Source organism: Hypanus sabinus, chromosome 1 (assembly GCF_030144855.1).
Source record: "Hypanus sabinus isolate sHypSab1 chromosome 1, sHypSab1.hap1, whole genome shotgun sequence".
Lineage (NCBI taxonomy): Eukaryota > Metazoa > Chordata > Chondrichthyes > Myliobatiformes > Dasyatidae > Hypanus > Hypanus sabinus.
Window position 1 is genome coordinate 58,895,122 of NC_082706.1, and position 144,179 is coordinate 59,039,300.

Genomic DNA, 144,179 nt, shown 5'->3' on the forward strand with positions numbered 1-144,179 from the left:
TATCAATACCCGGTTCCTGCCTTGTCCCCATATCCCTTAACGGAGGGTGCAGTTTGAAGGTCAGTAGTCAGAGGTTCACAGCAGGTATCAAGATTCTGTTTTTACCCAGAGGTTCCTCGGAGTTTGGAATGCAGTTGCTGAGAGTGTAATATCTCGATGAGCACTTGAATCAACAAGGCATAGGAGGCGATGAATGTAGTGTGTTCAATTGGGATTAATATAGACAGGTACTTGATGGTCAGCATGGTCTGGAAGGGCCAAAAGGCCTGTATGAGCTGCAAGTTCTCTGACTGGAGTGGTTTCAAAGTTCAAAGTAATTTCATAAACAATGTACGTACAGTATACTGTATGTCATCATACACTACCCTGAGATTCATTTCCATGCAGACACTCAGTGTTATAAAGAAATATAATAGAAGCAACGGAAAACTACAGATCGACTCATAACCAATATACAAAAGAGAAACTACTGGAGGTAGCATCATGCTGTGGGGATGCTTTTCAAGAGCACGGACTGGAAATCTGGTCAGTATTGATGGGAAGATGAATGGTGCTAAACACAGAGATTTTGTAAAAAAAAACCTGCTAACTCTGCCTGAAAGCTTAAAGTTCATCTTTTATCAAGACAACAACTCAAAGCACACTGCCAGAGCAATCATGAAGTGGCTTCAAATGAAGAAAATTAATGTCCTTTTCCCAGTCAGATTACTGACCTCAACTGATCAAATATCTCTGGCAAGACCTCATGATGGTTGTCCACCCACTGCTCCCCACTAATCTGGCACAGCTTGACCAATTTTGCAAGGAGGAATGAGCAAATCCTGCTCCATCACATTGGTCAAATCTAATAGTGACATCCAAAAACACTAGTCTTTGCAACAGCTTTGAGAGATTCAACCAAATAATGGACAAATGGGAATGAATACTATTGAACTTCTAATTTTTTAGTTTTTCAAGCTTTGTAATTATCCCTGGTTTTGGGCTCTATAGTGGAAAAAAAAACTCACCCTGTGAACTTTCATCAAATGTTACCTATGTCTATGATGTGAAATCCATCTGTTTTCAGTCTGTTTGCATCCAGTGGCAAACAGGAGAACAGAACAGGGCAGAATTAACCAGAAGGATATTCCTATTAGATCAGGATTGGCCACAGAAGCAAGAGTGAATAATTTGTAAAGTTTTGCAGGGAAATAGAATATTTAGCCCTAGAAACTGCATGACATCTCTTTGACCCTTTCTCTCTCTGTATCACATCACCACCCTATTTTCCAGAAACATCTGTCACCTATGTCTGTGGGTGAATTTCCACCGTGCCTTTCAACATGTGATAACTGCATAGTGAAATGAATTGCCCTTTGATCTCAATCTGTGTGTTTCCTGTTGCGAATGTGGTGTCAGAAAGAGACAGTATTAAAACATGCAGTATTGTTTGAAATACAGTAACTGCCAAGTCACATTAAATTATTTAGGAGGAATCTGTAAAAACAGGTCACTTGGAAAGAGAAGTTCCTCTTCAAATATACCAGACTTTGCCTCCACAACCATCTGTGGCAATGAATTCCAATGAACTCTCTCAAGCTAAAGAAATTCCTTGTCGTCTCTATTCTAAATGGATGTCCACCTATTCTGAGGCTATGACCCTCAGTCCTAGACTTCTCCACGACGGGACACACTCTCTCAACGTCCACTCTGTCCAGGGCTTTCAGTATCTGATAGGTTTCAATTAAATCCTCCTCATTCTGGTATACATCGGCAAATACCTACACAGAACCATCTAATGCCCTGCATACATTAACCCTTTCATTCACAGGATCATTCCCGTGAAACTCCTCTGGATAGTCTCCAATGCCAGCACACCCATTCTTCGAAAAGGGACCCAAAACTACTCAATACTCCAAGGGCAGGCTAACAACTGCCTTATAAAGCCTCAGCACTCCATCCTTGCTTTTATATTCTAGTCCTCTCAAAATGAATTCTAACATCACATTTGCCTTCCTTATCACCAACTGAGCATGCAGGTTAACATTTGGGAATCCTGTATGAGGACTCCTAAATCCCTTTGAATGACTGATTTCTGAATTTTCTCCCCATTTAGAAAATATTCTAAACCTTTAATCCTTTTACCAAAGTCCATGATCATACACTTCCCTACATTGTATTCTATATGCTCTAGTAACCTTTAAGCTATGAAGCTGCCAAATGATACCAAATAATACATAAAAATACACAACCTATATAAAGTAGAAATAATGCATTTACAGTTTAGTTTCACTTACTGAAATCGGGAAGACAGCGAGCACACAGATGATGGTGTATGAGGCTGAGTCATTGGAGGTTGGGGTGCTGGGAGGCAGAGGAGACTGGGGTGTCATCTCATCGTTGTCTGCTTCCATCAGGGCAGGCAGGTCACCTTCTTCTATGTCTGCCTGCCTCAATGTCGAAGGTTGAGGTTTGCCGAATGCTTGAAAAATAACAGTACGCTTGATTGCTTAGCCTCATGCATTTGTCTATCATACAGTTCCTAGTAAGCACTCAAACCATCCTGCAAGTATGCCCTAAACCTACATAACCATTCAAAATTAAAGGCATATGTTTCTGCAATCATTGCAGTGTGGTCAATCACAGCGAAAATCTCATGCAAGTGCTTCACATTCAGTTCCTGGACCACTTCACTTTCAGGTCATTCGCAACTGTATTCGGTTTCGATTGTTATCCTTTCCTCTTGCAATTGCTTCAGCTCTTCATCTATCAATTCTCGGTCATGGGATGCCAAAACGTATTCGACATCATCTTCGTCAACTTCCCCAAATCCAGCCTCTGAAGCCAAGCTCATTATGTCCTTACTTCATTCACCACAATCAAATCGCTTATTTATGTCTAGTTTTATGCAAAGTGTAACACCCTTACAAGCTCTTTTAGGATTTTCCAATACCTTAGAACTCATCTTGCTAATGGATGCACAAAATAAATCGACAGATGCACAGAACATAAATGCTCACAGGCACATGTTTAAGCAATGGTGGTTGGAATGCAGTTCCGGGGAGAAGCCTGGCTGTTCAGGGCATGCACTGCCTTTTTTCGTAACAGTGAAAACACCTTCTGTTAGTGAAAGCAGGTAACCAACGTAGGTCTTTCATTACAGTGAGGTGTCATAAAGTGAACATTTGAAAAACAGGGGCCACCTGTACCCCAAACTTTATTTTTAATACTGAATATCTTACCAGCCATTGAAGTCAGGCTAACTAGCTTATAATTTACTGTTGTTTGCCCACCTCCCTTCTTAAAGAGTGGAGTGTATTTGTAATTTTCTATCCCCCTGAAACCATTCCAGATTCTAGTGATTGTCGAAAGATCACTACCAATGTCGCTACAGACTTTCCAGCTACCTCTTTTAGAACTCTGAGGTATAGTCCACTGGTCCATGTGACTTATCTACTTTCAGCTACCCAAGCACCTTCTCCTTAGAAATGGCACCTACACTGATTTCTGCCCCAGCACACCAATATCTGGCCTACTGATTGTGTCTTTCACAATGAAGACTGATGCAAAACACATTGAGTTTCTCTGTCTCTTTTGTCCCCCATTACCACCTCTCCAGTGTCATTTTCCAATCTTGCCTCTCTTTTACCTTGTATATCTGAAAAAAACTTCTCGAGTCCTATTTTATATTATCGGCAAATTAACTTTCATATTTCCTCTTTTCTGCTTTGATTTTTATTGGTGTGTAGAGGTGGAGGGGTCTTGGGAAGTCATTCTTGAGCAGAGGGTCTTGGTGGACAGTGGGGGAGAATTTCAATTCAGGATAGAGCGGGGGGAATGAGATAACAAAAATAACTCAGTAGATCAGAGGAAATGAAAACTTCTCCCATTCTCAAGACCATTACCTCACTCTAGCATTATTTATTTATTTTGTAAATTACAGTAATGTTTATGTCTTGCTCTTTACTGCCAGCACAAAACAACTTTCACAGCATAAATCAGTGATAATAAACCTGATTGTTTCCCAGCTCCATCTCTCACCTCGGCCTTGTTTCCAGCTGTTGCTCAATGTTGTCCTGTGGTATTTCACCGGATGGTGTCTTTGTGTCTGACACTGAGAGTCCATTGTTCACTCTCTGTCAGTTTCCTTTCACAAACTCAACATCAGTATGTGGCACCAGAGATGTCTGGAATATGGAACAACATACAAGATGGTGGAGACATTCAGCAGGTCAGGCAGCATCTGCAGAGGGAAATGAAGAGTCAATGTTTTGGGTCGAGACATTTAAATTAATCTATGGTCAATTACCTGCTCAGAATAAATCCAGCCCCAAACTGTGCTTGTGTCCATGCTCTCACATAGGATTGTAATGGACAGAGTGAGAGATCCTTCTGCACTGGCACAGTGTCAGATATGGACTTTGTAGAGGAAGGTGGGAATAGATCAGACTGGCAACATGGTAATTGCAGATATTCTGGGCCGAATGGACTGTTCCTGTGTTGTACTGCTTTGCACTTGAGTGGCGTTAGTGTTTTATACAGAGAATGCATTACACTAACACCACCAACAAGAGAAAATACCAGGCCTGATTGAAAACATCAGAGGCTTGAGGTGAGGAACAGACCTGTTCAGTAGCTGCTACACAACACTGACTCGGCACTGTGCTGAACTGAGGGTCTATGAACAGACTCTTTGTAAATGTCAGGATAAAACTCTATTTACTTGCACTTATTGTTTATATGGTTTGTGGTATTTCCTTTGAACATTGAGTGTTCAACGATCGTTTTTTATAGGTTCTTTGTATCAGGGCTGCTTGTTAGGAAACGAATCAATGATGTAAAACACATACATATTTTGATGTTAAATGTACTTCGAATTTTATTTTCAAACCATTCTCTCTAAACTGAAATGACTGTTGCATGAAAATCACAGGGCCTGAGCAGTTTCTGATAGACTTAAAGCATCCTATTTGGCACCATCAATTATTGCATGGTCAAATTCACTTCAGTCACTTTCTTCCCCATTCTGATGTTTGGTCTGAACAAGTGAACCTATAAACCATGTCTGCATTGAGTTGCTGCCACATTATTTGCTGAGTAGATATTTGCATTAATGAACTGATGTACAGGTATACCTAATAAATTGGTCACTGAGTGAGTGGAAAACAAGAAACTACAAGCGTATTGTTTGGACAACATTATAAACAAAAAATAATGCAATGAACTGTGGTATAGTTCCTGATAAATTTTGTGAATAAAGTTTACATGTCAGATCTTAGAAAAAGCTACACACAAAAAAAAAGGGAAAATGATGTTGATGCTCAGCTTCTCTCCCCCCCCCCCCCCCCATCTCCCCTTGTGGGTCTTCCATCTCTCTGCTGGGCTCCACATCAGTGACAGTTAAGTGATCACACTCCCACAATCAGACAGTGAAGCTCCCTTTACCAGTGGTTCCCAGCTTTTCTCCACCATGGACCTCCCACATTAACTGAGGGGTCTCTGGACCCAGGTTAGGAGCTCCTGCTTCTACACGGTCCCATCACACACGCCCGAAATCAGACACACAATGAAGCTCCCTCCGCAACGTCCAATCACACACTCTTAGGGATTAGACATAGAGTAAAGTTTCCTGCACACTGTGCCATCACACAGTCCCGATGACAGTCACAGTGAAGCACTTTCTACAGGTCCCATCACACAATACCTGTGTCAGACTCAGTGAAGCTGCCTCTCCAAAATACCATCACACACTCACACAATTAGATATATAGTGAAGCTCCCTCCACACTCTCCCATCTCAGAACCCCGTGGTTAGACAGAGTAAAGCTCACTCGACATTGTCCCATCACGTACTCCTGGGTGTTCGGCCACATCCACCCCCCCCCCCACCCCAATCAGCTCGCTGAGGTCACGAGGGTCAAAAGCTCAAGGTTCAGACACCTCCCCATGACCTTGATTGTGCATTAGAGGTCAATGGTGCTGGAGTGAGGGTATGTGTCATAGGGCAAAGGTCGTGGTAGTTGCGTCACGGGTCGAGGCCGATCTGTCAAGCAATAATGTGCCGGGACATTTGGGTGAGGGTTAGTTATGGAAGTTATCGGTCAGGTTTAGAGAATCAGATTTCACTGTAATAATCTTCAGGGGCTCCACAGAGGTCAAGGGTTGCCTCTGCTGACATCATTACTAAAGTGACTGACTTCACCAACTTGACCCCTGACCTGCGGTCGATGAGTGTTGTTACAAGGTGGGCAATACCATTCCGGAAAGACTCCGAGGTAGGGCTTGGTAACTTTCTCGGCGATAGTGAATCCCGCGATCCCGTCACTTAGGTTCACACTGTTTGGTACCACAAAGCCCCGCTGTCTCCAACTTTGGCCATGGACAGTTTCCAAAGCTTGTTGCAGATTTACTTCCCGCTTTCGCTGGCATTGATCTCATCCTCGGCTTCCGATCACACGGGCCTGGCTCGGCTTGCTTATTTTAAACTCCGCAACAACTCTTCGCCGCGGCTTCTTCACGCTCTGTCAAGGAATCGGATCAGAAAGTTGCCATGTTCGTTTAATTTGATATTCTCCCTGACCTGCTCCAGATTACTGCGGCATTATTCTAAATGCTCTGGTGTTTATTGATCCAGAGTTGAATGTCGCCTGTAACTTACCCCATCTGACCTGTATCAGACCCCGATGTGTCGGGCACACAGACCCTTACTTAATGTTTCCAACCTCCCGAAACTCTCGGGATCTAACACACAGTTAGTGTCATTTTCAGGATATAAATGTATGCTTTTTTTGTTGATGACAGACTTGGGAATGTTGATTTGGACCCTTGGCCAAAAATGTTTACACAGTTTGGGAACAACTGGGCTCCGAGCACCGGTCCTTACCACACCGACTGGGACATCCCGCAGGCCCAGGAAGGGTCTTCTTTTTCCTTGTTTTTAAACACACAGACAACAGAAACAGGATCAGGCCACTCAGCCCCTCTAGCGCATCCTTTCATTCAATAAGACCTGGGCCCCCAACACCACTCCTATCTTGTCTTTGCACAGAATTTTGGACCTGCTTGCAGGGCAACAGTCTGCCAGTATTTGCCTGCCAATTTGGTGAATCCCTCTGCTTGCCACCTCCGGGAGCTCAGACATTTCCACAGATGACCCCCTCCTGTCCCCACCGGAACAAACATCCTGTCTGCCCCCTCTCATACCATCTTCATCCTTTCAAAAAAATTCCCCCTCTCTCTCCCTTCCCGGGGAACCGTCATCAAACCGATGGGCCGAGTGGTCTCCTCTTACCTCTCAGCGAAAGATCAGACTCTGGCCGCAGAAGACGTTTCATAAACGCCCCCAACTTCCCTTGGAGGGAAATGGAAGTAAATCAGAAAGTGGACATTTCCTTCCTGATATGTTCTGCTTTGACGGGAAGATGAGCGCGGCAGTGGGAGATGTCAGTGGGGTTACGGCCTCTCGGCTGGGCTTCCGCTATTGGATATAAACAGTGATTGACATCGCCTGGGGCCAATGACTATAGCGCAGCGGAGGTCAGGGGGTTGGAGGGTCTCATGGTCGGTAGCTCAGCCGTTAAATTGTCTCAGCGCGAGCATACCAGCGCGTGTGTGACGGCAGGTATGTATGATTTCAATGAGACAACAACATTAATCATGGGTTTCATCACAGAATCCAGTGTTGTGAATTGTAAAGTCCCCTGTTATGTGTCCGGCTGTGCCGTGTTTTTGGTGGAGTGGCAGGGTGGTGTTTGTCTCGATTCGGGCCACAACACCAGAATTGCCAGCGTGGTCCACTCACAGTGTATTAGTCAAAAGAAAACCTCTCGAACCTGCAGTCTTTGTCTCCTGGTAAACTCAACACCCTGACAATGTGGACCATAGGTATCCCTTCCTCTGTAAGGTCAGTTATTCATTCAGACATCTGATTACTGAGCGGTATTATACAAACCCCATGTCCAGAAAAGTTGGGGTATTTTCCAAAATGCGATAAAAAAACAACAATCTATGATATGTTAATTCACGTGAACCTTCATTTAACTAACAAAAGTACAAAGAAAATATTTTCAATAGTTTTACTGACCAACTTAGTTGTATTTTGTAAATATACACAAATTTAGAATTTGATGGCTGCAACACACTGAACAAAAGTTGGGATAGAGGCATGTTTATCATTGTGTTACATCGCCTTTCCTTTTAATAACACTTTTTAATCATTTTGGAACTGAGGATACTAATTGTAGTAGATGTGCAACTGGAAATTTTGTCCATTCTTGCTTGATATAAGACTTCAGCTGCTCAACAGTCTGTGGTCTCTGTTGTCTGATTCTCCTCTTCATGATGCGCCATACATTTTCAATAGGAGATAGATCTGGACTGGCAGCAGGCCAGTCAAGCACGTGCAATCTGTCTCTACAAAGCCACGCTGTTGTAGCCCGTGTAGAACGTCGTCTGGCATTGTCCTGCTGAAATAAGCATGGACGTCCCAGGAAGAGTCGTCGCCTTGACGGCAACATATGTCTCTCTAAAATCCTAATATATACCTCAGAGTCAATGGTTCCTTCACATACATGCAACTCACCCATGCCGTGGGCACTGATGCACCCTCCTACCATCACAGATGCTGGCTTTTTCACCTTTCGCTGATAACAATCGGGATGGTCGTTTTCATTTTTGGCATGGAGAACTCGATGCCCGTTTTTTCCGAAAACTAGCTTAAATGTGGACTCATCTGACTGCAGCACACGGTTCCACAGTCCTCCGGTCCATCTGAAATGAGCTCGGGCCCTGAGAACTCACCGGCGTTTCTGCATAGAGTTGATGTATGGCTTCCTCCCTGGTAATTCAACTTCAAGTTGCATTTCTGGATACAGCGACGGACTGTGTTAAGTGACAATGGTTTTCCGAAGTACTCCCGAGCCCAGGTGGCTATAATTGTCACAGTAGCATGACGGTGTCTTAGGCAGTGCCACCTGAGGGCTTGAAGATCACGTGCATTCAACAGTGGTTTCCGACCTTGCCCGTTACGCACTGAGATATCTCTGAATTTTTTTCACAATATTATGCACTGTAGATGTTGAAAGACCTAAATTCTCTGCAATCTTACATTGAGAAATGTTCCTTTTGAACTGACTAACAATTCCCTCACGAATTTTGGCACAAAGGGGTGGGCCACGACCCATCCTTGCTTGCAAAGACTGAGCCTTTGATGGACACTACTTTTATACCCAGTCATGATACCGCACCTGCTACCAATTAGCCTGCTTAATGTGGCGTCTTCCAAACTGGTGTTACTTGAATATTCTGTGCACTTTTCAATCTTATTTTAACTCTGTCCCAACTTTTGTTGAGTGTGTTGCAGCCATCAAATTCTAAATTTGTGTATATTTACAAAATACAATTAAGTTGGTCAGTAAAACTACTGAAAATCTTTTCTTTGTACTTTTGTAAGTTAAATAAAGGTTCACGTGAATTAACATATCACAGATTTTTGTTTTTATTGCATTTTGGAAAATATCCCAACTTTTCCGGAAATGGGTTTTCTATTTGCTGGTCATTAAGGTTCGCCCAGATTCGTTTGGATGGATTTGGTGTGGAGTTCGGGGGTGTCACAGTGAAAGAGCGGCAATACTGAACTCTCTCCGTTGTCCAAACAGTCTTTCCAGCTGAGGCAGCAATTCACAATTTACTTCCTCTGGCATTTCATTCCTCTCACCTGCTTTTCACTTCTCCCGGGGTCCACTCCTCTATCCCTTTCTCCTGATGTCTAATCTCCTCTCCTATTAGATTTCTTTTTCCTCCTGCTCTTGATATTTCCCACCTACCTGGATTCAACTATCAGATTCGAGTGAGCCCTTTCCACACCTGCCCCGCTTTTATTCAGATATTTCCCCCTTCCTTCTCAGTCCGGAAGAAGGACCTCAACCGGAAACGTTGACTTTTTTTGATAGATGCTACCTGATCTGCTGGGTTATTTCAGCATTTTGTGAGGGTTGCTTTGGTTTGCCAGCATCTGCAAATTCCTCGGGTTTGTGATTTATTATCCGTCATCACTCCAGTTACCGGGGGCGCTGCGGAGACCTTTGACAACTGGTGGCGATGTGCAGACCTCCAGCAGAGACATTTGCCAGCTGGTGGCGATGTGCAGACATCCAGCAGAGACATTTGCCAGCTGGTGGCGATGTGCAGACATCCGGCCACCTGAGGCGCTGCACAGACGTTTGACAGCCGGTGATGATGTGCAGACCTCCAGCTGCTCGTAGCGCTCTTGTAGCCTCTGAGCTTCCTGCTGCACGCAGGTGCAGTGCCGACCCCAGGTGTGCCGTGGTTCTCCGGTGAGAAAGGGGCTGATTTCGGGTTTGTGTAAATCAGGGGCCGGTTGCGGTGGGAAAGGGTCGGGACCGAGCTCTGTCGAATGACTGGAGGCTTCGCACTCTCCGGTATCCGGTAGCCGTGGTTTCAGCTTTGGTCTCAAGCCCTGACTGTGGGATCAATTAGTTGTGGCTCCCAAAGCGGGGAAGGGTTTTGGAGTTTGGGGCTCTATTTGTGTGTTTGGGGAGAGATGGACGTGTGGGTGCGGGGTGAGTGATCAGAAAGGTGTGGGATGGTAGGCGATTGCGGGGAGGGGAGGGTGGTGATGTGAGAAAATGGGATGATTGGACGTTCCGTGACCCGGGTCAAATGAAGTAGGAGACAAGGGAGGATCTGGTCCATTGTATCAGCTGCTCGCATGCCCTTTCAGCAAGCAACAATTCTTCTCTTTATACTAATCACTGACTCATCTTGCTGTTAACGTTGTTTGTTACAAAGCTGCAGAGTTGGGAACCTTTATCACTGTCATTGGCTGCAAGTTCAGATTAGGTAGTGGGTGGGGAGTGGGGGGGGGGGGTGGTCTGTGACCTCTGCGTCAAAGAAGGACATGGGTTTGTACAGCGGATTCGGATCTGTTGGCATATCTGCAGATCTGCAGTTACAACGGGAAAGGGAAAAGGGAAGGGGCTGAGAAGGGAGAGATTTAACCAGCGAAGTATGGTCAGGAGTAGAGGCATGCAGGAGCTGTCTGATAGATCATTTTAATTGTTTTTGATTTATATAATCGCACAGATGGTGACTGAGGAAGAGGCTTGGTGAGGGAGGATACCCGGAGGTCAGCAGGTCAGACACGGTATCAGGACAGTGACAGTGATGTGATTTCCTATGTCATGGGTATAGACAGTCGTCTCAAGTGAGCAGTTGGGGAAGGTGTAATTGTCAGTTGTTTAGCAGAACTCTTTTGGTGTTTGTATTGTCCAGGTAATCTAAGACCATGCGAACAGCCATTACGATCACATCTGCTGTAAACCTATTGTGGTGATGGGCAAACTGCAGTGGGTCCAGGTCCTTGCTGAGGCAAGAGTTCATTCTCACCATGACCAAACCCTCAACATTTCATCACCAGAGATGTGAGACTCAGGGTCTTTGACGTACTTCTCATATGCAATCGGTAATTTGTTTGAGAATGTACAGGGTATGGATAGTAAGTTTGTAGCAAGTAAGTTCAAACAATTACATTTTTGAAAAATAGTAAGTGTAAACACTCTCCTCTGTTTCCTTGTCCGCAATAGGCCTCGCCCCCTCCTTACTGCCTTTCCTTTCCAACCTGTCTTCCATTTCAACCCCACATTTGGATAGCAGGGTGAAAGATGAACATTTTAGGGGAATCTGAAGGGAGATCTTCACTCAAAGGTTGCTGAGAGTGGAATGAGCTGCCAGCAGATGTGGAGGATGTATGTTCAATATAGACACCAATGAGAAATTTGGGTGAGGACATGGATGGGAGGTGTATGGAGCCTATGGTGCAGGTAGTTGGAACTGGGCCTGACGGAATATTCCCCAGGCTGCTCCACGAGACGAGGGAAGAGATTGCTGAACGTCTGACTAGGATCTTTATGTCCTCATTGTCCACGGGAATGGAACCGGAGGATTGGAGGGAGGCGAAAGTTGTCCCCTTGTTCAAAATGGTAGTAAGGATAGTCCGGGTAATTATAGACCAGTGAGCCTTACGTCTGTGTTTGAAAAGATCTGGGGGACGTCACATGATGACGTAGGTTCGAGACGCTGGAACACAGCCCTCCCGTAAAGAAGTTAATAAATCAATGTTTAAGTGAAGAAAAGTTAATCAATACTTTTTAAGGTTACTTATAAACTACTTCGGATTGTTTTAAGCTATGTCTCATAAACAGAGGATGAAGAAAACTACCACCGCGAAGACAGCCAAAGCTGGAACAGAATCAAGGCCTACTTCTACCGAAGAACCGCGGACTCAGGTACAACACACCACCGGTGAAACAGAACAGGAGACTGCGGCAGCATCGGCCATTTCCAAAGGAAAAGATCAACGAGAATTGCGCAAGCATAAAGGAATGAGCATGCGCAAAAGAGAGCAATCAGAACTACAAAACCCAGCAGCGACTGAAACCGACAGTGAAAGAGAATCTGAGAGAGAGCCGGACTCTCTGGAAAAATCAGACAAAGATGAAGATGAAGATGAAAGTTCCTCTGAAAAAACAAAAAAGACTTTGAGGCAAATAATGCATAAATTAGAAAAATTAAATGCATTAAAAATAATTAAAAGTAACAAAAAAGTAATTAAAGAAAAAATAATAAATATGGATTATGTTTGATAAAATGACAAAGAAACAGGAAAAATGGAAAAGGAAATTACAGATTTGGCAGTCAAAATGGAAGATATGGAAGGAAGAATGAAGAATCTGGAAGATGATAACAATGGCTGGACATCAGAAAGAAAACTACTCATGGAAAAAATTGATAAGCTTGAAAATTTTAGTAGACGCAACAATATTAAAATTGTTGGACTTAAAGAAGATACCGAAGGAGAAGACCCAATAATTTTTTTTCAAAAATGGATTCCTGAAAAATTGGAAATGGGAGAAGAAACTTCAATTGAGATTGAAAGGGTGCACAGAGCCTTAAGGCCAAGATCTCAAGACGATCAAAATCTGCGATCAATTTTGATAAGATGTTTAAGATACCAGGATAAAGAAAAAAGTTTTGAGGGCGGCTGCCCAAAGTGCCAAAAGAAGAAAGGGTCCATTGATAATAGCAGAGAAACCAGTTCTTTTTTATCCTGATATAAGTTATAACCTTTTGAAGAGAAAGAAAGAATTTAATCCAGCTAAAAAAGTCTTATGGGAAAAAGGTTATAAGTTTTTAATGCGTCATCCAGCAACACTGATAATTTTTTTGGCGGAGGGAAAAAGATTATCGAGATGCGGAGGGAGGTGTTCGCACAAAAACTTCCATTTATTCACTAATTAAACGTAGAGACTTCTGAATGTAATGGTTAAAGATGACGACAGAGATAGCAAATGGAACTGATGGACATTTAAGGATGATATAAGGGAGAAAAGTAAAATTTTAGAAATATTAATTGAGAATAGTATATTTCTTCTTTTTTATATATATACTTTTTATGTTGCGGGGGGGCTGGGGAGCTTTGAATCGGTTACTACGGGATTCACGTGTGTAATCATGGTGATTGCCATGACCCGTACAATAGAGGGGGGTAATGTTGTGTTTTTTTTCTTTCACAACATTAATAGGGGGGTATTTTGTTTTTTTTTCTTTATTTTCTATTTTTCTTCTATTCTTTTGCCTGGATGATTGGTGGGGACACACATAGCAACGTGGAGACTTTTAAAAAGATTTCCCAGGATACCATGAAAGTTGAAAGATTAGGTATTATTATAGATTGGAGTAACATAATTAAAAATAATGACTGATTTATTGAATTTTTTAAGTTTTAATGTTAATGGGCTTAATGGACCATTAAAAAGAAACAGAATTTTAACATATATTAAAAAAATGAAAATAGATATAGCTTTCTTACAAGAAACTCATTTAACGGATATGGAACATCAGAAATTAGAAAGAGACTGGGTTGGAAATGTTATTGCAGCTTCATTTAACTCAGGCGAGAGGAGTGGCAATTTTGGTTAATAAAAATTTACCAATTAAAATACAAAATGTATTAATTGATTTGGCAGGAAGATATTTAATTATAGATTGTCAAATTTTTTCAGAACTATGGACTCTTATGAATATTTATGCACCAAATGAAGATGATGTAAAATTTATACAGGAGGTCTTTTTGAATTTGGCTAATGCACATGATAAAATATTAATAGGTGGAGATTTTAATTTTTGTTTAGATCCAGTTTTAGATAGATCAACAAAGGCTATTACAAAATCAAAAGTAGCAAAATTAACTCTATCATTGATGAAAGACTTAAATTTGATTGATATATGGAGAAGAATCATTCCAAAAGAAAGGGATTATTCATTTTATTCAAATAGACATAAAACATACTCAAGGATAGATTTTTTTCCTATTCTCAACAAATACTCAAGATAGAGTGAAAAATGTGGAATATAAAGCAAGAATATTATCTGATCGCTCTCCTTTAATAATGACAATGATAATGATGGATAAAGAGGAATCAATTTATAGATGGAGATTTAATTCAATTCTACTAAAACGTCAAGATTTTTGTGATTTTATGAACAATTAGATTCAGTTCTTTTTAAGTTACAAATTTACATTCAGTTGATGATAAATTTATATTGTGGGAAGCAATGAAAGCATATTTGAGAGGCCAGATAATAAGTTATACTTCTAAAATTAAGAAGGAATATATGATAGAAATAGATCAATTGGAAAAAGAGATTATAAAATTAGAAAAAGAATCTCAAAGAAATATGACAGAAGAAAAACGAAGACAACTTATTAATAAGAAGTTAAAATATAATACACTCCAGACATATCGAACAGTAAAAGCAATTATGAGAACTAAACAGAGATATTATGAACTAGGTGAAAGATCACATAAAGTTCTTGCATGGCAGTTAAAAACAGATCAGATTTCTAAAACAATAAATGCAATTCGAACAAAAGTGAATGAAATTACTTATAAGCCTCTAGAAATTAATGAGGCTTTTAAGAATTTTTATTCTGAGTTGTATAAATCAGAATCAAAGAATGATGACGTTAGGATAGAAGAATTTTTATCTCAAATAACTCTTCCAAAATTAAATACAGAAGAACAGAAGGGATTAGGTATGCCTTTTACATTGAAGGAAGTTGAAGAAGCTCTGGGATCACTCCAAAGTAATAAATCTCCAGGAGAAGATGGTTTTCCGCCTGAATTTTATAAAAAGTTTAAAGATTTATTAATTCCTCCTTTTATGGAGTTAATACATCAAGCGGAAAGAATGCATACACTTCCAGAATCTTTTTCAACAGCTATTTTAATAGTATTGCCAAAAAAAGATAGAGACCTTTTAAAACCAGCGTCATATAGACCTATTTCTTTATTAAACACCGATTATAAAATAATAGCAAAAATCTTATCTAACAGATTATTTAAATGCTTACCAAAATTAGTGCATATGGATCAAACAGGATTTATCAAAAATAGACAATCGGCAGATAATGTAACCCAGTTATTAGTATAATCCATTTAGCACAAAAGAGGGAGGAAATGAGTGTGGCAGATGCTTTGGATGCAGAAAAAGCATTTGATAGATTGGAATGGGATTTTTTATTTAAGGTATTGGAAAAATATGGATTAGGAACATCATTTATAAAATGGATTAAAACCTTAAGTACTAATCCCAAAGCTAAAGTAGTGACAAATGGTCAAATTTCAACATCATTTCAGTTAACAAGATCAACTAGGCAAGGTTGCCCATTATCACCTGCTTTGTTTGTGTTGGCAATAGAACCACTAGCTGAATTAATTAGAATGGACCCAGATATTAAGGGTTTCAGAGTTAATCAGGAAGAATACAAGATTAACTTATTTGCTGATGATGTTCTACATTATTTAACAGATGCATTACATTCACTACGCAAATTATCTTATAGATTAGAAGAATATGGGAAAATATCGGGTTATAAAATAAATTGGGATAAAAGTGAAATTTTACCTCTTACTAAAGGAGATTATAATCAATGTCGATTAATAACTCAATTTAGATGGCCAGCAAATGGTATAAAATATTTAGGTACAAGAGTTGATAATGACATAAAAAACTTATACAAATTAAATTATTCACCACTTTTGAAAAAAAATTCAGGAAGATCTTGATAACTGGATGGCATTACCAATAACATTAGTAGGTAGAGTAAATACTATAAAAATGAATATATTCCCTAGACTACAATATTTATTTCAATCATTACCAATACAATTACCCCAGAAGTTTTTTCAAGAGTTAAACAAATATGTGAAGAAATTTCTCTGGAAAAGTAAGATGTCAGGAATATCGTTGGAAAAATTGACATGGAAATTTGATCTAGGAGGATTACAACTTCCAAATTTTAAGAATTATTATAAAGCAAATCAACTTAGATTTATTGCATCTTTTTTCGAGAAAGATAAACCGGTATGGATTAGAATAGAACTAGATAAAATAGGAGAAAACGTACCAGAAGATTTTATATACAAATGGGAATCTAAATGGATACGGGAAAATAAAGAATCTCCTATATTAAAACATTTGATTGACTTATGGAATAAGATAAATGTTGATGATGAGACAAAAAATCTTTATTAGCAAAGAGATCTTTAATTCAAAATAGACTTATTCCTTTCACAATGGACAGTCAAATTTTATATAATTGGATTCAAAAAGGGATTAGATATATAGGAGATTGTTTTGAAGGAGGTATATTAATGTCATTTGATCAATTAAAGAATAAATATAAAGTAGCAAATAACACTTTATTTTGTTACTTTCAATTAAGGGCTTATTTAAGAGAAAAATTAGTTCAAACAATGTTATTGCCAAAATCTAATGAAATAGAAATTTTAATTCAAAAAGGAAATATTAAAAAAATTATACCTTGTATGTATAATTTGATTCAAAAACAGGCAATTAAACAAGGAGTCCATAAGTCAAGACAAAAATGGGGAAGTGATTTGAATATTAAAATTGAAGAAACAAATTGGTCAAGACTATGTCTTGATAGTATGACAAATACAATAAATGTTCGGTTAAGATTAGTGCAGTATAATTTTCTACATCAATTATATATTACACCACAAGAAATAAATAAATTAAATCCAAATTTATCGGGTCAGTGTTTCCGATGTAACCAGGAAACTGGTACTTTTTTACATTCTACCTGGTCTTGCTCTAAAATTCAACCTTTTTGGACAAATTTAAGACTTTTACTGGAACAAATTACAGGAACACAATTTCCTCATAATCCAATACTACTCTTACTAGGTGATATTGAAGGGATAAAACCGAAACTCAAACTAAATAAATACCAGAAAGAATTCATAAAAATTGCACTGGCAGTAGCCAAAAAAGCTATTGCAGTTACTTGGAAATCGGATACATATTTAAGTATAGACTCTTGGAAGAAAGAAATCTATGGCTGTATTCCATTAGAAAAAATTACTTATAATTTAAGAGATAAATATGAAACATTTCTGAAAATTTGGAGCCCTTATTTACAAAAGACGGGATTAGATATATAGATGCTCTGAAGATGAAACAATTGGTTATTTGGGGAAATAAATAAATATATATATATATATATTAAAGTTATTACGAACTCCATGGAGCAAGTGGAGATCTACCAACAACCAGGCACTCTTTCTTTCATTCTTTTTCTTCTCTTTCTTTCTCTTTTTTTTCTATAGAGTAGTCAGGGTGGATGGGTTAAGGGGACGGGGGAAGGTTTATATCCATAACTTTTTTTCATATTTCATTTAAAAATGCAATAAAAAAAGTTTTCAGAGATAGGATCTATGCGCATTTAGAGAATCATAGTTTGATCAGGGACATTCAGCATGGCTTTGTGAAGGGCAGATCATGTCTAAAAGCCTGATAGAGTTCTTTGAGGAGGTGACCAAGCATATAGTTGAGGTTAGTGCAGTGGATGTGATCTACATGGATTTTAGTAAGGTATTTGACAAGGTTCCACATGGTAGACTTATTCAGAAATTCAGGCGGCATGAGATCCAGGGAAGTTTGGCCAGGTGCATTCAGAATTGGCTTGTCTACAGAAAGCAGAGGTTCGTGGTGGAGGGAGTACATTCAGATTGGAGGGTTGTGACATGTGGTGTCAAGGATCGGTTCTGGGACCTCTACTTCTTGTGATTTTTATTAACGACCTGGATGTGGGGGTAGAGGGTGGGTTGGCAAGTTTGCATGTGACACAAAGGTTGGTGGTGTTGTGGATAGTGTAGAGTATTGTCAAAAGTTGCAGAGACATTGATAAGTTGAAGAAGTGGGCTGAGAAGTGGCAGATGGAGTTCAACCCAGAGAAGTGTGAGGTGGTACACTTTGGAAGGACAAACTCCAAGGCAGAGTACAAAGTAAATGGCAGGATACTTGGAAGTGTGGAGGAGCATAGAGATCTGGGGGTACATGTCCACAGAACCCTGAAAGTTTCCTCATAGGTAGATAAGGTTGTTAAGAAAGCTTATGGGGTGTTAGCTTTCATATGTTATGGCATAGATTTTAAGAGGTGTGAGGTAATAATGCAGGCCTATAAAACTCTGGTTAGGCTACACTTGGAGTGCTGTGTCCAGTTCTGGTCGCTTCACTGTAGGAAGGATGTGGAAGCATTGGAAAGGGTACACTTACCAGGATGCTGCCTGGTTTATAGAGTATGCATTATGATCAGAGATTAAGGGAGATAGGGCTTTACTCTTTGGAGAGAAGGAGAATGAGAGGAGACATGATAGAGGTATACAAGATATTAAGAGGAATAGAAAGAGTGGAGAGCCAGCGCCTCTTTCCCAGGGCACCACTGCTCAGTACAAGAGGACATGGCTTTAAGGTAAAGGGGGGGGGGGGAGTTCAAGGGGGATATTAAAGGAAGTTTTTTTACTCAGAGAGTTGTTGGTGCGTGGAATACACTGCCTGAGTCAGTGGTGGAGACAGATACACTAGTGAAATTTAAGAGACTACTAGACAGGTATATGGAGGAATTTAAGGTGGGGGGATATATAGGACACAGGATTTAATGGTCCACGCAACATTGTGGGCCAAAGGACCTGTACTGTGCTGTACTATTCTATGTTCGAAAATTCAAAAACAGGTCAGCATTGACTAGAAGGACCAAAGGGCCTGTTTCTGTGCTGCTGGTCTCTGTGACTCAAATAATACTCTGATTTGTAATTTCCACAGTCAGTGTTTTGCTGTTAATTACTGGTCCCAGAAATTTACAGAGTAGGTGAAGAGGCTGCCTAGTGACTGTTCCTGTGGTCAGTGTCACTGGGACGTCCCATCACTGAGCAGGTATTGTCTTCTCCATTCTCTTTCACTCAGTCTGTCACTCAACAAGTTCATTGTCTACAGGAAATCACAGAACTCACAGAGAAGGGAACCGCTCTTCCTCAGCCTGGTGATGAGCAAAGGCTCCCAGTCCCAGGGAGTGATGTGGGAATCATTTGTGGAAATGAAGAATGGGTTGGCAAAGTTGGACAACATGCTGAAAGAAGTTCTGGAGCTCGGTACGGTAAAACAACACACTGAGCTGAAAATTACATTGACATATTGTTGACTGAACAATGTTACAGAACATAGACCTAGAACATAGATCAGTACAGTACAGGAACAGGCCCTTCGGCCCAAAATATTGTGCTGAATTAAATAAATTAGTAAACAAATGACCAACTAAATTAATCCCTTCTGGCTACACATTGTCCATATCCCTCGATTTTCTCACATTCATGTGCCTCTCTAAGCATTTCTCAGAAGTCTCTGATGTATCTGTCTCTCTCACCAACCCAAGTTCACATCCCAGGAACAGTCTCTGTGTAAAGACGTGCCTGTCACGTTAAATGTATACCCTCTGATACTACATATTTCTAACTTGGGAAAGATACTGTCAGTGTACTCTATCTACGCCTATAATAGCCTTAAACTATCAGATTTCCCCTCGATCCCCACCGCTCCAGAGAAAACAACCCAATTTGTCCAACCACATACTTGCTAATCCAGGCAATGTCCTTGTAAACCTCTTTTTCACCAACGTTGAAATCTTTCCTAGAGTGGGGCAACTAGAACTGTATGCAATACCCCAGATGTCTTGTATAGGTGCAACATAACTTCCTGACTTTGGGACTCAATGCTTCGACTAGTAAAGGCACAGAAGTCATTTCCTTCGTAACCCCCCTATCATCCTGTATAGCCTCTTTCAGGGAGGATCACAACATCTTTCTGGTCATCAACATTGTGTCTTTATGTTTGACCAACCAAAGTGCAGCACCTCACATTGGACCAGGATAACTCCATCTGCCATTTCTCCACCCATATCTGCAATTGATCTACAGTTTATCTTGCCAATCTTCCACACTATCCACACCACCAAGCTTTGTCTCAACTGCATACTTACTAACCCACCCATTAACATTTTCATCCAGGGCATTTATATAAGTCACAAATTGCAGGTGACCCAACACAGATCTCTGCGGACCTCCACTAATCTTAGACCTCCAGCCAGAATCAGTCCCCTTGACTAACACCTGTTGTCGTGGGTAAACCGGTTCTGACTCCAAATGGTCAATTCCCATCCACCTTAATCTTTTGGATCAGCCGCGTATGTGGGATCTTTGCTAAACACCTCACTAAAATTCATGCAGACAACATCCATAGCTCAAAGTTTACCAATCACCCTGGCTGCTTATTCTCTGCCCGTGTGCAAGCAGGAGGAGGACAGGCAGATTTTTAGAGTTGCTGTTGTCTCGGGTGAAACAGTAAGTGTTTTTGATAGTAGTGCAGCAATTGTTGAGTGCGCTATGTAAGGTGATGCAGGAGATGTGCTGACGTAGTTGGGCAGAGGCTTACGCATGCCAGCCTGATTAATTGTGTCCGGCTACGATATGAAAGCAGGCGGGGTATGTCATTTAGTGTTTCATTAAAATGACATTAAATACACCCAGTGCTTGCCTACTGTGGATGCCTGTCGTTTTTACACAAAATCTGTGTTTTCAAAACTATCCAGTCTAGTGTGGACGTAGCCTGGGTCTGAGAGGTGAGCAGTATCTCAGTGAAACAGAAAAGACAACAATCACTTGCTTCCAAAGACAACACGCGTGAATCTGCAGATGCTGGAAATAAATAAAAACACAATGCTGGCAGATTTCAGCAGGCCAGACAGCATCTATGGGAGGAGGTAGTGATGTCGTTTGAGGCCAAAACTCTTCATCAGGGGTGAAGTAACATGGGATAGTCGAGGGGGGATACAAAGGCGGGAGAGATGAAGTAGAGAGCTCGGAAATGATAGGCTGGAGGGAAATGGGCTAGGGAGAAGGTGGAGAATTATGGGAGATAAAAGAGAGAAAGGTAGGGCTGGGGGAGATTATAGTGAGGTGGAGAAAGAAAGAGAACCAGACTAAAATTATAGATAGGGATGGGGTAAGGGAGAGGGGATAGGGGTGTCATCAGAGGTCTGTGAGTTGAATGTTCATGCCGGCAGGTAGGAGGCTATCTAGGCGGGAGATAGGTATTGCTCCATTGACCATTGAGATGTCTTCCTTTTTTAAAAGAAAGGGGCTTCCTTTCGTCCACTATCAACTCTGCCCTCCATCGCATCTCCCATATTTCATGCACTTCTGCCCTCACCCCATCCTGCCACCAGCCCACCAGGCATAGAGTCCCCTGATCCCCACCCATCATCCTACCAGCCTACAGATCCAAATGTATAATTCTCCGTAACTTCCGCCATCTCCTATGGGATCCCACCACCAGCCACATCTTCCCGCCTCCCCCCACTCTCAGCTTTCTGCAGGGATCGCTCCCCACACACTTCAATTCCCACTCCGATTTTTCTGTCCATGGCCTCCTCTACTGTCAAAATGAGGCCACATGCAGGTTGATGGAGCAATACCTTATCTCCTGCCTAGGTAGCTTCCTACCTGCCAGCATGACTATTCAACTCACTGACCTCCGTCAATACCTCTGCCCACCCCCCCCCCCATCCCATCCCTATCTATAATTTTAGTCTGGTTCTCTCTCTTTTTCATCCTCACTATAATCTCCCCCCAGTCCTACCTTTCTTTCTCCTTTATTTCCCATAATTCTCCAACTTCCCCCATGCCCATTTCCCTTCAGCCTATCACTTCCCATCTCTCCACTTCATCCCTGCTCCCACTTCTTATCCCCCCCCCCCCCCGACCATCCCATGTTACTTCATTCCTGATGAAGGGTTTTGGACCGAAACGTCGTCACCACCTCCTCCCATAGATGCTGTCTGGCATGCTGAGTTCTGCCAGCATTTTGTGTTTTTAATCACTTGCTTCCCTCCAGTAGAGCATTCTTACCCCTCACTCCGATGACATGTACTCTAGTGAATGTACACTACCCAGGAGGATGCCACGGAGCAGTGGTTGCATTAGCCATCATTAAGTCACAAGTAAAGATTCTTCAGACAGTGCAGTCAAGATTCGACCATTTCTATCTGCAAAGTGGAGATGACTTGATGATGCAACTTTCCATTTTTTCCATAATGACTCCATCCCGCAGATTGTACACTGTACTCTTGTAGCACCATGCTCTTACCTGAGTTAAGTGATGTTGCTCTTTCAACTGAGACCCTAACAGTACAGCCGTTATTGTCACAAAGAGGATGTGGAGACTGGTCTCAAATATAGGACACAGTCACTGAAGTACTGGGGGCTGGACAAGAACAACTAAATGATTGAACAAGATGGGGAGACCGTGGCATGCAAAAGTGATCCTGGGGTTCAGAGAGCTCAGGGCGAAGGCAGGACCCTGGCTAGGCTAAAGGATGGGTCTATGGTATATGGATTGCTGGGAGGATAGCCCCCTGGGCAGGCCGCATAACTCCTGGGCAGGGCCCGGCCTCCCAGGCAGAAACACAGGGGCCTGGGCAGGTCACAGGGCACAACCCATCAGAAGAGACGGGTAGGAAAGTGTCAGAGCCCCACCACTCGGCAACAGCAGTCCAGCATACTTACCCAAAAGAGGCAAGGGATCGAAAGGGAACTCAGTCCAGCGTGACTACAAGTACAGACTTACAGATCTAGACGATTAATGGTGGGTACTACAAGCCAGGATTGAAACAGGATAGCCAGGCGAACAAGGCACACCAGACAGACTGACTGACAGGTGCACCTCCTTAAACCAAGATAATCCTATTTGGGCTTAAGGGTGAAAGGAGGGACGGCTACAGGACCCGGACCGGACCACACCGGATCAAGACTCGGAATGCGGGTTCCGGACCGGACCATAACAGTTATTGTATTGACACTGATGGCATTCATCACAGTTTTTCAGTTGTGAACCTCATTTTGTCAGAATCAGGTGCAGTATCACTGGCATTTGTCGTCAAAAAATACTGGTATAGCGTCCATGGGTTCAATACCCATTCAGAAATCAAGTGGCAGAGGAGAAGAAGCTGTTCCTGAATCGTTGAGTTTGCGCTATCTGGCTTCTCTACCTCCTTCCTGACTGCAGCAATGAGAAGCGGGCAAGACCCATGTGATGCAGGTCTTCAATGATGCACGACGCCTTTTTAAGGCATGGCTCCCTGAAGAAGTTATGTTTCAATCACTGGGATCCCTCTATGCCCATCTACTGAAGGTCTTGGAAATGAAGCTGCTGAGTACAGGAATACCCTTCTCATAGACGGGAACCATTCAGCATCATTGTTTAATTTCCTTTCATAATTTATTCTGAAAACTGGCAGCAGGTCTTTCTCTTTGCAGAACGGAGACGATATGCAACATCATCTACATGGAAAGCTGGTGGAGAAAATGCGCATCTTTGCGTTTAGTCAGTGGTGAATAAACCGATTACAAAAGGAGATAACTTTAGAAATATCTGAACTTTCACAACACTTTTGCCTTCATTTCCAGAACAGAGAGGTGCTGGGAGAAAACAATCATTTATGTTGGACCAAAATGTGCCATGGTCTCAGCAGCTAAATGATGAATACATTAATTGTTATATGCTCCACAAAATTAAAAATGCAGCTGTTTATTCATGCTGATCTTCAAAAGGATTTTATGGAGCAACAGCCGCAGTTTCCATGAATACACTAAGCTAAATCTACTTTGCAGAATTAATGCTGAAGAGGTGTTTGTTTTGTTAATGCTGATAGGGGGATTTAGGTGAGTAAATATAGGGAATACCGTTAATTTGACGTGAAACTACAACATGTTCAGAAAACATATATCATGGTGACATTATAACAACGATTTTGGAATATCAAGGTCCGAAATATTATTTAAACTGCTTGGGGGAAATTACAATGAAATCCAGCGTACATAACGTCAAGATTAGAGCAGACAAGTGATGAGATCTCGCACCCATGGATATTCAGTGATCATGTATAATAATGCTGAGAGAGATTCACAAGTTAGATTGTGAAAGTTTTGACTTCCACTGCCTCTGTTCCAAGTTCGAAACCCGGTCGTTACTCAGATTCATAAACATGAGAGCGTGGGACAGAACATGTGGCTCCCGGTTCCTGTCCTCTGGCGACACGATCAATGCCAACCTGACCCCAGTCTCACGTCCATGCTCCGACTTATCCACAACACCACCTACCTTAGTATCATCTAACGGTTCAGCTAGGGAGGAATACAAAGAGATCTAGGAGTCCTTGTTCATCAGTCACTGAAGGTGAATGAGCAAGTGCAGCAGGCAGTGAAGAGGGCTAACGGTAGGTTGGCCTTTATTACAAAGGGAATTGAGTACAAGAGCAAGGAAATCCTTTTGCATTTGTACAGGGCCCTGGTGAGACCACACCTGGAGTATTGTGTACAGTTTTGGTCTCCACGGTTAAGGAACGGCATCCTGGCTGTTGAGGAAGTGCAGCGTAGATTCACAAGGTTAATTTCTGGGATGTCCGGACTGTCTTACGCAGAGAGGTTAGAGAGACTGGGCTTGTACACGCTGGAATTAAGGAGATTGAGAGGGGATCTGATTGCAACATATAAGATTATTAAGGGATTGGACAAGATATAGGCAGGAAATATGTTCCAGATGCTGGGAGAGTCCAGTACCAGAGGGCATGGTTTAAGAATAAGCAGTAGGTCATTTAGGACAGAATTAAGGAGAAACTTCTTCTCCCAGAGAGTTGTCGGGGTGTGGAATGCACTACCTCAGAAGGCAGTGGAGGCCAGTTCTCTGGATGCTTTCAAGAAGGAGCTAGATAGGTATCTTATGGATAGGGGAATCAAGGGATATGGGGACAAGGCAGGAACCGGGTATTGATAGTAGCTGATCAGCCGTGATCTCAGAATGGCGGTGCAGGCTCGAAGGGCCGAATGGTCTACTTCTGCACCTATTGTCTGTTGTCTATACGCACAACATTCGGCATTAATTCCAACAAGTCCAAACACTCTTCAGTCTCTCTCGGCTGAAAATACTGAATATCAGACCATAGACTCTCCCCGATACCAACTAGTACAACATTCAGGATCTTACATGAAACTAATAAATCCTAAGCAACGGCAATTGAGTAGCAGATTTCACGACAGGTGCCTGTTGACAATAGACCTGATTCTGATTCTGAGATTGGAAGGTGCTCAAACACCAGAGGCGCAGATAACAGGGTAAAAAGACTTGTAAGCAGACCTGGGTAAAAACTCCATCAGGAAATCAAAGGTCTTACATGACAGCAGTGCGTGTGCGTGTGTGTGTGTGGGTGGGGGGGGGGGGGGTGCGCGTACGTGATGTGTGGGCGGGTGTCTCTGCGCAAGCTAATTTGTTCCATGAAAATTTGGTCCAATGAGCTCTGTCGCTTCTGATGACGGAACAAAAATGCGGCCTGGAGACCCGGAAGTGAGTTTCTGTCTCCGAGTGTAACTGCCTTCGTAAGGCGGCTGCTGCTCTGTCGATATGTTGCTGCTGCCCTTCCTGGCGCTTGTTCTTTGTTTCTTCGTAACTGATGGTGAGGGCCTCCCGGACGGTTAGTGGTCAGAGAATCAACAGAGCGGTGGGTGGATGGATGTAGGAAAGAAGATTAATTTACAAAATACGATCTTACTGAGTCGAGTGCAGACTGAGCTAAGCACATTTCTCCCGTTTGTCCACGTTTGTACCTTTATCCTCATACCATTTTCTCTTCTTCAGGTGAGTCGCTGGATTTTACCATCAAAGTAGAACAGAGTCAAATAAATGCAACCGTCGGTGGAAATGCGTTGCTTGAAGTGCAGCCGTCGGGGAACATCTCCAGTGGAAGCTGGAGTTTTAATGGGAAAACGGTCTGTCAGTGGATCGGTGAACTCGTGTCCATGGATAATTCCTATACATCGAGAGCTGATCTATTCATCTCCAGCGGGTCGCTGCAGCTGAAGATGGTGGAGAAGTCAGACAGTGGGGAATACATCGTGAACATGGTGCCAACCAGAGGCTTACAAACCTCAGCGACCATCACTCTCCAAGTGACCAGTAAGTGAGACGTTCCCTCATTTACAGTAGGGCTTCTATATTTTTTTTCCTTTTAATCCCGTGTTTTATCCAATTTAATTTGGTACACTGTAAGTCACTGATGTCTTCAAGGTTTATATTTTGTTGATCGGGAAATTTTAGCCAATTCATGAGATGTCCCTGTCCTTTATTTGCTGTGGGATCTTGCCGGAAAGCGTCAGCTGTCTGGGCAAAATAGGATCGAGGGTGCTTGTGGGAGTAGAATCCGAGGCCATGTTGCCCCGGCTCAAGCCTTTCCCGCCATTTAGAAAATAATCATTGGTTTCATTTCTTCTACCAAAGTGGATATTCATACACTTCCAGACACTCCTGTTCCAACTGCCATTCCTTTACCCACTCTCCTAAACTCTGTCCTTCTCTGTCCTCTGATCCACATGACTTCATATCGTCTGGAAACTTCACAACAAAGACATCAATTCCATCACCCAAAAATTAATAAACAACATGAAAAGATTCGGACCCTACACAGACACTTGTGGAGCACCACTACTCACAGGCAGTCAAGCAGAAAAGGCTCCCTTTGTTCTTACTCTTTGCCTCATAACAGTCATCCCCTGGCTTATCCTTGCAAGAGTCATCGATAGAGAGTTGGATGATTGGCAGGAGATAAAAAACGTAGCAATAAAGGGAGCCTTTTCTGGCTGGCTGACTATGACTAGCAATATTCCACAGGGGTCTGTGTTGGGACCACTTGTTTTTTTCATTTTCTGTCAAAGATTTGAATGAAAGAATTGATAGCTTTGGGTCCAAGTGTGCAGATGATACAAGGATAGGTGAAGAGACACGTAGTGTTCAGGAAACAGCGAGGCTACAGAATAACTTAAAACAGGTTAGGATAATGCACAAAAAGTGACTAATGGAATAAAGTGTTAGGAGGTGCATGAGCATACAAATATAGTAGAAGAGCTAAATATATAGACAATTTTCTAAATTGCTATATAAATCACAAGTCTGAGGTGCAAAGGGACTTAGGTACCCCCATGCAGTATTCTCTAAAGGTCAATTTGGTGTTTGAGTCGGTGGTGAGGAAGACAAATATGATGTTGGTCTTCATTTTGAGAGGAATGTAAAAGCAATGCTGTAATGTTAAGGCTTTATTCAATGCTGGTGATGCCTGATTTGCAATATTATCAATGGTTCTGGTCTCCCTATCTAAGACAGGATTAGCTAACATTAGAGTTGGTTCAAAGGACACTATCAAAAATGATAGCAGGATTGAAATATGTACCATATAGGAAGGGACTGGTGGCTCTGGGGGTGTACTTACAGGAAATCAAAAGAATGAAGGAGGAAACTCATTTAAAATGATTGAATGTTGAAATGTCACAACAGAGTAGATGTGCAGTGGACGTTTCCCATGGTGGGGAGACTAAGCCCAGAGGACACTGCCTCAGAATACAGATGAGTCGATTTTGAAAAGAGATGAAGAGGAATTGCTTTAGACAGAGAGTGGTGAAGTTGAGAGTATTGGAATTCTTTGCCACAGCGGCAGTGCAAGGTGTTTTTAGGTATATTTGAGGCATGTTTATGCAGATTCTTGAATAGTGAAGGCATAAGAAATACAGGGATACAGCAGGTGAATGAGGCTGTAAGGGAAATGGATCATTTGAAATGGCAGAGCAAACTTGATAGGCCAAATGTCTAAAATGTCTAATTGTGCTCCTATCTCTCATGGTCTGATGATCTTTAGGGAATCCTGCGCAAGAACCCCTAGGTGCTATTGCACCTCTGATTATTGAATTTTCTCTCAGTTTGTAAAATAGTCTGCACCTTTATTAGTTCTAGCAAACTGCACGATGAGACAGTCCCTTGTGTGATTTTCCATCTGGCTTTTTGGCTATTCTTCCAATCTGTCTAAGTATTTTTGCATACTCCCTGCTTCCTCAATAATACCTGTCCCACCACCTATTTTTGTTCTACCGGCAAAGCAGTTAGTTCCATCTACCAAATCATTGAGATGTAATGTGAAAAGTAGTAGATCCAACACCAACCCTTGTAGAACACCAAGTCAAGCCAACAAGAATAGGTAGCATCGATACGCACGCCGTGTGCCTGCCAGTCACCTATCATTGTTACTTGGTGCAATACCTTGGGAGTTTATCGTATTAGGCAGTCTCATGTGCAGCACATTGTCAAAGACCTTATGAAAATCGATGTAAGTAACATCCACTGACCATCTTTTGTCTATCTTACCTGTTGTTTTCTGAAAGAATTCCAGATTTGTCAGGCAAGAAGTCCCCTTAAGGGAACAATGCTAACATTGGCCTATTTAATCATGCCCCTTCAAGTACCCAGAATCTCATCCTTAATAATGGTATCGATTGTCTTCCCATCTGCTAAGGTCCGGAGAGCAGACTCAACCTGCAAATTCACCGTTCGGGAATCCTACACCAGGACCTCTGTGATTCACTGTTTAGTGTGCCTTTTTCTCCATTTATAAAATGGTCAACCCTATCATTCCTTCTACCAAGGTTCATGACTATACACTTCCTGACACTGTATTCCATCTGCCATTTCTTTTTTCTATCCTTCTAATCACTCTATGTCCTTCTGTAGCCTGTCTACTTCCTCAAAACATCTACCCCTCCACCTACCTTCATATTGTCTACAAAATTTGCAACAAACCCATCAATTCCATCATCCAAATCATTGACATATAACAGAAAAAGAATAGGTCCGACACAGACACATATGGAACACGACTAGTCACTGGCAGCCAACTAGAAATGTCTCCCTTTATTCACATGCTTCGCTTCCTGCAGTCAACCACTGCTTCATCCATACAATAATCTTTCCTGTGATACCATAGGCTTGTAGCTTGTTAAGCAGCATCATGTTTGGCACAGAGTCAGAGGCCTTCTGATAATCCAGGTACACAACATCAATCAATTCTTCACCGTCCATCTGGCTTGTTATTTCAACAGATTTGTCAGACAAGATTTGACCTTGAGGAAGCCATGCTGTCTACGTCTATTTTGCCATGTGCTTCCAAGTACTGTGATTTTGCATCATGTCTATTTCATCTATGTTCATCTCCTCAGTAAATACTCAGCAAGTATTCAATTTAAAATTAACCCCAACTATTTTGTCTCCATGCATGAATGTGCTGATCTTCCATTGGACTAATTTTGTCCATTGGTATCCCTTTTCACTTAACTTCTTTGTGGAATCCGTTGGGATTTTCCTTCACATTGGCTTCAGAAGCTAACTTGTGCCTTGTTTTAGCCCTCATGAATACCTTCTTTAGAATTATTTGGCATTTCCTATAGTCCTGAAAGACCTCATTTGGTCCTTAATGGCAATATCTGTATTGCACCTCCTCCTGACCAGAATCTCAATGTTGCTTCAATGCAAACTTTCATTAAATGTGTTAGCCGTGTTATTTTATCCTAATAGGATTATGCAAACTCTGCCATCTCAAACTTTCACTGTTGAAGGCTTCCAACTTACGAGATATGCTAGAAAACAACCTACCCCTGTCCACCATCAACACACACACACAAACACACAAACCGTAAACCACACACCACACACCACACACCACACACCACACACCCACTCACACGTCTGTAGGAACAATAAAATCAGGCAGCATCTGCTGAAATTAGTCAGTGTTTTGACTTGGGAATTTTCATCAGATATGGAAAGGATGAAATGCCATAATAATAAAGAAAAAGTTGTGGGGAGGGAAGCGAGTACAAGGTCGAATGTGACAGGTGAATCCTGGTGGATGGGGAGGGGGATAGAGTATGAAATAAGAAACTTAGAAATGGTAGGTGGAAAATGTAAAGGAATGGATTCACAATCCATGTTCCTTGTTTAGTTCTCACCCACTTACTGTCTCATGGCATGATTGTCTCCTTTGTGCTTCACTGGTTTGACCCTTTAATCAGCAAGCCACATTTTTATCAGTATATGTCTAAAATTATTCAGGAGTTTCCTTAAATCTGCTCAGAAAAGGATATTGCACAGCCCACTTGGCCCTCTTGATTCACTGTGTGAGTTACCTTAGACAATGATTTCAGCATCTGTTAAATATATCAGGCTATTTTGCAATACTTAAATGCGCAATGTCCAACAGCCAGTACAGTGTGCATCACGCAGTACTGGTGAAGCTTCAGAAAGATCCGGTATCAAAGCCTACACGCAGCAAGCTCGCAGCTTGTGGCAGTGCGACAACTGCTGCAAAAGATAAGATTCAAGAAGCAGGGAGAAGCTGAATTAAAACTTTCAGAAGAATCAGACTGGTTGTCAGTCTTTTCAGGTAAACCACCGAAGGACTTACTCGGGGCAGAGATCCCAGATAACTGCTCTCAGATTACTTTGGCTCAGTGCATGGCTGTATACAGGCAATTGTAAATTAAAATACATTTTTGAATCAATATCAGGGGTTAGAATTAAATGGTGATTATGTCTTAAAGCAGTTAGCTGTGGAATATAAATTATCCCTGACACTTGGAGAAACACGGTTCCTGCTTTAGATGGAAATCTCCGTCCTGTCTTGAACAGGCAGATCCTGATGCCGAGTGAATCGAGCCAAACAGCTGCTGGAACTGCCGCCGGCTGTGACAGAGTTTCAGCATTTTGAAGGAGATTTCAGATGCGGTTCTCACTGATGAGCGCTTTCTGGACTTCCGCGGCCCCAAACAAGTACAGACCAAAGTCACGTACCGAAACAGCGGGAAATAACTCACGCAGTCTCTGTTGCCATCGTGCAGCGACGGATTTATGCTTTTTAGCGACTGTGCTGACATAATTGGAGCTATAGGCATAATAAGAATTTAATGACCATCCTTTGTTAAATGCCGCCAGCTCTAAGCTCTGAAAAGGATTTTGTTTGCGCTTTCTGGCCTTTTATCTGTATGCACGTATGGACTGTGACTTCCACAGACGCCACAGCGTTTCAGGAGCGGGGAATGAGATTGCCTATGTCGGTCTTGAGCAGACCGTGACTTGTTTCCACAGTTATCTATGGATGCAATGTCACAAATGTTTCGTCATCAGAAGCTGATGACAGCTTAATTCTGAACCCCTGCTTCACCCTCCATGGTACAGTTCCTCCAAACGGGGAAATACCTTGGCAATGGCTAGATTACTGTGCTGTCTGTCTGGATGTGAGACCAAACTGAAATGCAACATTATAAAGCTAACTCAAGCCCATCATAAAATCGAAGTTTCAGGCCACTCTGCTATTCCAGCCTCTGCCACCATTCAAATGATCAACAATACCGGCTTCACCTCTTCTCTTCCCATTCTCCATCACCCTAGACCTTTCGAATATTTATCAAATTCCACGCTACCTACACCCAATGATCCAGCCTCCAACAGGCAGAGAATTCCAAAGGTTCACCTCTCTCTGAGCGAAGGCATTTCCACATACCCACCTTCTCAATGACCTGACATTTCCTTAGTAATTATGTTGCTTTTTTCATGACTCTCCCACTTGTAGAAGCAATATAGAATCACACACAGAGCAGGACAGTATGGGAACAGGTGCTTTGGAACTTTGTATCTGCAGTGGCCATGATGTCAAATTACACTCTACCCATCTGCCTACACACCATCCATATCCCTGCACCTCCTGTGTGTCCTTGTCTCTTTAAGACACCAATATGGCATCCACTAATATCACTACCCCAGGGATTAGGCTTAGTGTTCATGCCCTGCATTAAGGAATCTGTGTTCAGGTCCTACATGAGGGTTAGTGTTTGAGCTCTGCATTAGGATTAGTGTTCAGGCCTTGCATTACGGTTACTGTCTGGGCCCTGTCTGGCCCCGTAATCTTTGATGCCATGTCCAATAAAGAACCTATCAATTTCTCCCTTAAATACACCCAATGACCTAACCTCCACAGTTGCACGTGGCAAGAAATTCCACAAATTTCCCACCCTTTGGCCAAAGAAATTTCTCTGCATCTCTGTTTTGAAAGGGTGCCCCTCTATCCTGAGGCTATGCACCCTTGTTCTGGACTCTCCCACCATGGGAAACACCCTATCCACATCAGCTCTGTCTAGGCCTTTCAACATTCGAATGGTTTCCATGAGATTTACCCTCATCCTTCTGAATTCCAGCGAGTACAGACTCGGAGCCATCAAAAGTTCCTGGTATGATATCCCTTTAATTCCTGGAATCATTCTTGTGAACCCTCGCACCCTGGACTCTCTCTAATGCAAGCACATCTTTTCTAAGATGAGGGGTCCAAAAGTGTTCACAATACCAAGCTGAGGCCTCACCAGTGCCTTATAAAGCCTCAGCATCTCATCCTTGCTCTTGTATTCTAGCCCCCTTGAAATGAATGCTAACATGGCATTTGCCTTTATCACCACCGACTCAGCTGCAGGGTGTTCTGCACAAGGACTCTCAAGTCCCTCAGCATCTCAGATTACTGGATTTTCTCCTAGTTTATAAACTAGTCCACTCATTTATTCCTACTACTAAATTTCTAGTACCATATTCCACTTCAATCGACGTCTTAGACTCCTAAGCAATTTTATTTTACAGGTTTCATGCTATGCCATTCTGTCTACTGTGGTCATCAGGGACAGTGAATCTGGGGCCGTGTAGCAGAAGTAATGAATAGTGTGAAGGGATTAATTGGTAGCCAATTTGTCATAATTGTTAATTAATAATGCTCCATGTCATGTTTGCCAGTGCTTTGGTGAATGAGGAACAGGTAGAACTTGTCAGTTAAAATAATGTAGAGCCTTGTCTGCTCATCTGCCCCAGTAACTGAGGGGCATGCTGTGCCCAAGCTTGTAAACAGGATCGTTCAGAGCCAATCTTCACAGTGGCAGCTTCATTTGACATCACGGGCTATTGTGGAGTGAAGCTTCTGAAGTTCTGAGATGTAGAAAGGTTTCTCAGAACACAGAATCCTGAGTAGCACGACTGTGATGACAGATTGAAAGAAACCACCCCTGTGGGAATAAAATACAGCCACTGGACTCCAAATGAACCAGTCTTGGAGTGTTTACAGAGTTTCAAGGAACACAGTGTACAGAGTATAGCCAGTAGGTGCTGGCAACACTCAGCAGGCCAGGCAGCCTGTCTGAAAGGAGAAGCAGCGGTTAACATTCCAATGTTGGACAGGGAGGCAGGAGAACAACAACGTGACCCTCAAATGTGAAATGAACCATCATCTGAGAGGGATAGAATTCCTCAACTAATTCTGATAGAGGACTTTCGACTTGAATCATTTCTTGCTACACTAATGTTACCTGGCCTCTTGAGTATTTACTGGGATTTCCTCTTTTTTATCACTTAATATTTCCTACATCTTCCAACATTTCTATTCTCTTTTTCGGAAGATAATGTTAAATCCAAATCAACGGGTGAAAGAAACTACCTTTTCAGTTAACCCTTCCTGGTGGACAGAGGACCAGTGATGTTCACCCAGCAATAAAGCTGTCAGCATAATCAAAACCCCACCACAATGGACAGTCTCTCTTCTCTCTTTGCCATCCCTCACCCTTGGGAAGAGAACACAAAGGCCTGAAAGCACATACCAGCAGGCATCAGGACAGCTTCCATCTCATTGTTATTGGATCTCCTCTCCGATAAGATGGAATCTTGCCTTTACAATCTACCTCAGTGCTTGCCTGTGCTGTGCTTTTTTTGGTAGCTGTCACAATTTATTCTTCATTATTATTGTTTTCCCTTATTCTTGCCCAATGCACTGTGTAATGATTGATCTCTGTAAACAGTATGTACGAGAAGACATGTACCTTGTGACATGTGACTATAATAAACCATGTACCACTCTGCTGTACAGGACACACTGAAAACATGCCTGGTCTGTGGCAGTGGGGTGGATGTGTTAGTACTGCTGGAAGATAGCATAGACTCAAGAGGGCAGAGTGGCCCACTTGTGTTGGTATGACATGGCTTGGAATTTCAAGGAACTCCAAACGATTGTGCCCGGGAGTGTTTTACTATTGTTGTTTTACATTGCTACATGTAAGAATTGGAAGAGTGATTATAATGTTGCATTGTATTGTGACTGAAGCCTTTTCTGTATATGAAAACTGAATGCTACAGAATCAGTGTCAGAATTAGGTTTAATATCACTGTTATATGTCATGCAGTTTGCTGTTTTGTAGCAGTACATTGCAGTACAAACTAAGAAAATAAAACTATAAATTACAATATGGAAAAACTAACTAAGTACTACAAACAGAGAGGGAAGTGGTGAGTAGGTGTTCATTGTCCAATCGGAAATCTCATGAGGAATTTGGTCCTGATCATGTGCCTTCAGCCTTCTGTACCTCCTCCATGATGGGAAGACGACTTGGCCTTGGTGTTGAGGGATCCTAACGATGGGTGCTCCCTCAAAACATCACATTTTAAAGGTGTTCCCAATGCAGGGGGTCAAAGTGGCCATGATGGAACTGGCTGAGTTTACAACTGTCAACAGCTTTTTCTGATCCTATGCAGTGGCCTCTCCTCATCAATTGCCAAGCAGGGTGCTTCCGTTATGTCTCCTAACAGTGATTTGCAGCAAGACTATGTGACAGACGTCAGCTCCCATCTTGCCCATCAGCCTTAAGATTGAAGTGGATATTGCTCAAAAACTATAACTTAAGTTCCAATATTTTCTGAAATTTCAGCCGAATTTTGTTTGAAATAACCTTTCTTGAAATGGGTGTCATTACAAATCAAATAAGCCCTGTACTTTTCTGCTAGTATTTTTCCACTGAACCAAACCACAAACAGTATCAATTTCTCAAGTATCCATTTAGAGATCAAATGGCAACGTGTTATAACAAAGGCATGAATGTAGTCATTCAAAGTTGAGGTGGGCTTGTGAATGTATGGGATGGTTTAACGTTGCTATTGATTGATTGGAGTCACAGTATCAGGGAGCAATACAGCACACGCACAGTCCCTTCATCCACAGCACCCATCCAGCGAGTTCCCATTTGCTGTGTTCAGCCCATGTTCCTCCAAACCCCATCCTTATCCAGGTGTTTCTTAAACAATATGATTGTACCTTCCTCAGTCATTTCTGGCAACTCGTTCTATACACTCACTACCCTATGTCTCCTGTTCTCTTACATCATTCTGTTCTTACCCGAAACTCGTATCCATGTTTTGGACTGCCAGATACTGTAAACAGACTTTATCATGCACAATGTCAGTGATGTTCATAAACTTCACCACCACTCATTCTAACGCGGGTCCTCCTGTCCTGCCATTTATTTATTTTCCTTGTATTTATTTTCACTGTACTGTCTCCAGTTTAACTCCGTCTTACATAGAAGAGGGTGACAAGAAGTGTGCATGGCCCAAGGTGCTTGGGTGATCGTCTGACAAATGGTTAAAAATACAGCAGCTCCTCTCCTATTGTATGGAGTTGGCCATTATCCTGTGAAAGAATGGGGCACTTTGGTGGCTCCAATGACGTATCCTTACCCTGTTACCTGTGTTTGTATGTAATCCACATTGCAGAAAACCATACTGGAAGTGAACGTCCTAGAGGCTGACAACATACACTGGAAACTGCAGCAGTCCGCGTAAAAGAATCCAAATTTCTATAGTCAGATCTTTTAAATGGGGTGGGGTGAGAGGTCATTATGTGAGAAATATTGACTTTAGTAGGGCCCGACATGTGAATGAGGAGACAATTAATTGGCAATGCAAATAGAGAGGGCTCATGTCATCCTTGCCTTTATTGGTCAGGGTGTTGAGTTTAAAGTTTGGGAAGAACTGATGCAGTTTATAGAGCTTTGGTCAGGTCACATTGGGAGTTCTCTGTGCAGCCTGCAAACCCCATCACTGGGAAGTATGTGACGGTTTTTGCAAGAGGGCTGAGAATGTTCAGCTGAATGCTGCTGGACAAAGCTGGACTGTTTTCTTTGGAGCATTGGTGGCGGAGAGGAGACCTGGTAAAGGTTTTATAAAGTTATGCTAAATTGGATAGTCATTTAGCCACTGCAGAAATGTCAGTTCTGGAGACCATCATTTTATAAACAGAAGCAGGAAATTTAACCAAGATGTGCAGGACAAGTTTTATTTTGAATATCTGGAAAGGCTCCCATGGAGTTGGTGGAGGGAGACGGGTTGGAGACGTTTAGGAGGCACTCAAAGACACACAGGAGCTGACGTGAATGGATGATATAGATGCTGTGCAGGCAGAGGTGTGTTTTAATGTGGCACCGTGGTCGGCAGATGTATCAAGGGCCTAAGGCCTTGTTTGTATGATATACTGCTATATGTTCTGTGTTTCATTTCCAGTTAGGGAGCATTTCAGACTCATAATCTCATTGACACATGTTCTGTTAATGTTTTTAGCTCTTTCCATTGTGAACAATCTCCACACCAGCAAAACAATTCTCCCTACTGAGCAATGTTTTCCACTAACATAGTGTACAACCTTGTCTCTGCACCACACAAGTGCTTTGGGATGAACACTTGAGCTTCTGAAAACCGAGGCAAAAGGCAATCCAATGAGATTACTGTCTCATCTATAAATTATGTGGGTTAATTTAATTATTAAATTAACTGGATATGGTGTAAAATCATGTGAGCACATAAATAAAAATTAGTCACAGCTTTTTCACCCAGAGTTGTGGCGTTCATAATTGCAGAGCACAGGCTTAAGTTGAGAGAGAAGAGATGTAATAGGAACCTCAAGGGCAACATTATCACCAAGAAGGTGATCAGTATATGGGACAAGTTGCCACGGGAAAAGGCTGAGACAAGGACTGTAACAACATTTATAATGTATGTGGAGAAGAAAGATCAAGCTTCAATGTGATATGGGTGAAACGTGGGCAACTGGGACTACATTGAATTGGACTCTTAGTTGGTGTCGGCCAGTTGGAGTAAGGACAATGTTTCCAGTCTATATAGCAAAATACCTCTGTGTCCAACTAAGATTTTTGATTCTGCATTTTAACCTGTAATTGTAATAAACCAAAACCCCTTGTTAGCAAAGTTATTCAAAGTAGAATGGAAATTTACTGTGTCTTGTTCCACTGGGTTCCCATTAGCGCAGAAGAGCCAACCACATCAGAGCAGAATTGAGCACTGCATTTCCATCCTGGTTAGTTTATTATCCCTTCAACCCTATCCACCTGCCTTCTGCCTTCTCCCCACAATCATTAATGCTCCGACTAATCAAGAAACTGCCAACCTCCATTTTGAATATACTTAATGACTTGGCCCCACATCGGTCCATGACAATAAACAACACAGGTTCACAAACTTCTGGTTGAAACCCCTCCTCCTCTCTTTTCACTATAGGAAGCATCCTTTCCACACCCGCTCTACCTCGGCCCTTCAAGTACTCAAAAGTTTCGATCTTATCTCATTATCTCCTCATCTTCATTTTGCAGAGCATCCGAATAGTCTGTCAGGTGGAGCGATAGGCGGGATTGTGATTGGATGCGTTGCTGGAGTGGTGATGGCGAGTGGATTCGTTTTCTGGTACAAAAGGAGAAAGGCAAGCAGGTAAATACATTTGGTTCAAAAAATTCCTGCATGTTGACAATACTGTCCAGTGCCTGACATCCCAGTGTAACCAGAGATTTGCTGCAGTTCACACGTCGTTCTATGTGTCATTTCAACTTTAACCTCACTCGCCTTTTGTCTATCTGCAGTCAGCATTCATTGCCATCACCGGTGCGGCCTAGAAGCTCGGTTCCTGTGAGTTAGACAGGGATCAGATGAATTCTGTGAAGGGGTCAGGCTGGGCTGGTAGTGACTTTCACTGCTTTGTTACGAATGACTTTGCTTTCCGCTTTCCGCTTCATGTGCAGTTTATATCAGGCCCCTGGAAGAGATTCTGTGTCAAATTTGTGCTGTTGGACACATGGCAACTCTTAAAGTGATCTCATTCCTCTAAAATATATTACTTTTATGCAGATGTCATGGTCGAATAACAAGGCATCACCTCAGTGGACCACTGCAGTCACTTCCCCTTGGAAAGCCCTGAGGGACTATAAATCACCATGTGGACAGTGGGTGGAGCCGCCAGCCTGCAGGGCCAGAGGCGTTAGTTTGAACTTGACCTCAAGGCCCGTCTTGCCTGTTGAGTTTGCTCTCTGTTTTACCGCATGAGTATACCCCCACATCCCAGCAAGATACAAGCTGGTTTTATCACTATTAATCAATTATCAGGTGGAGTCATTGAGATGTTGGGATTAACTTGAATACCAGGAATTAGAGGCAGGAGTTGTTTAATCGGCCTCTCTAACGTGTCCCACAATTCAATTCTATCAGTCCTCAGCTCCCACTTTGCTTTGCCTTTAATCGTCCATGCACCTCCCGACACCAATGGCCTGTTCTCACCTCACATCAGGACCGAGATCCAGTGTTCAATGACCGCTGCTCCTGTCCACTGCCCACTAACCAATCCGGTAATACTGAACCTTCGATCAAGACTCTCCCAAGGGGTGAAAGATAACCACATCTGTCTTGTCCTGTGCCCTTGCGGTCCGCCATGCTTCAGTAAGGTTACCCTCATTCCTCTATCAGCCGAGCAACTTAAACACAAATTAGAAGTTAGAACACTGTAGCACAGGAACAGGCCAGCTGGCCCACAATATTGTGCTAAACTAATTATATTGATAATCAAATCCAACTAGATGAGTCTATTCTGCCTACACCATACAGATTTCCAATTTCCTGCTCATTGATGTCCCGAGCCAGGAGTCCCTTGAACAACACCATGGTATATCCCTCCACCACCACCCCAAGCAGCACATCCCAGGCAGTCACCACTTTTTGTGCATAATAACTAACTAAATAACTAATTAATTTAAAAAAGTCCCAATATCTCATTTGAATGTATTCCCTCTCAATTTAAGTGCATGTCCTCTGGTTTTAGACATTTCAATGCAAGAAAAATGATACTCAATCTCTATCGAAGCCTCTTATGATCTGTCACTCCACGTATTGAGCAGTGAATCTCCTTTCAACTGCCTTCAGTTCCTGTCTCTCCTTAAACAAATTCATTTCCGTTCGTCCTGGTGTGGCCTTGCCCACATATCCATATCTCCTTCTTCCTAAACGCCAACCTGCTGCCAATTACTATGATTAGTACCAATGGGTGCTTAGTGATTGGCACAGTTGTGGGGTCACATGGCTTACTTCTGCCCGCTTTGGGGAAGGTAATTACTGCCACGCTTGTTTGGTGGCCCGGCTACCCAATACCCCCCTCCACACACACACACAGAACTCCTCAGTCCAAAAGCTCATTCAGTGCTCTCCAGGGATTGGCCATTATGGCCAAGGCACGGCCACCTCCGCATGCAGCAGTCTCAGCCGCTGTAAATATTCATCCGAAGGAGCTCATCAACCAGCGGGACGCTTGACAAAGATTGACTAGCAGTGAATAGAAAACTATAATTGCTGCCATCCCCAACACTTAATAATGAGGTTTCTCAACAGTATTTGCTGACACATCATGAACAATAAATACCTGGCGCTATTAGTTGGAGCTCCAGGGAGTTTTGCCACAATTGTACTCCTGATACTCGTAGCAACCCGTGTCACGACATCTTAGTCTCCTGTTATTTCGGTTACATTACTACAATGTGAAATCTCCTGCTGGAGACCATTAAAATGCCCCATGAAGTAACCCACCTTAAATTTTTGGTGACTTCATATTTGGTCCCTCCCCATTCACTCCTCAGCCAAGCGTTTTAATGGAAAGTTATCTAAACAAGTATACGGAGTTAAGATACCAGAGTAGAATTATGCCATTTGGCCCATCGAGTCTGCTCTGCTATTTCAGCATTGCTGATCCATGTTTCGTCTATGCCCCATCTCCTTCCTTCTCCCTCTATCCCCCATGCCCTGACCAATCAAGAATCTATCAACCTCTGCCTTAAATGTGTATAAAGACTTGGCTTCCACAGATGCCTGTGGCAACAAATTCAAAAGATTCTCCACTATCTGGCTAAAGAATTTCCTCCTCATCTCCATTCTAAATGGCACCTCCCCTATTGTGAGTCTGTGTCCTCTAGCCCTAGACACTTTCACCATAGGAAAATTCTCTCTGCATCCACTTGATCAAATCCTTTCACCATTTCAATTAAGTCACCCGTCATTCTACTTAATTCTAGTGAATAGAGGCCTGGAGCCATCACACGCTCTGTACATGACTAGCCATTCATCCTGATGATGTTTCAAGATGTGAGGTTACAGACACACCTACAGACAGGCAGAGGCAGCAGTTGATGTCAAAATGAACCCAGTCAAGAGTCCTGACTCTCCAGAGTCTGTAGATGCTCGAAGCTAGGCCAATATATAGTCTGCAGGAGGGACTCGGATGGGTTGAGCCGAGCAACAAATGTTGGGGGAAGGGAATTGTCCAGAGTTCCTCAGTGTCTCCCACCTGCTGTGCAAATGCAACTTGAGTTTGTTTGTCAGACTGCAACTTTCCATTTGGTTGGATAATGATTTGACAATTGGACTGCCATATCCTGCAAGTGCGGTTGGTTTGTGGGAGAAGTAATGGAATGAATGGCTGTTTTCAATACTGAGCGGCATTGTTCTGTTTCTGTGTTTATCGATGTGTGTGAGAATGTGTGACTTTCCTTATCTGTAGGGGGGAGAGAGAGTGTGTGTGTGTGTGTGCGTGCGTGTGTGTGTGTGTGTGTGTGTGTGTGTGTGTGTGTGTGTGTGTGTGTGCGCGTGCGACAGAGCGTGTGAGAGAGTCTGTAAGTAGGTGAGTGTCGGTTTGGGTGGGTATGTGTGAGTCTGAGAGAGTGAGTGTCTATGTATTAGAATGTGTGTGTGTGCGAATGTGTGCAATTATGTGAGAGAGACTCAGCATCTGTGCGTGTGTACGTGTGTGTGTCTTCTAGGCTACTGAGTGTTACTCCAGCATTATGTTTGCCAAAGGGCAAATACCCCAGTGTGCAGTCAAGAGAAATTGCATTGGATTGTGGTAAATATTGTGGTACACAGGAGTAAGTGTAAGGATGTGGCTGTGGGAAATACCCCTTCAGTAGATGAATTGAGTGACCTTGTTTATGTCTTTCTGGGACAAGCATTTGACCTTGGTTTATTATTGCCACAAGTATCTAGGTATAGTAATCATGAACACTGTTCCTTTTTGCCATCCAAAATAGATTGTGATGCTAGATTTTAAGAGACAGACCACAATGTTTCAATTGCAGTGAAACTGCGGTACAGGTAGACAAATAAAGCATGGGTGATGCAAGACTGTGCAAAACTCGTAGGCATCTTAGGTTTATTTATTAACTATTTTTAGATGTTTATTTTTAGTCTTTAACATTAGTGTTTCATTAGAAAGAGAAATTTTAGTTTTCCAAACATTCATTGAGCAAATCAAGGAAAAAGCTTGAAAATGTATTGTATTTCATTTAAAAAGTAACATTTTAAGTAATAGACTGCTTTTGAAATAAATCTTGATTACTCTGCAGGTATGGAGCTGAATGCATAATTAAACAGATTGCTAATAATCAGTGACTTTACGTTTTGAATGACTAAACTGATTAACTGAAACAGAAAATCCTGCAGAATGGATCAAACTGTACACTCAAAATAAAGCAGTGTGGGAGATGTGACAGTTTAGACCATAAGATATAGGAGCAGAAGTGCACCATTTGGCCCCTCGATCTTGCACCACCATTCAACAATAGGCTGATCCAATTCTTCCTGTCATCCCCATGCTTTCACCCCATACCCTTTGATGCCCTAGTTAATCAAGAACCTATCTATCTCTGCCTTAAATACACCCAATGACTTGGACTCCATAGTCGCTCATGGCAACAAATTCCAGACATTTACCATCCTTTGACTAAAATAATTTCTCCTCATTTCAGTTCTAAAAGGACGTCCTTCAATCCTGAAATCATGCTTGCTTTTACTAGAAACCTCTACCATGGGAAATAACTTTGCCATATCTAATCTATTCAGGCAGTTTAACATTCAGAATATTTCTGAGATCACCCCTCATAGTCCTGAACTCCAAGGAATGCTGCCCAAGAGCTGCCAGACCTTCCTCATATGGTAACCCTTTAATTCCTGGAATCATTCTCGTGAATCTACTCTGAACCCTCTCCAATGTCAGTATATCCTTTCTTAAAAAAGGAGCCCAAAACTGCACACAATACTACAAGTGTGGTCTCACGAGTGCCTTATAGAGCCTCAAAATCACATCCCTGCTCTGTACATCTGGAAATGAATACCAACTTTGCATTTGCCACCATCACAATGACTCAACTTGCAGGGTAACATTTAGGGCTTCCTGCACAAGCACTCACAAGTCCATTTGCATCTCTGCATTTTGAGTTTACTTATCATGTAAATAACAGTCTGCCTGTTTATTTCTTCCACCAAAGTGCATGGACCATACACTTTTCAATATTTTATTTTTCACTTCTTTGCCCATTCCCCTAAACTATCTAAGTCTGTCTGCAGTCTCTGGTTCCTCAACACTACCCACTCCTCCACTTATCTTTATATCATTGGCAGATTTAGCCACAAAAACATTAATACTGTAGTCCAAATCATTGAAATGCATTGTAAAAAGCAGCGGTCCCAACACCGACCCCTGTGGAACTTCACTGTTAACCGGCGGCCAGCCAGAATAGGATCCCTTTACACCCACTCTCTGTTTTTTGCTGACTAGCAATGCTCCACCCATGCTAGTAACTTTTCTGAAATTTCATGGGCTCTTATCTTGCTGTGCAGCCTCATGTGCGGCACCTTGTCAAAGGGCTTCTTAAAATCCAAATATACTGCATCTACTGCATCTTCTTTGTCTACCCTGCTTGTAATTTCCTCAAGGAACTTCAGTTGGTTAGTCAGGGAGGATTTTCCTTTCAGGAAAACATACTGGCTTTGGCCTATCTTGTCATGTGCCTCCAGGTACTACAATCGATTCCAACAAATTCCCAACCACTGATTTCAGGTTAAAAGGTCTATCGTTTCCTTTCTGCTGCCTCCCACTCTTCTGTAACCTTCAACTCATTAATACTTATTCCATGGCAAGAGTGAGCATAGCAACGAGCCAAAGTTCGTCATTCTGAGTCAGCAAGGTCTCTCCCAAGCAGAAATTTAGCACCAGACTAGTTTCAGGAAATGTTGTCCAATCCCGTCTGAAGAAACAGAAAAGGTTGAGCATCAGAAATCAGTGGTCGGCCATGGAAACTGTATGCAGCAGATGAAAGATACATGAAACTGACACCCTTCTAAATCGGGAGGAATCCAGGACTGCTATCAGCTCTGGACCTTCAGAAACTACTGGAAACCCATCTAGAGTCCAAAGGAGTCTTGTCTGAAGTGGGCTTTATGAAGTATTGTTGCAGAATGCCATTTCTCCAAAGTGGAAACAAAGCCAAGAGATTCACCTATGGAAAAAGAAACAGAAGTACTGGACTGCTGAACAAAGGCAGCAAGTGATTGGAACTGACGAGTCAAAATTTGAAATTTTTGCCTCAAGCAGGAGACAGCTTGCCCACAAATGAGCTGTGGAGAGCAACATTGATGAGTGTCTGCAGCCAGGAGTGAAGCACAGTACAGGTTCCCTGCATGTTTGGAGTTGGAGATCTGGTCAGAACTGATAGAGTAAAAGCAGATTCTCATCCATCTCACAATACCATTAGCAAAGAAATGTCCTTGGAAACATGGCTGTCATAAATAACTATCTTCCATGAAAGGAAGAGCAAGGAGCATTGCAACAGTTGGTATAGTCTCCGCAGAGCCCTGATCTAAACATTGAGGCTGTCTCCGATTATCGGAAGATTCAGAAGCAAGCAAGACAACTAAAGTCTGCAGAACACTGGCATGTTCTCCAAGGTGCTTGGAAAAACTTACCAGCTGATTTACTTTTAAAACTGCATGAGACCATACCTAAAATAATTGGTGATTTTTTAAATGGAAGGTGGTCACAGCAAATATTGAAGTAACTTAGTCCTTTATTTTACCGTCTACTGCTCTTTATACTTTTACTTGATATTTAGAATCTCTTCAATTCATTATTTTTGAGTCATCTTCACTTTTCAGAATGTATTTAAATGTGCCTAAGCCTTTCAGCACAGAACTTTTGGTCACCATATTACAGGAAGGATTGTAGTAAATGAGGGCATGATCGCAGTAAGATTAACTGTTTACTGTTCACTCTTCCACATCAACGTATGGTGAAAACTGTTGATAAAACAATGCAAAATATATACAGTATTTGCTTACTTCTTGGCATCACATTTGCATCATAAGTACTTGTCAGAGTAAAACTACACCAAACTATATTACATTAAAGTACAACATACATTCATACCTATGATACCTACGCCATCAACTGGCTTTAAATACATTTCAACGCAAACTATCCAGTAACACTTTCAATAGCACAAGAAAATAAACTTTATCAACTATCATTAAACAAATTCAGCTTTAATATTTTTTACTTCAACATATTGTCTTATGAACTTATGGCGTTGCCTCTATGATGTTTCGTAGTGTGTAGAAATCAAAACTTTTCTCACGCTGATCCTGCACACACAAGCCCCCTCCTTCCTGTTTCTCCAAACTGATATTTTCCCACAAGACACGGGGAAACCCGGTGTGATGTGATCACATGCCGTGTTACATCACAGACAGCAAATTTACTTTCAACAACCTTAACTTTAACTAGAAAATAATTACAAACGAATTACTAAAGCAAAAATGTAATAAAGCTAAACAAATGCCTTAAGGGCAACACAATCATATTAATAAGGTTGAAAGAGTGCATAGAAGATTTACGAGGATGTTGCCGGGACTTGAGAAACTGAGTTACAGAGAAAGTTTGAATAGGTTAGGACTTTATTCCCTGGAGCATAGAAAAGGGGAGATTTGATACAGGTATATAAAATTATGATGGGTGTAGATAGAGTGAATGAAAGTAGGCTTTTTCCACTGAGGTTAAGGGAGGGAAAGAAAAACAGAGGACATGGGTTAAGGGTGAAGGGGGAAAGGTTTAAAGGGAACATTGTGGGGGGCTTCTTCACACAGAGTGGTGGGAGTGTAGAAATGAGCTGCCAGTAGAAGTAAATGTGGGCTCACTTTTAACATTGAAGTAAAACTTGGGCAGGTACATGGATGAGAGGTGTATGGAGGGATATGTGCCAGGTGCATGTCAGTGGGACTAGGCAGAAAAATGTTTCAGCACAGCCAAGAAGGGTCAAAGGGCCTGTTTCTGTGCTGTAATGTTCTGTGGTTCTATGATTGTATTAGGAGAGTTCATCTCTAATGAGGTATGTTCGATTGTCTAGCCTAATAGGATAAAAGCTGTCTTTGATACTGATGTTACGTTCTTTCAGAGTCTGAGATCTTCTTTCCGATGAGAGTGGTGCCAGGACAGAATGTTTATTGTGGGTGGATTGCTTGATAATGTTGCACCTCTACTGATTTATCACAAGCTGTAGACAGAGTCCATAAAGGAAAGGCTGGACACTGAGGTACTGAGCTGTGTAGTCTCTCAGGGTCCTGGACAGAGCAGTTGGAGATTGCTTGCTGGGTTGTCCACAGTGGCGTCCATCACAGGAAGCTCAGGGACCGTGGCTGCTGCTCCCAATTATGTAGCTTCTGCCAGTGATCTTCGCTGGCTGTGAGCACACTCGCGTTTCCAATAGAGAATGTAAGGGAGGCCACCCTTTGCTCATCCCTAATATCACTTTGACGGCCTCACATTAGATTTGGGACTGGAATTGTAACAGCCCCACCCCCATTGTTTGAGATGGGGAGCATATCCCAAATGCTTCCCCTCTATCCAGTTCATAACTTCCTTTTGTTTTAATCAACTGATCATTGCGATCCAATTTTACCAGGGTGGAGTTTCATCTTTTAGCCTGTTACCTATCCATCAGCATTACTCACCATTTGGCATCGACACGAGGAAACAAAATGTCCTGACCTTTGGTACTTTGAGATTGTGTTTCTAAACAAGATAAGATCTGTTTCATTCGTCACATTCTCATTATTTGTGATCCCATGCTATCTGTCTGATCTGGGCAGCAGAGTCATAGTGAAAGAGTGACACAATTTGGAAACAGGCCAGGTTGTTGCGACAAATGTGTCATTCTGAGCTGGTTGCCAATGCGCATTGTTAATGGGACAAGCCCAGTGACACCTCTTCAGTGGTTTGGAGCTTTACCAACTTCCTCTTCAACAGAACTAAGTGTTTGCAATTTTCTCTTAAGTTTATTTTAGAATTGCTGAATCTATAAAATGTTAAATTTGTACGAGTCATACTTTCTGACTATGTCTACAACTTACTGACAGCCCTTTATGAGTATTTTGTAAATCTTTGTAAATCTCTTCTGCACCCTTCCTATGGCTTCCACATCCTTCCTGCAGTGAGGCGACCAGAACTGAGCACAGTACTCCAAATGGAGTCTGACTAGGGTCCTATATATCTGCAACATTACCTCTCGGCTCCTAAATTCAGTTCCACGATTGATGAAGGCCAATGCACCTTATGCCCTCTTAGCCCCAGAGTTAACCTGCGCCCACAACACTAGGAAATATACAGATGCTGGCAATTCAAACAGCACACACAAAATGCTGGTGGAACGCAGCAGGCCAGGCATCTATAGGAGGAAGCACTGTCGACGTTTTGGGCCGAGACCCTTCGTCAAGACTAACTGAAAGTCCTGACTAACTTCCCCCCCCCCCTCTCTTTGCCCATCACTCTGCCTGTTCTCCATCTCCTTCTGGTGCTCCCCTCCCCTTTTCTTTCTCCCTGGGCCTCCGTCCCATGATCCTTTCCCTTCTCCAGCTCTATATCTGTTCTGCCAATCCCCTTTCCAGCTCTCAGCTTCACCCCACCCCTCAGGTCTTCTCCTATCATTTTGTATTTCCCCCTCCCCCTCCTACTTTCAAATCTTTTACTATCTTTCCTTTCAGTTAGTCCTGATGAAGTTAACCAGTGTAGCTGCTTTGAGCGTCCTATGGACTCGGACCCAAAATCCCTCTGATCCTCCACACTGCCAAGAATCTTACCATTAATACTATATTCTGCAATCATGTTTGACCTACCAAAATGAATCACCTCTCACTTATCTAGGTTGAACCCCATCTGCCACTTCTCAGCCCAGTTTTGCATCCTATCAATATCCAGCCAAAACCTCTGACAGCCCTCTACACCTCCAGCCTTTGTGTCATCAGCAAATTTACTAACCCTACCCTCCACTTCCTCATCCAGGTCATTATAAAAATCACAAAGAGTTCGGGTCGCAAATCAGATCCCTGAGGCACCCCACTGGTCACCGACCTCCATGCAGAATATGACTTGTCTACATCCACTCTTTGCCTTCTGTGGGCAAGCCAGTTCTGGATCCACAAAGCAATGTCCCCTTGGATCCCCTGATCCTTATTTTCTAAATAAGCCTTCCATGGGGCACCTTATCAAATTCCTTGCTTAAATCCAGATACTCTACATCTACTGCACTTCATTTATCAATGTGTTTAGTCACATCCTCAAAAATTTCAGTCAGGCTCATAAGGCACGACCTGCCCTTGACTCTTCATTTACTCTGCTATCTTCATCCAAGTTAGGCAACTCATGAAAGTATTCCTCTTTGCCACTGCTTAATGACCAAGTTAGTTTCGCACACTTATCTCAATGGGAGCATATTTATGATAACGCAGTTCACAAGTCATTTCCCCAGAGTACGGGCTTCAAGTGAAACTGAAGAGATTTAAGTGGAGACAAGGAGCAAGTTTATTTTTCATGTGTGTGGTGGATATATGTACAGTTCTGGTCACTGAATTATAGGAAAGAGGTCAACAAAACAGAGAGAGTACAGAGAAGATTTACTAGAATGTTACCTGGGTTTCAGCACCTCCAAGTTACAGGGAAAGGTTGAACAAGTTAGATCTTTATTGTTTGGAGCATAGCAGGTTGAGGGGGGGACTTGATAGAGGTATTTAAAATTATGAAGAGGATAGATAGAGTTCACGTGGATAGGCTTTTTTCCATTGGGAGCAGGGGAGATTCAAACAAGAGGACATGAGTTGAGGGTTAGGGAACAAAAGTTTAAGGGTAACACGAGGGGGTATTTCTTTAGTCAAAGAGTGGTGGCTGTGTGGAACGAGCTTCCAGTAGAAGTGGTAGAGGCTAGTTCAGTATTGTCATTTAAAGTAAAATTGGATAGGTATATGGACAGGAAAAGAATGGAGGGTTATGGGCTGAGTGTGGGCCAGTGGGACTAGATGAGAGTAAGCTTTCGGCATGGACTAGAAGGGCCGAGATGGACTGTTTCTGTGCTATAATTGTTATATGTGGAACAAGAAACCACAGAGGTGGGTACCAGATGTGAATGGAGAGCCCAAAGCCTCGAGCCACCCGGCAGCCTCAATTTACAGAAACTCAAGATCAACCCACTAGAATAGGAAACCATCGGCAACCCATAGGTTTGGCATTGTGCCTGCGTAGCACCACCCTTGGCAGGAGGTCTGCACATCGCCCCACCCCCTCCCCCCAGTGGTCCGAGATTCCTGCAGCATCACCGGTACCCGGATCTCTCTTTAGTGCCACCAGTGGCCGGAGGTCCTCAGAGCATCACCAGGGACCAGAGGATCTCTCTGTAACGCCACCAGTGGCCGGAGGTCCCCACAGCATCACCAGGGACCAGAGGATCTTTCTGTAGCACCACCCGTGGCCGGAGGTCCCCACAGCATCACCAGTGACCAGAGGCCAGGGGGACAACGGAGAGGTAAATCATGAACATGATAACTCTGCTGATGAGAGAAAGTCTGCAGATGCTGGAAATCCAAAGCAACACACACAACTTTCAGAAGGAACTCAGTAGGTCAGGTAGCAGCTGTTGAAAAGTGTGAACAGTTGACGTTTCTGGTTGAGACCCATCTTCATGACTGAGAAGTAGGGAAAATATCTGAATAAATACAAGGCAGGTGAGGAAAAGGCTTGATGGAAGGTGATAGTTGAACCCAAGTAGGTGGAAAAGCTCAGGAGCTGGAGAAGAAAGAATGTAATAAGAGAAGAAAGTGGACAATAGGAGAAAGGGATGGAGGAGTGGACCCAAGGAGAGGTCATAAGCAGGTGAGAGAACGTGAAAGGTCAGAGCATAAGTTGGAGTGAGAGGTAAATTTATTCACCAGAAGGAGAAACCGATATTCATGCCATCTGGATGGGGGCCGGGGGGGGGGGGGGGGAGGTTGGTAATCAGGCGGAATATATGGTGCAAACATGAGGAAATCTGCAGATGCTGGAAATTCAAACAACAACAACCACCACACACAAAATGCTGGTGGAACACAGCAGGCCAGGCAGCATCTATAGGGAGAAGCGCTGTCAACGCTGCGGCCCGAAACGTCGACAACGCTTCTCCCTATAGATGATGCCTCACCTGCTGTGTTCCACCAACACTTTGGGAATATAAGGTGCTTGTGGTTCTGGGCCCTGGGGGTGGCCTCATCTTGGCATAAGAGGGGTCTATAGATTGACATGTCAGAATAGTAATGGGAATCAGAATTAAAATGTTTTGACACCAGTAAATCCCATTTATAGCGTATGATTCAAAGGTTTATTGTTTGTTTATTATTAAAACATGTATCCATATACAGCTCTATTTTCTTCTTCTCCAGAGGGCTATGAAATAAAGAATGAAATTGAAAGTCATTCAGAAAAAACATCAGACTCCTCTCCCTGTACATTAAAGAACGGCATCCAGATCATCATTCTGCAAAACCCACCTCTGTCTGCATGAAATGGGACGCCACCAAAAAACCCTGCCTGGCACAAATGTGGAAGTTCTGGTGACACAATGTAAATGAAGCCACGTCGTGAGCACTGGACATAATAGACGACTCCAAAAGATTTGCAGGTCAATTGTTGCCTCAGCTGCAAGGACTCTTTTGTCAACAGAGAGGGTTCAGCGGTTCTGCCCTTTCACTTTGACACCACCAACCTCAACGTCAACTACAGCTAAACCACTCTGGGCGAACTTTAATGACCAAAAAACGTAATTCCTTTCAAAGATCAACTGTCTGAATGGTTCACTGACTTTAAAGGAAGAGGTATCTCTGGTCCATGTTGTCAGGGTGTTTACTTTACCAGGAATCAAAAACAGCAGGATCTAGAAGCTTTTGGTTGACTAATATGTCTCCTCTCTCACTGAAATGGGAACAACACTTTTTCCCTTATCGGAGAGAGGAAGAGTGTTGTGTGTCAAGTTTGTTGGGTGAACGGGTATTTTTTTGGGTGTTGCAAATCTGTGTCTATTGATGCTTTGCTGCACACTTGTGTGCTCAGTAAAGGAGGCCGATGCATTTTCTGTTGGTGGGGGTGTTGTTGCTTTGCTGCTGCTTGAGCATGGTTGAGTGTATCTTGGTGGACAGCATCAAGCTGTCTTCTCCTCCAACAACATGGCACAGCCGGGTACTTAGCAGGGGATTTATATCACAAAACATTGGATTTAGTGATGAAATGTTCTTAATTTTGTTGTCCCACTGAAATCACAAGATGCATTCATTATGTGTTTTATTTCCAAGTGCTGTCCCACACGTGACATCACACTGACGTTCCCACGTGCCTGTTGTTACCAGTATCTGCCATCACCTGCGCGTTGCCTTATGTTTCACACTCGCTACTCAGCTTAGGTTTGGTCTTTTGAACCGCTAGGCAACTATCACGTGCCCCCTCCCCGCCAACCGCCCCCCACCAATTGTCAACAGAGTATTTACTGGCTGCGCTATTCCAATTGATGCATGGAGATAGATGTCAGTTACAATTTATACCCAATAGCAGAGGCAAACCAGCCGTGAGGGTTTTACCCCGGCTGATCTTGTCTCTTGCTTCTGCCCAAAATGCCCTGGCGCAGCGGAACAAACTGCCATGTAAATGTCCCGCTCTTTGAGTTATTTCCACTTCCCTCTGAGGGAGGTTGGAGGAGTGGCGGGAGGGAGCAGTTTGTGAAACTGTCTCCTGCGGCCGAGTCTGATGTACAGCTGAGAGGTAGGAAAAGGACGCATGGCCCATCGACTTAACGCCGGCTCCCCAAGGAGAGATCTTGACAGTGGAAGGTGGGATGGGGGGTGAATTTAATTGAAAGAATAAAGACGATGTGAGGGGGCAGACAGGATATTTGTCCTGATGTGGAACGGGGGGAGGGAATCATCTGTGGCAATGTCTGGACCCATGTTGGTGGTGAGCAGAGGGATTCACTACATTGGCGGAACAAACACCGACAGACTTTGTCCTGCAAGTAGGGCCAATGGTCCAGGGAACGTGGGAATAGGAGTGGTTTTGAGGGTCAATGAACTGACTGGGGACTTTTTGAATGACAGAACGGGCTGGAATGGCTGAATGGACTGCTCCTGTTCCTATGTGACAACATTTTGGCTGAGGGACCAAATTCACCATTTCCAATTCTATTATTGACACAAAATTGTATACTTGTGTATTGATAATGACAAAGAATTGTATAATTTATGTTCCGTGTATTATCTGAATGTACTTGCCTGTGATGCTGCTACAAGTCAGTGTTTCTCTGTACCTTTACATTCCTGTACTTGTGCACTAGGCAATAAATTCAGCAGTACCTGAGAGAACTCAGTGAGATTTGAATAGTGAGGATCATCTTGGCACCTCAGTAGGTCAAATATAGGGTGATAGTACACTCTAAAATGCAGGACCCTGAATAATTTCGATTAGCAGAGTCATCTTGGAGCCCAAGTTTATATCTCCCTGAACAGGATTGACAAGGTGGTTAAGAAGTCAATTGGCACGGAGGTCCTTATTAGTTGAGGCATTGAGTTCAAAAGTCAGCGTTGAGCTTCATCAGACCCTAGTTCGACCAAATCTGGATTATTTCATACAGTTCTGGTTGCGCCACTCGAGGAAGGATGTCAAGGCTTTGGAGAGGGTGCAGAAGAGGTTTACCAAGATATTGCCAAGATATAGAGGGCATGAGCTGTAACGAGAGGATCAACAAACTTGGGCTGTTTTCTCTGGAGTGGTAAAAGCTAGGATGTGACTTTGGAGGTTAATAACATTATGAGAAGCAAAGATGGAGGAGACTGACAATATATTTATCCCAGGGTTGAAGGAGATGTGAGGAACAAGTGTATTTTACATAGAGAGTGGTGGTTCACTGAAATGTGCTGACTGGAGTGGTGTAGACACAATTACACTGGGGCCTTTTCAGAGACGTTTTGATGGGGCACATGAATGTGAGGGAAGTGGATGCTCATAGACATTGTGTAGGCTGAAGGGATTAGTTTAGTTTGACATTTGATTACTAATTTAATTCATTTGGAATGAATTGTGGGCTGAATGGCCTTTTCCTGTGCTGTTCTATGTTCTGTGTCAAAAGGTTTCAGGGTAACAAAGGCAAAAAACAAGGAGTGGAAAGGACAGATCAGCTGGAGTCCAATGTGGGAAATGTGAGATCACCCACTTTTGTAGGATAGACAGAAATGGAAATTTCCCCCATGTCCCCTTAAATTTTTCACCTTCCAACCTGAACTCATGGATTTTGTTCCACACAACCTCAGTTAAAAAAGCCTGCTTGCACTTACCTGATGTATACCTCGCATAATTTTAAGAATCTCCATCAAATCTCCTCTCAGACATCTAAGTTCCAAGGAATACAGTACAAACTAATTCAGTTTTTTCCTCTAACTCTGGTCGTCTACTCCTGGCAACATGCTTGTGAATTTCTCCATACCCTTTTATAAAGGAGATCTGAATGAAACCTGTACATGCAGAGTTTTGGTGTGAATTGTGTATCCGACCAGGATGGGAATCAAACCTGTGACTGTGACCCAGGTGTAGGGGATGGCGCAGACAAGAACATAAATTTTAAAATGTATCTGCTGTACATATGAAATCCATTGGGAAATGGGTCAGGCAGCGTGTGAGGAGCGAGGATCAGAGTCACCAGTTCAGGTTGGTGGTCCTCCACCGGTCACGTTATCCCGTCGCGCACTCCCAATTTACCGGAAATCTGCAACAGCTGCGGGACGCTGCTCCACGGGTATGTGTACTTTCACCTTTCATCCATCCAGACAAGATAATGTGATCCAGTTGGGTCTCGTCCCTTCACTGTGAAATGGCATTTTCCTTTAATTGACTCCATTCAGATCGAAGTTCTATCAATATTTCCTTATATTTGACTGTATTTCTGGGAGATTTAAGCCTGTTCCATTTATCTGCGCTACTTAAAAATCTGTACTCTTCAGTTAAGCCTTTCTCCAGAAGTTCCAAATCAGCAACTCAGTCTGTGCAATATTCACACGCAATTAAAATGGGGAATCGGTTCATTATTGTTATATTTGATTTTCTTCATTATTATTTAATATACTGTACTATTCCTGTAAAGATAACAAATTTCATGACATTTGCTGGTTCCATTTATCTCTACACTAGCCAGCCACAAGGTTCGAGGGACATGTTATCAAGCCCTGGGGATTTATCCATCCTAATTCACCTCAAGATAGCTAGCTCCTGTGGTGTAATCCGTATAAACTCCATGACTTGACCAGCTTTCCTCATTACTGTAGTCGCTATCTGTTTCCCAAGGAAACACGGACACAGAGATGTCATTCAAAATTTCCGCCACCTCTTTCGGCCTCATGACTAGATGAGCACGTTCATCATTGGGAGATATTTTTTGATAGCTAATGGGGAGTCTAGGATCTGGGGTCACAATCTCAATATATTCATTTGTATCTGGGGACCTTCTCTTTCATCATCCTGTCCCGTAGCAGGATCTGAATTGTACCTGTATCAATGCCTGGGCTTGAACATAGCTATAGATTATCTGCAGACACAAAAATCTGATGGACTTTTAATCACTTATTTGAACAAAGATGAAAATTTCAGGGTTATCAACACAAATGCATTGAGTGATGTCTTTTGTAAATATCCCATAGTTGACATTTGTAGCATCCAACAATGTGTTTTGATTTTAGACAGCTGCACTGATGAAAACTCTGAGGAGATGGACTAAAAACAGATTAACTGGATGCACGTCTCGAGATTGGGTTAAAACAACAACTGGAATTTTAGCTTTCCCATTGCAAAATAGCTGAGAGTTCGCTGTTCATGTTTGTCATAATGCCACTCAGAGCGTATGAGGTTGAGTTCCTTTTTTCCTATTTTCAGTTAGTTCTGGCTGAGCCACTTCCTCCATCACCAGGGTGACAGCCCCCCAGAGCAGCTTTGAACATTTTTATTGCTCTCTGGCCACCACCCCTCAGCGGAGAGACGGTGTCCTCAGGAGGTGGTGAGGCCAGGATGCTTATGTAGGAATGAAGAGATAACTAATGAATATAGCAATTGCATTTGTGCAAATGTGTTCAGGATGTCACAAACATCTCAAAATCGGTCAATATTTTTGCATAATTTAAAAAAAAACTGTGTACTGAGATTCCAGTGCTTTATTTGCAATTTTATATTAACAGAATTTTGTCCCTGTTGCACCACATGAAATGTCATGGTAAATTGTGCTACTCCAGATCTCACTCAACATAAGATAATGAACAAATGTGTTGAATTTACCTGCTGGAGACCTGTTAAAACGTACTTCCACCCATTGATGACCCATCGGTCACCAGCCCAGTCGAAGCATCATCATGTCCCAGTTCTGTTGTGGGATGGAGGGGAGATTTAGTTTTAGAACTGGGATCAGCCGAGACACTACAGTATATTACCAACAAGAGAGAGTCCTGGAAGAGCTGATGCTTGGGCTATATTCCTGGGATGGGACATCAAGAGTATGTAACTGGCATTGTTTATGCCTCATCCCAGGCTTGTGCTGCTACAGATGGGGCTCGATGTTCCTCCTTCTCAAATAAACCTGAGGTCCCTGCTCGGGTGGCAGGATACTGGTTGTATGGAAATTACTGACTACACCACCTAGTGTGTGACATGGTGATAATGTTCTGTACGGGCCGAATGGCCTGCTCCTGTGTCTGTTGTCTGTAAAGAGAAAATATAGCCAGTCCTTTCCTGGGCCTGCAGGATGTCCCAATCAGTGTTGTAGGGACTATTGCTAGGAGCCCAGTTGTTCCCAAACTGTGTCCATAATTTAGGATGTGTTGCCGAGGCTTTATAAGGCACTGGTGAGGTCTCACCTTGAGTATTGTGGTCGGTTTTTTGGCTACTTATCTAAGTAAAGATGTGCTGGCAATGGAGAGGGTTTAGAGAAGGTTCGCAAGGATGATTCCGGAATGAAGAGTTAATTATATGAATTAAGTTTGATTGCACTAGATCTGTATTCACTGGAATATAGAAGGATGAGGGGTGATCTCACTGAAACCTTTCAAATGTTGAAAGCCTGAGACAGAGTGGATATGGAAAGGATCTTTAGAGGGTGCAAGAGTGCACCCCTCAAAATGTGAGGGTGGTGAATTTGTGGAATTTGTTACCACAAGCTGCTAAGGAGGCCAGGTTGCTGCATGTATTTAAGGCAGAGATTGCACACGGCATCAATGGTTACGGCAAGAAGGTCGGTGAATGGGGCTGAGTAGGGGAAATAAGAATCAGCCATGTTTAAATGGGGGAGAGGATTTGATGGGCCAAATGGCCTAATTCTGCTCCTATGTCTTATAGTGTTTCGGAATCTGCTTGTAATTGTCATGTACCTAAGTTCAGTGAAATTCTTGTCTTGCAGATCAATACATTAGAACTGTGCATTGTGATATATAAAGTAAAAACAATAACAGTGTAACAAACGATTATGGTCACAGAGAAAGTGCTATGCAGGTAGACAAATGGTGAAAGGTGACATCGAGTAACACTGAGGTCAGAAGTCCATCTTATCACACTGGGAAACACTCAATTTGCCAATAACTGCAGAAAGGAAACCGTCCTTGAGCCTGGTATTTTGTACCTTGCCTAATGGGGAATGTGTGAGAACTGAGAATGTCCCCGGTTCTGGGGATCTTTGAGTACACTGTCTGCATTACTGATACAGTGGGAAGTGATCCCAGAGTCCATGGAGAGGAGTCTTGTTTCTATGATGTGCTCGGCTCTGTCCTCAGTTCTCTATAGTTCCTTGCAGTTTTGGGCAGAACAGCAGCCATACGTACATGTGAAGTATCTGGATGAGATACTTTCCGTGCTGCATTGATTGCATTGCATTTCCATGGTGTTATTGATTCAAAAATTGGTGAGGGGAAAGGAGTACTTTCCAGATTTCCTATTTGTTCTATTTGTGTCATTTTAGAATCTTTCATACAGTAGTGTGTACTGTTAATTCAGTATCTGTATCGCTGGAGGATCATCAGTGATTTTTCTTGATCCCTTTTCCAACCTGGTTCTATCTGCTCATTCCCTGCCCATCTTGTTCAACCTCTGTCCAGCCTGTATCCCTCCACCTCAATGATATGCATCAATCATCTTGTTCAAACTCTATCCAACCTGTATCCCACTAGCTCAGTCAAATATATCAACCATCTTGTTCAACCTCTGTCCAGCCTGTATCCCAACAATGATTATATATCAACAATCGTTTGTCATTGTGAAGTATTTCGCCTCAATGAACTACTTCTGAAATCGGTGTTTGTTACCTAGAGCTACTGGAGGATTTATTGAATACAGAAGAAGATAGGGAAAAGACAGCTATTAAAATTTCAGTTTCAACTTTACAAAATGGCAAAGTGTTCATCTTTGTCGGAAGGAAACTGACAGCATTTAAGTTTGAGTGTGTTATTTCCTTTTTTTGGTCATTTTTGGAGAACCAGTTTCTGTGTTGCCAGGAACAGCTCACAGGATCTGCAGGGAGTGGTGCACATTTTTTCGCTTTGTGGTCCCTGCCCCTCAGTGAGAGTTAGTAGCTCTGGAGCAGATGTAACAGATTGATAGTAGCGTGGGGAGGATGTTGTGAGCATTGACTGTATTATCCCGGTGTTGGGATGAAGAGAAAACTAATGAATGTGGGCATTACATTTGTGCAACTTTGTTCAGGCTGTCACAAATACTTTGTAATCACTTGCTCATCATTTAAAGAAAAAGAGAAAATGCTGGAAATGTTCAGGAGATCGGGCAGCATCTCGGTTAGTCCCAGTTCTGATACGAGGTCTTCCAGTTCATATTTCCACACATCCAAGCTGATGTACTGAGTTTCCAGAATTTTAATTTCAATTTTATATTAAAAGCATTTTATTCCTGTTTGCCTGCTGCAGGAAATGTGACAGCCAATTGTATTGGGCAAGATCCCATTTAGCAATATGGTAATGATAAAATGTGTTCACTTTAATTGCTGGAGACAAAGAAATGTGACCCTGCCTACTGGTGAACTACGCCCAGGGTTTTCAGTCTAATCTCTGGCCCAGTCAGAGGATTATCAGGTTCCCATTCTGTCACTGGTTGACGCAGGAGTGTTAGTGTTTGAACTCTGAATGGCCAAGGCACTGCAATATATTACCAGTAAAAAGGATTCCCTGGGAAAATTGGTGCTCGGGTTATTACCTTGGAATGTAGACTACGGGCATATGGAACTGTCAGTATTTGTGGTTTGGACCAGGTCAGTACTTCTGCAGATTGCTCTGGGTGTTCCTCTTTCCACAATGAATCAGAACTCTGGGGCAGATGAACATTGGTTTTGGGGAACTCCCCGCACACACCACTCTCTGTGAGATGTAGCGACGATATGCGAGGATTCTCGGGTCAGTAAGTGACAGGTTCAGCTGTGTGGCCCTGTGAGGTTGGGTCCTGGGATATCACAGATATTGACCAAAGTAAAATGGACCCGGGGATCGAGCTGTTCAGGCTCATGAAGTGTTGAGTGAATATTTCTGGTCTGGGATCAGATGTTTGTTTCTGGAGTTCCTTTGGAAGCAATGACTGAGGAGTGGATGAGATCTCATTCCATCGCTCACAGAGTGAGGTGTTCATTAAATGTTTGCAGCAGTAGAATTGGACCCAGCAGTCTTAATACTGTAAGAAGCCTGAATACAGAGGACATGGAGATGATGACATTAGACAGAGTCTGATCTGAGATCAGTCTCAGAATAAAGAAGCTTCCCTTTAAAACTAAGATTAGAAAAATTTCTTCAGCCAAAGGGTGGCTAAACTGTGGAAATTGTTGCCATAACGGGTGGTGGAGGCTGCCATTTGGCTGTATGTATGGCAGAGATTAATATATTCTTGATTGCTAAGTAGCTTCAGGGTTGCAGGAGGAAGGCAGGAATATGGTGTTGGAATGAAAATCAGGCATGGTTGAGTGGTGGGGCAGACCAGATGAATCGAATTACTGATTACTTTTCCTGTGTCTTATGTCTTAACATGACTGCATGATGGCTCCTTTCTATCCCATATCGTTTTATGACATGTGAGGGACAATTAAACATTTGTTCACTGAGATTGTTACAATTGTCTTCAAAATTTGAATTTCAGTGAGTTTTGTTTTTAGGAATATTAACCCGAAATGTCCTCCTTTGTATTGTTAAGTGTTTCATTGTCTCTCTGGTTAAAGTTAGACCTGCCGTGAGAGATTTATTGGAAGACAAGCCCACAACTGGAAGTGAACCACAACTGAAGATTAGGGAACAGCAGATAGTGAACCTGCCCGAGGATTCAGACCATCAACTGGAGAGAACCTTTCTGACTCGGAGTTTCCAGTGATTCAGTCAGGAGAAAGTTTAGGAAGTCTCATTTACTCAAACACTAGTCCTTCAGACATTGCATACCTGTACAAAGTCAGGTAGGAAGTAGTTAGGGTGAGACTGAATATGCCCAAGGTACCAGTTATGTCTCTGTCAGACCCAGTTACAATCACTCTACATTATAGTCAATATCCCATCTCTCTAAAGTCACTCACATTCCCTCAGTGCTTGCTCATTTTTAAGTTTTGCTTCTTCTGAAGTAGCTTTTGGTTACTTCTGAGTGGGGAGATGTAAATATAGGGGAGAGTTTATACAAAATATTTTCCGAAAAAAAAAGTAATTGAACTTGCTACGGATTGGCTTGGCCTTTTCTCCTTGGAGTGATGGAGAAGGAGAGGTGATCTGATAGAGGTGTACGAGATGATGAGAGGCATTGATTGTGTGGATAGTCAGAGGCTTTATCCTTGGATGAAATAACTGACATGAGTGGGCATAGTTTTAAGACGCTTGGAAGTAGGTAGAGAGGGATGTCGGGTAAGTTTTTGTACACAGTGGTAGGTGTGGAATGCATTGCTGGGGATGGTGGTGGTGGATACAATAGAGTCTTATAAAAGACACTTAGATAGGTACATGGAGCTCAGAAAAATAGAGGGCTATGTTGTAGAGTAATTCCAGATAATTTCTACAGTAGTTTACATGGTAAGCAGGACATTGCGGGCTAAATGGCCTGTAATATGCTGTAGATTTCTATGTTCCACGTTCAAACTTACTAACTATACCCTATTCATTCCCAAATAATTTTTGATATAGACGACAAGTAACAATAATTGCTAGCCTGGGATACTTCCAAGGCATTTGCCTTGAGTACAAGAAACAGACTCAGCATCAGCTTCTTATTGAAGGTAGAGCAGTACATGTAGTGTATATAGATTTCAGCAAGGCATTTGACTAGGTACCCCATGCAAAGCTTATTGAGAAAGTAAGGAGGCATGGGATCCAAAGAGACATTGCTTTGTGGATCCAGAATTGGCTTGCTCACAGAAGACAAAGAGTGGTTGTAGAGGGTCATATTCTGCATGGAGGTCAGTGACCAGTGGGGTGCCTCAGGGATCTGTTTTGGGACCCCTACTCTTTGTGATTTTTATAAATGACCTGAATGAGGAAGTGGAGCGATGGGTTAGTAAATTTGCTGATGACACAAAGGTTGGGGGTGTTGTGGATAGTGTCGAGGGCTGTCAGAGGTTAGAGCAGTGTATTGATAGGATGCAAAACTGGGCTGAGAAGTGGCTGATGGAGTTCGACCCTGATAAGTGTGAGGTGGTTAATTTTGGTAGCTTAAATATGATGGCAGAATATGCTATTAATGGTAAGACTCTTGGCAGTGTGGAGGATCAGAAGGATCTTGGGGTCCGAGTCCATAGGACACTCAAAACTTCTGCGAAGGTTGACTGTATGGTTATTAAAGCATACGGTGCATTGGACTCCATCAATCGTGGGATTGAGTTTAGGAGCCGAGAGTTAATGCTGCAGCTAAATAGGACCCTGGTTAGTCCCCATTTGGAGTACTGTGCTCAGTTCTGGTCGCCTCACTACAGGAAAGATGTGGACACGATAGAAAGAGTGCAGAGAAGTTTTACAATGATGTGCCTGTACAGGGTATCATGCCTTATGAGAATGGGTTGAGTGAACTCAGCCTTTTCTCATTGGAGCAACGGTGGGAAGAGAGGTGACCTGATAGAGGTGTACAAGAGGTGCATTGAACGTGTGGGTAGTCAGAGGCTTTTTCCCAGGGCTGAAATGGCTAACACAGGAGGGCACAGTTTTAAGGTACTTGGAGATAAGTAGAGTGTGATAAGTGCATGGAATGGGCTGCTGGTGGCGATGGTGGATGCGGATACGATTGGGTTGTTTAAGAGACTTCTGGATAGGTACTTGGAGCTCAGACATATCAAGGGTTCGATTAACCCTAGATAAATTCTAAGGTAGGGACATGTGCAGCACAGCTTTGTGGGCTGAAGGGCCTGTATTGTGCTGTTGGTTTTCTATGTTTCTATGTAACACTGACACAGAAGTTAAATTAGTACAGCACAGGAACAGGCCCCTCAATCCAAAATGTTTATAGTCCCAAGGAAGTGGTCAAGTAAAATCATAAACCAATGGTTGTCTATATTAATGCATTATGTACTCAAAATATCCACATCCTATTTTCCTCACATTCCCATACCTATGTGAGAGTCTCTTAAAAGTATGTAATGCGCCTGTCTCTACCAAGACCCAGGTGCTCATTCCAGGCGGCAACAAATCTGAGTAAAAGAACTTGCCTTTCACACAGAGCTTGCCCTTCTCCTTTGCACTGACCCCCTCTCATATTAAATGCATTCTCTCTAGTGTTAGACATTTTAACCCCCCAAAAGAGATACAGTCTGCCTACTCTATACCTCTCATAATCTTATAAATTATCAGAGTTTTTCCCTCGGTCTCCAGCACTCAAGAGAAAACAACCCAAGTTTGCCCTAATTGATTTACAGTATGTCCCTTTGTATTCATTGCCAGTCATCTGTGCGATCCACACCCATGTAGGTATTCAGCCAGGTCGGTTATATGCAACACAAACTGCAGAGGTGGCACAGATTCCTGCACAACACCTGGATCATATACATCCAGGTAGAATAGATCCCTTCAACCAGCACACTCTGTTTCCAAAGGGCAAGCCAGTTTTGAATCCAGATAGCCAATTCACCATTGGTCCCATGCAACTTAATCTTCTGGATAAGCCTCCCATGTGGGACCTTGTGAAATGCCTTCCTTAACATGAAATGACAACCATAGCTCTACCTTCAATCATCCTTGTCGCGTTATCAATAAAATCAATCAAGGTAGTAAGACACAAGTTGCCCCACAGAAAGCCATGCTGACATTCCCTAATTAGACTATGGTTTTCCAAATAATCATAAATCCCTTCTGTCCAAATTCTCTTCAGCACATTCCATGCCACTGATGTGAAATTTACCAGTCTATTGTTTCCAGAATTATCGCTGGTTTCCTTCTTGAACAATGGAGCAATGTGAGCTTCTCATCAGTCCTCCAGGACCTCGGCTGTGGCTATGGAGGACACAAAGGTATTCGCAAAGGCCCCGCAATCCTTTCACTTTCCCCTCAGTTACTGGGGGCATATCCCATCAGGCACTAGGGACTTATCCAACTTATTGCTATTTGAACTACTCAGCGCTCCTCCTATACTACAAAATGCCTGAGCATATTAATACTCCTGGCAATGATCTCCACACCCTCCATGTCCTTCTCTTTGGTATCTATTGATGTAAAGTACTCATTATGGAGCTCACACACATTACTTGTCCCCAAGCAAATGCTAGGCCCCTTACCCTCCCATTCTGTCCTTATGTGGTCCCACTCTCTCCCTTGTTATAATCTTCTTCTTCTCATCTGCCAGTTTACTAATTCCATCCTTCGAATTCCTCATTCAAATCATTTATAAAGACCACAAATAACATGGTGTCCCAGAACAGATCTCTGCAGAACACCTCTGGCCAGCACTCTCCAGGGAGAAAACACTCCGAGCATAATTATCCTGTGCTGTCCATGGACAAAAGCAAATTCTGAATCCAGCAGCCATCATTCCCAGAAGGCCATGCATACTGATTTTCTGAAGGAGGAAACCATGCTAAAACTTATTAAATATCTTACTGAATATCACCATAAACACCATAGCAACCTCTCTGTTAGAAATCATCTGCTTTGGCACATCACAGAATTCAATCCGGCTCGTGAAACATAACCTGCCCCTCACAAAGCCATGCAGAATTTCCCTAATCAGGATATGCTTTTCCAAATTGCTGTAAATCATGTCTCTAAGAATCTTCTCTATTAGTGTCTGACACTGGAGTATAATTTCTGAAGTTATCTCCACTCCCTTTCTTGAACAAAGGAATACATTTTTCCATGCTCCTATACTCTGACACTCCTTCTGTGGCCAGTGACAATGCAAAGTTCATCGCCAAAATAGCTGCAATCCCTTCCCTCACTTCGCACAGTGACCTGGGGTATATCCCCACCACACAAGAGAACAAATCTACCCTTTCAAGATTTCCAGCACATTATCTCTCACTACCTCAACAGGTTCCAGCACATCAGCCCTTCTAACACCCTCACAAACATCAAGATCCTTCTTACAGGTGAAGAGTGAAGTAAAGTTTTCATTAAGGACCTGTCCACCACCCTGATTCCAGGTGCATGTTTCATCTTCTATCCCTGATCGGTCCTATCCTCACTCTAATCATCCTCTTCTTCTTCACCTCATAAATATAGAATGCCTTGGGACTTTCCTTAATCCACCCTGCTAAGTGCTTTAAAGACCTTTCTAGCTTTCTGAATTCCATTCTTCAGTTCGTCTCTAGCTAACTTGTAACTTCTGAAGCCCTGTCTGATCTTTTCTTCCAAAACCTTAAATCAACTTCTTTCTTTCTCTTGACTAGATGTTCCATATCTCATTTATCAACCAGAGTCCCTTCACCCTACCATCGATGCCCTGCTTCAATGGGACAAACTTATTCAGAACTCCATACAAGTGCTCCCTTCAATACGTCCACATTTCTGTTGTACATTACCCAGAGCACATCTGCTCCTGATTTCAGGTCTGTTTCCAGCCACAGAGCATCGTAATTCCACTTCCCTCAACTAATTACTTTCCGGTCTGAAACAGAGCTGTGGGGAGATAGTGGAATCACGTGATTTGAGGACTGACACGTACTGTTGGGAGATAGTGGGACAGTGTGATTCGTTTGGAGACTAACCAGGGCAGTGGTGAGAGGAAGAGAGGGGCAGCGGAATTAGTCCGGGAACAGTTGTACGCCTGTGGGAAGAGAATGGGGCTGTGGAATTAGGCTAGGCACTGATACAGGCTGTGGGGAGAGCTTGGGAGAGTATAATTAGTTTGGGGACTGATATGGCTGTGTGGGCAATGAGCAGGGCAGTGGCGTTAGTTTGGAGATTGACACCAGTCTTTGGGATTACTTTGAGGACTTAGGATTAGTGTGTGTTCCCTGTTTATGAGTGAAGCTGCTGGAATAGAGTAAATCACAATAAAATATTAATATTATTGTATTTACACGTCTTCTGTTTCTTTTATTCCATAAATAGTTTAATGCATACAACGAACTCAGTCAAAGCCATCGAGGATCTCCTCCTCACGGCCCAACGCCGCATTACCGTGTTCTCACTCCGCACTTCCTTCAATTCAGGACCAAGGAATCCCCGAGCCCAGGAGCACCACAAGCCCTGCAAGAGCAGGAAATCCGGACTCCCCTCCCCACACTAAACTGTCCCTGCCACCGCTGGCTCTAAGGATCAGTCCCACAGAGGTCAGAGAAATCACCAAACTTCCATCCCCTCTGTTCGATACTTTCAGCCTCAGGACCATACAACCAGAAAGCCGTCTAGAGGGTCGCGCACACTCTGGTAAAAGCCTCTACCACCTCCCGGGAAGCTGCAGGCAAGTGGAATGTGCGAAACTCGCCGCCTTCCCGTCATTAGCCCGAAAGAGGAGTGACGCCTCTTTACACTGTCCCGTGACGTTCCTTCCTCTGCCCTCTCCTATCCCTCAGCGCCCGGGACAGAAGGCCATGGTTGTTCCGAAAGGGCACAGAGAAGGGTAGTGTGTTTTGGGTCCGGGAAAGAGGCTAAGCACTGGAGGGTCTCCCTGCTGAAGAAGGGTAGATGTAAGCGGAAGGGGGGTGGGTCCTCCAGGGTATAGGTGACCATGGTCCGGGTCAGATCCACGCTAAGGCCGGCAATGCTCCCTCCCGGGTAATCCCCGAGTTCCATTCCCCGAGCACCGGCTGTAACTACAGTCTGGACGGGAGGTTGACTTATCCCCGGCTGCGTTCCCCTGGGAAACTTCGCCGCCCACGGACAAGGAGTGAGACCGCGCCGTCCGAAAAGCGCAGGGTTCGGCTGCAAGGAGTGTTATCCCCGTGGACAGTGTCAGGGCGGCAGAGGAAAGGGAAGGTGTGAAGATGGGGAGTAGCGCACGATAAGGATGTGCACGCATCCCTCAGACCGATTGCGACAATTTGGCAGGTGCGCATGCGGCTGTTTGATAGCGCGGAGTGTACCGACTGAACCTCTTTCACCATAAGGAGGTCAAACGGCGCGGGTATTCGAGTGTCCCTATTTTGCCGGTGGATTCGGTCGGTATGTCCCGCACTGTGAATTTCCCAGAGTGTCCCATGACAAGGTACAAAAATTCCATTATACGCACATACGTAACAAGAGGCGGTAGATGAGGCCAAAGAGACGGGAAGGGAGGAAGGAACCATGGAGAGTTGAGGGGAGGGTGATGATCGCGAAGACCAGCTGAGGAAAGGGAGATAGCATGTACGGTGTGGGAAGGATAGGGTTAAGTGGGGTTGTGTGAGGGTTCTGTGATCCGGGAAGAGTTGTATGTTTCTGAGCTTTTTCAGATGGAGGCGCTGCAATCCCAGAAAGTTCCGCGAAAAGGAAATCCCTCTAACTCCTCACTGTACTTACGTACAACCTTTTTTTCTTACAAACAATTCCCCATCTCATCCTAGTCTCTCTCGCAACCGCCAGTACCTATTTCCCTCCTCCAGTCTTTTTTTTATCTCCCGGCTCTCCGTATCGCTATCTCTCCATTCCGTTACTGACGCCAAATTAATTCCCTAACACCGGTTTCTCACACTCCCATGAGTCTTTCTACTTACTCCAGTCACGCTTTCCTTCTAGACTCTCTCTCCACCAGTCTCTCTCCCTCCAGCCACTCGCTGAGACCCCAGTATCTCTCTCTCTCTCTCTCTCTCTCTCTCTCTCTCTCTCTCTCTCTCTCTCTCTCTCTCTCTCTCTCTCTCTCTCTCTCTCCCTCCCTCTCCCTCTCCCTCTCCCTCTCCCTCTCCCTCTCCCTCTCCCTCTCCCTCTCCCTCTCCCTCTCCCTCTCCCTCTCCCTCTCCCTCTCCCTCTCCCTCTCCCTCTCCCTCTCCCTCTCCCTCTCCCTCTCTCTCCCCCTACTGTCCCGGACTCTCTCCTCACCGCGGTCGCTCCCCTTTCGGGCCTCCACCAATCTCCCTCCTCACTACGATTTCTCTTCCGTTCCCAAATTTCTCTCCCCACTCCAGATTCACCGGCCTTCCTTCCGCTGGTCTTTCTCTACTTTTTCAGTCTCTCTCTTCCCCAAAGGTGTTTGTCCCTATCTCTCTTCCTCCTTCCCTCAGTTTTTCCCAGATTCCCGCTCTCGCCAGTCTCGTTCTTCCTCCAGATCTCTCTGCCTTTCTGTCTTTCCCTCCAGCTCTCAATGACCCAGGGACTCTCTCAGCCTCTCTCTCTGATCACACTCTCCCCCGTCTCTTTCTCTCCCCCCCCCCCCGCTTCTCTTTCTACCTGCAGTGTCTCGTCAGCAACTGTCTCTACCCATCTTCCATGCCCCCTTTCAGGCTCCCCCATGTCCCTTCCTGTCTTTCTCTTTCCCCTCGTCTCCCTTTCTCTCAAGTCTCTATCTCCCCCGACCCCGTTACCCCATTCCATCTCATTCCGCTGTCTCTCTCCCTACCTCTCGCTCCTTCTCTCAACCCAGTATCTTTCACTCCCCATCTCTTCTATTCCTCATTCTCCCCCCAATCTCACTCCCTAGTCTCTATCTCCTATCTCTCCCATCCAGTCTCTCCCCACGCAGTCTGTTTCCTGTCAGTCTATACCTACAACCTCTCTTCCCCAGTCTGTCTCGCCACAGTCTCTCTCTCCATCTCCACCTCCAGCGTCGCTAACCCAGTCTCACTTTTACCACTCTCTCCACAAGACTCTTTTCCCCCAGTTTCTCTCTCCCCGCCTCTGTTTCTGTCTCTTTCACTCAGTCTCTGCCTCACCAGTCTCTCTGTCCCTTTCTCTGCGTTTTCTATCCCCGCAGTCTGTCTGTCGCCCGGTCTCTCTCTCTCCTCCAGTCTTTTCCCCTTAGTCTTTCACTTCCCCAATCTCTTTCTCCCCTAGTCTATTTCTCCCCAGTCTCTCTCAGCTGATTCTCCCTCTCTCTTCCCAGTCGCCCTCTTTCCCTCTTCCATTTATCCTCCCCATTCTCTCGCTCCCGTATCTCTTACCCTCCTACTCTCCTCATCCCTCTCTCCCGCTTTCCATCTTTCTCTCCACAAACACTTCCACCGTTTCTGTCTCTCCCTCCCAATGTCTTGCTCAATCTGCGAGTAACACACACACACACACACACATACACAAACACACACACACACCCGTCTGTTTTTCACCCACCCACCACACTGCCTGCCTTTCTGTACGCACACGTTTCTCTCTCTTTTCCTCTGTGCCTCTCTGTCTTTTTTCTCAGCGTCTCTCCTCCTTCACAACCGAGCTCTGAATGACTGCAGGTTCTGATCTATTCATGCTGTTGACAATTGTGCCTCTTTCACCATCGCACAGTGAACTGGACGAGATGCTGTCCTGGAATAAACACGGTGAGAATCTGTGTCGCTCTGTGAAGGGCAGGGTGGGGGTGGGGGCTATGTAGACAGAAGTGGGAGAAAAGCAATGAGAGTGTGAGAAAGTGAATGTGAGAGCAGTCAGAGAGGGAGGTGAGGAAGAAGAAGGGGGCACATTAGGGTGGTAGGAGAAAGGAATAGCGAGTGGAGGGTAAAGGAAGATGGTGGAGTCAGACTGAGAGGAAGGTGTGGTGAGGAGTGAGAGAATGGTGAGGGGTGTGGAGAAAGGGGGAGAAGGAGAAGGTGAGCTCACTGTGGGAGGACGGTGAACAAAATCTGGAGGGAGCTGTACACACTCAGACAGGGTGTTCTGTTCCCTCTGTCCCACTCACAATAAACCCTCTGAGGATATATTTTCATCAACGTGTAACCCCCTGGGTCGCCTCAGGCTCGCTCAGCTCGTTCTTGTCTAGGGGGAGCAGCCTTCAGCCCCGCCAAACTGGGTAATCAGCTGGTGTGGATGCTGTGTGATGTCCCCGCCTCACCCAAAAACAGACAGTACACCATATGCGATTAAATGAGTACAATTTATAAAGGTTACTATAACTAAGTGATTAATAACGATACAGTATATATGAAGAGAAAATTAAAGAAAAGGCGCCAAACTTATCAAAGTCCAAACCACTTCGTGCACAGCCGTTGGAGCTCAATTTCTGAAGTCTTCTGGCCACCATTCGATCCCCTCCGAACTCCTCGACTCGCAGCTCAGGACCCTCCGAACTCCTCGGACTCTCCAAACAGCTCAGGACCCTCCGAGTGGTCAACCAAGCACATCTAGCTTCATCCCCCCCCCCCTCGGAGAATCTCCCGGCCTCGGACCCCCCCTTTGGGGTCCGATCCTCGCCCAGCTTAGAGCATTGCGTCCTCTCTCTCGACCCCCTCGCGCCGATCTGCCCAAAAGCCCGTCAACAAAAGCTTACAGACTCAGAAGAAAGAACATTAATCCCCATTTGGTTTACAAAGGAATACCATTCTCGTTATCAGTAAATTAGCATTCCTGCTAGTTAACAAAAAAGAAGAAACCCTCTTTACAAACGAAAGCAGGATTCAACATTCCATGCGAACATATTCTAGTAGGACGTGCACACCACTGAACTGAAGTGGAAACTCAGCCCAGAAATACGAAGATATTATCGTCTTAGAAGAAAACTTTAACCAATGGATGAACATGACCCTCCAAGGAAGGCATCTTGACGATCTGAGCAGAGGAGGTGTTGCGGAGTCCGTGGAAGCAGAGTCCTGGGCTTTGGCTAAGTGGGCTTCGGCGTAAGGGGACTTCGGTAAGGCTGTGTGATTGCTCGCTGAGGGGAAGAAGGTAAGGTCGCTAGGTGCTTTTTAAACTTATTCTATTAATCCAGTTCAGGTATGGAGGAGACTGTCAGAGCAGTGGTGTGCTCCGTATGCAGTATGTGGGAGGTCAGGGTCAACACAGTTGTCCCTGATGACCACACCTGCAAAAGGTGCGGCCAGCTGCAGCTCCTATCAGACCGAGTTAGGGAGTTGGAGCAGGAGCTGGATGAACTACGGATCATTCGGGAGGTGGAGGCAGAGATAGATAGGAGTTATCAGGAGGTAGTCACACCAAAAAACCAAGAAGTAGGCAGATGGGTGACGGTCCAGAGAGGCAGACAGAGCAGAGCACCCCTGCGGCCATTCCCATTAACAATAAGTATACCGTACTGGATACTGTTGATGGGGATGACCTACCAGGAATGAGTTGTAGTGGTCCTGCCTCTGGCACAGAGGTTGAACCCTCAACTAGAAAGGGAAGGAGGGAAGAGAAGAGAGTGATAGTTTTAGGGGACTCTATAGTTAGGGGGGCAGAGGAGATTTTGTGGGGCAGATCGGGAGTCTCGGATGGTATATTGCCTCCCTGGTGCCAGGGTCCGGGACATCTCAGATCGGGTGCAGGCTATTCTTGAGAGTGAGGGCATGAACCCAGATGTAGTGGTCCATGTAGGGACCAATGATGTAGGTAAAGTGAGTGAGGAGGTCCTGCTTAGAGAGTTCAGGGAGTTAGGAGTGAAGCCGAAAGGCAGGACCTCCAGGGTGACAATCTCGGGATTGCTACCTGTGCCACGTGCGAGTGAGGCGAAGAATAGAATGATTATGCACATTAATACGAGGCTGAGAGCATGGTGCAGGAAGGAAGGGTTCAGGTTTTTGGATAATTGGTCTTTGTTCCAGGGACATTGGGATCTGTTTCGAAGGGATGGTCTACATCTGAACCGGAGGGGTACTAACATTCTTGCAGGGGTATTTGCCAGTGCTGCTCGGGGGGGGGGGGGGGGTTAAACGAAATGTGCAGGGGGCAGGGATCCAGATCCAGAGGGTTGGTCAGAAGGTGCATGGGGTTAAATGTGTACAAGGTTTGGGTGATCTTGAGAAGGTCATCAAAATTCAGGGTGCAATTTGCCCGATGGAAGTTCAAGGAGCTGGGTAAGGTACAGTAGACAGTGTTTTAAGCAAAGAGAGGAGGAATGGGCTAAGAATTCTATACTTGAATGCGCGTAGTATCAGAAATAAGGCAGATGAGCTTGAAGCTCAGATGAAAATGGGGAACTACGATATTGTTGGGATAACGGAGACATGGCTGCAAAGGGATCAGGCCTGGGAATTGAGTGTACCAGGGTATACGTGCTATCGTAGAGACAGAAATATGGGAAGAGGGGGTGGGGTGGCCCTGTTGGTGAGGAATGAGATTCAGTCCTTAGCAAGAGGTGACTTCAGAACAGGGGAAGTAGAGTCTGTGTGGATTGAGCTGAGGAACAGTAAGGGTAAAAAGACCCTAATGGGTGTTGTGTACAGGCCCCCAAACAGTAGCGTGGATATTGGGTACAAGTTGATTAGGGAGTTAACACTGGCATGTGCTAAAGGTAATGCAGTCGTTATGGGAGATTTCAACATGCAGGTGGACTGGGAGAATCAGGTAGGTGCTGGACCCCAGGATAGGGAGTTTGTGGAGTGTCTAAGGGATGTATTTTTGGAACAGCTTGTGCTTGAGCCAACCAGGAACGAGGCTATTTTGGACTTGGTGATGTGAAATGAACAGGAATTGATAAGTGATCTTGAAGTAAAGGAGCCATTAGGAAGTAGTGATCATAACATGATAAGTTTTTATCTACAATTTGAGAGGGATAGGGGCAGATCAGAGGTGTCAGTGTTGCAATTAAATAAAGGAGACTACGGAGCCATGAGGGATGAGCTGGCCAAAGTTAAATGGGCGGATGCCCTGGCAGGAAAGACAGTGGATCAGCAGTGGCAGATATTCTTGGGCATAATACAAAAGATGCAAATGCAGTTCATTCCAATGAGAAGGAAGGATTCAAAGAGGGGGAAGGGGCCACAGTGGTTGACAAAGGAAGTTAGAGATTGTATAGCATTAAAGAAAAAGAAGTATGACAGGGCTAAGATGAGTGAGAATACAGATGATTGGGAAAGTTTTAAGGAACAGCAGATCTTAACTAAAAAAAAGCAATACGGAGAGAAAAAATCAGGTAAGAGCTCAGTCGAGCCAGGAATATAAAAGGGGATAGCAAAAGCTTTTTTAGCTATGTGAAGAGAAAGAAGATAGTTAAGAACAATGTTGGCCCCTTGAAGAATGAATTGGGAGAAATTGTTATGGGAAACAGGGAAATGGCAACAGAATTTAATGCATACTTTAGATCTGTCTTCACCAGGGAGGACACAAGCAATCTCCCAGATGTATGGATGGGCCTGGGTCATAAGATATCAGAGGAATTGAGACAGATTGACATTAGGAAAGAAACTGTGATGAGTAGACTGGTAGGACTGAAGGCTAATAAATCCCCGGGTCCAGATGGTCTGCATCCGAGTGTTCTAAAAGAGGTGGCTCAGGAAATTGCGGATGCATTGGTAATCATTTTCCAATGTTCCTTAGATTCAGGATCAGTTCCTGAAGATTGGAGGGTGGCTAATGTTGTCCCACTTTTCAAGAAGGGAGGGAAGGAGAAAACGGAGAACTAACGTCAGTCGTGGGGAAGATGCTTGAGTCCATTATTAAGGACGAAATAGTGGCACATCTAGATGGCAGAAATAGGATTAGGCCGAGCCAGCATGGATTTACCAAGGGCAAATCATGCTTGACGAATCTGTTGGAGTTTTTTGAGGGTGTAACAAGGATGTTAGATGAGGGTAAGCCAGCAGATGTTGTGTACCTAGATTTTCAGAAGGCATTCGATAAGGTGCCACATAGGAGACTGGTGAGTAAAATCAGAGCTCATGGCATTGGGGGCAGGGTTTCAACATGGATAGAAAACTGGTTGGCAGATAGAAAGCAAAGGGTAGCAGTGAATGGGTGTTTCTCAGACTGGCTGGAGGTGACTAGTGGGGTACCACAGGGCTCTGTATTGGGACCACAGCTCTTTAAGATTTATGTCAATGATTTAGATGAGGGCATTGAAAACTATATCAGCAAGTTTGCTGACGATACTAAACTGGGTGGCAGTGTGACATGCGAAGAGGACGTTAGGATAATACAGGGAGACTTGGATAGGCTGAGTGAGTGGGCAGATACTTGGCAGATGTCATTCAATGTGAATAAATGTGAAGTTATCCGCTGTGGAAGCTGGAACAAGAGGGCAGAGTATTGTCTGAACGGTGTCAAGTTAGGTAAGGGAGAAATGCAAAGAGACCTAGGAGTCCTAGTTCACCAGTCAATGAAGGTGAATGAGCAAGTGCAACAGGCAGTGAAGAGGGCAAATGGAATGTTGGCCTTTGTTACAAGGGGAATTGAATACACAGCAAGGATGTCCTTTTGCATTTGTACAGGGCCCCAGTGAGACCACACCTGGAATATTGTGTACAGTTTTGGTCTCCAGGTTTAAGGAAGGACATTCTGGCAATTGAGGAAGTGCAGCGTAGATTCACTAGGTTGATTCCTGGGATGGCAGGGCTGTCTTACGCAGAGAGATTGGAGAGATTGGGCTTGTACACGCTGGAATTGAGGAGATTGAGAGGGGATCTGATTGAAACGTTTAAGATAATTAAAGGATTTGATAGGATTGAGGCAGGTAATATGTTCCAGATGTTGGTAGAGTCCAGTACCAGAGGGCATGGATTGAGAATAAGAGGTCAGTTATTTAAAACAGAGTTGAGGAAGAGCTTCTTCTCCCAGAGAGTTGTGGAGGTGTGGAATGCACTGCCTCGGAAGACGGAGGAGGCCAATTCTCTGGATGCTTTCAAGAAGGAGCTGGATAGATATCTGATGGATAGGGGAATCAAGGGATATGGGAACAAGGCAGGGACTGGGTATTGATAGTGAATGATCAGTCATGATCTCAGAATGGCGGTGCAGACTCGAGGGGCCGAATGGTCTACTTCTGCACCTATTGTCTATTGTCTATTGACAAGAAAGCGTCCAACGCCAGGCTCCAACTCGGTGACCACTTCCCCGGAATAGAGCGGTTCCTTGTGGCAACACAGGGGCAGGTGGACAGCACAATAATACACAAAAAAGACCAACACATTCAAGATAAAAGCAGAAAACCGGACACTCAAAGCTGCTGCGCAGGTTGACTGTGGTTAGGAAGACATGCGGTGCATTGGCCTTCTACAACCACGCGATGGAGTTTAGGTGACAAGAGATACTGTTGCCGCTATATAAGAACCTGGTCAGACCCCGCATGGGGTACTGTGCTCAGGTCTGGTCGTCTCACTACCGGAAGGATGAGGAAACCATAGAAAGGGTGCAGAAGAGATTTACATGGATGTTGCCTGAATTGGGGAGCATGCCTTATGAGAATAGGTTGAGTGAACTCGGCCTTTTCTCGTTGGAGGGACGGAGGATGAGAGGTGACCTGATAGAGGTGTATAAGATGATGAGAGGCATTGATCGTGTGGACAGTCAGAGGGTTTTTCCCAGGGTTGAAATGGCTAGCATGAGGGGGCATAGGGGTAAGGTGCATGGAAATAGGTACACAGGAGATGTCAGGTGTAAGATTTTTACGCAGAGAGTGGTGATTGAATGGAATGGGCTGCCAGAAGCGGCGGTGGAGGGGAATACGATAGGATCTTTTAAGAACATCCTGGATAGGTACATGGATTTTAGAAAAAATACAGCGGCATGGGTAACACGAGGTGATTTCTAAAGTAAGGATATGTTTGGCACAGCTTTGTGGGCTGAAGGGCCGCTGTAGTGCCTTAGGCTTTCTATGTTTATAGGTTTCTAACCTAGTGAAAAACAGCAGAGATATACTGACTTGATAGAGGAAACTGAACGTCTCTGGTATAGGAACAGGTTATATTTTGTCCAAATTGTAATATCTACAACTGGTTTCATCCCAAAGTCACCACAGAATAATATTAAACAACTGGGTGGAAACGGAAATATTTATACAAATCTCTAGACATCTACAATACTAAACACCATGAGAATCGTCCAAAATTCTTAGCAATTGAGAAACGAGTGTGCTCGTGTATGTCCATGCTTAGTATTTCACTAGTTTTAGCTGAGAGAAAAAAAAAATAATAGACATGCGATTGTAGTGGAGTGAATGAAGAGGGGATTCAACATGCAGTTTGTGCGTATGGATATTTATTAGAAATCAGGCAGTAAGATGACAATCTTTCAATCAAGCAGAGTAGACATTGCGAATTTGTATCGAAAATTGCTCCAGTTTGAACCGAATGCATGGGTTCTGCAGTGTTAAGCATTTCTCGGTGACAGGTGTATCTAATGCGAATGACAAGTGTAAGCTTTACTGTAAGCTCGTGTGGACTGTCGCTTTCATTTTTGTTTCATTCTTACGCAAAAGCCTGCCGATTTGTTCTTGTGTTCTCAGATCCTGACTCGCTCTGTCACTGTCGAAAGGGGGTGTGCTGGTAACGAAAGCGGGAGTAAAAATAAAATGTCGGATGAGTTTAAGCACTTCCAGTAGAAGTGGTAGAGGCAGGTTTGATTTTGTCATGTAAAAAAAAAATGGGATAGGTATATGGACAGGAAAGGAATGGAGGGTTATGGCCTGAGTGCAGGTCGGTGGAACTAAGTGTTCGGCACGGACTAGAAGGGCCGAGATGGCCTGTTTCCGCGCTGTGATTGTTATGTGGTTATGTGGTATTAAACATTGGAGGAGCGGGTGGTCGAGGTCTGCAGATTCGGAATGGTCAGTTCCTGTATTGCGTCTCACTTGAGTTCTGAACCAGTTTTATTAGAAGAAGTTAGATATTTTGTTATTAATTAGTTGAATAATTAACTTGTGCTGATATTTCGCCCCGCTGATGAATTGCTTTCAGAACTTGAACTGAGTTACCCCATAAATAAACGTGTTTGTGGAGCAAATTAATATCAACAGCATGTATCCGGACTGTTCAAGTATGAATTCGGAATCGTTGTAATTATGTGGATGCTGTCCGACAATGGTGTTACAAAGGAATTGGGAACATCAACCGACCACAGGATGATGAAACTACTGGAGATAGAGAGAAGTAAAGTCACAAACCTCCTTCCGCTCTCCATTTCTGGGTCACTACAGTTCTCCGCCTTACTCTGACCCCTCAGCCCTTTACGGACGCGACTAGTTACCAAAATATGCCTGACTGTCAGAACGTTGAATAGCAGTATTAACACGAACGAGAGTAATGGCGTCAGAACGGTAGAAAGCCAGCTATATCTCACTCAACCAGGATCCATAAGGTAACCGGATTTAAGAATACAGTCCCAGGGTGTATTGTCAATCACTTTCACAGGACGATATCTAAAGAAGTCGGGCACGTTTTTAACACAGAAAAGAACGCCGGTTGTTGTCAGAACCACAGCCGCTGTTTTCCCGGTGCAATATGTTGTTTTCAGTTTCTGGCAGCAGATGGCGACAAAACGATCAAACGTAAAAGTGACAGTGAACCAGACGGAACAGTCCCAGTGCAGAGATAACACTGCATACGGGGGATGATGTCCAGGAATGTCCCGGGGAAGTAATAACTGATCCGCAAAAGTATGACCTCAAAGATGATGGTTAGTAGATCCCCCATTGCCATGGCCATCAGGTAGCGAGTGGTGCAGGTTGAGAGTCCGCACTTTCCCCGGGACAGGATCGCAATCGTTTCTAAATTCACTGAGGGTACAGCAAAAAGAATGAGTCAATCTCTGTCCCGCCGCTCCGTGAGGCTCATGGCAGAGATAATCTGGAAATACAGAACTATCAAACTTTTCGTGCTGCTCATTTCTGGAAGTTTAAAAGGAGTAAAATGGGTTCCGGAGACACCCACACGAATGCATGCTGGGCGAACGGCTACGGTACTCTGTAGAGGAACAGGAGCAGTGTTTGGAGATGTCCGCCCCATTCCCGTCACTCATGTTCTGACACTCTCCCCATACAGTGGACCCCCACCTCCTCGGTCCCTCTCCATGTCCAAAGTCTGATGCGGAAAGTAAACTTATTTTCTTCATTTGCATGCCTCAGTCTCGCTTACTTTATATCCTATAGCCACACACTTACTTCTGACTGTGTGAATGGATCCTATCAGAAAGTTTCCATTTTCGCTTTTAAAGACGATGCCAGACCGTCTGAACTTTCAGATATATTGCACGTTAATGCTAAACCATGCAAAGGAATAAGAATATAGGTACATTGAAGCACCTGCCTCTTCTAGGGCTTGCTCCACACTACTGCAGCGTTATTCTAAATGCTTCGAAGTTTTTTTTTCTTCCAGAGCGTAGTGTCGCATAAACTGCGACTCCGTCTGACTTGTAACGGATGCCGCAGAATTGCCTCTTAACTCCCTCTCACTACACGGATGAAAGGGCATGGACACAAGCCCAGGTACACAGAAACCACACAGATACTTAATTGAACTTCGGAGACTCTCAATGTCTATGCTTTCCTCTAAATACCATCAGGGTTTCGCTTCCCAAAATTAGCCTTCAAACTTGCAGCAATTTCTTAATAACAGACACATATTTTTAAATTTGAGTTCAAAGCTTGTTGCGCTATTGATGCGGATAACAATAAGTGACCTGTAAAAGTGCCAAGCGCAGTGAATGACAGGAGTTTACTTTGACAGCGGCATTACATTGATAAATCAAAACTGCCCGTTCTCAATCCACCAAATGAATCCATATCCACGACCTTCCACTCTACAACTGTTTCAGCTGCCGATATATTTTCAGCCGAGGCTACAGATTAAACTGCAATGGAGCTTCTGAACGAACACAGTGTTTTGTCACAATGTCTGTACTGCACTCAATGATACACCGCATCACAACGCTGTCGTTGACTGGACGAGTTCACAGACCACGCACACAAAACCGCAAATGTTAGTTCGCCGATGCTCTTACCAGGAACACCAATAACGGCAATGACCATGTAACATATCTTTCTCACACGGTAAAATGTTTCAAGCATGTTGTCTTGCAGCTGCCCGCAATCTCGCTGAAGAAACTCTGAGCTGATAAATCTCCACGGTCATTCATTTATATCTTCTCCAGCATACTGAATATTCAATCATACACAAGGCTGACATGTTTTCCAAAAGCCGGATCATTCTGATCAACTCCCCGCCTCGGTGCAGCAACTCCGCGCTTGGTATCGCCCTGTCTCCGAACACTGGATTCTGGTTCCCAGACGCTCGATGGATCTTTAACCCGATGCTGCAGCTTCCTGTCTCAGCGCATCTTGCAATTCGAGCTCCAGCTTCTTTGTGTTCTATACCCCGTCCAAGATCGTCTCCTTAGTCTACCTATTGACTGGACGAGTTCGGAGGTGGGCCTCCCGTAACTGGGAAAATAAAGCCAACATTTGCAATAAATCTGAGAATCCCATCACTGACATGCGCCGGGTGTTTGACCATTCGGGAAGTATCTGGGTGGCATCGAATCTGATACTTCGGCTGCGACAAGTATTTCAGGACAATCGTCTCGGTGTTCCGAATGCGGGAGCTGTGTTTGTCCCTACTTTCGTATATGTCCCGGGTGCGGAGCGAGAGACCATGCAGCAGGTCGATATTTCATTGACCTTAATGTGAACAGACTTTAGGGAAGAAAATAAGCAATAAACTCTAGACCACACATAGCCATTAACTAAAAATCTCAAATGAAAAACGAAGCCTACACTGCGGCTGAAAAGAACAACTAAATGTAAAACGAATACCGCTAATTTTCAAGGGCAGTTGAATCGACAGTCTGATTTTTCAGACAAGACCTAATGCAAACATGCAGCGAAACGTTGCTGTGCTTATTTCATGTCTCGACAATACTACGACGAAAATAATGTATATAAATGCCATCAGAATGGAATATTAATTTGCTGACACGTATATAGACAAGCGCAATTGCATCTGCTGTGCTGCTGAATCGGAGGTAGTGATAAGGCCCCTCTCTTAGGGCACAGCGCCAGAGGCGCTACAGACCTGTGTACATGGAAACCCCAGATGAGCGACTTGTACACGACGTCCTACGCTGGGATCCAAGCACGTTCTTCTGGACAATAGCCTTTTTAGTCCACAAGGTACTGGACCTTCCCACCTACCCGGCGATATGCCAGGAGGCTCCACAACTTATATACAAGGGACTGATCCATCAAGCGGGGAGGAAGGGGACGTGGGCTGTCTGGGGACGGGGGAGATGTATTAAACGGCTTGAGCTGGGAAACATGGAATACTAGATGGATCTTCAATGATGATGTTAATTGCAATTATACGACAACTTCTCGACAGCCTTTTCCACTACAAACAGTCCCACGCATTTGGTATCAATTTGTTCTCCCAACATTCAGTGGATATCCCTACATGCCAACCAGACGTCCTCTGCTGTCATGAATGGCCTTACCCGTCGCCGGAGCCGATCAGACTGCAGAAAATTCTGATTCTGGGCGCGTAGCAAAGAAACCCTGGTTCGTCTCCAGTTGCACTTGTAGCATTGGATCAGGTGTTCAGCTGCAGGATCTCCTATGTAAATCTCCTGAGCCGAGAAGATCGGAGACTGGAGTTCCTTCTGGCATTTAAAGGGAGACATTCTCATCGAGGAAGTCTGGTTGTTATCTCTGCTCGAACCAATTGGGAGTTCCAGAACGGGAGGTTAAAAGAAACAAGTCAGTGCAGGGTTGCTTCCGTTTCCAGGTTCACTCTCTCAGTCTGACCATTGGATTGGGGGTGTTAACCAGACGAGAGGCGAAAGACAAAAGAGCAGAAAGCCTTCCAAAAGCGGGAAGTGAATTGATCCACCATCAGACATGTTGTCTTGAGAAAACCCGTGGAGCCTGAACACATGATGAATCATGAGTGTGGCAGTCTGACGAGCCGATAGGAGCTTGGAGAGGGCAATCAAGTGTGCAGCCTTGGAAAAATCGATCACCAGCAACCAAATTGGTGGAGTTTCCATTAAACAGGGGCAGCCCAGTGATAAAATCTACTGAGAGGTGGGACCAGGTGCAGTTGACATGGCAGACCGCAGTACGCTGGCGTGATGTCCTGTTCCGAGCACAGGTGGGACAGTCAGATATAAGGTCCTGGGCATACGGGACAAAGATGGCCATCAAAACCGTCTCTCTTTAAACTCCTGGTTCCCGTTAATTCCAGGACGTCCAACCAGACAGACTCTTCGAAACGCACCGCAGCTGGTTGGGCTGAACCCCATCCGGGCCTGGATCTGATTGTTGGACAACCCTCACCTCTGCATCTATCTCCCAGATCATCAGAGCGGCAATACACGAGCGAGGAAGAATGTGCTCTGGATTGGCATTGTCCTCAGAATCGTCGGGTGGCCGATAAAGAGCGTCAGCCTTTGTATTCCTCGTACCGGGATGATAGGTGAGATTGAATTTAGACAATGTGAAGAAGACAGCCCACCAAGCTTGACGCGAGTGAGTCTGTTTGCAGTCTGCATATAGGAAAGATTCTTATGACCTGCCCAGCAAAGAACGGTTACTCTGCTCCCTCCAGCTAGTGTCTCCATTCCTCCAGGCCCTCCGTGACAGCCAGAAGTTCCCGATTCCCAAAATAGTAATTTCCCTCTGCCGTAGTCAAGCGACGGGAAGGAAAGGCTGCTGGATATCGGCAGACGAGCGCTGAAGAGGGCAGCTCCAATGCCGACATCGGATACAACCGCCTCGACTTTGAATGGCTGTGATGTGTCTGGGCGTTGCAGCACTGGCTAAGTGGTGAAACTTCGCTTTAGCTCCGAGGATGCTTGGTCGGCATCATGATTCCAGTGGAATCCTGCCGTGGTCTTCCGGGTGAATGTATTCATGAGAGCAGCGATAGAGCTGTAATTCCCTATGAAGCGGCGATAAAAGTTCGCAAACCCGATGAACAGCCGTACCTGTTTGTCTGTAGATGATTTGGGCCAACCTGTTACTGTCTGATCCTTACCAAGATCCATTTGAACATTGGCTGTGGTAAGTATACAGTCCAAAAATGATAATTAGTGTACAGCTTATTCCCGGGGAGCCCTCTGAGAACACTCCGGATGACAGCGGGAATAGATAAGGATGTCATCTGTATACACGTAACACCCTGGGAAAGGTTTCCCTGCTAAAGTAATGGTCTTTCTGTAAAAAAAAAATGTTTGGGTTATAGTTAGAGATGACGAGTCATCCAAACAGGGCAGCGGGATTTTATATTGTGCGCCTGACGCTAGTGCGAGCTGGGGAACTTCGTTCGGCAGAGGATGAAGAGAGAAGACGCTACAGAGAACCAGTTGGAGGAATAGACCTGGTGGGGGAACCGTGACTTGTTCGACAAAGATACTGCAGTCTACTGAGGGTCGGTGAAGATTTATGAATTTAGGGAGATTTGAGCTCCAATGTGTACACATTTGACTGTTTAACTATAATAAACTCTCTTTTTCTCTCTTTGTCTTTTCTTGACTAACCCTTTTTAGATACGTTAAGATTCATTAAAAATAATTTAATCATATACAGTGTGCTCTCTGATTTTCTCTACAGATAACACCTCGGGACAGTAAGTATAATTATATTGAGTGGTGTTTATCTGCTGTGCTAAGCTGAGAACCAACTCCTGGACTGATCGTTGGTGAAGCACGAGCAGCGCCGGGTTTACAGGCAGCGGAGTCACATGACTCCGGGCAGACTCTGACGTCACTGAACGTTCAGGTGGGTGCAGAGTCCAGTCGAGCCATTAGGATGCAGACGCAGAGTAAGAAAGTTGAAGAGGAGGCGGTAACTCGGCAAATAATATTAATGGTGGGAACGGTCACAGGAGCAAATTCATTTTGGGCCGTGTTGCCATAGGCGATTCTCTCCGTCTGAAACGAATCGGTTCCCTCTCAGCCAAAAGGTGATTGAACAATAAAGAGGAAATAGACAGATTTTCACAGAAATGTCAAGGTGACTGAGGTTAAGATGAGCAGGCCAATTTCACCAGAAAATCCGGCGGAGTTACTGAAGTATCATTTTAAATTGTAACTATATAAAAACGAAAAACTAATTTGTCCTTTGGACATTAGCATGTTTTGGGGATACCATCAGCATTACCGAATCAACTAACTTCAGTTACCGTAGATGGTACAAGCCCTGGAGTGGGTGATGGATGAAATTCATACTGCTTGCATAATGTGCAGCCCGTCTAGCACCACTTCATCCAGGATGATACAGAGCTTCAAGCACGGCAGGAGTAATGCTCAGAGGCAAATAAAGACAACAGCATCACAGTCCGAACACTCCCTGAAGATGGTGATAAAATTAGAGCAAAAGCAGAGCAGCACTAATCTTCAGATCTGCTCTTACAGCCACGCTGTTTGTGGCAAATTCATCCCGGTATCTGGTAACCTCTGACCTCCATGGTAGGACTAGTGTGTAAAGACAACTGATCCAGTCTTTAAGCTCAAGGCTGATCAGAATGACTGCATTATGGATAATGATTGAGCGAGTCATGAGATTTGCGTATAAGTCCGAAGCTCCAACATGGCACTGGCGATACACGCGACGTATTGCCAGCAGCTTGCAACACGTGCAGATGTACGTTTTTTGTATGTTTATCGCTATAGTCTGCACCGTGTATATCCCTTTACGAAACGTAATTTCGTAGTCTCAAAATTATCGACAAAGGTCAGCCTTTACCATTGTCAGGTCGGTTGGTAGGACATCAGAACGGACTGAAGCGACAGGGTGCGAAGGTCCTTTTACCCAGCAATTTGTAACAACCTGTAGAATTACTAGAGCATATTATGGATGACACGTGCGAGATTGCAGTTTCGGAGGGAAATAATCGATTGTTGCCTTCTCTGTCTTACTGAGACATGGCTCACCGGGGCACAAGCTGGAGGGCTTATCAACACATCGTTAGGAGAAAGCAAAAAGTGGTTGTGGTGGTGTGGGGGAGGGGGGGAATGTTATTTCATGATAAACTGTGCATGCTTTCCGTACATAGTCTTGTTCTCCCGACCAGCAATTAGGTACCGTCCCTGTTTCTGAACAACAGTGTTCTCCTCTGTCATCCTAACCACACTTCGCATACAAACAAAACAGCCTCTGAGCAAGCAATCAATATATAGTGTGCCGCGATTGGCAAACAACATGCAGTCTGCCCTGAGGAGTTCAAAATCATTGCCGCGATTTCTACTGAAAGAAACTTCGACTCAGCAATAACAGGGGCCCCAGAACATTCGACCACTGTTACAGTACAATCAAGAATGCCTACAGTTCCATTTCGAAATAACTTATCAGTAATTTTGAACGTCTGGTTACATTTCCCCTACGTCAAAACTAGCAGAGGATGAGGAGAAAGACACTAGATGCAACGGTGTCAAAGATGTTTTCGCGAAAATCAATGCAGTAGATTGGACAACGTTCAAGAACCCATCTAAGATCCAGAAGGAATACACAACGGAACGGACTCGATGGGCCGAATGGCCTTCTACTGTTCCTCTATCTTATAGTCTTATGGTTTCAACGGTGATCATCGTCATTCTAAAGACACTCATCTGCGAGGGCGCAGCAGATTCATTCAGAATCTTGTCTTCCCCAACAAGAAACACTGGATTAACCCAGAGATCTGAAAGCTTCTGAGCAATGGATCGCTGAATTTCAGCTCTGGCGAGCATGGAAAGATCGAGAGGTCCGAGAAGATCTCCAGAAAACTGTCTCACATGTGAATTGGCAATTCCGCATAAAGCTTGAATCACTGAAAGATGTTCGAAAGCTTTGACACGGCTTGAATGCTATCACATCCTACAAGAAAAATGAAGCGACAAGTCCAACAACCAGGTTAAGCTGCCGGATGAGATCAATGCACTTGGTGAGCATTGTGACCGACAGATCATGAAGGCATCTTCGTAAATTACTACAGTCACCAACGTCCACACGATTTCTGTCTGTGACGCCGACGTGGAAACATTTTTCAGGCCGCTGCATCCCCTTATGCCGTGGCCAATGGCGAATCTATTACTTTTCAAGCGCTTTCCTACAGAAAACATCTAGCCGAGACAGTGTAACTGGCCTAGTACCAAAGACCTCTGCGAGTCATCTGGGTGGAGGTTTTACCGATATCTTTAACCGCTCGCCTCGCAGACTGAGGTACTTACCGGCGTCAAGAGGGCTTCAATCACAATGAACTGTCTTGAGCGGCTTGTAACGAAACGTATCAGCTCCACGCTGAGGAGCAACATGGATCTGTTGCAAATTGTCGGCCTGCTAAGAGTAGGTCAAAGACAGATGCCATTTTATTGACCATTTACTTATCCAGGGTATATCTAGACAATGGCGATCCATACATCATGATGCACTTCATTGACTAAAACTCTGGATTGAACGCTATCATTCCCTCAAAACTAATCAATCATCCCCAAGATTTATATTTCAATAACTCCTTGCACCAATAGTCCACGATTTCCTCACTTGCAGAAGTCAGTCTGTTCTGATTGGTATTACACCTCCTCCACCATCACCATCAGCACAGGTGCACCAAATGGATGCATGCTTAGCCCATGCTCGACTTGCTTTATAAATATGACTGATGCTCAGTGCAGCCCCAATACCACATGTAAGTTTGCCGACGGTTCCTCTGTTGTTTCTTGTATGAAAGATCACTGTAAATCGGTTTATAACAGTGAAATTTGAAGTCTGCTTGAATCATGGAAGGAGGGAAACCTCACATTCACTGTCAGCAAAAGTTAAGAGCTGATTACTGACTACAGGAGTCGGGGTGGGGGGGGGGGAACTACTCCTTAACTACTTTATGGAGTAGTCCATAAACTACTCCTCATTCGGGTATCTGAAATAGGGAGGGTATCAGAAGTAGAGAAGGTATTTAATAACGTTGAATTCCGAGGAGTTACAGTATGAGAGGATCTGTCCTGGGTCTCACACGGAAGTGTCATTGAAAAGAAGGCACGGCAGCTCCTTTACTTTCTCAGATGCCTACAAAGTTCAGGCAGTTCATCGCATGGTTTGACAGCCTTCTAGGTATGTGCTGCGGAGAGTGTTTTTACAGTTGCGTCATGGCCAGATATAGAATCACCAACGCCTCTGAACGCAAAAGAGTCCATAAAGTAGTTTATGAGTCCTATTTCATCACAATCAACAGTACATCTGCCAGAAGCGCTGATGCAGGAAATAACATCAATCAGTTAAGGCCCCGACCATCCAAACCATCCAAGCTATTAACAAACTTTCAATGACTGTGCAACTGACTTATTTAGTCATTATACATATATATATATATATAATATTTGTTTATTCTTTAGCTGTCTATTGTCAAGCGCAGCAATTTAGTAACTTCCCTGGAGATCTGGAGATCTATCGGTGAGGATTCACCGCCGCGGCCTGTGTTCGATTCCCAATTTGGGGATTAATTTTTTCTTACTGTAATTTATTGTTCTTATTGTAACTTATCGTTTTCATCAACATACTGTCACAACACAGCATTCCTGTCTATGTATCACCTACACCCACTTGATTGAGGATCATAAGACCAAAATATGTAGTAGAATTAGGCCGTTTGTCCCATCAGGTTTGCTTCGCCATTTCATGATGGATGATCCATTTTATTTTTAGCCCCGTTCTCCCGGCATCCCCTTATGCCGTGGTCAATGAAGAATCTATCAGCAGCTTCCTTAAGTATATGTACAGACTTGGTTTCCGCAGCTGCCTGTGGCAAAGAATTCCATAGAGTCAACACTTTGTTTAAAGACATTTCTCCTCATCTCCGTTCCAAAAGGATGCCCCTTTATTCTGAGGTTGCGTCCTCTGGTCTTAGACTCTCCCACAATAGGAAACATCTTATCCACATCCACTATGTCAAGTTCTTTCACCATTCGATGAAGCTTCAGTGAAGTCGCCTCTTTGAATTCCAGTGAATACAGGCCCAGAGCCATACAACACTCTGCATGTGACAAGCAATTCCATACTTTAATCAAGTTCGTAAACCTCCCTTGAAAGCTCTCCAGTTACAGCACATGCTGTCTAAAATAAGGGACACAAAACTGCTCACAATAGCCCAAGTGAGGCCTCACCAGTGCATTATAAAGTATGAGAAATCTATCCTTGCCTTTATATTCTAATCCTCTTGAAATGAATGCTGACACCACATTTGTCTTCCTCAATACAGATTCAACTTGCAAGTTAACCTTTAGGGAACCCTGCACAAGGACTCCCAATGCCCTTTAAGCCTCTGTTTTGTTTTTTTTTTTTTGCATTTCAACTCTATTTAGTAAATAGACTACTCTTTTATTTCTTCTATCAGAGTGCATGACCACACATTTCCCCGCACTGCATCACTGCATTCCATCTGCCACCTCCGCCCATTTTCCGAATCTAAATCCTTCTGTGGCCTGTCTACTTACTCATGGATGTCTTGCTGCTTTCAGTCTGAATAATCTGTGTATGCTGCGTGGAGTGATTCGACCAGTCCTGGTGCCTGGACTGGAACTGCTGCAATGTTTCTCCGGTGAGATCAAAAAATCTTGATGCTTGTATCCTGTGTCCCTTTAGCGCCTGTGCAAGTTTCTTCCTGTAATCCATTTGCAAACTGTCTACATGTGCACCAGCAGGACATTTTTAATTTGAAAGAAGTCTGTGAATATTCCAATGTCCATTCTGATTCCGACTATTGATAGTTGATCAAAGTCTTATTTACACATTTGTCCCGGTGGTGAAAGCATCACGTATTTCCATTGTTTTTCTTGGCTCATAAGAAGCACAAAATGAGTCAGAGACAATATGATTGCTCAGCAATATGACATTATCTCCATCTCCTGATCAGAGCAGCAGTTGGCTTCGTAGCCAAATATTCTCCTTTACCGTTATCTTCCATATTGTGCCTGTCCAAAGATATTCTGACGCATCCCACTGATATGAGTCGAGAAGAAATTATAAATTGATACACCAAAAATCCATTCGGACCACTATGACCACCAGTAAGTCCCAATTTCCTGCTTGCAGCCCATATTCATCTAAGCCCCGTCCTTCCAGGAAACAGTTGTACTTGCCAGATCAACCTCTTCTAGCAGCACATTCCACATATTTACGAATCTGTTTCTGAAAACGTTGCTGTCACGTTCTTTTCAAATACTCCCCTCTCATTCTAAATCTATTTCCCTAGTTTTGGTTTCTCCTGGACAGGAAAGACTGTTATCATTAACCTCTCTCTGCCTTTCATCATTTAAATCCCAAAAAAAGCTCCAAACTGATGGAATTTTAAGCTGCCTGAAGGAGATTGATTAGAGTAGAAATAGAAATAAACTCAACTTAATGAGTAGAAATGCATTGTACTGTAAAATTCTTAAAATTTACCACACTTCTCAGTTGTCAACAGGGAGGATTCTGCAGGAGTGTTAAATTTTATTGGCAGGCAGTTGGATTTCTGTCTCGCGTGACTGTAGAGTGAGCGCTGCGAGCAGGTTTAGATCCTACGTGGGGAATACCCATAGGATTTCAAAGTGCAACGCATTAACCACTCGACCATCGCAGCCCCATTTGCGTTAATCTCACACCCTAGCACAACACTTGAAGAGAAGGTTGTGCTTGATTTGATTTCCGTGAAGGAGATGGAGTATCATCGTTCTGATGCAAGTTGTATGATTGGACATTTTTTGAATTTGCTTCTCTACTATTAGGTCAGAACTAGCGTGTGGATTGATAACATTACCGTCAGTATAGTAAATGAAGGAGATTTCCTCTGTTGGGTTGAAAGGTTAGGATCAGAAGCAGGTTAATTATGACGGACAAATGTCTTTTTTGTTTTATGCCAGCTGTATCACGTGACACATATTGATCCACAATATAAGGTCAAAGGTCCATAAGACAAAAGAACACAAACAGGCCATTTGCCTCTACGAGTCCGTTCCTCCATTGTAGCAGAGCTGATTTATTATCCCCCTCAACCCCATTCTACTGGGCATGGACATCAACGTCCTTAACAATCAAGATATTGTCAACTTCTGCTTCTTATACACCCAGTGACTTGGCTTCCATAGCCACCTGTGACAACTATTCCCTCAGATGCTCCACCCTCCGGGTAAAGATATTCCGCCTCATCCCTGTTCTAAACCATCATCGCTTTCCTCTCTAATCCTGGACTGCCGAACTATAGGAAATACCCTCCGTACTTCTTCTCTAAGTAGGCATTTCAACATTCGATAGATCTCATTGAGATACCCCTGCAGTGAGCACAGACACGGAGCTTTCAACCGCCCCTCGTTTGTACAATTTAAACCATGCGATTTCGGAACCAATCTCGTGAACCTCCGCTGGACCCTACAAGTGTCTTCTAACCAATATCTTATATCTGTCAACATTCTGTTGTTGCTTTATATTCTACTCCTATTGAACTGAATGCTAATATTTGCATTTCTCTTCCTTTACCGCTGACTAAGCTTAGAATTAGACATCTAGGGAATACTGCACGAGGTCTCTTTGCACATCTGATTTCTGAAAAACTATCATAATTTAAAGACATTTTTATTCCTCTCTTCCAAGGTGCATCATTACAATGCACGATAATCTTTTTGACAAATCTTCGCCCATTCCCCTCAACTGACTTTGATTTTAAAAGAGCTCTCAACCTTTTGAATTTTGGAACACCTTGAAGTCGGGCAACCGGGCATACAATTCCCTTTCTCTCAGAGTGGAGTCACAATTGTAATTTTCCAATCATCAGGAACTATTCCAGAAGGTGTCAGTGCGTGAAAGAGTACTATACTGCCTTCAGCATCTCTTAATGTACCTCTTTCAGAACCCTGGGGTGTCGTCCAACTGGTCCAGATGACATCTATCTTCAGACCTTTCACCTTCACAGGTACCTACTTTTATTTGCAGTAAGGGAATCGGTACAGAAATCTTTAGGTTTTCGTCCATCTGAACTTGTGTTTGGGCATCGAGTTAGTTGACCTTTAGCTTTATTAAAAGAACAGTGGATTAGTAAGGAAATACACACTAATTTGTTGGACATTGTTTTGAAATTTAAGGACAGGTTACAAAAAGCTTGTAGCTTAGCCAAGGAAAATTTAAAATTGGCTCAGGAGGAAAGTAAAACTTGGTATGATAAATAAGCTAGGATGAGAATGTTTGAGCCTGGAGAAAAGGTTTTGGTTTTTTTCCCAGTGCAAACGAATCCTTTACAAGGTAGATTTCATGGTCCTTATGAAATTGTGTCTAAAATCAATGATCTGGATTACGTGATAAAAACTCCAGATCGTAGAAAGTCAACAAACTTTGCCATATAAATATGATTAAACCACATTTTGAGAAACAATCTGATACTGTGACTTTTGTGGTTAGCGAGATGAGTTTGATTTAACGAGGAACATAATAGATGATTCCTCTGAATTTTTTTCTAAATCCAACAGTGTTTCTGTCAGGTTACCAAATTCAACCATTCTGGAAAATATTGATGAGAAACTAGCGCATTTACAGCTAGAGCAGAAACAGCAGATGAAGGAATTCAGTTTTAAATATTTGTTTCCAGATGTTCCGAGAAGGACTACTATAGCTTCACATGATGGAGATGTTGGAGATGCCAAAACTATTAAACAACACCCATATAGGATGAACATAGGAAAATGTGAACTTGCTGAGAAAGAAATTGAATATATGTTAGAGAATAATATCATTAGACATTCTAACTCGAATTGGAGTTCGCCATGTGTTATGGTGCCAAAACCAGATGGTAGTATTAGGTTTTGTACGGACTATAGGACGGTGAATGCGGTAACGAAAACAGATGCATGTCCAATTCCTAGAGTAGATGATTGTGTAGATAAAGTTGGAAAAGCAAAGTTCCTTACAAAGATTGATTTATTGAAAGGGTATTGGTGTGTTCTATTAACGGACAGAGGTAGAGAGATTTCTGCAATTTGTAACTCCATCTGGTTTATAAGAATATAATGTTCTTCCATTTGGGATGAAGAATGCCCCAGGTACTTTCCAGAGGATAATTAATTCTGTGATTCAGGGATTGAAAGATACTGATGTTTATATTAATGATTTAGTGACAGGAAATGATACCTGGGAAGCACCCATTATTGCGGTGGAGAAATTGTATGAAAGGCTTTCAAAAGCTAACTTAACTATTAATTTAGCTAAGAGTGAATTTGGATATGCCACTGTGACTTACCTTGGTTATGTTGTGGGTCAAGGTAAGGTAGCTCCTGTTCAGGCAAAAGTTCGGGCAATTTTAGAGATTCCCACTCCTACGGGAAAAAAAACACTCTCAGAAGATTCTTGGGAATGGTAGGATATTATCGAAAATTTTGTAAGAATTTTGCTAATGTTTCCCTTCCATTAACTAACCTTTTGCAGAAGAATGTGAAGTTTGTGCGGACAGTGCCTTGTCAAGTAGCATTGGAAAAATTGAAAACAATGATATGTGAACAACCTGTGCTCAAGGCACCTGACTTTGAAAAAGCTTTTTCATTAGCTGTAGTAGCGAGTGATGAGGCTGCAGGGGCAGTATTAGTGCAAAGGAATGAGGGCCTTGAGGTTGATAATCCAGTAGCTTACTTTTCTAAGAAATTTAATAAGCATCAAAGAAACTATTCGACAATAGAGAAGGATTTTTTTATCTCCTGTTTTAGCTTTAGAATATTTTGATGTATATGTTGGTACAACTCAAAAACTACTTATTGCTTACACTGTCATAATCTGATAGTGTTTCCGAGTAAGATGAAAAGCAAAAACAGAAGATTATTAAATTGGAGTTTGATGTTACAAGAGTACAATATTGTGATAAATCATAATAAAGGTAAAGTTAATGTGGTTGCTGATTGTCTATCTCGATGTTGAATGTACAATGTAATTTTTTGTCTGGAGTGGATTTTTTTTACAATTGTAATACTCCTACTGTATTATAAGATGTTGTGAGGATACTGTATTTTATATTCTGTATGTTATAAAATTTATACATTTGTTTTTCTTGTAAATAATTGTTAAAATGTTTGTTCTTGTCAGACCAAAAATGTTTTTTTGGAGGGAAGTGTTACGTAACCGTGACACGTGACAGTAGTACATTTGTCACGTGACTGGGTTTGAAGCCATACTGGGCTTGAGGTAATGGTCTTGTGATGGTGGAGTGACGTCATTTTCCAGCCAGTAGAGGTCATGTGACAGGATTTTATTTACAGAGTATAAAAGGAGGATCCCTCCCTGTGAGGAAGGGCAGTTCGTGGCTGGATTTGCCACGTTGACTTCATGCCACTGCGTGATTTAATGTTATGAAGCAGTTTAGTTGAAAGATGAAGTTTTATTTAATACCTAAAGTTTAAAACGTCATTGCCAGCAGTTTCTTTATAATACTGCTAGTTTAGAATCAGTGGAGAGCGAAGATCGGATTTCGGGAGTTAAAAGATCGAGGAAAGTTGATTTCGACGGTGAAACAGGTTCGAACTTGTTTGATCCTCATTCGGAAGGAATTCATTGACTGTTCTCGTGTTAATCCCTGTGAAATAGCAGAAAGGATTGGGAACAGTGTTGTAAAGGAAAGGTCAGTGCCTTTATGCCATTCCATTTGTCCATCTACGTAAATTCTTCGTCGGAAAAGTTCAATTTGGGAACAGAAGCAACACGACGTGAAAGAGAATTTAAATCATCTTAAAAAGTCTTTCCCTTAAATGGACTATAAGCATTTTGTACTTTTGCAGTGCTACTTTGAAGAACTGTTTGTGCAACATCGCTTTAAGAAATGTTTAAGCTTCCTTGCTTTAAGAACTGATTAAGCTGCCGCACAGCAGCTGATTTCCGGTTACGTTAGTGATTTGTTTACTTTTGGTGGGTTTGTTTTTAGTGTTTAGTAAACGTGTTATTTGTTATCAAAACCCCTGCCTAACTCATATATTTATTGTTGGTTGAATCCGTAACTCCGTTACCCTGAGGCTGAGCTGCTTCCTTCACTTCCCCTTCATTCTGCAACCCACGGCTGAAGCCCTGCCTGCAACCTTGCTTGCGTCCTCGCCTGTATTACCGTCATGTTCAGCCGCCGGAGTGAGACCGGAGCCTTGCCACCTCAACGGAAGGAACTGTCTATTGTTGAGCCTCGAACTGTCTCTTTCTTTCCCCGTATTTAGTGTCCGTGTGTGAGTCCCGGCCCTATGTCCTGTCCGGAAGGAGTGGTCTTGACTCTGTGTAAAGCCCAAGCCCTGTTCCCAAGGAGTGGTCCTGGATCTGCGTTCCGTGTCCGGCCCTACGTGCTGTTCCCAAGCAGGGGTCCCGGCTCTGTGTTCTGTTTTCCTGTGCTCCAGTCCAAGGCTCAGTGTTCCCGTTCTCAAGTCCTTGGCTCAGTGTTCCAGTCCTCAAGTCCAAGGTTCTGTGTTCCTGTGGTCCAGTCCAAGGCTCAGTATTCCCGTGCTCATGTCCGAGGCTCCAAAGATGTTCCCAGTCAGTGTCCAAGGCTCCGTGGAGGTTCCCTTCCGTGTCCAAGGCTCGGAGGATGTCCCAGTCCGTGTCCTGGGCTCCAAGGGAGCTTGCAGTACGTGTTCAAGTTTCCGAGGAGATTCCATTCCGTGTCCAAGGCTCCGAGGTGGTTCCAGTCAGTGTCCAAGTCCAAGTCGTAGCTCAGGCTCTGAATCTTGGTTTTGTCAAGGGCTAGTGTCCGTGTCCAGCTACGCCTCTCCCCACTTCTGCTTTGCTCTCCCTCGAACAAGACCAAGTACGAGCTTTATGTCCTTGTCCAGCCATGGAGTCCCGCGTTCTGCCCCCATGTCCAGTCCTTCCCTGAATCCGGAGTCCAAGCCCAAGTCAAGACCCAGCTTCTGTGTCCCTGTCCAGTCTCTGGCTCGGAGTCCTTGTCCAGGTTCCTAGTTCCTAGTTCCCTGCTCCATGTTCCTCGTCCAGGTTCCCATTTTCCTAGTCTAGTCCTAGCCCAGGTCCTGTATCCTAGTTGCGTCCAGGGCCTGCGTCTTGCCCAGCGTAGTTTCTTCCCCACTTCCTTTTCTTTCTGACACACCTGGTCCTTTCCCTTGTACTTCAGTGTCTGTGTCTTGCATTTGGGTCCGTTCCTAAAGCCCCTACCTTATGACAAACTCCTTATTCTGCCCACCCCTCCCAAGTGGGTAAGTGTAAACAATGTGGTGAACAGAGTAACAAAATAAACACAAGAGAATCTGCAGATGTTTGAAATACAGAACAATACACACTAAATCAGATCCTGACGAAAAGTCTCGGCCACACACAAAATGAGATCTCAGCTGGAAACTTCGACTATTTAGACGTTTCCACACACAAAGTAATGGAGGAACTCACCAGGCCAGACAGCATTTATGAAAAAGAGTAAATTGTCAACTTTTCGAGCCGAGACCATTCATCAGATTCCTGTGAGCTGTTTATTCGTTTCCATTTTGAAGGTGTTACCTTAAGAGTTACACAACAGCTGTTTACAGCTGATCCCGACGGCATCACTAACTTCACCATCCCAGAGAAATCACCTGATCACCTCTCGCCCCACCATGTTAAATTGAAGCTTGAGGCGAACCTGTTTTGCCTGCTTCCCGGTTCTGACAAAACTGCCTGATCTTGGAGTATATTTTAGTCTGTACCAGCTGCTCCTGATCACGTCATAACCCGACTTTTGCTTCACTCTCTTTTTCTTCTAGACCTTTACTTGTAGATTCAGTTTCTCTCTGCCACCTTGAAATATCAGCCTGTAACAGAATTTTAACTGTTTTACTATTGAATAGAGTACCGTTACCTTCAATGCACACAAAATGCTGGTGGAAGGCAGCAGGCCAGGCAGCATTTATTGCAAGAAGTACAGTCGACGTTACGAGTCAGACAAAAGTTGAAGAGAAACTTTACTATTAGGCAGTGATGTAGACTGTGTGCAGTTTAACTCCTGTAAATTCTTAAGCAGGGGTTAGAGTAGTTCAGGAGATGCAATGGGCTTGATGACAAACGTGACATGAGAAGTTCTGTTTGGCAATTTAAACCGCTCATTCTGTTCTTCATTCGAAAACACTTCTGCCACTGGACCATAATACGAGGAGTGAGTGTGAGTTTCGTTGCCTGAGGTAGAAGGGGTCAATTTTAGAAAACCAAGCGCGCTTATATTTCACCATAGTAACCTCCTACGTATACACACTTAGTTCAGAAGTCGTGGAGCATACGGATCCGTTTTTGTAGAAGTCGGCTTCTTTGACTTCCAGAGGTGGTAGACAGCAGGGGTGATTGATAAGTTTGTGGTCTAACGTAAAGGAGATGAGTTATACAGCTCTCGTTACATGCACGTGCAGTCGAAATCTTTGAGTGATTACGCAGTGAGTTTGAAGTTAACATGTCCAATTTCTAAAATTGATCCCGTCTACCTTAGGGCACGAACTTATTAATCACCTCTCGTCGATGCGTCCGGTGAAAGTAATAGCTTCTGCTCTGTTAAACACGGAAAGGAACTTCTGGCGACAGCTCGGCTGAGATGTTTCTGTGTATCGGGCGGTGCAATGTAAATGAATCAGAGCTCGGCATGTCAGAATAAGCTCTCCTTTATAATAAGCGTAATTAGGCAGTTTAAGAGTGTCTGTACAATCTGTACAGTAGCGCAGACTTGTTCTGCAAGTCTATTCCAGCAGATGATTCCCAATAGGCAAGGAAACGGTAAATACAGTCAGTTATCCGTTCTCCTGATTTTGCCTGCACAAACTAACCTCTTCAAAATCACTGTGCTGACCCGCTGCCCCACAATGGTAGGCTTGCACTGTTCCCTTTCACCACTTTCTATTAGTAACGTTATCACTATCATTGTCGTTTCTCAATTTATTCCACTGTAGACTTCAAAATTCCCTTGCACTGCACCCCAAGTGGGTTCCACGCACCGCTTTCAATAACTTCTGAACATTTCCAAGCAAAGGGTTATAAATTTTACAAATTTGTCCCATAGCCTATAATTCGGACAGGACCCACGGAAGGATTACGGCGGTGGGCAAGTCTTTTGCTTTGGATATTGTGTAAAAGGATCTAAATGCCTTCGCTTCCCGTTTCCATGTTAAATACACAAATTATATTCCTGTCGCGTTTTATTTTTAGTCCCTTCCGTCAGTGCACAAGCGATCCTAAAAACGGACTCATCTTTCCCTGTATAGTTCTTTGTCTTGCAGTTTATCTCCCTTCTGCTCTTCGGCTTCGGTTGGCTGAGCGATATAAGGCATATTCAGGGTGGTTGATTCTGTCGTATAGCTTCTACTAACATTCAAACTTGGTACAGGGCGGTCTCAGGCTGTCGTAGACTACCGAGTTGAGGATATAAGCCTTGAGACACATCCCGGATCCTTTGTTTGGACGTCTTTCGCACAGTTGGTCTTTTTTTTTTTATTTAGGAGATTGATGTCGCTTAGAAAACTCCAACCTTTACTCAAGTCAAGTCCAGTCAAGGTTATTGTCATTTAAAAACACAACGTTTCTCTGACCCCGGGTGTAATGCACAGCAGCGCACACAACGCACAAACTCTAATGAAAGCAAGGACAACATGCTCCGTTGACCAGACAGAACATAACAAAGTAAATTGCATAAATCAAAACACTTTATTAAATCCCAAGTAGTATCTCCGTCTCTGCTACCAGTTACTTGTTTAAAATATTTAATTGTTTTTACCTTAAATGACTCCCATAGGGCCACTGTCCTTGTGTCCAACCAGACAATTATCTAGTGAAAAGAAACACAGATCTAGTATATCCACTTCCCAACCAGATCTTATCAGCAGGGGAGATTGGCGGAACCAGCCGATCAACAAGGGATTTCATTGCTCGTTCAACCAGCTGGTGCTTCTTTCTCGTTTTCTTCTTTACCTTTGCAGAGAAAGCTCTCCCCGTATTTATCTCATTAACTTTACTATCGTTATTTAGCATCTTCCTTCAATCAACTTACCAGAATTTTATCTTTATCCTTACAGGGATCTCTCGCCCCGCATTCCTAATCAACTTGACAGTTACTATATATACCAATTACAGCACGCTTACTCTCACCTCGTCCCACCGACCTGCAATCAGCCCATAACCCTCCATTCATTTCCTGTCTATTTACATATCCAATTTTAATTTAAATAACAATATAGAACCCCTCTCTACCACTTCTCCTGGAATCTCTTTCCACATAGCTACCACACTCTGAGTAAAAAAAATCCCCTTGGTGTTATCCCTAAACTTTTGCCCCGTAACTCTCAACTAACGTCCCCCTGTTTGAATCTCCATTACACTCAATGGAAAAAAAAGACTATCTAAGTAAACACTATCTATCCCCCTCATAAATTTAAATACCTCAACAAGTCCCCCCTCAACCTTCTGCGCTCCAAAAAATAAAGACCTAACTTCTTCAACCTTTGTCTGTAACTTCGGTGCGGAAACCCAGGTAATATTCTAGTAAATCTCCTTTGTACTCTCTCTATTTTGTTGACATTTTTCTGCAATTCGGTGAACAGAACTGTACACAATACTCCGAATTTGGCCTCACCAATGCCTTGTACAATTTTAACATTACATCCCAACTCCTATACTCAATGCACTGGTTTATAAAGGACGGCATACCAAAAACTTTCTTCACCACACTATCCACATGAGATTCCACCTTCAGGCTTCTATGAACCATTATTCCTAAATCAGTCTGTTCTGCTGCATTCCTCAATGCCCTACCATTTACCATATATGTCCTATTTTTATTAGTCCTAGCAAAATGTAGCACCTCAAACTTATCAGCATTGAATCTCTCTGCAAAGTTTGAACACCTACTTCATTATCCACATCGCCACCTATCTTAGTATCACCTGCATACTTACTAATCCAATTTACCACCCCATCATCCAGATCATTAATGTATATGACAAACAACATTGGACCCGGTACAGATCCCTGAGGCACACCACTAGCCACCGGCCTCCAACATGACAAACAAATATCTACCACTACACTCTGGTATCTCGATCCAGCAACTGTTGAATCCATTTTACTATTTCAATATTAATAACTAACGATTGAACCTTCCTAACTAACCTTCCGTGTTGAACCTTGTCAGAGACTTTACTGAAGTCCATATAGTCAAAGTCCACTGCTTTACCCTCGTCAACTTTCCTAGTAACCTCGTAAAAAAAATCAAGATTGGTCAAAATTGACCTTCCAAGCACAATTCCATGTTGACTATTCCTAATCAGACCCTGTCTATCCAGATAATTATATATATCAGCTCAAAGAATACTTTCCATTACTTTACCCACAACTGACGTCAAACCTAAAGGCCGATAATTGCTTGGTTTCCTCTTAGAACCCTTTTTAAACAATGGAACCTCATGAGCAATACGCCAATCCTCCGGCACCATCCCCATTTCTAATGACATTTGAAATATTTCTGACAGAGCCACTGTTATTTCTACACTAACTTCCATCAAGGTCCTAGGGAATATCCTGTCAGGACCCGAAGACTTATTCACTTTTATATTCCTTAAAAGCGACAGCACTTCCTCTTCTTTAATCATCTATAATGCGGACGCGACCGGCTGTTGTATGTCTCGGGGAAAATTCGTCCAGCCGCCAAACTACGCCTCCCGTTTCCATGGAAGCTGTGAAATGCCCGCTAATAAAAACTCGCGCACACAATATCAAGCGCACACGTGGTACGTTTACAGAATACACTTTATGAATCTTACTAGAATTAAGTGATTAATAACGATACAATATATATGAAGGGTAAGAAAAATAAAGAAAAAGGCACCAAAACTTATCAGAGTTCGGTCAATTAGTGCACATCGTTAGAGCTCAACCGTCGAATCCCCTGACTACTCTTCTACCTTGTCCGACCTCCACGACCCGCGCACCTGGGACCAATCTCGGTGATCGACCAGCAGTGCTGCACCGGTCCATCTTCCTTGCAGTCTTCTTCCCCACTAACAAAAGTCCGCACAATCCCAGTTAACAGACTCACAAGAGAAAATAACATCTACCCAATTGGTTAACAAATGAATAAAATACCACGTTATCAGTAACTATAACCCAAACCAGCTTCGAGAGTGCTCTGCAAGGAAAGCACTCTCTCGCCAGCTAGCATAACAAAGAAGCATTTTTACTGTTAACAAAGAAGCTATTTTGATTAACATACTCAGTACGTTCTTCCCCCATCAATAAAAGTCATGACCTCATGACATTAGCAGAACACAAAACCCAACCCAGGTGCAGAAAGCAGTGACGTAACTCCCCAGGTCGGTAGAGACACACTCGGTTCCTCTGCACTGCATATGTCAACCGCTCCAGGGGGTGCCTACTCCTCTGAGACCTCCGTACCCCCTCTGCCGAACCTTCCTCCGCAGACACCACGGGGGATACCCCAGGTCTACCTGTCGGACCCTCACCCTCTCCCTCACTGTGATTCATCTTCACCTGAAAACACTCTGTCTCGTGTTCGGGTTCCACCCCCTTTCCTCCCAATGCCGGCTGCATCTCAGTCTGCCCCTCAACACCCTCCCTCCTCTTACCTAACTCAGTTGGTGAAGGGCCAGGAGCCTCTTCTTCCGTTACTGGGGAATTAGCGAACGGAAACGGGCCAATCATCTGAATCGGTATGCCATTCTGGGGTGCGGACCAATCCCGTCTCTTGTGAAGCGGACTCTTCCCTCGACCTGCGCCCTCCAAGAGTATTCGTACTAGGCGTAACCTCCTATTCGGGCTCTTTATCCACCTGCACTGCTTGACCCAGGGGCAGCAGGTGGTTCCGATGGAGTACCTTTACAGGCCGCTTCCCATCCTAAGGTTTCACCCGGTAAACAGGTATATTCGGCATCTGGCGCTCTACCACATATGGAGTGGCTGCCCATCGATCCGCCAACTTGTGCTTATCGAGTTTTCCTAAATTCCGTATAAGGATCAGGTTGCCCGGTAATAATTGAGCGAACTTCACTTTCAGATCATATCTCCTCCTATTCCTCTGATTCTGCTTGGTGGTCGCCGCCTCAGCCAACTTGTACACCCTTTTCAACTCTCTCCTCATATCGGACACACACTTCAGATGGTGCTTCGCAGGTAATTCACCCGCCTCAGACCCAAAACTCAATTGAATGGGCAAAGCTCGCTTCCTGTCCGAACATCAGGTAATAAGGCGAGTGCTCTGTAGCGTCATTGCGAGTACAATTTTAACAGTGAACTAAATGCCCGATGTGTTGACTCCACTTACTTTTCTGACCAATCTCCAGCGTCTCGAGCATATCAAACAGTGTCCGGTTAAACCTCTCGGGCTGAGGATCTCCCTGCAGGTGATAGGGTGTGGTCCTGGATTTCTCAACCTCAAGCATAGTAAATAATTCATGGATAAGCCGGCTCGCGAAGTCCCGTCCCTGATCACTATTGATCTGCCTGGGGAGGCCATAATGAACAAAGTACTTCTCCCATAACACCTTCGCCAGTATAGTCGCTTTCTGATCCTTAGTGGGAACCGCTTGAGCATATCGAGTGTAATGATCCATTATGACTAAGATATTCGCGGTGTTGTTGGTGTCTGGCTCAATAGACAGGAAATCCATACACACCAGGTTCAGGGGTCTCTGCAAGTGCGACAGAGGAGTCGCCGGCGCAGACATGGTCTTCCTCCTGATGAAACGACTGCACTTCTTACAGTATTCTTCAAACTCCCCTCCCCCATCCGGGGCCAGTAAAACCAGTCCCTGACTAATCAATGGGTCTTTTTCCACCCCCAAATCCCCGGAATCATCATGCAGTGTCTGGATCACAGTCTTCCGATTCTTCTCAGGCATGACCAGCTGCCAACGCCTGGGGTGGTCCGGATGCGCCTTGACCTGGCGCAAGACTTGGTTCTTTAACTTTATCCGAGATAATTCCTTCAATGACAGAGGCACTGAAGCGTGTTTCGCCTTTTCTGCCCACGTCGCATCCCCATTCTCCTCCGCGCTCTACACAGTGCCAATGGCCCGGGTCATTTCGCTGAGCAGCTGCCACTTCCCCCGAACTTAGTTCCGGCAACTATTTAGTCTTCAGTGGAGTCAGGTCACCGTAAACTTGGAGCCGGGCGTCATCAAAATCCCCCAAGGGTTCTACTGCTCGCTTCGGCCTCTTCCTTTCCTTCAGCCTTCACGGTGATAGAAAACTGACACATGGGTTTCACTCTGCGGGCAGGAATGTTCTTTCATTATTCGTCAGTCTCCAGTTCCCCATGCTCCCACCATGACAAAACATCCGTATCGACATTCTTGCTTGCCAGCCAGTACTTCAACCTGAAATCATATACCGACAATGCTGCCTACCACCGATGCCGTGTGTCATCCAGTTTCGCCGCAGTCAGGATATAGGTGAGAGGATTGTTATTCGTTCCCACCTCAAACTCGGCTCCGTACAGGTAATCGCTCCACTTGTCCACCACCGCCCATTTCAGCGCCAGAAACTCCAACTTGTGAGTTGAATAGTTTCTCTCAGATGGCGACAAGCTTCGGCTGACAAACGTCACCGGTCTCAATTCGTAGCCTTTTCCTAGTACAGGACAACCCCTAGACCCTCTCCACTGGCATTAGTGTGCAGTACATACGGTTTCTGGGGATCGGCAAAAGCCAACACAAGGGCTTGTTTCAGCGCCCTTTTCAGAGATTGGAATGCCTCCTCACAATTATCATCCCATCTCGATCCAAAGGGCTCCGCCGGGTTCCAGTATCCTCCTGCTTCTTGCTCTCGGTCTTCCTTCCTTGTCTTCCCCACAGGGGGATAGGCACATTTGAGCTAATCAACGGGTGACACTCTTTAGCGCATTTTTCACGAATCGCCGGTAATGCCTACAGAACCCCAAAAACGAGCGTAGGTCTCGGCCAGGTGTTCTACCTTAGTCGGATCAGTAGCCACTCACTCTCGCGAAATTATGTGGCCAACATAGAAAACATAGCCCAACTGGCATTTGTCCAGGGTAAGTTTCAGCCCTTTCTCCTTAAGCCGGCATAACATCTTCAGCAACCCTCTCCTCATGTTCCTCCAAAGTAGATCCAAACACTATCAGATCATCCAGATACACCAGAAGCTCGAGCAGGTTCATATCCCCAACAGTCCTCTGTATGTGCTTCTGGAAGGTGGCTGGGGTCCCCGATATGCCTTGGTGCATTCGTTCGAACTAAAAGAACCCCAGTGGGCAGATAAAGGTCGTCTTATCTTTATCGCCCTCACTCATAGGGATCTGATAATATCCACTCCTCAAGTCCTGCACACTAAACCACATCGCTCCACTCAGGCAGGTCAGCGAGTCTTGGACCCTTGGGAAGGTATACTGGTCACGGACAGTGCGCCGGTACAAACTCCTATAGTCCACACACATGCGCACCTTCCCGTTCTTCCACATCTGTAGGGGCCAGTCACCGTGACCACTCTCTGAACGGGCTGTCTTCAGTCCCTCAGATGGTATGGCGAGTGTCCTTGGAGCAACCCACATCAAACTCGCCAAGAGAAAAGACATCTTCCAACTTCAACATCTTCTGCACCAGCCTGCTTTTTCACTCCAACGACACAGGAGAATCACCAAAGTTAAAAGGCTCAGCGGTCAGCTTACCTCTTTTTTGCAATCCTTCCCCTTTAGACGGCCTCGCAGGGGCGCTAGACTTTACCGACACCTGGAACAAATGTGCCAGCGGCATCCCTCTCTTAAAGGTGATTTCTCCTGCCGTAGTGTTCCTGACACTCACAGCTATCGTCCTCGCATGTTTCACCGTTGGCCTCTGCACTTCGGGACCCACCAGCACTCGTACTGGAAATCGTGTCTCCCCCTCGAGATCGTCCGCACCGTCTACTAACAGGGCTTCGCCCGCCAGCACTTCAGGGACATTCCTGAACACATTTTACAAACTCTAATCAATCTGGACCTTCAACAATATGGGAATCTCAATCAATGTGTGGAAAACTAAAATCCCCTACAATCACAACTTTCTGTCCCCTGCAGTTGTCTGTTATCTCTCTGCGGATTTGCTCCTCCAATTCTCGCTGACAATTGGGTGGTCTATAGTACAACCCTATTAATGTAGTCATACCTATCCTGTTTCTCAGCTCCACGCATATGACCTCAGTAGACAAGACCTGTAATCTGCCCTGCCGATGTACTGCTGTAATATTTTCCCTGTCTAGCAAAGCCACCCCCCCACACACACACACATTTGCTCCCTCTGCCTTTATTACGTCTGAAACATCGGAACACTGGAATCTTGAGATGCCAGCCCAGCCCCTCTTGTACCCAATTTTCAGTAATGGCTATGATGCCACGTGTCAATCCAGGCCCTCAGCTCGTCTGCCTTTACCACAATACTCGTCGTATTGAAGTATACACACCTCAGGAGATTACTACCACCAAATACAACCTTACTATTTGTGACTCTGCATGTATTCCTGACATCATTTACTTTTACCCCCATTCCACTATCTACTCTGGCACTCGGGTTCCCATCCCCCTGCATATCTTGTTTAAAACCTCCCGAATAACAGCAGCAAACCTCTCTGCAAATATATTGGTTCCCCCCCCCGTAGTTCAGCTGCAACCCGTCTCTCTTGTACAGATCCCACCTTCCTCAGAAGAGGATCCAATGATCTAGCAATCTGAAACCCTGTCCACTACACCAGTTCCACAGCCATGTATTCATCTGCCATCCTTGTAAATCTCCTCAGCACTCTTTCTATTTTTGCCAAAACCTTCCTGCAGTGACGCGACCAGAATTGAGCACAGTAGGGTGGGGTCTGACGAGCGTCCTATATAGCTGCAACATTGCCTGTCGTCTGCTAGATTCAATTCTATGATTAATGAAGGCCAGTACACCGTATGCCTTCTTAACCACAGTGTCAACCTGTGCTACCATGTGTCACCATGTATATGATGTTCTGCCATCGTATGTGACCTACCAAAGTGAACCACTTCGCAATTATTTGGGTTCAGCTCTATCTGCCTTTTCTCAGTCCAGTTTCGCATCCTATCAATGCCCCGCTGTAACCTCTGACAGCTTCCACACTATACACAACACCCCCAGCCTTTGTATCATCAGCAAATTAACTAACTCTTCCCTCCACTTCCTCATCCAGGCCATTTATAGAAATCACAAGGAGTAGGGGTTCCAGAACTGATCACCAGCCTCCATGCAGAATATGACCCGTCTACAATCACTCTTTTCCTTCTGTGGGCAAGCCAGTTCTGGATCCACAAAGCAACGTCGCCTTAGATCGCATACCACCGTACTTTCTCAATAGGCCTTGAATGGGGTAGCTTATCAAATGTCTTGCAGAAATCTATATTCATTACATCTACTGTTTGTTCTTCGTCAATGTGCTTAGGCACATCCTCAGAAAATTCAATCACGCGCTTAAGACACGACCTGCCCTTGACAAAGCCATGCTGACTGTTCCTAATCATATTATATCTCTCCAAATATTTATAAATCCTGCCTCTCAGGATCTTCTCCATCAACTTACCAACCACTGAATTTAGACTCAGTGGTCTATAATTTCCTGAACTATCTCTATGCTCATTCTTGAATAAAGGAACAACATCTGCAACCTCCAATCCTTTCCTATTCCGAAACCTCTCCCGTCCAAATTGATGATGTAAAGATCTTCGCCAGATGCTAGAATCTGTGTTCAATGCCGAAATATCAAATCATTCAGAAATGGATAACGGAATAAAACCAGATCAACATGATTTGGTCAAAGGTAACTTCATTTTGACAAATCAAATGGAGTTCTTCCAAGTCTTAACCAGCAGTGTCGATAGAGGGAACCTGCAGCTGTGTTGTGTTTGTATTTTCATAAGGCATTTGACACAAAGTCTGCCATTTGAAAGCTGGTGCACAATACCAGAGGTCACAGTGTTGGAGGAAGTGTGCTAACATGGATTGAAGTCTGACTATCACGTAAAAGACAATAATCGGCCGGTGCCGCCACTTCCAGTGAGTTCGGAACTTGTATCTTTCTGCTTACAAATACTGTTTATGATCTTTCCCTTGACAGTGTACTGTATTCTTGCATGCATCTCCTCGAGAAGCAACTCCTCACATTTATCTCAGTAAAACTCTTGTCAGCCATTTCTGAGCACCTATCTGCCACTGAACTATATCATGCTTTGCCACAGTCTACACTGCACTAAACTCCACCGATCTTGGTATCATCTATAAATATACTGTCCAATGCATCTGCGTGTTCGTCCACCTCATTATATACATCACAAACAACAGAGGCCCTGACACAGATCCCTGCGGAACACCACCATTACAGACCTCTATTAAGAATACGTCCCTTCAGCCACTTCCCTCTGTCTTCCATGCACAAGCCAGTTCCGAATCCAAGCGACCAATTACCCGCGGACACCATGCATTGTAATCTTATCGATTAGACTTCTATGAGGGACTTAATCAAACACCTTAACAAAATCCAAGTGGATACCATCCTCTGCCGTAACCTCCTCAATAAAATGAGTCAAGTTGGTAAGGCATGGCCTGCCATGCAGAAAACTATGCCGAATCTCCCTACTTAGGCCATTGGATTGCAAATGTTCATAGATCCTTTCATAATGAATTCTCTCCAACAATATCCTAATAACCGACGTGAGTCTGACTAGCCTATGGTTGCCTTGATTTTTCCCTGTTTCTCTTTCAAACAAATGTAAAACATCAGCCATTCGCCAGCTCTACAGGACCTCGTCTGCGGTCAGAGAGGACAGAAAAATACTGGTCAATGTCCCAGCAATTTTGTCTCTTTCCTTCTTCAAAAACCTGGAGTTAATCTCATCAGGCCCTGGAGACATATCCATATTAACACTTATTAACAGGTCCTACACTTCCTCTAACTTGACCTCTAAACACTCAACACTGAGTATACACTCAGCACTGATCTCCTGGTCGTCTATATAATTTTGCTTGTTGAATAATGAAGGAAAGTACTCATTAAGTATCTCACTCACATTCTCTGCATTCAAACAAATGTTCTCCATCTGTTCTGGAAAGGTCCCACTCTCTCTCTAGTTATCTTCTTACTCTTGACATATGCCTAGAATGCCTTGGGATTCACCAGAATCATTCTTGCCAATAAGATCTCATGGCTTCTCCTGGCTTTCCTAATTCTCTTCTTCCGTTCCTTTCTGGTTTTTCATGCGTTTTGTTTGATGAAATTTTTTGACTCTCAACATGTTTATCTTTTTTCTTCTTGTCTAAATTCATTCCCTTTTCTTGACGCCCAAGGTTCTCTTATTTATCCACCCCTGTACTTCCTTCTAACAGGAACATACCTTTCCTGTACTCTATGTGATTGACCAATAAAAACCCTCCCTTACAAGAGAAAAGGAGTTCCCAATTAAATCTTCTTAGTTCCTGCCAATTACCCTCGTAATTTTCCCTACTCCAATTTAAAACTCACCACAAGGACCATACCTATCCTTATCTCCAAACGTTTGTATAAGTATCCTGAAAGTGAAGGAGTTTTCTCACTGACCCTAAATGTTCACCCACTGTATGGTCATTTACCTGGCCAGGCTCATTACCAGACATTAGATCTAGTATGGTTCCTCCTCTCATTAACCTGATTTAAGAAACCTTCCTGGACACATTTAACACAAAGTGCCCCATTTAAATCTAATACACCATAAGGGTGCTAGTTTATATAAGGGAAATTAGAACAACTCCCAACACCCACCATTACAACAACCCTATTATTTTTACACATTTCCTTAACCCGAATACATAACTGTTCGTCAATGTCATGGTGGCTATTTGTGGTCTGTAGTACAATCCCATCAATACGACTAGACCCTTCTTTTAACTGAGTTCCACCCAAATCGACTCAGTGTCTGATCCCTCCTTTATGTCCCCCGAGTAACACTGTGACATTGTCTATGATTATTAGTGCAACTGCCCCCTTTTTACCTCCTTTCTAACTTTTCTAAACATCAGACATCTGGTACATTAACCACCCATTCATGTCCAGGCTCAACCAAGTCTCTGTAATGGCAAAAAAATTGTAGTTCTATGTGCAGATCCATGATATAAGTTCATCATATTAAGCGGTAATAATCCTAGCATTGAACTACACACACTTCAAACTCTCAGTGTCATTTTACCTATTGATCTTCACTATCAATACGTTCTAACATCTACCTTCCTGACCAATCCTTTACATGCTGATCTGGTGCCACCTGCATCACAAGGTTAAAATCACCCTACCCCGTCCACCCACAACGCAACCCCATCCCCACCCAGGGAGTAGAATTCGCAAAACTTCCAGGCAGGATATCGTTTCCCCTGTAGTTCAGATACAACATGTGCGTCTTGTACAGATCATGCCATCCCCAGAGAAGTTTGCAACATTTCTTGGAGCAGTTAAATTCAAAATGATGTCTGAGATTTTAAAGATTCATGCCGGCCGTAGATGGATAATGGGAAACTGTTTAAATCTAGAGGGTTCATGTCGATGGGGAAGTCCGGCGATGCAGCCGGGGACTCAAAGCAAGATCAGGGGATACGCATACAGATAGCGTTTCTGTCCAGTCGGTCAGTTAAGAATAGGTGTAGACGACGTCATTGGGTGACGGTACTAAATGCCGGAGCAGGGAGCTCAGTTCGATGTATAGAAACACAATTCTGGCCAAATCTCACGCATTGAGTACATTCCTGGTCGTTACATCACAGGGAGTTACAGACAGACTGACATTAAAATTAGGAGCAGGAATCTCCACTTTATTCTGCATCTTCTTGTTGCACGGGATATGGAAATGATCTGTATTCACAGACTGCAAGCACTGTTTTCACAGTACCTCAGTACTGTGTCTCTTTACTCATGGTCACTAGTAGAATTAAATAGACTCCAACAGTGTAAATTATTAATCCGTTTGTTACAAAGACTTTCTAGGACGATGTCCTCATTTCCGACTCCATAACTTTTGAAGTAGTAATCCAATATAACCAGCTTCATACAAGTTGTCACTCTGTAGAATAAATTTCACTGGAGGGAGTTTAATATAGTTCTGGAAAAACATAATTGCAACAAAAAATATAGGTATTTCTGTATGTCGATTCAATACCAGAGTTATGGAACAAAATGCAATAAAAATGTATTAACCTCATATGCTCACAATGTGCCAGAGACTGACAATAAAGAACGAACCCCACGGATGCACATTGCATCAGAGATTTAAAGGTCCAGAATGAAACCCCTCACTCACACTATACCGGAGGCTTGAAGATGTGAAGAAATGGAATGAACCCTCTCCCTCCCCTTCTACACCACCCTCTTTCTCCCGACCCCTCTCCTCCTCCCACCGGTCTCCCTCCCCACTCCTTTTCGCTGTGTGTGTGTGTGTGTGTGTGTGTGTGTGTGTAACCGAAACGTGACATTGGGCCGCTCCGTGACAAATCTGAATCATTGTGATTAAAGCTCCGGCATTGTTTCTACCGATGAGGCACTGCTGAGATAATGCCCAAGAATTTTAATATATTTGTTTTCGATCGGCCCAATATTTACATCAGCGAAACAGATGCAGGCAGCATCTAAGGAAAAGAGTACGGTTGACGTTTCGGACCGACTGTGTTTCTCCATTATTTTGTGCATTGCTTGGATTTGCTGCATCTGCATTTTTCTCCTGTTTGTGATCTACATCAGAGCTTGACAGTAAATTAAGGAGTTTGTTCAAATGCCTGTAATAACAAAGTTAGCCAGGTGTATAACAATATCTCTGGAGACGGATCCTCTGTATAAATCAGGGCCGCTTTGAATGCATCAGGTCGAGGTGACTGCCGGAACTGTGAATTCAGGAACAAAAGGATAAACATAATTTCACTGACATGGAGTATCCAGTAATCTGGCGGATAGAAGGCGTTTACTATCCTTTTATTTCAGCCTTTGGAATTCCCGGTAAGCCGCCCGGTCAGCTGCAATTGTTGGGAGTTGAAGTTTCATTCCAATGTTGTGATTTTCTCTCACTGATTTCCGCTGTAATCTGTGCATTCTCAGTATACCGCATTTCGGGAATGGAGTAGAAATACCCGAATTGTTGATTCTGAAATCTGCAAGCTTTCAACGAAACCAGAACTTCAAGGGAACTGAGCGGGTCCGGCAGCGCTCCTCCAGCAGTTTGTGATCAATAATGGAATGTTTGGGCCTCTGTGGCTGTGGTCCAGTCGCAGCTGTATTGCATTTGCAAATGTGTTTATACAGCCCGCGGAGATTATACCAAGTTAATATTTGCATTTTTATGTGAGCGATTTTCAGCGTTATGTACAATAATCAAAATTGGACTGGTAGTAAAACTGTAGCAAATGTGAGCAGTTCTGTTTTATAACACGAATCTGTTCAGGATTTTTAATAAATGTGTGCGGTATTAATGAACAGAAAGCAGCTGATTGACAACACAATGTGCTCGTTGCTGAATCAATTAACACAACCGTTGTGGTGCTTCATAGTCGTCAATACAGTGAAACGTCTTCAATTATATGTACATCCAACTACAGCACCGAGTTTGCAATGCACATTGAATTCCCCTGCTTCCCCGTGATGGATTCCGTGGCAGGCGTAATGTCTGTCTGTGAGGTTGTCTCGGACTGCGCTGTATCTGTTGGAATCACTCAATGTTCTGTTGTGAAGTCAGTGAAGTGGCAAATGTTGGAATAGGAAACACATTCAGAGAATGCTAGAAACACTAATCCTCATGCAGCTTGTATGGAAAGAGAAACCAGATAACATTCGTATCAAGGGTCTCTCTGAGAACAGTTCTGAAGAGAGATACTTCAACTATTCTTTCCAAATATTTTGTTTTGCCTGGAGGAATGTTTCTAGCATTTCCTGTTTTTGTTCATCCTTCGGCTGTTCTGTCGCTGACAGGGATCAGCAAGGAAGTTAATCATTGTCTCATGGAAGAATTCAGCCATCAGCGTCCCGATTTATGCATTTCATCCAGACGAGACGCAGAAGGCGTCGGGAGATTTTTTTTTCATCCAGTACTGACTGTGACGAGGTAGTTACTCAGTTTTAGCGTTCCACTGCCTCTTCACATTTCGGTCATCAGAAAGGAATCCGTATTCAAGTCAAATTGACTTTATTTTACAGTTGTAACCCCTTCTCTGTCTTCGAAAGCTCTGCGACCTCTCTCTATCCTTCCACTGCTAAATGCAACAATAAAGTGGGAATATTGCAGGATTCCCTCAAACTGCTGCATTGGCTTCAACTCAGTATTTTCTCAGCTTACTGTTCCCTGCCTCTCTTCCAGCGAACTTGGCGGCGATTGTGATCCTGTCCCGGGAAAAGTGCGGTCTCTCCAAATGTGTCACTCGCTATCTCGTGGGAATGGCAGCCGCCGATCTCCTGGTAGTTATCTTCGATCCGCTGCTGAAGTGGACTGGTCGGATTTATTTTCCACGATCATTCCTGCGAATCACTCCTGTGTGCAGACTTGTTGAATGGTTTCTTTCTGCGAGCACTGCGACTTCAGTCTGGCTGACTGTCGCTTTCACCTTCGATCGATTTGTGGCTATTTGCTGTGAGAAACTGAAAACAAAATATTGCACCGAGAGAACGGCGGCTGTGGTTATCGGGACAGTGAGTGTGCTGGCCTGTTTGAAGACTGTCCCCTGGGGCTTTGCATACGGTCCTCGAGAGATAACTGATGGTGTTCCTTGGGATTGTATTTATACACAGAGCTACAAAAACTTTCCAGCGTGGTTGATATTTGCTATATTTCATCGCATTTTAACCCCTTGTGTTCCATTCTTTCTTATGTTACTCTTCAATATTCTGACTGTCAAACGGATTCTAGTGGCCAGTCGAGCCCGCAGGGGGCTCCGGGGACAGAAGGGTGGAGAGAATGACAAGGACCGGGAGATGGAGAACCGACACAAATCCATCGTTTTGCTCTTCAGCATAACAGCTAGTTTCATACTGTTGTGGGGAACATACATTGTATTTTTTATCTATAGACGGATTGCAATGAGTTTTGTTGATTCCGTAACAGATCCCCGTTATGTCACAGACCGGGCTTCGGAAATGCTGCAGATTCTCAGTTCCTGCACCAACACGTGTATTTACGGCCTGACTCAGAGCAAATTTCGAGAGGAACTAAAGAATGCGGTGAAATACCCATTGAATCGCATTTTGAAAGTCATGAAACGTGAGAGGTAAATGCTGTAAATTAATACAATTGAGCTTCCTCCATGCTCCCTCTTTACTGTTTACTCTTCCACACACAAAATGCTGGAGGAACTCAGCAGACCAGGGAGCATCTATGGAAAGGAGTAACCTGTCGAGGTTTCTGGCCAAGACCCTTCATCAGAGTCATCAGCTGTTTACTCTTTTCAATTTGTTTGTGTTGCCTTAGAGTTACAAAACACCTGACGGCATCACTGGGATACCAGAGAAATTCTTTTTGCACCTGACGTCCCGCCATGTTAAATTAAAGCTTGAGTTGAACCTTTTACCTCTACTTCCCGGTTCTGACAAAACTGCCTGGTCTTGGTGTATATTTTCGTCTATATCAGCCACACCTGCTCCCGTCATAACCCGTCCTTTATTTACCCTCTTTTTCTCCTCCTTGTCTTCCTGTAGAATCTCTTTCACACAGCCACCTTGAACTGCCTTCCTCTAAGAGATTTAAAGATGTATATATATATAATATGTAACCATTATCTTGACTTGTAGGTCTGTGGGAGACATGTATAGAGTTAGAGAAAGTGAGCGCGAGAAGCTGACAGCGAGGGAGCTAAGAGAAAGAAAGAGATTGCGAATGAGACATCGCGAGAAAGAGGGTGCGAGGGGGAGCACGTGAGTGACAGCGCACGGTGCAAGGGCAAGAGAGAGAGGGTGCGATCAAGGGTGACAATGTAGAATCTGTGGTCCTCCACAGTGAGATCGGCTTGTTTAGTGGATGATGTTTTTTTTCTAGCTGTACTGCTACGACTGTAGACAATTGTTCTTATTTCTGTAATAAAGTCGGACGAATTCTATTAAATAGTTTTGTTTCAGCAGGTGTGTAATTTACTTTGTTTGTAAAGTCATATGTAATCAAGCAAGAACACTGAAAGGACTTTAAAAGAATTTTCATTACAAAGGGGTTATAAGATAAGCTCATAAATAAACAGGACACGGAAGGATATGCATAAAATGGAGTAAAAAGCTGTGAACCAAGAGAGTGAGTGAACAGTGACCAGGAAATGTCCTCTGTAAGGAGGATCAACGAGTTCCCAAGACAGATTATGCATGAACTGAAAACAATGTACGAGGGAGAGGACAGGACCACTCAAGGGCAAAGAGAGGAGATTATGCCTGGAGCCAGAGTTAAAATGCAAGGTACAAAATGAAAACTTTGCATTAATCATTCTTCACTAAGGAGTAGGATAGGGAGGAAAGCGAGATCACGAAGGGCATACGTTGATATTCACAGGGGTTTTGAAACTGAGGAGAAGGTGTTGTTGTGCCTGTGACAGAGTATTAAGGTGGGTGTATCCTTTAGGGGATTTAGTTCATTGGGGGCACAGACCACATGCAGGTAAACAGGAAGTTTAAAATGGCATCGTGGACAACATACACACTGTGAGCTGAAGGGATTGTTTCTGTTCTGTACCGTTTACTATTCATTGAACAACGTTTTAAGACCCATTGGGAAAGGATCTACGGGGCATGGCATGAAAAGGTAATTTCTACTTTAAATTTGTTTCTCATCTGGGAAGGTAGGAGCAAACAAACAAACAGAGTGTTCAAAGAGGAACTGGAAGGTACTGCAGGGTAAATTTCGCTGCCGAGCTGTGGGAGGAGAGTGGGGGATGGGACAGTGGAAATTTTGTACCAGGAGCGAGGATGGACTTAATGGTTGAATAGTATACCCGATCTCACAATGATTCTACACACACTAATGATATTAAAAAACATAGTCTGGTCTGCAATTCATGGAAACTATCAAACAGCTCCTTCCAAATGGGTACCTTTCTGGATGTAATGGAGTGTTGATAAATGAAAACCTTGAGATGTTGTGTGCATTACCTTCCAAAACCTTCTGTAATTACAGTAGTATAAAGAGGAACAGAAAGGTTATGGAATGTTGTGAAAAACAACCAAGTAATGTGTGACTTTAATTTCCCCAATATTGAATACCTTTATGTAGAGGCTGAGAGCAGCCATTCTCTTTCGGATCCTGGAAAACATTACCAGCATTTACAGTCTATACTATGTAGCTTTGTAGAAGATTTAACATGTTATCTAAAACCTCTATAGATGTACACTGGAGAGTGTCCAGTCTGGTTGCATCGACGTCTGGTTTACAAACACCCATGCCATTGACTGGAATAGCCAGTGAAAAGTTATGGATGCAGCCAGTCCATCACAGGTAAAGCACTCCCCTATACTGAGCACATCTAAAAGAGCGCTGTTACGGTAAATTAGCTTCCATCATCAAGGACCCCACCATCCAGGAAATGCTCGGTTCTCGATGCTGCCATCAGGAAGAAGTTACTGGATCTTCAGGTCCCACAGCACCAGGTTCAGGAATAGCTATTACCTCTCAACCATCAGGCTTCTGAAGCAGAGGAGATAATTTCCCTCACCACTGCGATGAACTCACAATCAGGGACTGCACAGCCCATATTATCGATAACTACTGCACACTTATTAAAAACTTGTTTTCTTTTTTCGTGTGTACACAACTTGTTGTCTCTGCAGGCTTTTGTACATTGGTGCTTTGTCCGTCTTAGTGTCGTGCAGTTTTGCATTGATACACTGTGTTTCTTTGTATTTACTCTGTTTGTCCTCAAGTTAACTAATCCTTGCGAAGCAAGAGGTGGAGAGTAAAGAAGTAAAGCCATCCCGGAGAGAAGCCATTTTTTTTAACTGATGGGGGAAAATAGGCTAGACTGCGCAGGCACGTGATGTAGCGCCAAAGGTAAAAATAAAAGACCGCCATATATAGCGGCCATTGCCTGAGTGGACTGAGTAAGAGTGAGACGACTTTGGCTCAACAGGCTTCGGCGTGGACAGGCAGAGGCGAGGGTAGGTTCCGGTAAGTTTTGTTTTGTTGGTTTAGACTAGAGAGAATGCCAGGTAGGATGTTGGAATGCTCCTCTTGCAGGAAGTGGGAAGTCAGGAAGACCTCTGGTGTCCTTGATAACGACACTTGCAAGAAGTGCATCCAGCTGCAGCTCCTTACAAAACGCGTACGGGAACTGGAGCAGGAGCTGGATGACCTCCTGATCATTCGGGAGAATGTGGAGAATAAGATAGTAGCGACAGGGTGTCAGTTACGCCAAAGGAACAGAGCACAGATAATTGGGTTACTGTCAGGTGAGGGAAGGGGGAAAGGGCAGTCAGAGCAATGCTCCCCTGTGGCCATTCCCCTCAACAAAATATACCGATTTGAGTACAGTTGGGGGGATGACTTACCTGGGGCAAACTGCGGAAGCCAGATCTCTGGCACTGAGTCTTTTTCCGTAGTGCTGAAGGGAGGGGGGAAGTAGAGGAGATCGGTAGTGATAGGAGACCCCATAGTTAGAGGTACGGACAGGAAGTTCTGTGGTCGTGACAGAGACTCGCGGATGGTTTGCTGCCTCCTGGGTGCCAGGGTCAGGGTTAGGGTCTCTGATCGCTTGCACAGCATTCTAAAAATGGCAGGATAAGCAGCGAGATGTCATTGTACACATCGGTAGCAATGACGTAGGAAGAAAGAGTGAGGAGGTCCTGAAGAGAGAGAATAGAAAGCTTGGAAGGAAATTAAAAGGCAGGGCGATGAGGGGAGTAATCTCAGGATTGCTTACTGTGCCACGTGCCAGTGAGGTGCACTGGTGGATGAACACGTGGCTGAAGAACTGGTGTAGGGGGCAGGGTTTCAGATTTCAGGATCATTGGGACCTCTTCTGGGGCAGGTATGACCTGTACAAGAGTGACGGGTTACACCTGAACTACAGGGGGACCAATATGCTAGTAGGGAGATTTTTTAGTGCTATTGGGGGAGTGGGGGGGATTATACCAGATTCTTAGGGAATGGGAACCAGAGTGCCAGAATAGATAGTGCAGCGAGGCTGAAAATAAATTATGTTAAAGTTTCATGCAAAGTCACAAATAGAATGGTTGTGTGTAGTGGCAATAATCTTCAGAGGTGTGTCTATTTCAATCCGAGGAGTATTGTGGGGAAGGCTGACGAGCTGAGGGCGTGGTTTGACACGTGGAATTATGACATTGTAGCCATTAGTGAAGCTTCGCTACAGGAGTTTCAGGATTGGCAGCTTAATGTTCCAGGGTTCCGATGTTTCAGACGTGATAGAGACAGAAGGATGAACGGTGGGGTGTGGAGTGGCATTACCAGTCAGGGAAAATGTCACAGCAGTGCTCAGGCAGGACTGATTAGAGTGTTTGTCTACCGAGGCGGAGCTGAGCTGAGAAACAGGAAAGGTATGACCACATTAATGGAGCTGTATGATAGACCACCCAATAGTCAGCGAAAAACGGAGAACCAAATCTACAGAGAGCTAGCAGACATCGGCAAGAAAAATGAAGTTGTGACTGCAGGGGATTTTAATTTTCCACGTATTGATTGGGACTCCCATACTGTTAAATGGCTAGACGGGTTAGAGTTTGTAAAATGTGTTCAGGAAAGTTTTCTAAATCAATACATAGACGTACCGACTAGAGAGAATGCAATACTACATCTCCTACTAGGAAATGAGTCAGGGCAGGTGTCGGAAATTGTGTAGGGGAACAAATTGTTTCCAGTGATCATAAAACCACTAGTATCAACTTGATCATGGATAAAGATAGATCTGGTCCTCGGGTTGAGGTTCTAAGCTAGAAAAAGGTCAATTTTGAAGAAATGTGAATGGATCTAAAAAGCGTGGACTGGGACAGGTTGTTCTCTGGCAACGATGTCATTGGTAAGTAGGAGGCCATCAAAGGAGAAATTCTGAGACTGCAGAGTTTGTATGTTCCTGTCAAGGTTAAAGGCAAAGTGAATAAGGATAAGGAACCTTGGTTCTCTAGGGATACTGGAACTTTGATCAAGAAGATGAGAGAGATGTATGACATGTATAGGAAACGGAACAAATAGGGTACATCAGGAATATAAAACTTGAAAAAAAAAATAAACCAGGAGAGCTAAAAGAAGCCATGAGGTATCTATGGCAGTGAAGGCGAAGGATAATCCAAAGAGCATCCACAGGTATATTAAGAACAAAAGGATATTCAGTGATAAATTTGGTCATCTTGAAGATCTGAGTGGTCGGCTATGTGTGGAACCAAAAGAATTGGGGAGATCTTATTTTTTTTTAGTTTTTGTATTTACTAAGGAAACTCGCATGGATTCAATGGAAATGAAGCAAACAGGTAGTGACGTCTTGGAACCTTCACAGATTGAAGAGGAGGAGGTGCTTGCAATCTTGAGGCAAATCAGAGTAGATAAATCCCCAGGACATGACAGGCTATTTTTTCGGACCTTGAAGGAGACTAGTGTTGAAATTCCAAGGGCCCTGGCAGATATATTTACAACGTCGGTATCTACGGGTGAGTTGCCAGAGGATTGGAGGATAGCTCATGTTGTTCCGTTGTTTAAAAAAGGCTCTAAAAGTAATCCGGTAAATTATAGGCCAGTCAGTCTGACGTCGGTATTAATAAATTATTGGAAGGAGTACTACGAGACAGGATCTACAACTATTTAGATAGACAGTGAATTATTAGTGAGAGTCAACACAGCTTTGTGCGTGGTAGGTCATCTTTAGTAAACCTGTTAGAGCTTTTTGAGAAGGTTACAAGGAAAGTCGATGAAGCGGAGGCAGTGGATGTTGTCTACATGGACCAGTAAGGCCTTTAACAAGTCCCGAATGCAAGGTTAGTTAGGAAGATTCAGTCTCTAGGTATGGTGAGGTAGTAAATCGGATTAGATATTGGCTCAATGGAAGAAGCCAGAGAGTGGTAGTGGAGGATTGTTTCTCTGAGTGGAGGCCTGTGACTAGTGGTGTGCCATAGGGATCAGTGTTGGGTCCATTGTTAATTATCATCTGTATCAATGATCTGGATGATAATCTGGTAAATTGGATCAGCAAATTTGCTGATGATACACAGATTGGAGGTATAGTGGACAGTGAGGATGGTTTTCAAAGAGGGATCCACACCAGCTGGAAAAATGGGCTGAAAAGTGGTAGATGGAGTTTAATACAGACATGTGTGAGATATTGCACTTTGGAAGGAAACCTCAATTTAGAACATACAAGGTAAATGGTAGAGCACTGAGGAGTGCAGTAGAACAGAGGGATCTAGGAATGCCGATAAAATATTCCCTAGAAGTGGCGTCACAGGTAGATAGGTAGGTAGGTAGGTACTTTTGGTACAGTGACCTTTATAAATCACAGTGTTGCGTACAAGAGTTGGAATGTGATGGTGAGATTGCATAAGGCATTGATGAGGCCGATTTTAGGAGGATTTTGTGCAATTTTGGTCACTGAATTACAAGAATGATATTAATAAGGTTGAAAAAGTACAGAGAATGTATACAAGGATGACTTGAGAAACTGAGTTACAGAGTAATGTTGAATGGGTTAGGACTTTATTGCTTTGAGCATAGCAGAATGAGTGGAGACGATAGAGGTATATAGAATTATGATGGGTATAAATAGAATGAATGCAAGCAAGCTTTTTCCACAAAGGCTAGACGGAAAAAAAAACAGAGCACATGGATTAAGGATGAAGGGGAAAAGTTCAAAGGGAACATTAGGGGGTCTTCCTCACAGAGAAAGGTGGGAGTACGGAATGAGCTGCCAGATGAAGTGGTAAATGCGGGCTCACTTTTAACACTTAAGGAATGCTTGGACAGGTTCCTGGATCAGAGGTATATGGAGGGATATTGGCCTGCTGCGGGTCAGTGGGACTAGGCAGAAAAATGTTCCGGCACAGCCACAGGCTCGTAAGGCACGACCTGCCCTTGCGAAAGCCATGCTGACTATTCCTAATCATATTATACCTCTCCAAATGTTCAGAAATCCTGCCCCTCACGATCTTCTCCATTAACTTACCAAACATTGAATTAAGACTCGGTGGTCTATAATTTCCTGGGCTAACGTTACTCCCTTTCTTGAATAAGTGAACAACATCTGTACCCCTCCAATCCTCCGGAACCTCTCCAGTCCTCATTGAAGAGGCAATGACCATCCCAGAGGCTCACCTATTTCCTCTCTCGTTTCCCCCAGTAACCAGGGGTACCTCCCGTCCGGTCCAAGTGACTTATCTAACTTAATGCTTTCCAAAACCCCCAGAACATCATCTTCCTAATATCTACATGGTCAAGCATTTCAGTCCGCTACAAGTCGTCCCTAGAATCGCAAAGATGCTTTTCCGTTGTAAATACCGAAGCGATGCATTCAGTAAGTACCCCTACCATCTCCATTGGTTCCCTACACACTTTTCCACTGTCGCATCTGATTGGCTCTAATCCCTTACATCTTTTCCTCTTGCTCTTCACATATTTCCTTGGTGTTTTCCTTAATCCGTCTGCCAAGGCCTTCTCATTGCTCCTTCTGACTGTCCTAATTTCATTCTTCAGCTTCTTGCTCGTATTTATAATCTCGTATTTATAATCTTATTTATAATCTCCTGGATCTATATTGTTACCTATTTTTGAACCATTCGTTAGCTGTTCTATTCTTCTTGACTAGATGCCATGGTCCACTCCATTGTTTACTCATTTCAGTTAAATTCCTGTCCCCCTTGTTCCACTGGGCTCCTTGATTAGAGCACATGATCCTCATTTCAACCGCCAGCATAGAAACACCGGTTACATTTACTCGCTGCTGGCTCGTCACCTCAGCAGTCCGGCTATGCTTTTTCCGAGCCGCCAAGAATAAGAGACCGTCCTCCGAGCCTCCAAGAATAGGAGACCGTCTTCCGAGCCACCAAGAATAGGAGACCGTCTTCCGAGCCACCAAGAATAAGGGACCGTCACTCCAGGGAGATCCCAATCTATATTTGGGAAATTAAGATCTCCCACCACAACATTCCTATTATTATTAATCCTTTCCAGAGCCTGTCTCCCTGTTTGCTCCTCGATCTCCCTGTTACTATTAAAGAAAGAAAGAAAAAACAACACCCAGTAGAGTTATTGACCCCTTTCTATTCCTAACTTGAACCCACAGAGATTCGGCAGACAACAACTTCATGACTTCCTGCTTTTCTGCAGGTGCGAAGCAATCTCTGATCACTAGTGGCTCGCACCCACCACTTTTGCCACCCTCCCTGTCATTTCGGAAACATATAATGATGGTACTTGAATTAGCCATTCCTACTCCTGCACCAACCAAGTCCCTGTAATGGCCACAATTTCATAGATTCGTGCTGATCCACCATCTAATCTCATTAGCATCTTGCCCATTTATCCTGAAAATTTGCTCAAGCTATTTCAGGTTATTTGGGGAAAGCTGTTGTACAACAATCCTGAGGTCTTTTCAGCTGTATTCGATTATCTTTACCGACAAGTGTAAGGTTTTGATTTTTAGCCAGAAATTCTTCCTTGCAATTCTTCAATAAAAACATTATTTTTGAAACGTCTTCGATATTGTGGAGCCATCAATGTCATTTCCTTGTGTAACTTCTGTAGGTCAATCAGAGTGATTGTTAGTGTCACAGTAACTTCACTTACATTGACCTAAAGGGTCAGACTGACCTAGGTAGGTGGTTTCATATTTTTACACTTTTCTTAAAATGGATTGCACTGAGCTCCAAGGTATGTTCAGTGCATTTGAGATAGTCTTGTACTGCTCCCGATATTTGTGCTTTTTAATCATTATTGTCCAGAATTGCTTTATTTTTTTTATCTCTGTTAAGATTTGGTCATTTGAAAATCTACTATACTGCAGGGCCTTACGCAGAAAGCTGTTATTGGTTCTTTAGAATTAATTTCAAACAGGAGATCCTCTAATTTTCTGCATCAAGAAATTGGGCGATTTGGTAAGGTAATTCAGTATATTACAGCTAAGGAAGTTTAGTGTAACAATTACAAAAATCTGCACAATATTGCTCTTATTTTCATTTTAGTGAATTGTTCACAGGTTTTCAAATTTTATTTTTGATTTGATATAATGCACCATGTTTTGAAATGGATTTTAAACTTTGAAAGTGACACAGTAAAATTTGAAAATTGTTGTTGTGGCTAAATAATTTTCAAGTCACTGACCCTACAGGTAAATCTGCATGGGAAAGTAAGAGTCATTTGCAAGTGAAGTAGTGAGAGTTCTGATTCATTGTACAGCTGTAAGGAGGAAAAGAAAAATTGGCATGTCCAGGGAATCCAACCGGAATTTCAACGGATGTTGAAAGACTGACTGAAATAATAGGAAGCATCTGGAAAGAGCACGGAAAGAGCACTGAAGACTGTAGGGTCATTCAATAGCATCAAGACTGACGGGGAGATTGAAAGCAGGAACCAGGGTGACAACACAAGTCACAAACTATCAGTGACAAATAGGATTAAAGGAATGATCAATAATAATAATAATAATAATAATAATAATAATAATAATAACAATAATAATAATAATAATAATAATAATATAAATATAGTAATAAATGCTTTATGTTCCTGAAGAACAACAGGATAGCTAGGCAATGTGTAGGGCCTGTTAATGACCACGGTGACCATCTATGGATGGGGCCGGAGGAGGTGGGCAGGGTCTGAAGTGAAAAGTTCATATCTGTGTTTACCGATGAGAAAGGCATTGTGGTTGGTTTAATTTTCTGCGATGAAATTCCATACCACATTAATATCTCCACTAAATGTCTTAGTAGGGATAAAATGCTGACAGTTTCCGGGCCTGATAATACGTATCACTGGCTGTATTTGGAGACAATAAAGGAGATTATGAGGGCGATAGATAGAGTTGACGTGGATAGGCTTTTTTTTTCCATTGAGAGTAGGGGAGATTCAAACAAGAGGACATGATTTGAGAGTTGGGAGGCAGAAATTTAGGGGTAACACGAAGGGAAACTTCTTTAGTCAGAGAGTGGTAGCTGTGTGGAACGAGCTTCCGGTCGAAGTGGTAGAGGCAGGTTCGATATTGTCATTTAAAAAAAAAAGGATAGGTATATGGACAGAAAGCAATTGAGGGTTCTGGGCTGAGTGCAGGTCGGTGGGACAAGATGAGTGTAAGCGTTTGGCAAAGACTAGAAGGGATGAGATTGCCTGATTCCATGCTGAAATTCTTATATAATTGTTATATATGATTATATTCCGAAAACCTAATGTAGACATTAATCATCAACGTCACATGGAATTTAATGTCTATAACTGTCAGACAATATGTTATGGACAGTTAAATAAGGGTAGTACACATCGTGAATATAGGGCCCTTGAGGAGTACTGATGAATTAAGGCGTAGAATATAAGACATAGAAGCAGAATTCGACCAATTGGTATATCGTGTTTGCTTCGCCATTTTATCATGGCGAGTTTATTATCTCACTCAAGCCCATTTTCCTGCCTTCTTCCTATAACCTTTGAGACCCTTATTAATCCACAAGCTTTCACCTGCACTTCAAATGTATTCAGTGACCTGGCCTGCACAATCTCCTTTGGCATTGAAAGCTATGTTAGCATCTCTCCTATATGTTACACGTTACATCCCCAGGATCATTCTCATGAAACTCCTCTGGACCTCCCCGAATGCCATTTCAAAATTTCTTGGATAAGGGGTTCAAAGCTGCTCACAGTACTGTCTGCGGTCTGAACAGTGCCTTACAAAGCATTAGCATTACATCTTTGCTTTTAATTTTCGTCCGCTTGAACTAAATATTTGTACTGCATTTACCTATCTCACGACCAACTCAATCTGCAAGTTAACGTTTACGGAATCCTGCATGAAATACTCCCACAACACTTGGCAACTCAGAATTCTAAATTTTCTCGTAATTTCGAAAATAGTCCATGCCTTTATTCCTTCTATTTTCGTATACTATATTCCATCTGACACTTTATCTTTCAAAAGCCATGTGCAATCTCCCTGCTTCCTCAACACTACATTCCCCTCCATCTGTCTTCGTATTGTCAGTAAACCTAGCCACAAAGTTATCGATTCTGTCATTCAAATTATTGACATATAATGTGTACATAAGCGGTCCTGACTTTGAAACCCAAGAACACCACTCGTCGTATACAGTCCAGCTGAAAATGCCCCATTTATTATTAATATTTACTTCTGAACAGTCAATCTTCTATCTGTGTTAGTACTCTTAATTCAACTGATTTGTCAGGCAAGAATTCCAACAGATTTTTCAGGCAAGATTTCGCTTTAAGGAATCCAAGCTTATTGGCCTATGTTGTCATGTGCCTCCTTGAATTCTCATCTTTATTCATAGACTGCAACACTTACCAACCAATGCAGTCATTCTAACTCACCTACAATTGCCTTTCTTTTCCCTCCATCCTTTCTGAAATAGTGCAGGGACATTTGCCATTTTCCAGTCCTCTGGAACAATTCCAGAATTTAGTGACTCTAGATCAGTCATTACTAATGACTTCACAATCACTTCAGCTACCAGGTGACCTATCTACCTTCAGACTTTTCAGCTTCACTAGCACCTTGCCATTAGTAACAGCAACTCGCACACTTCTGCTCTCCGATTCTCTCGATATTCAGGCATTCTGCTGCTGTCTTCCATGTTGACGAATGCCACAAAATAGTCATTCAGTTCATCTGCCATGTTTTTAGTCCTGTATTGAGGCCTCTCTAGCAGCATTTTACAGCTGTTTGATATCCACTCTTGCCCTTCTTGTACTCTTCATGATGTATGTCTGAGAAAAAGAAATTCTGTTTTTCTCTTTTATGATACATGCCACCTGTCCCAGATAATTAATCTTTCCTATCTTTGGTGCTGTGCTTAATTTGAAATTCTGGATTAAAATGGCTGAGAATAATGCGAATCGGCGGGGTGCGGTATCAAAGGTGTAGAAAGACCGGAGATTCAGTAAGTTCAAGTACTGGGCCAAATTCAAAAAAGTCATAGCGTTGGAGCTGAAAGCCAGGACGGGCAAGTTTAGCTCACCGCACAGCGAGGTTTACTCTTCTCTGTGGTGGACTGTAGCTAGACGGCTCTTGAATTGGCTGCGGGGATGACTGATTTCTTGGCTTTGGCTCACTATCGAGATCCTCAGTTCAATGTGGTATTTGTTTAATTTTATTGTCTGCGTGTCAATATTTCCTGCATATTGGGCACTAGACCATCTTCTTTCCTTAATGGGTCCTACTAAATTTCTTTGTTTTGTGCCTGCCTCGATAAAGGAAAAATATCAAAATTGTGAAATACCCTGGTTTCCTCGGCTGCGTAAGTCGAGGGAAGACAACTTCTGGTCAGCACCCCTAAGCCATTTGTAAAGGTTAGTGATATATCTGACTAGGGGAATAGACGAAGCTCTCTGTTTCCTCAGCACTACATCGGCCAGCCTATCTGGGAATCTCCTAATTCTTTGAGACCTCCTTATCCCATCATCTACGTCTTCATTTTCAGACAATCCTTGGGATACTTCTGGCCGATATGACGAGGCCTCCCCCGGTCGATCACTCGTGATTTTCTGCAACTTCGATCCCTCTGACATTTGGCTGAGCTCCACTTCATACCCTTCATGGTCTAGCTGAAACCCTGCCTGTCCACAGATAGATTTCATCTGCCTCAGTGTGAGAAGGTTTAGGAATTTCTTCCTCATTTAGTGGGAAGTTTGCAAAATGCATCATACAATACTCACCCATTCCCTCATAATTGGAGTTTGTATCACTTTCACGCCGGGGCTGGTCTAATCTTTCTTGCTGCTGGTCCCTCAGACTTTTCATGTCGCCGTAGAGTCCTCTTACAATGTGTAGAGTCAGGCACTATGTCAACACGGGCCTCTTGTCCGAGAGATAGAAGGTAGTTCCGAAGGACAATCTTGACAGGCCATTTTCATCCTCTGGCTTCACACGGACAACTGGTACGTTAGGCATCTAACTCTCTATTATGTAGGGCGCAGCCGCCCGTGGTCAGCCAGCTTATGCTTCCCACGTAGCCCCAAATTCCTTATTAGTACTAGGTCTGTAGACATGAGTTGGGATAACCTAACCTTTTGAACTTACCTCCTCTTATTTGCATGATTCTGCTTGTCCGCGATCTCAGCTCATTCATAAGCCCTTTTAAGCTCTCCTCTCATATCAAGCACATACTTCACATAGGTTTTCGGTGGTAGATCTTCCGCGCCAGCTGAAAACAAATGTCGATGGACAACCTCGACTCACGTCCAAAAATCAGATAAAATGGCGAGCACCTGGTAGCTTCATTTTGTGTACAGCTGTAGCAGTTGGCCAGATGTAAAATATGTTGACTACACTCGTTCTTTTTGATGATCCCCAAGTTTCCGAGCATGTCTAACAAGGTCCGATTAAACCTCTTCGGCTGGGGATCAGCCTATGAGTGATAAGGATTAGTCCTTGACTTCCCGGTTCCGAGCATACTCAGAAACTCATGCATGAGGTTACTCTGGAAATCTCATCCCTGATCACTATGATACCTGGGATGGTCTTCATAAATTAAATACTTCTCCGGTAACAACTTGGCCACGGTGGACACGCTCTGATTCTTGTTAGGGAAAGTTTGCGCATATCTAGTGTAGTCTGCCGAAACATTAACTGGATTAAATGTACCTTTTTTCGTAGATGGTGCCTGGACTGCTGAGTTTCTCCAGCATTGTGTGTGTGTTGATATCTTCCTTATCGGTTAGGGCATCAAAAGTTAGGGCAACAAGGCAGGTGTACCGGCTTGACTGGTATCCAGACCCGTTCAAAGTTTCAATAATGGCAAGCAGTCTCGATGGGGTGCTCAGCTGTCTTATGGAATTAAGTTCTCATCCCATAATACCGTTGATTATTTTAGACAGCATTATCGTTTACTTTAAGGTGACTATTTTGTCACCGATGTCTTCTTAAGAGCTTCAGGCTTGTCCGGGATCCATTTCTAATATAACATTTGCGAGTTCCTTCCTTATGTCACCGAATTACTGTTCGCATAATTTAAATATTTGACCAGTAAACCAGTAGTAGTATATGGTCACTGGTCCCAAACAACTTCTACCTGACACATCAGCCACTTGGACAGTCTCATTCACACACAAGTGATTGAGTGCGACCATTTAATTTTCGGTAGAATCAACATCTTACTTCACAAACCATTCCTGGAGGTATTTAACGCAATTTACCCTAAGTAAATTGTGAAGATCATATCAACAAACATTACACCATATTATTATCTGCACACCAAACTGCTACTTCCCAACATCTTTCCACCACTCGGTTGAAAACAGGGGTTGCTGGGCAGCGCAGCTCCAAGCGCCCGAGGCAGCAAATCTGTGCTGTTTCTCAAACAGCTAGTTGCAATGAATGAATGAGTGAATAAATAGATAGATACATAGATAGATGAATAAATAAAATAGATAGATAGATAGATAGATAGATAAATAAAATAATAGATACCGATTGTTTTCTCCCAACATTTTTGATTGGCTTACCATCCAGATATAAAACTGCTTGTATAAATGCTCTGGTTTCGCATAATCCTGCTTCGCGTTCCCATTCCCATGCCTCTCCTCTATGACTACCTGCTTTAATGTAGTTGCGTAGCACTGCGCTGTCGTGTTCACGTATATGCTTCGAATTCTATAATCCGAAGTCTCGTCACAGATCACTACCGGCTAAAGACGCAGAAATAAAGGCTTTCGCAGTTCGAAGTTACTCAGTGCTGATCAAATGAGGCAGTTGTTCAAATAAATCCGCTAAAAAGCCGCAAACAAAAATATTTAGTTTCAGCATCCTGGTCCCAGAATGTGTAGGGTACAGATGCCTGCATGATGTCAAGTTCGTGAAAATCATAAAATGATGCTGCAAAATCGATCCCACGGCCCATCTACACCGTGATGTATTATTCTGCCGACTCCCATTGACCTGTAACCGAACCATTCCCGTCCATAACGTATCCATCCATGTACTTGTACATGTTGAAATAGAATCCACTCCCACGTGTAACTCATTGCACACTCCTACCCCCATCGAGTGAGGAGATTTCCCACCATGGGCCCTTAAACATTACAGCTTTCACATTCAGCCTTAAGCTAACACGGTGGAAAAAGTCTGTGTGCATTGAGCCCGTCTGTGTCCTTCATAAATTTATATATCTCTTTCCAATCTCCCCTAATTCTGCTATACTGCTGAGAATAAATACACAAGCTATTCAAGTTGCCCCTTGAGCCGGGGACTCGAGTTCCAGCACATTCCGGTAAATTTTCTCTGCACACCACCGTATTGCTATTGCTCAACGACGCCTTTATACAACCTGAACATAACATCGCCACTCATGTGCTCAGTAACTTGACGAATGAAGATCAATGTACCAAAAGGGCCCATAACGACTTGTGACGCCACTTTCTAAACCTGTGAACCTAGATCCCTCTGTGCTACTATAGCACTTATTACTGCCTTACCTTCAAGCGAGAGAGAGTGAAAATGTGTGTGTGTGTGTGTGTGTGTGTGTGTGTGTGTGTGTGTGTGTGTGTGTGTGCGTGCGTGTGTGTGTGTGTCTGTGTACCTGTTTGTTTCCTTTGTCCGTCTGCCAGACTGTTTCTCCAACTGTCTCTATTCCAATGTTGGCTAGACGGTAACAGGAGAGCGAGATTAAAGGGAGTGAAAGACAGATGAAGACAGGGGAGGGGAATGGAATAAAGCTGGAGCGACGACGAGAACTAGAAAACAAATCCAACATTGAGTGAATTGTGGAAGATTTGGAAGAAATTGTTGACTGTGATATATTATAAATATATCTTGTGATATACACTATGATATATAAATAGGCTGTATAGTATAAAGTATCATTGATGTTACGATAAACATAGCGACTCGGTGTGGGTAGTGACATCATCATCAAAAATGATGTAAATTAGAACTGACTTTAAATATGTTTGGAGATGGATTTGTTATCGGCGATATGAAATCCTCCAAGGAAATCTTTAAACACGCCAATAATGTATTGCGAGGCAAGGGAAATGCTCCTTTCACACTTCGAAGCAACGAGTTACCAACTGCATTAACGAATTAGTTAGCCTACATTCTGCACGAAATAATAACGAAATGTCACATCCGGAAACAACACACTTACATCCCGCATTCCCCGCAATATAACGGAAAACTCACGGAACACTCAAGTATCTTCCTCGTCAGTCCGCATCGGTCAGGAACGATCCCGGCCAGCCAGACATTCCCACTTCTCATAGCTGCCATTCGAGAGGGCAGAATGAAACACGAAAACTCGCCGTCAATATTTTAAGATTCTCTCCCAACATCGAAATGCTAAACTTTCTATGAACACATGGACACTAACTCATTTTTTATTGTTGACTTAACTACTTACTTAATTATTTCTGTACCTTATACTTTCAAGTTTATGTTTTTCACTGTACGTCTACTATAAAGCAATAAAGGAACGGTATATATCAGTGACAATAAAGTTGATTCTGATCTATGATCTGTTCGCTTTGTGCCGTCTTGGGCCAGCAGGGAGGAGGCACATCTCATGTGTCGGGCGCTCCTTCTATCCGCTAGCCTGCATGTCAACCCTGGACACGGAATAGCGCGCGTGCTTAGCCTCCTGTTCAGGGTCACGTGACACCATCGGAACATAATAGTCGTATGAGCCGCTGCTGCATATTCGAACTGTTGATTATGCGACCACTGCAAAAGGAAGAACGTCTCTGAAAACTATTGACTGTGGCTGGGATCACCACTTTTCTAAAGACAGTGCCCAGAGGAAGCCGATAGCAAACTGCTTTTCCAGGGGGATAAATGACGAAAACTATTATGGTTATGGAAAGTCAATGATCGCTCAAGTCTGATGTGTACCAATCGCATTCAGCAGCACGTGGTCGCGGAATTCTTATCAAAATGCACTCGCATTCTCCGAGGTCAACACTCTCTGTTATTGGCCAACCTGGTGAGTTCTTTACATTTCCCAATCCCCACCTTCGCTGTATTTCGTGATATTGCACTGTATGTGTGTCTGGTCCTGAACTGTTCTCCGCTCCAATCAATTTATCTGTGGTGGCAAGGGCTGTGGCCGCAAATATGTTAGAATATTACTTTGATCTCAATAATATCTAGCTTCCTATCAAGGATTATGTTAGTTTTGAACCGTCTTTTTTCGTCAAACCATTGAAAAAAAATTAAGCGTGCTCTCAGCCCAATAAGGCTCCAACCAAACACACCAGCATCAGATTTTCATGCTCTGCCTGGTGGCTTATCCTGAGCACAGTGACGCACTTCCGTGAAGTTTTATATCATATCCGATCTAGTGTCCGATAATCTGAAACGTGAAAATATACCAACCAGCTCCAACAATCGTCAATGAACAGCTTCATTTATACATGGACTGCATACCCGAACAGTCTGACACCTCGTTATTTTACTGAAATTATGCTCATGAGTTCCCTGATGCTCACCCATTTATCCGTGCATTCATTAGGCATCTTCTCGTCCAATAATTTACTGACTCCCATCAGCCAGTCACCTGCCAAATTAAATGCAGGCCACGCCTTTGTTTTCTTCTCAACAGTATACAACGCAGAATATAACCATTAGAAATATAAATGCAGGGCGAGAGAGCTGGGGGATGTGACAGCCTGTGAAATGGATCGCGGCTCAAGTGACAATGAGGTGGCTGGAGATTTGAATGAATTCGGAGAAAAAGGAGGAAGGAATCGGACAGCGCGGTGAGTACCTGTAATGAAGGAGCAGGTGGTGTCTGTGGAGCGGGAAATACTGTCCGTTCTTTGTGGTTTTATCTTATCGGGGCAAACAGGGACAGAGACATCACCAGAGAGACAAGGAGTGGACAATTCATTCGGTGTAAAATAAATAATTATAGTTCATTCCCGATCGTCCCCCACTGTCGATTTGGAAGCTGAGATGCCGTTCCTCTCTGCTGCGTATGCATTACAGGGGGAGTTGGAGGTGGGGCTTTGGGATTCAAACATTTAATTGCCATTCATTCCTTTGGGTCATAACCTGTATTCGTGGCTGTTTGCGAAGAATGTTCGGATATATACTGTATACTTTAAAAGTGCCTATTGAAAGCTATTGAAAACGATGGCATTGGAGCAAACCGCAGTCAGTGATTTGAGTCCGAATGTTGGCGGAATTGGAATTCACGTGTAATAAAACAGGGAGCTCGGCATCAACCACGTAGACCGTGCGGAAATATTCAGTAGTCCGAGCACCAAAACGTGGTTGTTTTTTTTTTCTCTCTCTCTTTCGCCAATATAGTGAAGAGATTATTCTGAACGCTCACATCATTGCGAATTATTTAGGTATGCGAATAAATCGCTACGTTAATTACAGTCATGAAAACGAAATGAATAAAGTCATCATCCAACGCCAACTTACGCTTAAATTTACATTTCCTCTAAATCTATAGATTTCATATTGGATGCATCTTATATGGAGAAATTGTTTCACTACTGACACAGGTGTGCAGCTAATAATTTTTAAATCTTCTGTGCGAATCAACTCGTCCGGATCCGCTTCAAGGAGAGATTGACATATTCTCCGCTGACATCTGAAATATTCTATATTCGACAACTTCCTGGTAAAACCGTAATGCATCAATTCCAATGCAGCCACATCCTTTACTGATGGGGAACAGAATAGAAGCTGAGATATTTTAATCGGACCAATATTATATTGAATTGCATCATGACCTTCTCCGTCAGTGAAGGCAGGTACTCGGAATGAATTGAGCACCATATTATCAGTCTACATTGAATCATTGAACTTTGTAATTGCATTTCCTTATCTGATCCTACTTCATCACTCTCCAGGGCACTTCACCCTATGTGAATATCTGAGCCGTACTCATCCATGGAACGTGCTCAACAAGCAATTTAATATTGACCAGTGTCTGCCCTTCGAGGCCCTCTGACAAAGTGATCAATTTCATCCCATAACTGACGACGGACTGGCTTATTACAGCAACGAATATCTAGACACAGTGAACGAATCCTCCTGTGTTCTATTCAGTTCAGACTATTGAATACATTAGTACATCGGGCAGTACAACGTAATAAACAGAATATATAATGCTCTGTTCTATTTCCACTGAAAGTGCAGTTCAAATTGTCAAGCAAGTAAATACCACTATCTACATCATTGTCAACAACTTTACCAAATTAGTACATCAGCAAAAAGTATTTGCTGTACAAATATAATAAATGCGAATGTTATTTCGGTTTAAGCATTTGGACCAATTTGAGGGTCATGTGAACTGTGGTTGAATTTCTTTGCTTCTGACTGTTGCGAACATGATAGAAGCCGGTTTACTATAAATGGGACTGCAACTACGTTACGCACATATCAAATGCTGGAGGACTTCAGCAGGACACAAACATTATGAAATGAATGAACAGTCGACGTTTTGTGCAGTGACTCTTCAAATGAAGAGGTCAGATGCAGCGTAAAACGGTTCGGAAAGCGGATATGCTAGAATCTTGGGTTAGGGGGCGAAGTAAGATACTGCGAGGTGATAACTGTAAAAGGGCAAGGGCTGGGAACAATGAATCTGATGGGAAAAGAGAGTGGTACATAAAAGAAAGGGAACGAGTTGGGGACCAGGAGCAGGACATAGGCAGGTGGCAGGTGTCGGGAAGAGTGAGAGCACAGAAAGGTGAATTGAAGATGAGGGAAAGGAGAGGGGTAAAGGCCAGAAGATAGTGATATCCCTGTTCATGCCATAATATTGGATGTTGTGGATGTATAACGGTGTTTGGGGTGTCAGGGAGTGGTTGTACCTCTGGTAGGGGGGCATGTCGCGACCTTTACAGGTTATTTGTCCACCTTTGGTCCCACCTGACACTCAGCTCTCACTTGTGGCTCACCGTAGATGTTTGCATACGACAGCGGCCACACATCAGCTTCGAGAAGCCGGCTAAACTAGGTGAGGGAGGTCGACTGGTCTCAAACCCTCGTTGAGAAAGGGAGTTGTCTATCCCAGCATGTGAAGACAGACTCCGGTGGATTGAGCGGGTGAGACCAATGGAAGGTCCAGCGGTCAGGAAGGCAGTCTCTGCAAGCGTCGTGGAACTCGTAGCGCACGACAAGACACAGAAGATGTCCTGGTCATCCACTGGGCCCAGCCCCATCTCCAGCCACCTCCACTCTTGTCTTGCCACTGGATCCAGATGGGAATTGGAAAGACACATTGAGACTGACGCTGCGTAAATCTAACTCACTGTAATTCAAATCACGCGCTAGTCTCGACACTATAAAAGCCGTAGTGGGATCAGCACTGGATCATAGGGCGAGAGGTTCCGAGTTCGAATCCGGACGGCTTCCGTGCACACTCTCCATCCGTGCTGAGTTGAGCGTCGAGCTAGCAACTCGATCTTGAAAAAAGTACTAAAGCTGTCGAGGTGATCATCCATGTCAATGGCTGAATACTAATTGGATGTTACCTAGGTGCTACTCCTCCGGTCTGAGAGTGGCTTCATCATAGGGCTAGAAGTGGCCATGGACCCAAGTTTTCAACCGGGAAAGAGAAATAGAATTGAAATGCTTGGCCACTGAGAAATTATTTTTTTGCGCAGCCTAGGGTTTAAACTAGATTTTTAGGGAGCCGGGATCCAGAGTGCAGAGTAGATAGTGGAAAGGAGTAAAAATAAATGGTGTTAGTTGTTCAATCAAAGTCATAAATAGTAAGGTTGTGTGTGGTGGTAACAATCTTCTGAGGTGTGTATATTTCAATGCAAGGAGTATTGTGGGAAAGGTAGACGAGCTGAGGACCTGGATTGACATGTGGAATGATAGCATCATATCCATTACTGAAACTTGGCTACAGGAGGGGCAGGACTAGCAGATCAATGTTCCAGGATTCCGATGTTTCAGGCTTGATAGAGGCAGAGGGATGAATGTTGGAGTGGGGTGGCTATGCTAATCAGGGAAAATATTACAGCAGTGCTTTGGCAGGAATGATTAGAGGGCTTGTCTACGGAGGCCAAATGGGTGGAGCTGAGAAACAGGAAAGGTATGACCACATTAATAGGGTTGTATTATAGACCACCCAATTGTCAGCGAGAATTGTAGGAACAAATCTGCAGAGAGAAAACAGACAACTGCAGGAGACCGAAAATTGTGATTGTAGGGGATTTTAATTTTCCTCACATTGATTGGGATTCCCATACCGTTAAAGGTTTAGATGGATTAGAGTTTGTGAAATGTGTTCAGAAAAGTTTTCTAAATCAATATATAGATATACCAAATAGGGAGGATGCAATATTAGGTCTCCTATTAGAAAATAAGTTAGAGCAGGTGACGGAAGTGTGTGCAGGGGAACACTTTGGTTTCGGCGATCATAACGTCATTAGTTTCAACTTGATCATGTAAAAAGATAGAGCTGGTACTCGGGTTGACTTTCTAAGCTGGCAAAAGGCCAATTTTGTAGAAATGAGAAAGGATCTAAAAAGCGTAGATTGGGACAAGTTGTTCTCTGGCAAGGATGTGATTGTTAAGTGGGAGGCCTTCAAAGGAGAAATTCTGAGAATGCAGTGTTTGTATGTTCCTGTCAGGGTTAAAGACAAAACGATTAAGAATAAGGAACCTTGGATCTCGAGGGATATTGACACACTGATAAAGAAGAAGAGAGAGATAACATGTATAGGCAACAGGGAGGAAATAAGATGCTTGTGGAGTATAAAAAGAGTAAGCAAATACTTAATAAATAAATCAGAAGGGCTAAAAGGAGACATGAGGTTGCTTTGGCAGTCAAGGTGAAGGATAATCCTAAGAGCCTCTGCAGGTATGTTAAGAGCTAAAGAATAGTAAGGAATAAATTTGGTGCTCTTGAAGATCAGAGTGGTCGGCTATGTATGGAACCAAAAGAAATCGGAGAGATATTAAATGTTTTTTTTGTATCTGCATTTATTATGGAAACTGGAATAGAGTCTATGGAAACAGGGCAAACAGGTAGAGAGGTCATGGAACGTATACAGATTAAAGAGGAGGAGGTGCTTGCTGTCTTGAGGCAAATCAGAGTAGGTAAATCCCCAGGTCCTGACAGGGTATTTCCTCCGACCTTGAGGGAGACTAGTTTTGAAATTGCAGGGACCCTGGCAGAAATATTTAAAATATCCACTGGGTAGGTGCCGGAGGTATGGTGGATAGCTCATGTAGTTCCGTTGTTTAAAAAAGGCTCAAGAAATAAATCGGGAAATTATAGGCCAGTAAATTTGACAACGGTATTAGGTAAATTATTAGAAGGAAAAGTAAGAGATAGGATTTACAATTATTTTGATAAACAGGGACTTATTAGAAACAGTCAGCAAGGCTTTGTGCGTAGTAGGTCATGTTCAACCAATCGATCAAATTTTTTCGAGGAACTTACCAGGAAAGTGAATAAAGGGAAGGCAGTGGATTTTGTATACATGGACTTCAGTAAGGCCTTTGACAAGGTAACGCATGGAAATTTAGTTAGTAAGATTCAATCGATAGGTAAACATGGAGAGATAGTAAATTGGATTAGACATTGGCTCAATGGAAGAAGCCAGAGAGTGGAAGTGGAGGACTGCTACTCTGAGTAGAGGCCTGAGACGAGTGGTGTGCCACAGGGATCAGTGCTGGGCCCGTTGTTATTTGTCATCTATATCAATGATCTGGATGATTATGCTGCAAATTGGATCAGCAGATTTGCTGATGATATAAAGATTGCAGGTGTAGTGGACAGTGAGGAAGGATTTCAAAGCTTTCAGGGGGATTTGGACCAGTTGGAGGAATGGGCTGAAAAATGACAAATGGCGTTTAATGCGGACAAGTGTGAGATATTGCACTTCGGAAGGTCAAACTAAGGTAGAACATACAAGGTAAATGGAAGGACACTGAGGAGTGCAGTAGAACAGAGGGATGTGGGAGTGCAGATACATATTTCCCTAAAAGTGGCATCACAAGTAGATAGGGTTTTAATGAGAGCTTTTGTACATTGGCCTTTATAAATCAAAGTATTGAGTATAAGAGTTGGAATGTAATGGTGAGGTTGTATAAGACATTGGTGAGACAGAATTTCGAGTATTGTGTGCAGTTCTGGTCACCTAAGTACAGGAAGGATATTAATAAGGTTGAAAGAGTGCAGAGAAGGTTTACAAGGATGTTGCCGGAACTTGAGAACCTGAGTTACAGAGAAAGTTTGAATAGGTTAGGACTTTATTTCTTGGAGCGTAGGAGAATGAAGTGTAGTTTGATAGAGGTGTATAAAATTATGATGCGTATAGATAGAGTGAATGCAAGCAAGCTTTTTCTACTGAGGCCAGGGGAGAAAAAAAAAACAGAGGCCATGGGTTAAGGATGAAAGTGGAAAAGTTTAAAGGGAACATTAAGGGAGGCTTCTTCACGCAGAGAGTGTTGGGAGTGTTGGGAGTGTTGAATGAGCTGCCAAGGGAATTGGTGAATGCTGACCTACTTTTGACATTTAAAAAAATACTTGGACAGGTATATGGATGCGAGTGGTTTGGGGGGATATGGCCCAGCTGCACGTCAGTGCGACTAGGCAGAAAAATGGAAGCCAAGAAGGGCCAAAAGTCCTGTTTCTGTGCTGTAATGTTCTATGGTTCTATGTTTCAGACTCGTTGGGCCGAAGGGCCTACATCCGCTCCTAAAGCATATGGTCTTATGGACCCTTCACGTAATAGAGGTGCTCGACGAACGGTTGAATCATTTTAAAGGGTGTATGGGACAGAAACGTCGACAGTTTATTCATTTGCATAGTTGCGCCTGTATTGTTGAGATCCACCAGCATTTTGCGTGTGTTGCAAATACGTGTTCAACGGTTTACATGTGTTCAGTATTTTCGTAAGCCTGGTTGCTACATTATTTTAAGGCTTTTCACTATATTACTGGAATGTACAAACAACATCGTTTGAATATCTTTATTGCAAGACCTGTAACAGAGGCGATCTCAGTGAAAAAGAGCTTTGGAGATTTGGCAATAGTCTTTGGACTCGTTCAGTTACCGGCAGCGTTATGATGCCGGTGTATCAGAGAGTGTGGTGCAGATATTGTGACAAAGCTATGTGTTCTTTCAGAAGTTTTCAATAACAGTTTAGAATGGACACCATTATGAAACCGGGAGTTGAGCCTGAGATTGTTTCTCAACAGCATTCAGTAATTTTTAGAATCGACGTTTTTACTTCTTTGAGATTTATCAATTTCGCGTCTGGTTATCCATCCCTCATCACAACTGTGAATTTAATGGAGTGACATCATGTTTATTTTTACCCCAGCTCTTGGAATACACGTCAGCCGTGGGTAGTACTGTAATGAACATTCAGTGTGCAGGAGCGAGTATAAAAGATTTACCGTGGAGATTCATCAACTCAGAATTTCTTCAGTGAAATTGCAGCTGGAAAACAGTCTGAATCTCACTGAGCATGCTGGAAACATTTTACCGCCTGAGAAAAATATATCTCATGATCATTGGGGTTATTGGTGTGCCTGGTAAGAAAATGGGCGGCCTAACATTTGCACCTGTGTGCGCGGTCTGTGGACTCGTTCAGTTACCGACAGTGTTGTGAGGCCGATGTACCAATGAGTGCGGTGCAAGCATTGTGACAAAACTCTGTGTTCGGTCGGAAGTTCCACTGCATTTCAGTCCGTGACCTTGGATGAAAATATATCGGCAGTTGTAACAGATGTAGAGTGGACGATCGAAGAAATAGATTCATTTTGAGGATTAATGGCAGGCAGATTTGATTATCAATGCAAAGCCACTGATGCTCCAGCGGCACCTTAAGGGCAACGTGTTGCTATTCTGTATCTATAGAACAATATGGTTTAAATTGGAGTTGAAAGCTATGACAACGAAGAGAAAATCAGATACTGGAAATCTGAGAAATACACGCAAAATGCTGGAGGACCGAAAAGTCGGCTGTACTTATCTCCATAGATGCTTCCTGGCATGCTGAGTTGCTACAGCATTTTGTGTGTGTTGAAAGGCATGGCGCATTGGCTTAAGGAACTGCTGCGTTTGAAAGTAATGTGCGAAGCGGATCGCCAGGAGAATGTTAGATATCTGCATTGGGTTATAGCATTAGGCGTTTCCAACATCAGATAATGATATTTGTGCGTTTTCGTGTACCAGCCCTCATTAAACGTGAAGTGAAGAGAAATTTAGGAGCCATCCCAACGATTTCAGTTTGAGGTCATACGGGACAAAATTCATGCGATACTCCACTCTGGAACAAAAAGCCTTAGAAACATTGAAACATAGAACACCTACAGCACAATGCAGGCTTTTTGGCCCAAGATGCTGGACTGAACATGTACTTACTTTAGAATTTACGTAGGGTTATTAATAGGCCTCTATTGTATAAGGTCCATTGAATCATTTAAAATTATGTCTATGCAGTAACTCTAAAAGAGGAAGATGTTTTGAAGCAACTACATTGCCTGTCCTTTGGGAATCGGATGGTTTCAGCGCACATGTGCAAAATATCTGACACGCTCTGCGGGTTAGACAATATGTCGAACTTTCTGATCGGATACGTTGCACTGTGCGCAGTGACCGCGGCCAAGAGTTGTAGGAGAATTCAAAGAAAGACACCCAAGCTCGATCTCTATGGGCGTTTGCCAAACTGCGGACGAGAGGAGCCTAAGATATGCGAACCGGGAAAATAAGTTTGCTTTGATATTTGTAAATAGACAGAGGAAGGAGAGTGCGGGCTTCACGGTACCGCGAGATCGACAGAACATGGCTAACGGGGACGCATCCCTGACCCTTGCTGAAAAATATTACCGAGGTATCTAGACTATCAACATCAGTCGAAAATACGGTGATGGGAGATTTATATTGAATTCTGCAAAGCTCCCTCAGCGATCAGTTGGCAATACTTCCTTCCCGAGCACTCCCTGTACTGAGTACCATACCCTATCACCCAGCATCCCACACGTAAGCGGAATCTGCGATTCCTGCTCTGCACAATTTAAACCTCCAGAAATGGGTTGCCTGGAACGTTTGACAGTTCTCAGTTACGAGCCTATTTCTGCCCTGAGGCATAGGAAGGGCGTAACAGTAATAAACATTACGGACACAACGCTGGAAGAACTCAGTAGGTCAGGCAGCATCAGGAAGGGTCCAGGTCCGAAACGTTGGTTACTCTTTTCTCACGGATGCTGCCTGACATGCTGTTGTGTACGCATGCTTTGATCCACAGCATCTACAGTTTTATTTTTGTGCAGTAATTAACATTTTTTCTGCTGTCCCCCCAGTGAATTCAGTGGCGATTGTGATCCTGACCCGGGGTAAATGCGGCCTCTCTACCTGCACCACGAGCTACCTGGTGGCCATGGCGACGGCGGATCTACTAACCATCAGCTTTGAGCTCATATTGTGGCGGCTCAGTTATTATTACTTCCCCGGGACTTTCCTGGACATCACCCCCGTGTGCAGTGTCATCGCTGCTCTCGGAGAGGCAGCCACTGACTGCTCCGTCTGGTTCACCGTCAGCTTTACGTTTGACCGGTTTGTCGCCATCTGTTGTCAGAAGCTGAAAGCAAAGTATTGCACCAGGAAATCTGCAGCTGTTGTTCTGGTAACAACCGGCGTTCTGCTTTGTTTTAATAACATGCCATACTTATTGATATACCATCCAGTGAAAGTTGTTGACAATATACCCTGGGACTGTGTTCGAAAACCAGGTACTTATACAGATCCCGCGTGGGTGGGATATAACTGGTTTTCTACCGTTCAAACACCATTACTCCCGTTCGTGTTAATACTCCTGTTCAACGCTCTGACAGTCAAACACATTTTAGTGACTAGTCGTGTCCGTAAGGGGCTGAGGGGTCAGAGCAAGACGAAGAACCGCAGTGACCCGGAGATGGAGAGCAGGAGGAGGTCTGTGATCTTACTTCTCACCATCTCCGGAAGCTTCATCAGCCTGTGGTCGGTGAATGTTGCTGAATTCCTTTATTACACCATCGCCGGATTGGATCCAAATAATTACAATGACTCGGAATACATACTTCAACAGTTTGGATACATGCTGGTGATACTAAGCTGTTGCACAAACACATTTATTTATGGGATAACGCAGAAAAAATTCAGAAAGCAGTTTATGAGCGCAGCGAAGTATCCGCTCAAGTCAATTATTCAATTCATTAGTAAACAACTTATCTAAGATCTTCTCAGAGGTGTTCGCACTGTGTTCTATTTTGACGGTATTTTGACAGTGGCCGCCATTCGAGAACGTGGCTGCAGAGAGAATAAAACCGGTTTACAGCCCTGAAACAGAGACTGCGGTATCCGCAGACCGCAGACCTATATTACCTTTTATTTCTATTTTTTTTTCACCACGGCTTTCGATAGTGAATCAAGCACCCCAGCGTAAATGCACATTGGTAGACTGACCAACGAAGCCGTTGCTTCTTGGTGACGGAAAGGAACCGGAAGACCTTGCGGAAGTACTGCAGTCACAACGAAAAGAGGCGGAGACCAGACTGAACTGGCTCGGAGCGCCAGTAAGAGATTTAGCTGATTGATCCAACATCCGCATGTCCGGCAAAAGGCTGTCAGCAGAAAACATCAGGTTGTGCAGGCACGCTAACTTCAACTGTGAGTGTAGCTGTGTCCAGTGAGATGGCATCAAATTCGTGATCTGTTTACCAGCACCGGGACTGTCTGCACAAATCAAACCATCTTTCGAAATAAAAATACAAAATGCTGGCAGAACTCAGCAGGCCAGACGGCATTTAAGGGAGGAGGTAGTGAGGACGTTTCGGGCCGAAACCCTTCATCAGGAGCAGCTGTCACTGGTTCCTCCCATAGATGCTGACTGGCCTGCTCAGTTCTGCCAGCATTTTGTTTTTTTAGTTATTTCCAGCACCTGCAGATTCACTCGTGTTGCCATCATTAGAAAGTCTACTGCTAAATTTCGCTTGCATGTCTTTGTGAAGAAGGCGGCTGACTTCATCGTGTTCCTGGATGATTTTTTTAGGAGGCGACAAAGACATTTAATGAAAGTGATGTTGATGCCCACGTTAATGAGGCTTTCGACAAAGGTCCGATGGTTAATTCAGAAGATCCATTTACACGGGCGAAAACTATTACACCACAGGGTATAGAAACAGATTTGGGCCAAGCGTCCCATCAAGCTTACGCCTTTCACTATTGTGTGATGGATGTGTTAATGAACCCAATCCCTTTCTTCTGCCCAGACACCATTATCCTCTCAGCTGTCCAGAACCAATCAACATTTTTCGTAACTACACGCAATTGATTGGTCTGCAAGATTTCTGTGGCATTACCCTTGATTCCTTTGCAAAGAAATGCCAGCATTGCTTTTGCATTTTTTTATTTACTATCGAATTAACCTGCAAAGTAGACTTCTGGAAATCCAGAGCTAGAATTCATAAGTACAAATTAATATCTTATGTATGAGTTTTTAACCATTTGGAAACCTTTCTGCACATTAATCGTTCCTTCCAAACTACTTATCCCACACCTTCATGTGTTGTAATCCACCTATCACTCCTTTACCGACTCTGTAGAGCTGAAAATTCTTCGATGAACCCCCGCGGGTGGCATTACTTGTCTCCGCAAGTCCATCTGAGCCCCATTCATTGGCTGACCCTCCGCTGTTGTAAAGTTCACCTACACGTCGCCCTGGCTTATCTCTGCCTCTTTCTGCAGAACGACACAGCATTAGCTATCTCCGGCCATCTCGCTACATTATATTTTGATAAAGAGGACAGAAAGACATTTGTTAAGGCCACAATAGCCTCTGCACTTGTTTTCATAACATCCTTCTTTGGAGATGTCTAGGGTATGAGGACATTCATGACGATTTCGAACACTTCAACAATTCTAATGTTGATATGTTCTCAGATAGAACAGTCCCCTGCAGCGAACACACAAACTACGTTCGTCTGACGAGTAACTATATTTGAGTTGCATTTCTTTGTCAGTTTGACCGCATGTTGTGGCTCTACGCAAAGATCATCGTTGAAGCTAACCACGTCTTTTCCCTACAGTGACCAATTTAAATGAATCTATTCGGTTTCTCTTTAATAATTCCTGCAAAGAATATTCCATGACCAACCATTGCCCTGCTAATGTACTGTCATGACCCTCATGCTCCGCAAGGATTTGGTTTGAGCAGAACTGCCCATATTGTACCACTGCATAACTGCTGGTTTTCCTTACCATTCCGTTAATGTACATTTTCAAAAGGGCATGCCTATTTTTGCCAGCACTGCCCTTGACTTTATCGTGAGCATTCTGCAACCAATGTCTTCTCAACAGCTTCACACTTGTCCACGTCTTTTACTGACATAAATCAGAGTTCCTTTCTTTCCACCAAAATGACAGTTCACAAAATTTAGGTCTTTGACTTGATTGTCTGCTCTATCTTTTCTGTGCAACAACTTGTCAGAGGGAAGAGCGGTGCTTACTGGCCCCAAACAAATTTCCCACTGACACAGAAGCCATTTGAACAACCTCACAAGTAATCGAGCACAACCGTTTGGTTTTCTGTACCTTCTATTTCTTAATTCACACTTAACACAATTTACCCAAACTGAATCACTGGTACTTCAACCTCCCAGGCAATTTTGAGAAGATCATTTCACCAAGCATTACACTATATTATTAATTATATACCTACCTGTGACATCAAAACATATTTCCACCAATCAGTCCGGCCCGAATTAAATCGTGGGATTACTGAGCGGCACAACTCGAACAATTCGGTGCTGTATCTTAATCAATTAATCATTCAGAAATATTTTTTTAAATACCAATTGTGTTCTCCCAACATGTTTGATTACCTATTTCATGTTTATAATCTGTTCCCATCGTACTACGCCGGGTTCCCCGTCCTCTGTGAAATACATGTTAACTGTGAACTGCCGTGATTTTCTCTCCAGACGATAACGGAACTATTTATTTTTATCACTCAGAGATGGTGAGAATATGTAATGGGATGCCAGAGCAAGTGGCAGAGTCGACTACAACATTTCAGAGAAGTTAGATGGCTATATTGATGCGAGAGATACGGGGGTACAAGGTCTCGGTGGAGGTTGTTGGAACTTGGCAGGTTAATAGTTTGGCTCAGACTGGATTGGACGAGTGGCATTCTCCTGTGTTATAGTGATCTATGACTTTAATTCCTTCACAAACTCTTTAGCTACCTCTTTCTGAACTCTGGGGTGAACACCATCTGGTCCAGGAGTCTTCAGGCCTTTCACTTTCCAAAGTGCATTCTCTCATTAGCAATAGCATCCATATTCTCTTTTGGCCTTGATATTCTTGAATTATTGCCAGTTTTTGGGGAAAAAAAGATGATGTCGGAGTAAGAAATGCAGGTGACAGCAGAGGAAGAAGAGAGATGAATATGAAACATCCCTGCGATTTGAGCAGACAAGTTCCTAGCAAACTGAGAAATGTGTATACTCTGAGATGCCCGTACCTCCGGTTTTACCAGCTGGAGCTGAGAAACAAGAACATGAATAATAATTATTATTATTATGGGTTGACAGACCCTCTGTAGAAGGATGATCATGTCTTCATCATCAAAGGTAGAAAAGTTAATTTAAATAGTAGAAATATTTTCTGAAGATATAATCATGAACGTTGGAAAGGATAAGTGCAGAGCCTAAAAACATGAAGGTTGCAATAGAGCTGGTAGAATATGAAACAGATCAGCAAAGCACAATACAACTGAGAGATAAATATGAAACAGAAGACAATAAGATGTAGGAACAAAATTAGATTATTCAGCCCATCGAATCTGCTCTACCATTTCATCATGGCTAATCCAATTTTCCTCTGAGCCCCAATCTCCTGCCTTCTCCCAATATCCCTTCATGCCCTATCCAATGAAGAATCTATCAACATCTGTTCTTTTGATAAACAACGTATATGGAACTCAAGAGATGCTGCAGATGCTGGAAATACTCTAGAGCAAAAGAAACAATGTGCTAGAGGAGCTCAGCAGGTCAGACAGCATCTATATTTCGGAATAAATGTTTTGGGCCAAAACCCCTCATCAGGGCTCTTGATGCACAGGTACCTGGAATATCAACGTGAAAGATATTAGAAAGCCGTGCCAAGTAGTGAAAACTTTTTACAACATTTACTTCAAATTTTAAGAATAATTGACCTGAAGAGCTCAATAATACAACAAATTCAACAAATGGAATAAACACTTTCACTGTACCCATATTAATGTATTCTTTAGGAAAAATATATTTGTCCCATTCTGATCTTGAATATTTACAAAGAAAAATAACAACAGAAATGTTAATTTTTGGGAACAGTATTTACACTGAAACACAGTTAGATCAACACCTCCTAAGACTGCAGGAGGACAAGGAATTACAGACATTGAAAACTACACAACAATCGGGTAAAATTTCTATGAAGAAACTCCTCCCATGCCCACTGACCAGAGTGAGAACTAGGTGTGGTGAGCAACAGTAATAATTGCAGAGTTCAGCACCGACTCTCTCTCTCTCTGAAAATTACATTCAGCAACGATAAATGACAAATATCCAGCTTGCAGCTTATTGAAACTTTCTCCCCAGTGTGAACCCAGTAGTGTGTCAATAGTTTAGGTTACCGAGTGAATCCCTCACACGTTCACAGCAGGTGAACGGGCTGCCCCCAGTGTGAACTAACCAGTGTATCAACAGATCAGATGACCAAGTTAATCCCTTCTCACATTCTGAGCAGGTGAACCGCCACTCCCCACTGTGAACTGACTAGTGTGTCAAGAGGTCGGATGATCGAGTCTATCCCTTTCCACAGGCTGACGAGGTGAAAGTCCTCTCCCCAGTATGAACTCGCTGGTGTCTCTGCAGATGAGATGACTGCCTGAATCATTTTCCACATTCAGAGCAGGTGAACGGCATTTCCCGTGTAAACTGACTGGTGTGCCAGTCGTCCCTTCCCACATTCTGAACAGGTGAAAGGCCTCTCCCCATTGTGAACTCGCTGGTGTCTCCGTAGGGTAGAAGAGAGAGGGAATCTCTTCCCACAGATTGAGCAGTTGATTGGCCCTCCCCGGTGTGAACTGATTTGTTGTGTCATTAGGTAATATGACAAAGTGAATCCTTTCCTACAGTCCGAGCAGGTGAACAGCCTCTCCCCAGTGTGAACTGACTGGTATCTTTGTAGAGTGGAAGAGTGAGGGAATCTATTCCCACAAACTGAGCAGGTGAAATCCCTCTTTGCAGTGTGAACAGAGTGCTGTCTCCATAGGTGGGATGCCTGGGTGAATGCCTTCCCACAGTTAGAGCAGGGGAACAGCTGCTCCCCGGTGTGAACTCGCTGATGAGCAATTTGTTCAGGTGACCGAGTGAATCCTTGCCCAAAAATTAAGCAGATGACCGGCCTCTGCCCAGTATGAACTGACTGGCGTGTTCACAGATGGGAAGACTGACTGAATCACTTCTCACCCACAGAACAGGTGAATGGCCTTGTCAAAGTGTGAACCGGCTGATCTGCCTTCAATTGAGATGACCAAGTAAATCCATGCCGACTGTCTGAGCAATTGAACGGCCTCTCTCCTGTGTAAAATGACAGTTGGTCAAATGACGAGTGAACCCCTCCCCACAGTTTGAACAGGAAGAACGACCGATTGAATTCCTTGCTCCACTTCTTACGTTTCTTTCCAGAGACTGCAAAACTGGCATGACGTGTCCAGTTTCCCGGAGACAAATTCCTTCTCGTTTTTAACCTGTAAATACATTTACAAAATCCATCAGTGGGTGAAGAACAACATTTCAGATGAGATCACTTGAGTTGTCAGGGTGTGATCTGTTACAGTGAGGTTCAAACCAAGTTGGAGAGAAAAATCATCTTGTAACTGGGAACAGTGGATAACTGATAAGAACTGGACAGTACATCCATCTGTAATTAAAACCTTGATTTAGCGACATCTTTAATCTAAGTAATTAAGTTTGGCATCAACTGACTTGGAGGATGTACAATTCAAATACCATCTTGCTATAGTTATGTATGGCTGTAACCTGACTAAGTCAATCCACTTGTCTGATGGTGGCAGTGCTTATGTGCCTTCTCTTTGACAACTGAGGCGCAAACTACTGCAGGGGAATGTGCAATAAACTGTGATGATGATAAGAAGCTGGACTCCCGAGTTTTATTCAAATTCAACTTTAAGATTTGGCATCACGAACAGGATTCCAATATAGGGTGTGCCAAGCAGATGGGCAGAGGAAGCGGCTGGACCACTATGGGGACTGCAGAGAACGACCGGGCGCCCAAGAGGTATTTTACTTTTTGTCGCTCTCCGTTTGTTCCTTTGGAGGTACAGTCCCTCGTCCAAAGCTGATCGCATACATTGACGGGATCTGGAAATAATCTGTCTGGAGACACATATAAGGTCGGCAAAATTTTACTAAGTGGGCAGGAGGCAGACATGCCGTGTAAATTTATCAATGGAGCAGGAGTTGCCAGCTGAGTAAATTTATCTGATTGTTATTTGAGCAGGAGGCTTTGTGCCGGGTAAGTTACTTAAATAACAGGGGTCAATTACAGTCCATTGATACGAGTGGGTCAGGAGCAGCCCTACACGATATGTGTGAGAGTTTTCCAGACAAGGAAAAAGATTTGCGAATGTTGAGTGCAGCACTGAGTAAGAAATTGGGGAACAAAATGTGGCCATTTTAGGGGGGGGGGTTGTGGGGAGCCTTGGTCACTACCTCATGAGAAAAGCAGTAAATTTGAAATAGAAAAAAAGAACTGCAGAAAGAAGTGGAAATTGTTGAAAAGGGCATGGGAGGAAAAGGCAGAGGTAAAGAGGAACAGCATATTATTATCAAGTTGAAGGAATAATGCATGTGTCAAAAGCATAGAGGTATGCACTGCAGAAGGGACGGCAAAGGTTGGCAGATGCTAAAAGCGGAATGTGAATGGGAGGATGGGCGCAATGTGGACTCCACTGTGCTTGAATCCCTTCTCCCAGCGGTTGACCCCCATTTAACTCTGTGCTACGACCCTGAGGTGCACCACTGAGGAAAGCAAGTATCATGCACCCTTTGAGGGACAGAAGTTCCCAGTCATGGTGTTTGGAGTGTTTAAAGGAAGAGATGTTAGTGCATTACTGGCTGAAGTACCAGATTTGCTTTGGAGAGAGACAAATAAATATGATTCCCCATACCACTTTTAGTGTTTGCGCTGGGTTCAATCCAAAGAACAAAGGGTTCACTGCCTACACCCTGATGGAACGAGCCTCCAGCACCGAGGGAGACTGGCAAGATTTGGCCGCGGGACAACTCCGATACTGGAAGGACTCGGAGGTGCTGACAGGACATCTGGTAAGACAATTTTTTAAGATTGACTGAACCCAAGACGCTGTACCCCATCATGGCCCAATTTCAGGCCATGAAGTCAGCCGCACCACCTGCCCCCCTATCCGGATCACCGTGAAAGAAGGACAGACTCTTCCATCCATTCTGCAATTCCCCTTCAAGCCCGAAGTAAACATTTATGAGGATGGAAACTCTTTTGTGGATTCAACAGGGAAACGATGTTCTGGCTATGCGATAGTGATGGACAGTGAAGTAATTGAGCAGGCCTCTTTTGAAACAACTGTTTCTGTCCGGAAGGCTGAGCTGTTTGATCTGACTCGTACCCATTTCCCAGCAACAGACTGAAGTGCGAACGTGTGCACATACTCCCGTTTTGCATTTTGAATTGTATATGACTACGGGGCTCTCTGGGAACATGGGGATTCCTGACTTCCTCTTCGCACCGCATTAGTAACGCCACCTTCGTAAACAACTTACTCACCGCTCTACAGCTACCTCGAGTTTTCGCTATTATTAAGTGTGGAGCGTACACCCACATGTCGGACCGTGTCACTAAAAGCAATGTTTCATCTGATTAGATAGTGATAAGTGCGGCACAATCCTCTATAGTTGTAGTCCCCTCGGGTTCCTGTCAAGCAACCATCTGTATGACAGGTTTACAACAAAAAGAACTACCCTGTAGAGAGGAGTGTCTATCCCACCTTAGAACCTGGAGATATTCTCCTGATCAGAACTGGGATCGAGGGAAATTCGGACCTCGGTGGAGACGACTATATCAGCTTTTACTCACCACTCCCATGGGAACTGAAGGGGCAATCTCAGTGGATATATCGAACAGACTGCAAGCGTGTTACTGAAGGAACTGAGTAGGACTCTCTCGGACTAAAGGAAAATGTATTGGTTGACAGTGGACTGATAAAACCCTAGGGTTCTTGCCGTGGAGTGTCATTTTAAGAGACAGTGTCTTGAGTGATGTCAGC

At 43.5% G+C, this 144,179-nt stretch overlaps 1 protein-coding gene across 4 annotated transcripts; it reads left to right on the forward strand.

Annotated features, from left to right (window-relative positions):
* The first annotated feature begins 25,826 nt into the window (after positions 1 to 25,826).
* On the forward strand, positions 25,827 to 89,728 carry LOC132394141 (carcinoembryonic antigen-related cell adhesion molecule 1-like). Of its 4 annotated transcripts, XM_059969938.1 has the most exons (5): positions 25,827 to 25,942; positions 26,107 to 26,424; positions 37,800 to 37,914; positions 87,654 to 87,716; positions 89,219 to 89,728. In XM_059969938.1, exons 1-5 carry the CDS (start codon positions 25,873 to 25,875, stop codon positions 89,226 to 89,228), a joined length of 576 nt encoding a protein of 191 aa, XP_059825921.1. In that variant the 5' UTR covers positions 25,827 to 25,872; the 3' UTR covers positions 89,229 to 89,728. The 4 variants fall into 4 exon arrangements, 3 of the variants coding, with proteins under 3 accessions (XP_059825921.1, XP_059825929.1, XP_059825937.1); XM_059969946.1 differs by lacking the exons at positions 87,654 to 87,716; positions 89,219 to 89,728 and adding an exon at positions 38,329 to 41,854; XM_059969954.1 differs by lacking the exons at positions 87,654 to 87,716; positions 89,219 to 89,728 and adding an exon at positions 50,029 to 51,148 and having other exon boundaries at positions 25,833 to 25,942.
* The last annotated feature ends 54,451 nt before the right edge of the window (positions 89,729 to 144,179 follow it).

Excerpts from the sequence above, each read along its gene's own strand:
- LOC132394141 (XM_059969938.1), top strand. The coding sequence starts at position 25,873 with ATGTTGCTGCTGCCCTTCCTGGCGCTTGTTCTTTGTTTCTTCGTAACT. Across the intron at positions 26,425-37,799 it reads CATCACTCTCCAAGTGACCA|AGCATCCGAATAGTCTGTCA; the intron begins GTAAGTGAGACG and ends TTCATTTTGCAG. Across the intron at positions 37,915-87,653 it reads AAAAGGAGAAAGGCAAGCAG|AACCCTGGGGTGTCGTCCAA; the intron begins GTAAATACATTT and ends TACCTCTTTCAG.